Source organism: Choloepus didactylus, chromosome X (genome assembly GCF_015220235.1).
Source record: "Choloepus didactylus isolate mChoDid1 chromosome X, mChoDid1.pri, whole genome shotgun sequence".
In the NCBI taxonomy this organism is placed as follows: domain Eukaryota; kingdom Metazoa; phylum Chordata; class Mammalia; order Pilosa; family Megalonychidae; genus Choloepus; species Choloepus didactylus.
In genome coordinates, this window is record NC_051334.1 from 129825912 (window position 1) to 129970090 (window position 144179).

A 144179-nucleotide genomic window follows, 5' to 3' on the forward strand; every position below is an offset into this window, starting at 1 on the left:
TCTGATTTAGCAGGTTAACTTTTTTGTTAACACAGGTGTTTAAAGATTGTGGGGAATGAATTGTGGAGAATTTTTTCCATTACTCTTACCAGTTTTTGTGGGAAGGGATTGGTAAGTACAATAAGTTTTTGAAAAGACAATGAATGATGACTCTTTAGAAGCTAATTTAAAATTTGTGCTTTATCTTTGAACAAGTTGTGCCCAATGTTATCACTGGAAAAAAAAGAGGTGTTTGTTGATGTAGGTTTTTGATGAATGGTTGTTTTGATTGTCATTTGAATTCTTCTTGCTAATTTCACAGGAATGATGATTGACTTCTGTATCTTAAGCACCGTGTTTAAAATATGATGATGTCCTTCTGCTTTTTGCTGTGTAATATACCCCACGTGTTGGTTTTTGTTTTAAGTTTCTGTGCTTCTCTGTTTCTAGCATTTACTTTTGCCAGTTAAAATAATATCACCAAAATAAAATGCATACAGCTTTGGAAAAAAACACAGAAACCATAAGCAAAATAGGAATGTTCCTTAGAACATTCTTTGGAGCCAGCGTGAATACCTCTCCTGGTTGTCATGCTCTGAGAGTGGAGAAGACACGTAGGAATGGCTGCTGGGTTGAAAAAGAGTGTCCTGTGGTATCGGCCCTGGTTCCAGCCCTGAAGAGACAGCACGGGTTCCCACTCCAAGGATGGCTCCGGAATGCTTGGCCACCTTCGTTCTGGCTTGGGGTGCAGTCTCAGACCAGCCCTCCCCTCCACACCTGCCTGCTGGGAGCTGGTGCCGGCCCCCCTCGCTGACCTAGGGGCATCAGATCTGGGCTTGACCTGGAGGGTGGTCGCTCATGCAGCATGACCTGAGCCCAGGGCATTGGATTCGCCATGGCTGTGGGGTTTCCTGGTAAGGGAAGAGGCATCTTGTTCAGAGGAGATGCAGAAACAGTTTCCTTGCTCTCAGCGCCACCCTATCAGAGTCAACAATGTGAAAAAATCCCTCTAGTTATCCTATAGGAGGAAACATGCTGCATAACGAAAAAGTTTCTTAAACTGAGCCCCACAACTCTGAGTGTCTTGCAGGGAGCCGCTGGCTGGGATGCAGACACCTGTCTCCCTCAGGCCCGGGTGGCACTGGGCTCCCCTTGGCCAGTGGCTGGGAGCCTGGGAGTGGCTGGCGAGTGCAGCGGGAGCTCAGGGAGCTGGTGGGTGCACACGGCCACGGTCAGCACCCTCAGGCTGCCCTCTGCCTCCCGAGTTTCCCTGGCAGCCCTGAGCAATGACACTGTCCATCAAGCAGTTGCCCCAGGCAGCCACAGGGCCAAGGGTCTGTCCGGGCAGGAGCGGGAGGCCGGGACTTTGTGGTGTCAGGAAAACAAGGAGGAACGTTACCAGTGGCAGCAGTGAGTGGAGGCCTCCTGAATTGTGGTGAGCAGTGATGGTCGTCATTACCTGTGCTGAGAGGGATTTTACAACAAGGTGACAGCTCAGAAAAATGTTCTCCTTCAGCAGAGAGTTCTAAGAAGTTTTCCTTCATACACATATATCTTGTGTTCAGCTTTACCACATTTCATCCAAAAAGACCATGCAGCTTTAACATGAATGTTACATTTTATTTTCAAGGAATTATGATTTATGTCCCCTTTGTAAATGAAAGATAATATTGTAAATCTTTTTATTAAATGATGTAAAGATGTATATCTGTATTTTTGGATCATGTTATAGATTATGGATATATTGTTTAATAAAGTATTTTTTGGAACAAGAAAAAGTAATGGGGGGATAGAGGGGTATAGGAAAAGGATATGTGCATGCTATTGAAGTTAAGTTTGTATCAAACCAAATATGATCATTATATATTTACTGTGCCAGTTTGAATGTATTATGTCCCCCAAATGCCATTATCTTTGATGTAATCTTGTATGGGCAGACGTTATCAGGGTTGATCAGATTGTAATTCTTTGAGTGCTTCTATGGAATGCGCCCCACCCAGCTGTGGGTGATGACTCTGATTGGATAATTTCCATGGAGGTGTTGCTCCACCCATCCAGGGTGGGTTTAAGTTGATCAGTGGAGCCATATAAATGAGCTGACATAACAGAAGGAACTCAGTGCAGCTGTGAGTGATGTTTTGAAGAGGAGCAAGCTTGCTAGAGAGGAACATCCTGGGAGAAAGCCATTTTGAAACCAGAACTTCGGAGCAGACGCCAGACATGTGCCTTCCCAGCTAACAGAGGTTTTCCGGATGCCATTGGCCATCCTCCAGTGAAGGTACCCGATTACTGATGTGTTACCTTGGGCACTTTATGGCCTTAAGACTGTAACTGTGTAGCCAAATAAACCCCCTTTTTATAAAAGCCAATCCATCTCTGGTGTTTTGCATTCTGCAGCATTAGCAAACTAGAACATTTAGGATGTAAAATTTTAAACCCATGGCAACCACAAAGAAAACAGATGAAAAATATATCCAGATAGAAGTGAGAAGGCACTCCATACGTTACAACACAAAAATTCAAATGAATATAAAATGAGGCATTAATGGAAATGAGGGACAAAAAGGGCCAAATAGCAAAATGGCGGAATGACATCTCATTTTATCGGTAATGACTTTAAATGTATATGCATTAAGCACTCTAGTCAAAAGGCAGAGATTGGCAGAATGGATAAAACAGCATGAACCAGCTATATGCTGTGTGAAAGACTTTCCTTAAACTCAAAGATACAAGTAGATTGAGGGTTAAAGGATGGAAAAAATACACCATGCAAGTAGTAACCAAAAGAGAGCTATGGTGGCTATACTAATATTGGGTAAAACAGACTTTAAGTCAAAAACAGTTATGAGAGACAAAGTTGGTCATTATATACTGATAAAGGGGACAATGCAACAGGAAGATGTAACAATTACAAATATATATGTGCCTAACAGCAGAGCCCCAAAATATATGAAGCAAATGCTGACAGATTTGAAGGCAGAAATGGACTGTTCTACAGTGATAATAAGACACTTTAATACACCACTCTCAATAATGGGTAGAACATCTAGTCAGATCAATAAGGAAGTACAGGACTTGAATGATACTCTAAACCAGCTAACCTAAAAGACATATATAGACAACTTCATGCAACAAAAGCAGAATACATTCTCCAGGAAAGACCATATTTTGGGTCACAACACATCTCAACACATAAAAAAAATTGAAATCACACAATGCGTAATCTCTGACCACAATGGAATGAAGCTACAAATCAATAATAAAGAGAGAAATGGAAAATTAAAAAATATGTGGAAATTAAACATCAGATGTGAAATTAGGAAATATCTTGAGGTGAATGAAAATGAGAACACAACATACCAAAACTTATGGGATGCAGTGAACTCAGTGCTGAGAGGGAATTTATAGCTCTAAATGTTTACATTAAAAAAAGAAGGAAGACTTCAAAAAGGAGACCTAACCTAAAAAATGGAAAAACTAGGAAAAGAAGAGAAAACCAAACCCCAAATGAGCTGAAGGAAGGAAATAAAGATTAGAGCAGAGGTAAATTAAACTGAAAATAAAGAAAAATAATAGAATAAAAAACTAAAAATTTTGTTCTTTGAAGATCAAAAATAAGAAACCTTTAGCTAGAATGACAAAGAAAAAAAGAGAGGATACAAAAAACTAAAATCAGAAATGAAAAGGGTGACATTACTGCAGGGCCTGCTGAAATAGGACTGTAAGAGGATAGTATGAACAACTGTACACTAATAAGATAACCTAGGTGAAATGGACAATTCTTAGGAATGCACAAACTACCTATATTGACTCAACAAGACACAGAAGATCTCAACAAACAAATTACTAGTAAAGAGATTGAATCAGTAATCAAAAACTTTACAACAAAGAAAAGTCCAGGTCCAGATGGCTTCACAGTTGTGTTCTACCAAACATTCCAAAAAATCTTAATTCCAAATCTACTCAAACTCTTCCAAAACATTGAAGAGGAGGGAACACTTCCTAATTCATTCTAGGAGACCAAGATCTCCCTCATACCAAAACCAGATAAAGATACCACAAGAAATGAAAACTACAGACCAATACCTCTAATGAATATAGATGCAAAAATCCTCCAGAAAATACTAGCAAACTGAATTCAACAGCATGTTTAAAGAATTATACACCATTATCAAGTGGGATTTATCCCTGCTATGCTAGGTGGATTCAACATAAGAAAATCAATGAATGTAATACACCACATTAACAGAATGAAGGGAAAAAGCACAAACGATCTTCTCAATTGATGCAGAACAGGCATTTGACAAAATACAGCATGGTTTCTTGATAAAAACACTAGGAAAAGAAGGAAACTTCTTCAACATGAAAAAGGACATATATGAAAAGCCCATGGCTAACATCCTACTTAATGGTGACAGGCTGAAAGCTTTCCCTCTAAGATCAGGAATAAGACAAGGTTATCCACTATCACCAATGTTATTCGACATTATACTGGAATTTCTTGCCAGAGCAATTTGGAAAGAAAAAGAAATAAAAGGCTTTCAAGTTGGAAAAGAAGTACAACTTTTCCTATTTGCAGATGATATGATCCTATATACAGAAAATCCCCCCCCCCCAAAAAAAACACAACAAAACTCCTAGAGCTAATAATGAATTCAATAAAGTGGCAGGGTATGAGAGCAACACCGAAAATCAGTAGTGTTTTTGTACACAAGCAATGAACAATCAGAAGAAGAAATCAAGAAAAGAATTCCATTCACAATAGCAATTAATGTATCATATATCTAGGAATAGATCTATATAGGGATGTAAAGGCCTTGTACACAGAAAACTGTAAAACATTACTCAAAGGAAACCTCAATAATGGAAGAATATTCCATGTTCATGGATTGGAAGACTAAGTATCTTTAAATGTCAATCCTACCCAAAGCAGTTTATAGATTCCATGCAATCCTAATAAAAATTCCAATACACTTTTTTGAAGAAATGGAAAAGATACTCATCCAATTTATACGGAAGGGTAAGGGGCCCCAAATAGTTAAAGTCATCTTGAAAAAGAAGAATGAAGATGGAGGGCTGACACTTCCCAATCTTAAAACTTATTACAAAGCCACAGTAATCAAAACAAAATGGTACTGGCACAAGGATAGACATGGAGACCAATGGAATTAAATTGAGAGCTCAGAAATCAATCCTCATATTTATGGCCATCTGATTTTTGACAAAGTGTCAAAAACCACTCAATTGGGAAAGAATAGTCTCTTCAAAAGGAGGACCCTTACTTCACACCATATACAAAAATCAACTCAATATGGATCAAGGACCTAAATATAAGAGGTAGAACTATCAAACTCCTAGAAGAAAACATAGGGGGAAGCATCTTTAGGACCTTGTGTTTGGCAATTGTTTCTTAGACTTTACACTCAAAACACAAGCAACACTGCCTCAAACTTCTTTTCCAACTACCGTTATTTACCAGCTAAGAATTGTGCATCTGTACTTAAGGTAATACAGCAAGAACATGGACCCAGGCAGTCAGATTCCAGTGCTGGTCCACTTAATTCCACTTCACTAACTGACGTTTTCCATCATCATCCCTTTTCAAGATATACAAAGTCAGGGAGATGATATCAATAGGAGTCAGTCTTCTATGGAGCTGAGGACAGCCTAAAGTCATAGGCCCTGGAGTTTTAGTGAGCTCACATATGGGAAACTTAATATGGCAACTGTGCTGACCTTAATATTCTTGATGATGCTCAATGAGTTGTTATTTTTTTAAGTAACACCTTTATAAAAATGTAATCCGCATACCATGAAATTCACCCTTTTAAAGTTTACAATTCAGTGGTTTTAGTATATTCACAGAGTTGTGCAGTGATTCTCCAGAAGCTCTGTTTGAGAAATTAATACCACTGTATTTGTGACAGTAGTCAGACTTTAATTGCCTACTATTTGGCCATCTCCACTCCCAAAAGTCAAACCATGAATGCTCCTCCAGCTTCCTCCAGGGTTGGTCTTTGTGTAAGTCATTCAAATGAGCTTTTAGGGTGGCTTCTTGGAATATGAGCATTTCTTCATTTTTCTTTTGTCAGCTATTAATTAGCCCTGCCCAGACCTCCTGCAAAACTACAACTGTAAGGTACATGGGAAAGGGTCCACCCCTCCCTGCTGGCATAAAAGTAACTCTGCCACCAAACTTCCAAAGTGATTGAACTTCCTGTTTTAATCATTTTTTTCTGTTTAAAACAATAGTTCTTAATCTGGAGCCACAACTCTCTGGGGAGCTAGGGAGTTATTGTAGGGGACCTGCAAATCTCCCTGGGCACAGGGCATTGCCTTTATTTTGAATAAATATGTCTTGCACATATATTTACTATTATTTCTCAAATGTACATGGGTGCTAATGAGACTAATAAAGCACAAAACCTTCTAAGCATGTGGCTGAATTCCTAGAAACTTTTTTCATTTACTTAAATCAGAATCTATTAGAAGTACAACTACTATCATGTGATAATCAGAGAAAGTTTTGATTGAGAAAAGAAGTCATGCATGGTCAAAAAGTTTAGGAACCACTGAGCTAAATAAAGACCCTTCTTCATAGGATACAAATGTTTCACTGGGTAGGGCATCAACTCATTAACAGCCATTAACACATTAGTCTGAATTAATTAGATTGCTTCAGGGTACACCATTGGACAATTCTATTCTAAAAGCAGAGTGGGATCAGAAATGGCCCCAAGCAGGTCTAGATACTGACTAGAGAGGTCAGCCCTTGGGGAGCCATATGTGCTTGGGGAAATTGATTCTTTTTGTATTTATGGCAGTAGTCAAACTTCAATAAATGGATTATTGTTTGACTGATACCAACCAAAGAGCCAAATCCTGAATGCTCCCCAGCTTCTGCCAGTGCTGGAAGAAAATCAAGGGGAAACAAGATGGCACTATGCACCAGGGGTGGGGACTAAATGGTAGAAGGGGGCCGCAAAACATGTGGACAAGAATAACTTTGCCTAATTCTTAGTTTGTGGGGGGGTAAGGAGAGAGTAATGTCTACCCCAAAACTTTGGCAGACTGGAGTCTTGAGAAGCCTACTTTATAGACTTCCTCTCCTTTAGAGGTTCTTGCTTCCATTTGTCCTTTCCCAGAACTTCCTTCATTTATACTTGTTTGAAAACCTTCCCCATCCTATCCAACCCAGAGTTCCACTTTCTGTCCAAAGCCATTCAATCAGCTCGAATTGTCTATGTTTTCCTGGAGGGGTTCCTTCTCCAAAGTTGCCAGAATGTCTCAATATTCTTGGAGCTTGTCTTCAGTTTCCAAAACTTCAGGGCGTCCCAGAGGCCACAGCTCTGACTTCAAATGCACACTGACCTTTTCCTTTCAACCAAACACCCTCCTCCTTTCCCATTCCAATGCTTCAGAGCCTCCTCATGCCTGTTGTCTTGCTCCAGGCATCCCCCTGCTTGTGGCTTGGGGTTAATATTTGTCCTTTCCAATTCCATCCATGTGATTATGTCTTTGTCTCAGATCCAGGAGAGTAATAATCTCAGACTGGGTCTGCACTAACCAAAGCAAAGGAGACATTTGAGGAAACAATCGACCAATCCCCGCAGAAGGGTTTTGGTTGCCTGGCAATCAGCTGATTGCCTTAATTCTGCTCTCTGTCTGACATAAGCTCAGGGCAGTAAAGTGGCTACTTTCCCCATCACTAAAAGGCACTAACAAGTGAACAATGAGAAGAAGCCATTTCCCATGAGGTGCTCCAGAAAAGTGATTTTCTTAGCATTTCAGAGGAAAGGTTCCTGTTAACTGAGCTGAAAACTTAGTGTTTGGCTTTCTCCAACCTTGTCTGACTGCCACCTAGTGGCATACATGAAGGTGGGGGGTGGTGGAGTGGTCCACCAAGGTGCAGTCAGTAAGTGGGTGCATTATCTGCAGAGAATTAAAAAAAAATACTAAAATCAACTAAAAGTCAGTCAGACATTTATTATCACCATGCACCGGTGATTCTAAACATTGTCAGTGATAAAATTCTCCTCACCTGGGTACAACACTGCACCCACCCAGCACCTACATGGCTCCTTCAGCTCTTCTGGAGAGCCATACTTAAACTTGACTTTTTTAGATAATGCCTCAGATTTATATCCCTACCTCTACCAAAATGTCCCTGTCCTGTGTTCTGTCCCCCTCAGGCTCTGCTCTCTATTTTTCATGATGGAATTTCTTTACAGGCTAGTGACTTACAGTGGGCCCCCAGCTCCCCTTACCAGGGGCATGTACATTGTACCAGGGGTCAAGTGAAGAGTCAGTTTTTAGTCCAATGGACTTTCAAACTCTTTTAAATCAGTAAGAACCTGTTTTCAAACAACTCCTAACTTTTCTTCAAGTCCCACCTTCAATGTCATTTCCTCCAGGACCAGGACAAGTTCCCCTGATCTATGCTCTTACAGCACCTTGCATTTGCCCTTTCATACCACCCATCACACTTGTAATTACTTGTTCACTGTCTGTATTCCCGTGTAAGTTCCGTGAGGGCAGATGGCATGTATATCATGTTCATCGTTGGAACCTCAGAGCCAAGCACAGTGCTTGGTCCACTGTGGGTGTTGCATAAATAGCTGAAGAATGGAAGTATTTCTGTTATTACAGTCTAAAAGTAAATGAATGCTGTAAATAACCATATCACATACCACACTATGGGTTTTTACTGAAATTATGGTCAATGACAACCCCTCATGTCATTTTTCAGAAAAACTAAAAGTGGTTAGCTAGGTTTCCCTGCCTTATTGTGATTACATTTGTGTGTGTGTGTGTGTGTGTGCATGTGTGATTATATTTTAAAACTACATGCAGCAGCCACAACCTCCATTTTCTAGTGAGTTTATTCCCTTTTTGGCTATACCAGGTTAGGACTTCCTACAAAGTCATGCTCAAGTTCCACTTTCTGCCTGAAACTAACCCAAGCTTAGACTGCTTTCCTTTTCCCCTGAATACTAGAGTTCAAGAACAAAGAGTTCATCTAATTTTTTTTAAAAAAGGGCATTCACTGTGTACTTGTTCTGTGCTAATCACTATAATAAGCACTTTACGTTATCTTATTTAAGCCTCACAACAACTCAAGAGGTAGGGATTAGTCTTATTCCCATTTTACAGATAAGGAAATGGAGATGTAGGAAACAGGGAGAGAGGGAAACAAATATGAGTTGTTTGCATGCCTTAGCTTCTTCTCCCAGTTTCCTGAATGGAGTGGGCTCCTTGGTTGGCTTGGTGCTAAACTTCTTACTTTATGTTATCATGAATTTTGGGCATTCCTTGAACAGAGGTGAACACTTTGATTGCACTACTGAAAATGGTTAAAACCCTTCTTCAGTATTTCCTATTTCCTTGATTACCTCTGGAAGGAGACCTCTCCCTTCATTGATACATTCATAAGTTTAAGAATTCCTTTCTGAGTGTTCCCTACTAGGGTTAGCAGAGGGCCACACCAAGGTGAGTGTCAATGGATAATGCACAGACAGCTCTCAGCAACACACATAGACAGACAACCCCTCCTTCCTCTCTAGGGCCTCTGTTGCCATGGAAGCTACTACTTCACACAATAAACAAAATCTAAACCTGGGCATTTTAGAGAATTAGCAGGTTCAGATATGAAAGAAGGAGAAAGCCGGAAAGGGAGGAATAACAACACCATTTACATGAGGTGGAAGTGGGGAGAGCAGATACTTAGGCAGGGATGATAGGTATGGCCTATTTACCTAGTGCCACCTACTTCCCCCATCTCCCAAAATCTCAACCCTAGCCCCTTCCCACATAAGAAGCATTCTCCTACTGCCTCCACTGCCAGAAGGTTTTCACTCACTTCCTCCCTCTGGCTATAATTTTATAACTGGGGAATTCATTTTGAGGGTAATTAAGGGTAATGAAGTATTTAAAAGTGAAAAAGTTTCTGAGGGTTAAGGAACTATCATTCACTTCGCTAAACTTGCTTTCTTCCTAAGACCCAGACAGCTGCCCTGAAGAGATTCAGGTTTTGATTGTTGAATAAGGTGGCTAATGGTACAGACTGAGGTTCTCTGTGGAGCAACGCAAGCTTGTCTGGGGCTATAGCTGGATCCATAGGATGGAGTGACAGCACTGGTGACTCGGAGGAGTCCGTGATGAAAGGCAGAGAGGAGGCTGTCAAGTATAAACTTTGTCTTCTTTGAGATTTTTGCCTAGAGCCTGCTTCCACCCCCCTCCCACTTGTCCACCTAGGAAAGTGAAAGGAAACTCCCTGATTGCTCCACTCTCCTCACCATCTGCTGCTGCCTCCAGAACCGAGCTTAAACAGGTACTAATTAGTACTATATATACTTTGGCCACATTCAGGGTTCAAGAGGCTTGTGTGGGCCTGGCCTGGGAATCTGAGCATCAAATAGAATGTTGTTTCTATAAGAAAATGCATGCTGAAATTGTAAAATTTTCCCAACATTTTATTCCTAGATTGGGAGCTGCGTATACTTGGAAACAACTCAGAACTCCTCTTCTTTACATTAACTTGAAGCCAGGCCTTGGATTTCTTGTATGGTCCATTTTGTGAAGCCTCCATATACACCATAATGGAGCCTAATTATTCTCTCTCTCTCTCTCTCTTTCTCTGTCTCACACACACACATTTGAATAGATATAGATGAATATAAGTATTAAAATAGGTATTATATATATTCTAAGTATTACATTATATTATAGATAGTATAATATAGTTATATATGTAGATATATTAAAGTCTTTTACAAATGAGTATTGCTATGAAGCCTGTGCCATAAATGCAGGGGCATCTTGCTTTAAGTACTAAAAAAAAATAAATTCTATGTATAAATCCAATAATTATCAGTTATTATAAAAGATGTCTTATGGCAAGTTCCTTTGCAAAGCAAACAAGCCCTTTTCTTTATACTTGTAAACACAGACTTGATCAGTTTTTCTCAGAGTGAGCTGCAGAGAAAATGTCCTGAAGGTCTGCCTAGCCCCTGGACATATAAGTATTCCCTGATCTGCTTTCTTTCCCAACTGGAGAAAGAATCTTGTTAGAGTGACTATCCGTTTGGTGAATATTTATTGAATGTCTGGTAGTACTGGGCACTGGGTCCCTGCACTCTCACCTCCCTCCCAAGTCTAGTCAGGGAGAACCTTGCTGAGAAAATATTTCACATTTTCACATATAATGATATGTAAATGGTGAATGCCCTCAATGTTCTCATCTCTAAAATAGAGTCAATAATGGTACCTACTGCATAAGGCTGTGGTGAGTATTAAATAAGAAAACATATGCATGTAAATTGATTCTACAGTGGCTGTCACAGGGTAGGTGCTCAGTACTTGTTAACTTTGGTTATTATTTCCTGGGAGCATGGACAAGGGGACAATTAAGTGTGCCTGAAGGAAGTGGACAAGCTCTCACAGATGAACACAGTGAATTTTAAAAGACAAATAGGTGTTTATTAAGCAGAGACATGAGGGAATGAATGTTCCAGGCAAAGAGAACTGTGTACAAAAGCACGAAAGTACTAAAAACATGACACATTCCAGGAACTTTGACTTGCTTCCTGTGGTTGGAGAACACAGTACATAGAGGAACAAAGGTGTAAATATTTATGAACTGTGTGAAAGAGTTTCTCTGCTGTGGCTGGAGCTCTGCGTTCAAGGAGCCATATTTCCCACTTGGAGGTTTCAGCTGTTCCTGGGCATGTTAGGCAGAGTAGTGGGGTGGGCCCTTTGAAGTTAACTTGCATGAGGTTTTTGCTGGGGAATGAATGGAAGTAGTACATGTGCACCAAAAGGCATAGGGATTGGGATGGCTGTCACATGCCTGTCTTGGAGGCTTGTACTCAGCACAGCCACTGTATACTGACTACTGAGCCTAACAAAAAGGGGTGAAAGTGGAACCTGAAGGAGTTGTTTCCATGAAAATCTCTATGAGCCCCTGAGGCACAAAAAGATCCTGCCTTAGTGCATATAAAATACACACTTAAGAACCATTTGTTAACTGGTCTAATGTAAGATGACAAAATGTAACCTCACAGGTGGGGAGGGAAGAGGTCATTGACTACATCTGTGTACAGGGCACAGTGCCACTGGGGAACACAGGACTCCAGAGCACCACCACCATGGTGGCACCTCTAGGCCAGCAGAAGGTGCACCCAACAACATTATCACAGCTGGCAGTGGTGGTGACTGTCAGGAGATGCATGGTGATGGAGGCCATGGATGGGCATCTTTTACAGCACTGCCTATGCAAGAGAGTCAATGTAAGAAAGGAATAAAATGGTGGCTAACACATGGTAGCAGGCAAGATTTGTTTGTGAGCCCATACAAGTCCATCTTTAGGGCTTCCTAGAAATCAGTGGTGGTGGAACCTATAGTGGGAAAAAGACTCTGTAAGAGGAGATGAGAGCAAAAGCCAATACACAGAGGCTACATTTAGGAGGCCAAATTGATAGCATTTTGTGAAATTTGGATGTGGTGATAATGGAAAGGGAAGAGTGCAAGATGAAGGCAAGGTTTCTGGTTTTGAGTTATTTGGGGTTCCTCCAATGGGGGATGGAGTCATAACAGTATTTATAGCCCACCATTCCAGAGGAGAGTATGCTGGGTGTAAAGAGGCACCAAACTAACAGAATCAAGGGGAAATAGGTGCAACTTAAGGGGTTGGCAAGCAAAGGCTTAGATTCTGTCCAGGTGATGGGTTAAAATTGTCGTGAGTTTTTCAGGGTGCAGCACAGGAGGACTTCTCAAACTCCTTACACAACAGGTTAACCCTCCTTTCCCCATTGTCTTCTGTCTTTTCCTCTTTATAAGATCCCTCCCTTCATTATTCAAACATGGCCAAGTATCTCTATTATTTAAAACAAAAACTGTACTTTGATCTCATATCCTTCTCCTGCTACTTCCTTTACATTATCTCTCCACTTTCTATAGTTTAACTTCTTGAAAGAGTTGTTGTTCTGGTTTTCTAATGCTGCCAGGATGCAAAACACCAGAAATGGATTGGCTTTTACAAAAAGGGGTTTATTTGGTTACACAGTTACAGTCTTAAGGCCATAAAGTGCCCAAGGTAATGCATTAAAAATTGGGTACCTTCACTGGAAGATGGCCAATGGTGTCTGGAAAACCTCTGTTAGCTGGGAAGGCACATGGCTGGCATCTGCTCCAAGTTCTGGTTTCAAAATGGCTTTCTCCAAGGATGTTCCTCTCTAGGCTGCAGCTCCTCTTCAAAATGTCACTCTCAATTACTCTTGGAGCGTTTGTCCTCTCTTAGCTTCTCTGGAGCAAAAGTCTGCTTTCATCGGCCATCTTCAAACTGTCTCTCATCTGCAGCTCCTCTCTCAGCCCCTGTGCATTCTTCAAAGTGTCCTTTTTGGCTGTAGCAAGCTTGCTCCTTCTGTCTGAGCTTATAAAGTGCTCCAGTAAACTAATCAAGGCTGATGCTGAGTGGGTGGGGCTACACCTCCACAGAAATTATCCAATGAAAGATCTAGCCCACAGTTGAGTGATCACATCTCCATGGAAACATCCAATCAAAAGTCTCCAACCCAATCAACACCAATACATTTCCTGCCCTCACAAGACTGTATCAAAGATAATTGCATTTTGGGGGACATAATACATCCAAACCAGCACAGTTGTCATTAGCTGCTGTTTCCAATTCCACATCTCCACTCACTTCTTACAATCTTCTCTAATCTGGCTTCTGCTCCTATCACTCCACCAAAAACTATCTTGCTAAGATCACCAATAACTTCTGTGTTGCTAAAATCAATGCATACTTTTCTGTCTCTATATTATTTAACATCTCAAATGTACCCAACATATTTGACTACTTTCTTTCTAGAAGCACTCTTAAATCTTGGTTTCTGTGATAGCATAAATTTAGGGATTTTAGTTTGGATCAACATTTGTAACAAAACTCTTACCCTGCTCCCTATACAGATTTGTCAGTGAGAAGCAGACCAAAATTGAGTTGGCTTTTAGATTCAAGTCAATGGCCTCTGTCCCCAGTCTTATAAAGGTCTTGGCCTATATGGAAGCCAGAAACCCCAATTTCAATGCCACTTCATCCTTGACCATCCATGGTCATAAATGAATGCTTACCATGCATCAGACATTATTCTAATCACTTTACATGCATTGACCAATGTAAACCTCACAGCAAGATGGCAAGTGAAGGGGGCTAGGTTAGTATTATCCCCATTTTAGAGCTGGGGAGACTGACAAATAGAGCTGGTAAGTGCAGAGCTGGGATTAAAAACCCTGGTAGCTTGACTACAAATTTCACACTCTTAACCACTATGCTATAGTGTGAGAAGGATGTTAAGCTAAGCGTGAAACTGCCAGGGCCACCCATCACCTGTCACCCAGTCCAAGAATAGTATTGAACAGATGGCCAAACACACAACATTACTGCAGATAATTTTTCAAAATTAATTTTAAGTTTATTAATTTAAAAATCCACAAAATACAGTGACTATATAAATAAGTACCATATTTAAGGTACATGTCCTGTGAGGAGAGTGAAAGGGTAATACCTGTTATGTTACTCTTACTTGCTTACATGAGTTAACTATAAAATGGCTATAACTGCTAAATGGTGTTTATGGTCTTTGCTGTTCCAAGTGTTTATGATACAAATAAATACACAAAGAAGAATCACACCCATTCTTCTCAATGATAGGCAGCTTAGCCTCTTTTACCTATGTCGTATTCCCTACACAACACCAAACACTGTAGGGTTTCTACCCTTAACATAGCTCCCCACCTACTGCTCCAGACAGCACTTTGCAAAGGTATGTTGCAGCACCTGGAGGCAGGAGTCTATCTAGGGAAGCTCTCTGGGGGTTCCCTTAAGCTTGAGCTTTCAGAGAACACCTGGGTGGGAAGGCTTTGGGTTGAATCATCAAGAAGGGAAATCACCGCTTTGCTTCAGGATCCCGTTACTAGTCTCCACACCATGGAAACACTGACACCTCTGGGTGGGGAGGCAGCAGCTGCTTAACATTCCCCTCACCCCACACTGACTCCCCCCACTCCCGCCACACACATGCATAAAATAATACTCTGTTGCCTTTCAGCCAAGGATAGTCTACCTCCTTATCCCAAGTAGAATGTATTTGATGGGCTGGTGAGAGTTTTGTCCCTTGAAGTCCTTGCCACAGAGCCCGTGCATTTCTTGATGAGAACAGACTCCTCTATGCCAAGTTGCCATAAAGATGGAACCTTTCTCATCTTTCCCTATTGAGGTCAAATATTCTAAGAAAAAGGAAGTTCCTGACAATAGGAAAGTTCAGAATACAGATCTTTATCAGAATTTCCAGCTCCCCAAACGAGCAACTCTAACTGAAGATCCAACAAGGAAGCTAATGAGGATTGAGCCACTTTGCAAAGTGAAAATTAACTCCTTACTTGTAGAAGAAGGAAAACCTGCTCTTTTAAGGAGCTTCTAGAATTTAATAATTTAACCTAAATTTTATGCCTAGAGAACTACGATCTCAACAAAATTAGAGAGTATTGAGCTATTAATTGGTGAGTGTATTGACGTGGAAAAAGTGTTGGCCTTGTTGATCTCTATTGACTCCTTTATTTAACAATTATTTAGCCTTATATTGATTCGTTTTTTTTTTTTTTTTTTAATTTCATCCAAATCTATCTCCTTTATGGAGGCCCTATAGGTTCATGGAGAAAAGAGAAGTGGTATCATTTGGGCACAATTATTTATCACTTTTTACCATATTATCACAGTTGGTGACTTTAACAACCATACCAAAGACTCAAGGGCAGAGCCTTCTGCTGACCCTTCCTTATTTATTGTCTCGGGCACCAACAACCTGTAAGATACTTGGGAACCAGACAAGCGAAAGAAGGGTAAGTCTAGGCTGACTTTACTTCAGAATAAATGCTATAGTTTAATGTGTGTGTGTGTGTGTATGGTGGGGGGAGTTAATTTTTTTTAAATGCAAGGCATTCTAAAATTCAAAGAGTATAATTTCATATAAGGAATTGCTCTGTACTTCAGAGCTTCTACTAAGCATTCCTTTCTCTTTCCTTCATTTGAATAACTTTCTAGATTGAAACCTTGGGTTTTGTTTGCTCTTTAACCTGTAAAGAAGTGTTATTTTACAAGAAATTAGAGCGGTGTTGTGGTGTTTTATCCCTCTTCCTCCCACAAATAATTCAAGACTCTTCTAGCCTCTTTGGAAGGAGATGTTTAAAGGCTGACACACCACTCCACATAAAGGAGCAAGTTATGCTGTGCAAGGCATGAATAATTGACTGTGTTTGAGTTTGGGGTTTTAGCGCACTGTTGACTTAAGCAGAATAAGCTTGCAGTCCAGCTGCAGCTTGAGTTTTCTTGCTTTACCCTCTCCAATGCTGTCTGTCTCACCTAACAGTGGCCCTTTTCAGACCTATCCGGGTACAAAACCTTAACCAAATCTTCAAGCTCTGTTCTGCACACACGACTTGAACACATTTGGCTGATCTGAGCTTCTCCTTCGGTGAATATCTTCCACTGGCCTAAAAAGCAAACACAAAGTGTCCAGGAAAGCATAAAAAAAGAGCAGAGCAAATTATGAGTAGAACCCATATATCCCATTCTTACCTACTCACTCATGAACCTACCAGGGAACACAAATGTCAGATGCTTTCAGCAAAATAACCACCCTCCCCTTCCCAAAATAAAAACTTTTCTGGGGCAGATGTGGAAAACAGACCATGGAGTTTCATTTCCACACATAGGATTTGTAAGAATCCCAAGAATAATATCTAACTGCCTCCTTGAGAGTAAGATCTAAGTATTATTCTTGGAATTTTTACAGCATATTTAGCATTTGCAGAATGCTCCACTATCAGTTTGTTAGCATTTTGGGCAGCTCACTTGGCATTAGATTGAACAAAACACGTTGGAAAACAGTACCTGGTGCATTAGTGGGGCTCTGCTAACTTTTAAGGGCCTTAAATATTGGTTTGGGTTACTTGATTATTTACTGCTCTTTTCTCTACTCCTGCCACCGTTTGTCAAAAACTGCTCACTTCTGCTTCCTTCTATACCCAAAGCTGCCCTTACACACTCTTTAGCACCCTTAAATTCCTTCCCATGGCTCCTTAACTTGTTCCATCCTCTAACTCCCTGTGTTATCCCTTTCCATGCTGGGTAAACTTGGCTGCATCCCTTCCATTCCCTGTTGTTTCTCTTTGTGTCCCTTTTCACTTCCCTATTTTCCCCTCTTCCTCCATGGAACTATCCATACTTCCAATGTTTCCTTACCAACTTCTCTATTTCCCCCTCTTTGTCATGCTAATGTAGGAAACAGTTTTAAGTGCATTCTCTGTTCTGGACACTGGAAACTCCTCTGTGTCTCTTGATCATCCCTTTTCTAACTTTCCTAGTCTTCAAGGGTGCAAGATCTGCCTTCTGTTTCTATCATCTTACTCTGTCAAATAACCTTCATAACAAACTTCCCATCCTGGGTACCTTCTTCAGTCTTTATTGCTGTGCTCATGATGCTGCAATCTGGAGAACTCCTAATCCAAGGTAAGCAAACTCCTTTTAATCCAGAACTTATTTGGAATCCCTTTTCTTTCCCTAGCCATATGGACCTCATTTCTCTGCTCCTTTCTCTCTTGAATTCTTCACTTTTCCCCATTCCCTCTGACTCAGTGGAACAGGCGAAGGGAAAAGGAGAGAATGGCTGGGCAAAATGAACCAGCTTTTACCAAAGACCTCCTATGTGACAGGCTCTGATAGGCAAATGGAATGGAGCTTGTGCTTCTTTGCCTCAGGTGACCCTGTAGGACCATCTTATTACCCACTGCCTTCAGTTGCACACAGTTTGTTGTGCACACTATTTCCTTCCATTATCCACTCCAAATCCTGACTGCTATGGGCATGGAATATGTCTAAATCATCTTTTCAGTATCCTAGTGCCTAGCAGAGTGCCTTGCTCACATGTGAATTAAAAAGAGCTTCTTTGAAATTAGTTGGTAATTTCAAAAGTGACATCATTGATCCTGCAATCCTAGACTGCCTCATTTATTCCTTACTCACATGTAAGGATTCCCAACTCCTCCATTTGAATTTTCATCCAGTCCAGTTTATTTTCTATCAGTCTCCTGCAGAAGACAAGTAACTGACCCAGTCACCCCTATTTCCAGCTGCCTCCTTGATAACTCTGTTCAAATGATCCTTAAGCATCTTATTCTAAACATGTTCTAGGTGAACTCAAACTCATTGGTTCATCAATACCTGTGTATCCCACAGAGTTTCCTGTTGGTGAATGGTATTACTAGTCACCCAGTTTATAAAACTGTCAATATTGAAGTCATTGCAAACTTATTTCTCTCTTTGATACCTAATCTTGCTGATTTAACCTCAGAGATGTCTCTCACAGTGACCTCTCCTCCCCTGTCTCACTGACTTAATATAGTGCAAGAGCTTCCTGATTTAGAATGTCACCAGCTCTCTCACTGACAGTCCAATTTTCATCCACACAGCAGAACTACCTCTTCCTAAGAAAACAAATCTGCATGCATTGTGTTTACTTGCTTATAAACCTTCACTGGGGTACTCTGGTCAAGAGATCAAGTTCAACTTCTTAGCATGGCATCTTGAACCCTTCATAATCTGGCAGCATTAAGGTAGGTGTCTTTAATAAATATATCTGGCAGCCAAGAGACATCTTTCCAAAGCATCATTTTGATATCACTATGCTGTTTTTAAGTTTGCAGCAACTACCAATGCTACTTGCCTTATATCTGAACTTCTCACTAGGTTCTTCCAGGCCCTCTGACTACTCCCTAATTCCAACTCTTCTTGTCTTTCAGAGCCCTTTGTGGACTTTGCAATTGTTCCTCACCCCTACTCACTCATCCACACCTACAATTCTTGTTTGCGCCTGTCTGAGTCTTCTGCACTCTCTCCCTGGACTGATTTCCTGACCTGTTGCCCAGTCACATCCTTCTCTTTCAAAACACACTAAAACCTCACCTCCTCCCTGAAGCCTTCCCCGACTAAGCCCACCTGGCTCTCACTCATTGTTCTTTGTAGATTCCCCTGAGCACTTAGGTATTTAACTCCTCAGAACTATACTAATTCATACTTAAGGCATTTTCATGTTCCGTCTCGCCCATTAGAATTCCCTGAGGATAGAGATTTTGTGTCTTTTGTTCCTTTAGAAGTAATACCCCCCTCAATGCCTAGTGGCATCTAGTCCCTAAGCTCCATCTAGTGTATAAAGTGGGAGAGCTGCAAGTATGCGTGAGTGTCTGAATGCTTTTAAAGAAATATGACCACGCATGTGCAGTTCCAAGAGTCAAACAGAGCTTTGATAAAGCAAGGGAATTGATAGGCATTTGTTTTCTCTCTGTTTCTCATCTCCACCACCAGAGGACATATCCTTCCAGATGTGAAATATCCCCAAATATACCAGACCTGGGTCTTGTGAGCTATCTCCACCCCTCTTGAGGCTCTTGGTTTAGCAGTTTCATTAAAGATACTTGTGAAACCTTGGCTTGAGGTAATTTATGTTCAGATTACACCTGGGTTTGTGTTCACCATGTCCAAGATTTTCAGTTCACATTCAGGCATCCCATTCACTGCTAAGTCACCAGAAGAGAGATAGAATATCCTCTGATGTTGGAATTGAGCACTATTAATGTTCATTGAGGTTCAAAGGGACTTTAACTGAAAACCGGATGCTTTTTTCCAGGGAGGAGTAAAAAAAGGGAGGTACCACTTACTCAGGGTTGTCCTGGTCACCAGCTTGAATTGATGGAGATCCTCAAACATCCTCTTGGAGATCTTCTCAATATGAAAGTGCTGGAGGATGCCTGGAGCCAAGTAAAAAGTGGGGCAGGTGGTCAGGTGCTCTCTATCTGGAACCACCAACCCCTTTTTCTGCTTGGGCTGAGCATATCATCTCATTACTGGGGCTTAGGAGCATTGAGCTGGGCTGTGTAATGTGCTTAACCAGGAACTTGGATGGCTCAAGGGTTATAATTGACTCCATTTGTTTCCTTGGCTCACTGGCTTCTCACTGGCTTTTCCAGGGGACAGAGCTAAGGGAGATAGTGCTGCTGAGCATGGGACTCCTTCCCAGGGAAAGCTACATGGAAGCAAGTATGGGTGCTGATTGCAGCTTCTGCAGCCAAAGGCAGTATTAGAAATTCTGCCTAAGCCCCAAGTCTTAGAAGACTATGTTCCTGCCAAACCACTGGCTGCCCTCCTGGCTAAGCAATGAATGCCAGCAGTAGGATTTAAGGCAGGTTGTTTGTGTAAATGGAGAAGCCACCCCTGTTCCTGAACTCACTAAAAAGCATAGTTTCCCTTGGGAAATAGTCACAGGTCCTTTAGCCTTCTTTATAAAAAAAGGGGGAGAGTTAAAGTGGCTTCTGAAGTCTCGACTTTGCCTGAGTAGCATTTATCAGAGTAACAGGTAAACAAGAGAAAACTGCCTTGCATGTTACCAGCCCACTTAAATAATCCTCAAGAGATCTGTAGGCAGTAAAGTAAATGAAGCCTGGGTTTGTCTCTGCCCATCAAGCACAGACCTTGATTACCCCACACTGTGAATGAGAGGCTATTTAGATGCTGCATTAGCAAGTTGAAAAACTCCATAGACCTCTGTGGGGTGAGGTATGTGGAGAGATGAATAGTGAGCCCAACTTCCAGGAAGTCAACAGGCTAGTGCTTAGTCCTAGGTGGCCAGTTACAGATGAGCTAGGGCGTTAGAGATGGAAAATCAATATTGCTAGTTATAGAGCAAAAATAAGCATGTTTCAGAAATATATATGCATGTTCTAGCATATTTTAGGGGGTGGGGAGGAATGCATTCTTTAGAGAAAAAATAAGGTTGTTGTGAAAAGGGGGAGAACCCCCTTCCCCACAAACACTAGAACAGTGCTTCTCAAAGTAAGGTACAAGTACCACCTGTATTAGAATCATCTGACTATTTGTTAAAAATGCAAATACTCAGAACCTACCCAAAGCCTACTGAACCTGCATCTCTTGGATGGGCCCAGAAAGCTGCAATTTAAATCAGCTCCTTGAGTGATTCTGATGCACACTAAAGTTTGAACCCTCTAGAACTTTATGTAGGAGCCCATAGAAAAAGGATGTGTATTATTTCCCAATTGGAATCTCACCTCTACAGTTGGATTCCTAGAAAACTTGACCAGACTAATTAAGCACTAGTCTTATATCTATAGAATGGTTTGAATAGCTGTGGAATCACAGAGAACAGAATGTAGCGTGCTATGGTTTTCAATATGAGTGATCAAAAAATAAACTGGATGACATGACTGGGATTGTTTTCTCAGTGAGGCTAGAATTTTCAGGAGTCAAGGACAATGTTTTAAATTTGTTTTACCCTAGAGTAAATAACATGATTCTGGGGATTTAGCTTCATACTGCATGAATGGATTTTCATGTTTGCTGTGCTTAATATTGGAAAGAATGGTAGACTGTAGTATGGTAGTTCTCAGCCTTGGCTGCAGATTAGAATCACCTTTGGAGATTTAAGAAATAAAAAAACCACAACAGTGATGCCCAGGCTCCACCCCAAAACAATTAATCAGAATCTCTGGGTGGGGGTGGAGGGGAAGGCATTGGTATTTTTGTAAAAACCATCCCAGGTTATTCTAATATACAGCCAGGTTTGGGAACAGTTCCAGCCTTTGGTGGTGTGAGAAAGACAATAGATCACAAAGGTCAACACTTACTCTTTAGCACAGTCCATGGTTAACTTTAAAAGCCATTGCAACAACTGCGTTAGACATGTGTGATGTTCTAAGCAATTGGGAAGAGTTCTGACCCAAACAAAGGAACACACTGAAGGAAAATTAAGGTGAATACTCCCATCCTTACCTGTGCCATCCTTACAAAGACAAGAAATTAATGTTGTCTTGCTCACCCTTTCTAATGGTCCAAACGTGGACCTCTACCTGAGGTGGTTTCTCAGTCTCCAGTGCTATTTTTCTTGTGGTCTCCCCATCCTCCATGAGCACAGATTCATATACAGGCATTGTTTCTTCTCCACAAAAGTAGCCTTTGTTGTCTATGCTTTGGCCTGGAAGTTCTTCTGGAATGGAGAAGCAAATAGACATTTATCATAGTTTTCCAAAAAACAGAAGTGAGCTTATGCATTTATGTACCTCATTATTCATGGCACCCTACACTTATCAAAAGTGAATAATCAACAGGAACATTCTTGCAGAGATAGAAGTTGCACCCATATTTCATTGACTCAGCTTAGACTGCCCCTGTAACAGCCATAAAATCACAAGGGAGCACAAAATCTTTGATTCAAATCCATGTGATGACAAAAATCCATACTTCTGCAGAATATTGGCCCACAAACTAAACTGGATCCACCTACTACCGTCACTGAGAACTGGATCTTCATGAGGAGGAAGAATGTGGCCAGCTACAAATCTCTTAGGCATTTAAAGGAACATAGGCTTTTCCACAGGATCATGCTCTGTCCAGCCCAGTGTTGCCAACAGAGGCCCAGGAAATGGGATGACAGAGGGTCTTGGTTAACTTCCCTGACATTATTTAGGTATACTTGGAAATCATTTATGACACTCATTTATGTGCAAATACTTGCCCAGAGGATCTATCCAAATTGGCTTGACATTTCTGAATGCTCTTTGATTTGTTTGTAGAGGGAATGATAATACCAGATCAACACCAGTGCCAAAGTCAAGATGTCAGATTAGTCATATGTATGCTATGCCAAATGAATGGTTGGGAGACCAAAAAACAAAACAAAACAAAACAAAAAAAACCAAAAACTGGTCAAATCCCTCAACTGTGAATTACTTAATGTATAAATTAAATTGTTGGATTTCAGCTCCCAGGCATAAAGATGGCAGCTCCCTGATACTCCCCATACCCCTCTAGCCTCCTCTCTCCTCAGCCCTCTACCAGAATAGTTTCTCTTGGTTGATTATCAGTGGGTTACTTTCTTTGTTGGCCTCATAATCAGCACCCTCTTCAGCTGTATATTTAATGTGTTCACTCACATCAAGAACTACAAAGAAATTCCTTGGACACCCTGAAACTTTAAACGTGTCCAGCAGCCCTCTGTAAGAATACCTGAATTGTTGAGGATGAAAAGGTTCAATGTTGAGTTCTTTGGATTTGTGACTCTAATTAGGGAGACTCACTATTAACCAATCAGACACATTTGCACTAAAGGTTGTAATAGAATTGTTATTGCATGCCTCTTGTGGATCTGATAAACTTTCTCATCTACACCGCCATTTTGGCACTCTAAGGATAAAACCATAGTCTTCTCTGGATGATTCCAGGTCAAATTACTCAATTTGTGGATTATCCTAGAATCAAACTTCCTTTCTCCTTTTGTCCTTCTTCTTAGATATTTAATTACTAGTCTTCTTAGTGACATGTTAGGTAATTAAGGGACACATGCTAGCAATTTTCGACTGGGTGGGTGGAAGGTCACTGAGTGTACAAGAACATCTATGCATTCAATTATCACCTTTAGAATGAGAGCTGAATTCATTTATTAAATTTTGCTCATCAGCTTAATCCTGGCCACAGCTATAACCAGCATATTAAATCCATGATGACATTGGACGTACCTATAATATGCTATAAGTTCTCCCAGTGCCCTAAAGAGTTACTCTGCACTGCTACTTCCTCCCTATCCAAGAACTTAATTACCACCCTGAAGGGACCTACAAACAAAACCCTTTAGTGCCTCAACCATGGCTGGCACTTAACAATACTCAAAGTAAGCAAAGTGTGTCTTTAGAACCATCTATTCGGTCACATCCTCCTCATTCCACACTCTCCACCTGCAGTTACTTTCTGATTACTCCCTGTTCACCTACTTTTGTTTCCTTCTGGGGAAGCATGCCATTCGTGAAGTCATCCCTGGTCATTCCCACTTTCTGTGAGAATGCTTCTGTCCTGAGCCCTACTTGTTCTCTCTAGAACTAAGAAATTGAGAAACCATTCCTTAGGGAAGTGATGATGGCTGATGAAGGAGAGGTATTATGCCACCCCAAGAAACTTTTAAGTTCTAACAGGGGCTTTTTATGGCATAACCCAACAGGAGTGTGTAGGTATGGGAATTGTGAGAGGTGATTTGGAAACCTTCAGGAAGTGAAAGTCCTATTAACCCTGCAGGTGGCCACTGATATACAAGGCAAGGCCAGCCTCCACCAGAGCAAAGGGAAAAGAGACGTGAAGATCATATTCTTTATTTTGGCCCTAGTTTTCTAAAGAAGACTATAATCCTGTGTAACAAGGAAGCTTTTGGCTGGGGATCATCAGTGAATTTTATTTATCTCTTTTCCCTTATCAACATGAATAACTGAATTCACTGTTATTTCCTTTAATCTTCCCTCCTCACTCTCTTGTTCCTTTCCTTCTATCATGTGTTATTTTCTGAGAACCCAGTGATGTTACGATCTTTCAATTTTTCACCCTTTCACATCATTTAGGACACTATTCACATATTACTTCCTTAGAGAAGACTTCCTGACCACCATTTTGAAAGTGCCCCGACCCAATTCTCTATCTCTTGATTCTGCTTTTTTTCTAAACAGCACTCATCACACACTAACATCAAATGACAATTTGTGGTAATTATCATTATTCCACTAGAATGTAAGAACCATGATGGCGAGTAGCCTTTGTTTTGTTCATTTCTATCCTCATGCCTTAACAGTGTCTAGCACAGAGTAGCTACTTAGTACATAGTTCTAGAGTAAATGCATGAATGAGGGTGTGCCCTTTCATACTCTACAGTTGCTGAGTGCATGGAGCAGGTGCCCTGGGCTCTGTGGACAGAGACACTTGTTAGGTGACATGACAATCAAGAATGATGCAATATGCAGACACCCATGTCTGGCCCATTGAGAAGTACATAGAATGGGATAGAAACTCTCTCCCTCCACATTGCCCAGGGAATCCTCCATTTCCACACACCTGAACAGAGTAGGAAAGTAGGAAAAGGGGTTCTTACAGAGAAAAAGGTTTAGCCAATTAGACTCTTCGATTTATTGCCAATTGGGATTGTGAAGGGTGGTTTTAAAAATAATAACTTTTATTATTTTTTCTAATTACAAGAGTAAAACATGTTTGTTATTGAAAATTTAGAAAATACAGATAAACAAAAAGAAAATAAGCATTACCCACAATTCAGTCATCCACAGGTGGCCACTGTTAACATTCTTCCATGTACCCTTCTAGTCTTTTTTTTGTCTAAGCATATTTAAACACTCCTTTTTCAAAACAACAACAGCAAAAAAAAAAAGAACAAACAACAACAACAACAAAAAAAAACACAAGTGGGATCATAATATACATATTGTTTAAGGCTTGCTCTTTGTACTTAACAAATACATTGTGAACATCTTTCCATGCCATTAAATTTTGGTCTACAACAATTTTAATGGCTGCAGAATATTCTGTATTATGGAGATACCATAATTTTTTAACCACCCCCATATTGGTGGATTTTCAGATAATTTCCACTGTATTTGCTATTGGAAATAGCACTGCAGTAAACATCCTTATTTCAATATCTTTGTATATGTCTCTGATTACTTTCTCAAGATTCCTAGGAGTAGAATTGCTGAGCTAAAGAGTATGCACATTAAGGTTTTAAAAACTTACCCACCTGAGAGGGCAATTATTTAAAAGATACTGCCTGTTCTGTGTCCTGTTCTCATGCCTTTTTGAATCTTCTCTTATTTGAATCACCCACATCAATAAAATCTAAAGCACACAGTGAAATAGGATTTGGTCTGAAGGTCTGAGATTCAAACTGGACTATTTTACAGTGGTAGGGTTTATCTTAACTATTGTAGTTTTGGTAACTTAGATTTGTCTGAACTTATCTTGTATTATTTACATAACTAAAGGTATTAGACCCTTGATAAAAGAGAAAATTGTGTTGGTGGAACTACTGCCAAGGGACACTGAAAGGTTTGGGGATACAGTGAGATCACAGAATAAGAAATCATAAAAGGTCATTGTGGCTGAGTGGCCCCAATGTCCAGATCATCTTTAGAATTGGCTCATACCCTATCCCTAGGCATGCATATATCCTGTTCAATATCAATGCCTTAGTTCTGTACTCCCAACCAGATAGCCCCTACCCTTCCAAATTCTGCCCCCTATTTACTCTGGAAGGTGGGAATCATTATACTAAGGAAGATTTTGTTTGTGTCATACACCAGTGCTTCTCAAACTTTAGAGTATGAGATCTCAAATCACCATAGGATCTTGCTAAAATGTAGATTCTGATGCATTAGGTCTGGGGTGGGGGTTTGAGATTCTGCATTTCTAACCAACTCCCAAATGATATCCATGCTGTGCATCCATGGACCACACTTTGACCATAAACTGCCCTAGGCCCGCAGCAATGGTTCCCAAACTTGTTTGCACATTAATATTGCCTAGGGATGTTTTAAAAATTCCAAAACTTAGGCCACATCTCAAATTGATTAAATCCTAATCTCTAGAGATGGAACACAGGTATTTTTAGAAGCTCTCCAGGTGACTCAAATGTGCAGACAAGTTTGGGAACCACTGGCCTACATGAAGATGCCCATTAAGTATACATTAACTAAGTGCATGTTGGCCTGTTAGTCACTAGGAATTGCCAAAGTTAAAGGAGTGAATGATTTGGCTCTCTGCCTATGTGTGAAAATGTTTGGTTTATCATCTGTGTTTATAGAAATGCTTTGTAGGTAGGCATAAGAAATAATCAATTTATGTTTCTGGAAGTGACTGATTCATTTACTCCTAGAATGCTGGAGCTGAAAGGGCCCCAAGAAATCATCTACTCTGACCCCCTCCTTTTGAAAAGAAGGAAACTGAGGCTCAGAAAGGTGAAGTTATTTGTTCTAGGTCACATAGGAAACCAGTGGCGGAGCCAGGGCTAGAATGCTTGATTACCAATCACATACTGCATCAACCTCAATAATAGAGAATATTTTTATCTAGCTTATGTCTTAAAACCACTATTTTTAAAATTATTAATTCACCTTTTTTTATCAGTCAACATTTTCTACTGGGCTGGATAAGGCATCAGGCTAGAGGTGACTTGGATTCTAGGCTTTTACTGCTAATTAGCTCTATGACTCTGAACAAATCAACTTTATTTTCTACATCTAAGTAAAAGAGCAATAATAATAGAATTACAGAATTTTAGTGTTATGGGAACCCTACAGATTAATTGTTCCAAACTTCTCATTTGACAGATGAGGCTGGTGAGGCCCAGAGTGGGTATGGCACATTTCCAAGGGACACAGCAAGTTAGCAGATTAGAACCAGAACCTGATCTCCTTCTACTATATCTCACCTATTTCACATCTTGTCTCAAAAGAGTAATTGATATAATTGTACTTTGATGAGTTAAATTGTGATGCAAATGAAAGGCACTAACTGTTCTTCCTGATAATCATGATAACCCAATTTTTCTACTATTTAGAAAAGCAAGGGTAAGTTTGGCATTTGGGATTGTGTGGGTCAAAGGTGTGGTACTCACAAGCAAATCCCAATATATTTCTGAGTAGTAAATTGCTTCCAAGCAACCATCTTCTCAGTCCTTCACAACAGGAGAGAATTAAGTTCATTATTATAACCATTATCATTATCATTTTATGATAGGTTTCTGATGCTCAAAGAATGTTGAGAATGACTATGTGAGGGAGCTCAGTCAACCAAAGGCAGGGCCTCCAACCAACGCACCTTTTGCCTTTTTACCTGGACACACCTTGCAGCACTTTCCATCTATTTTTTGAGGATACTTGCAGGGGTATTGATTGGGGCAGTGGATTTTCTTACACTCCTGCTTGGTGATATTACAAGTGCACAGTACGCACTCCACAATGCCAAATGCCCGGAGGTTTGGGTGCCAGGACTCGCCATGAGAATAGGTCTTTCCATTGGAAACACACACTGGAAGAGAACACAGGAATGGAAATTAAAAGTCTAGGGAGTACCAACGAGCTCCTGTGTTCATAATCCAAGCTCTGAACTCCTTAAACATCAAGCATCCTTTGTCTTGTCATGGCCATGGAGACAGCTTTACAGTGCAGCCTCTATAACCAAGAAACAGCTTGGATCATGCTCTACTATCAGCAGCTATTCATGTTGTACAGCAGTGGCCTCCAAATACTCACAAGTGCCTGACACACAGTAGGCAGTCAATAAATGATTTTTTTCTTTTTTTGATGAAGGAATTAATGGATGTATGAAAGCAGATTTCTGTCTGTCCTGGGTATCTGATAAGGAACTTTTACAGAATGCAGTGTTAATACTTTCAGTTTCAGGAAGGATATTCTCAGAGAGATTTGCTGCTTAGGTTTGAACTCAGTGAGGATAGATAAAAAAACTATTGCTCTTCCAAAAGGACCAGTTTTTCCCCAGATTCTGAAGTCCATTCAGAATGTCAAATGTTGTGAGAGTCTGATATAAGAATATAGATGGGTATGGAGCTTAATGGTGCTGTCCCAGTCTCTGGTGTGGGAAGGAAGGTGCTAAGACAAGATTGAGAGGAACAGAATCCATAACTTTGTGGAAGGGTGACTATTATGCCTCAATTTTTCTGGCAATTTCTTCAGTCTACCACTTCATAGGTGGGAGATATTCAGCTACGGTGAATCACTGCCTGCCCCACCAATATCCTTTGGCAGTCTCACATTTGTTGAATTAGAAGTGAAGTCATTGGCTCCCTGTTTTCTGAGGAGCCACAAAGGACCAAGCATCTTGGCTGCAGGCCAAGGGGCCTATGAAGGAAAGGGGCCACAGGAACAGCCTTTGTGCAAATCAACAAAAGTGTATCTGACACCTACTGTAAAGCATAGAGCTAGGCTCTGGAATAAGAACTTCATGGGGCTGTGAATGGGAGGTCTGAGAATGAGTTCTCTTCCTTTTTGAAAGCACTGAGACATTCTGGAAATTTCAAACCATGACTGGGACTGGGTGTGTTTCTCATTATTCCCATCACCTCATCACACGCGGGGAGACCTGTCGGCATCCCAATCAACAACATCTCTAGGGTGGGTTGTATCACTTAAGGCGGGGCTAGGGTGGGAGAAATAGTCCCACTTGGGACGATTCTAGGAATTGACTGATTTGGCTGCAAGACAACTGCTTCAGAAGGATGAATCATCAGCCTATTTCTTTCTCATCAAGTCCACTGGGTCACATTATGAAATATGGATGATGTTGGCTGTCTTTTCCTGTCCTTTGCAAGAGCAGCTAGAGTACTGGGCATTCTAACAGGTCAAATCCAAGTAAAGATTTCCAAGAACCTACACTGGGGAGGCACCCAACCTAACAGGGAGACAGACCAGAGCCTTAATACCTAAACCACGAGGCTCAGAGATGTGAACAGAATAACACAATGGGACAGGCTAGATGTGTTTTCCCCTCTTCTGCTTTCACTTTGTCTCTCTCCTCCCCGGACAGTAACACTCCCTTCTAGAGAATGTGAACAAGTGGGTACGTAGTTTTCTTCAAGTAAATTTAGGCTGGGCTCAAGTTCAAAATGGCAGAGTCCTAGCACTCCTCTTTGACTCTAACAAGGAACCAAATAGATGTAACTTAAAGGATCACATCACTAGCAAGAGGGCTAAGAAGGGCATCTCAATGCCCTTCTGCTCAGGTTCCCTCTTCCCTAACATTTTGACTAAGGGAACAGTCCAGACAGAGTGAAAACCCACACTCTGAAGTGGAATAGGGTGAGGTCAGTTCCCTAGAGGGAAATGCAGCCGCCTTCTCCCCACCAAAATATTCTCAAGATGATTTTGAATCATCCAGCTGGGGAGTGGGGAGTTGGGAGTTGGGGTGGGGTCAAATGATTCTCCAGTGAACTGTAATAGAAAGGTCAGAAAAGAATTGCTGCATCCAAATCAGTGGGAGCAAATGAATAAATATAAACCAGCTGGGGCTTTTGTAGGACATGGAGGAAATCAAGGGATGAGACTCTGCCCTGAAAATGAAGAGCCCTTGTGGAAATTATGGGATTTAGGATTTTCAAAGTCCATTTCTCCACACTTTTTTTAATGCTTTGAAATACTTTCAGAGCAAATGGAATCTATTGGAGGCAATTTAGGATTGAAAAGCAAACTGCATCTTTACCTAACTCCTCCTCATTTCATAAATTCATGTCAGAATGCCTTGAAACTTAAATATAATAAATTTCAAATCAAACCCAGATCTATAGTAAATATTTCCAATTCTTCTAACATACCACCATTTTTATTAAGATTTTATTTTTTAATGTTATTCTTTTAAGCCTGTATGTTTCATAAGCAATTTAATTTTTTTATCTGTAATCTAACTAGTAACAGATGTGATCAACTAGCTTTGGCTTGACTAGCTTTGTTGAGATTTATAGTAGGAGTTCTTTGTAATGGATTGTTTTTCACCCATGTTATTCAATCATTTGGTTTAATAATTTATTACTTTTAACCCATTCAGAGAACTGCCTTTCATTTTGTTTTTCCTTTAAAGGAAACAAAACATGGTTGTGGTTTCATAAAAAGGAACCAGCTGAGCTCTTGCTCTGAAGAGCTGGTTGACATGATGCCTAAAAAAGTAAGACGCAGTCAATTGTTTGACCAAATTTCTCTTCTCCCCACCCCCGCTACTGGGGCAGGGGTGGAGGCCAGAGAATACTGTGCAGAACAAAATGGGGCCACGGATGCATGTAGGTGTGTGCGACAGTCAGTTGGTCACTGAGTGGGCTGCATGTCAGTATTAACCTGATCAATTCTCCTGGGGCTGAGCTAGAAGAATTCTGGATTTCTCACTGGATTACTCATTTCTAAGGACAGCCTTCTCATATGCTGCACTTTGTCAGGTATTGCTATGTTGTTTCCTAGGAGAAAGTTGGGTCGATATTGTTTGGGGGGAGGATGTCCTCATGTGTGCATTTAATCTATGGGCTTACTGTAGTTTGGAGGAGAAGGTTCTGCTCTCCAAGATGCTTTGTGTTCCCTAGGTCTCAGTGCAATGTTTTTCTGTGCCGATTCAGGTTGATAATAAAAATCGAATGGTCATAACTTTCCTTCTGTGAGTTAATGTCACCTCCAATTAAGTGGCCTAGATACAAAGGAGCTTCACCCTCTGGGGGCCAGGTCAGAGAGCCCCTTGGCCAGGGTGGTAGTACACAGCCAAGATCTCCAAGTAAGTTAGCTGTAAGAGGTACAGAGATAGCATTGCAAAATTGTCAGTTTGTACATAGGCCATGATCAGTACACATTAAGTTCTTCAGTTGGAGATGGGTAGGGCTGGATTTAGGTTCAAGGAAAATAATGAAATATGCCCGTGAGGACTTTAAAAGGCAGAACTCTCAACTGTCATTCTGAAACTTCAGTGGTGGTTCTTTCCCTGCCGAGGCCCAAGGCCTTTCTCAGGTAAGGGTCTATGCTTAGAAGCCCTGATTGGGGTCTCAAGTGACTTAGAAAATGTGCTATCCCATGAGTAACTAACAAGATTATGGTAGCTAAGTAGGTCTCTAATGCAAACTTTCTGGGTTCTGAATCCCAGTGCAGATGAAGAGGATATTTCTGAGCTGGATTCTGAGCCTAGTGGATAGGGGACCAGACAAGCAAATTCAGGTTACCCGTATATCTCTCAGTTTGGGTATTTCTGGACACAAGGCAAGATTTGCAGCACACAGCCATTAATATCCGAGAGAAAACTGTAACTGGGGTCTAAATTAAATCTAGTTACTAGCAGGGGCAGCAAAGATACCCTTATATCAAGGTATTTTGAAGGAAAAGAGGAGAAGAGCAAGAAGGACAAATGATGCTAAATGGTGGTAACTACTGTCTGGAGCCAGTGATGAAGCTGCTGGGATGGGAACAAAACTCTAAGCAGTTTCCCTATCAGAAAGATGGGGCTAGCCCTAGGTTTAGGCCATGCATTCAATGGTACTTCTTTTGAAATATGGGATCTACCAGGAGCCAAAGCCCCTACCCCAAGCCCAAGTTTGACAGAGAAACAGCGAAGGATACCAATTGTGATACAACTTTCAGAGACATTTATGACTGTAGTTCTTCTTCCTCCTAAGCCACTGTTTTTCAAAGTGTGTTCAAGAAATCAATTGCATTAGAATCATCTGGTGCTTGTTAAAATGCAGATTCGTGGGCTCTAATCCTACTCTAAGCTCTATGAGATTGGGACCAGAATGTATATCTTTTATAAGAGCCCCAGGAGAATCTGGGACACACATGGGGTGTGAGAACCCCTATTCCCAAGGTATGGATGAGATTCAGAAGTGTTTCACACTGTGTATCTTTGATAGTAGGGTGCCCTAAAACAAAATGAACAACCTCTCATTTTATTAAAGACTCAACAAACTTTCCCAAAGGACTTTCCAACACTCAGGGTTAATGGTGAAAATGCTGGAGGTTGCACAGAAGGGGTAGCCAATGTAATACTTTCTGTAGACTATAGGTTCACTTCTTTTTTGCCTTTTGTCCTAAGAGCCAGGTATAGCTGATGTATGAACTACACTTTTTTGGCTGCACTTGTGGAAGTTCTAAGAGTCCCCTCAAGTCACTTGCCAATACTCATTTTGTGGACTTGATTGTAAGTGATCAATGTACAAATATGTGATATGTGTGGAAGAAAAGGTGTATTCCCAGCTCCAGGTTTCCAATGATCAGGAGCTGAAACCCTGATGTGGATTCAGTACAAATGTAGGATGCCCCTTACCTTGTCCATGTTTGTGTTTGTTATTGATGACAATCTGCACAATGGTCCCTGAAGCTTGCTGGGAATCCATAAGAGCTCCCCGATGACTTCTGGTCCCAGGAAAGCGGGGCAGGCTGCCTGCCTGTCGATTTGGTGGAGGATCATAGTGAGAACGCTGGTAAGAGTGTCTCTGTAAAATGGCAAGGACATGTTAAGCCAAAAAAATCCACCAAATAAGAAGGCAGAGATGGAGTTACATAGCTACATAAATTTGAAGCCATTCAATGATTTTATTAATTTTTATGGATGAACTCTAATCTCAATGACATATCCACCAATACCGATAGAAATAGGAATGTAGTAAATGTAAAAGCAACACTGGCAACATGCGGAGACTTTTCTCTTTTGTTAACAGATTTGACTTGATTCACTGAGAAATGCCTGATGGGAAAAACAACCAAAAAGGCTAAAGTGTCATTCCTGCAACCAGCAACCTCATATTTGGGTCTAAGAGTTAGATAGTAGCCTGCAACACAAGGTAGAATATGACAGGGGCCACAGAAATAGTATAAAGTGCTGTGCAAATTAAAAGAAGAAAGAGAGCTTCTACTTGGGGAAGGTCTTGACCTGGGCCATGAAGCATGGGTAGACTTTTTACAGGCAGGGAAGTTATAGCAGAGAACACAGAGTCCATAAAAGGGAACAGTTTGAAGGATTAACATTCCAAAAGTGGGTTGGAGCCAGATCATGGAGAACTTTAAATGACAGGCTAAGAGATGAGGACTTTATTTGGTAGGCAATAGAGATGGGGGTATGGAATCCTTTGAGGGATTTTTTTTAAAACTAGGGAGACGATGTAATAAGAACTGTTTCAAAGTACTGAACCCCCTGAAAATGTATAGGGTGAATGGTACAGGAGGAAGGGACAGGAGTTAGGTATAATCTAGATAAGATGTACTGGAACTCTGAATGCAAGCAAGGGCATGATATCATACAGCAGAGATGCCCTAGATATTTTATAGATAGAAGAATTGACAGCACATCACAGTATTTGAATGCTGTTCAATTGTATCTCCCCACTCCCCCAAACAGTGTCTAGCTTATAGAAGGTGCTCACTGGGCACCTTCTATTCCTGGGCATCCCCACTGAATGACTGAATGAAAGCTGTGGTCCCTAACAAAAGCTTAGAGTTGTATAGTACAAATAATCCAATCATTGCTCTTTCAGCAATGATTTAGCACACACAATAAGCCCACTATTCTGCTACCCACTCCTCTCTCAGGAGCTGAGATTGGCTAGGGGCAGAGAAGGATAGAATGAGTAAACAATGGAACCTTAAGGCTTATTGCCAAATAACATTAGTTGAGTTTTTAGGGACAATTTTTAGGAGTGAAGGAGGGGGACCCATTAAAAAATCCTATCAAAGCAATTAAAAGGTAAGTTCTTTATATCTAGTGATAAAAATGGCAGGGAACCTTGGGAAGGTAGTTATGGGATCACCTCACCCAACCATTCCATAAAAAATTTATTAAAGCTATGTGCCATAGACACATGTGTTGCAAATTTGGCTTTGGGACTATTATTGCTCTCTTAGGGGTAGGGCATTGGTGGGAGAAGGGGAGAGACAACAGGAGATGGAGTAACAGGGTCTTTCAAAACAGAATATTATTCCCTTTATCTAAGAAGAGCCCATGCTGGTGCATCGTTAAGAAAATTCACATAAATAAGAATGTGCCATCAATTTCTTATCATGCACAGGGACAGGATTCTCAGTGCAAATATTTTTCATTCCCATAATGGTGCATATGTCATTTCCTGCCATAATCACTCACATTCCTCAAAGGCCATTACAGAGAGTTCTGTCCTTTCAGAAGTTTGGCAAAAGTTTTGCCAAAGGAACACGGGAACACAGAGAGGACAGTTTGGCTGATGGGTGTCCTACTAATGCTAAAAGGAAGGAGTTCTACAGGGGTAGAATTAGAGAGGGAAGGTCTCTGACTCAGGATAAGTACAAGAAGTTCTGATTCATGATGGTGAGCACAAAATGAAAAGCTGTTCTTTGGTACCAGGAACTCACTTCCTGGATATATGATAGGGACATAAAAGTGATTCAAGACAAATAAAACTCTAAACTCAGGGATTTTGATCAGAGACCTTACTGTAGAACAGTCAGCTCCCCAGAACCTCATCTTGTTTAAGTCTTTTATTTTACAGACAGAGAAATTGAGGCCAGGAAGGAGAAGGGATGCATCTGGGGTCACCATAAAGGCTGAGATTTTAGAGATGGCAGGAGACTGAGAGTGGGGTGAGAGGATATGAGGAGGAATAGGAGGAGGAGGAGGAGGAGAAGGAGGAGGAGGAGAAAGTGGGAAAGATAACGTCTGTCAAGCTCAGTGGTCCACAAACATTTGACCAAAAGCTGCTACAAAGAGAAGTTCTTTCAGGTATGAAAATCAGCTACATTATTCACAATCACATACACCACTGGTTCAACCTCAGCTGCACATTGGAATCACCTGGGGAGCTTTAAAAATACTAATACCTGGGTCCCCCCAGCCCCCCAGGGATTCTGATCTAATTGGTCTGGGGTAAGGCCTGGGCATTGGGATTTTTATATACTCCCCAGGAGATCCTAAAACGAAGCCAAAACGGAGAATCACTAACATAAAGAATCTTCTGTTGAAGAGGGGAAAGGGTGGTGGGGGTGTGATTTTGATTTAAGAGGAATGGCTCTTTCAGACTCATTCTCCTAAACAAAAGAGGCTGACTAGGGGCCTTTATTACCTCCTAACGTCTAGCAAAGGTGAAAAAGGCATTAACACCTTGAAACTGCAAGAGAAATTGGAACTTATCTTAAAAACCAGCTGTGAATAGGCTGCTTGAGAGCAAGTTAAAGCCAGTTAGTTAAAAACGACCATATTGTTATACTTTGTTTCTTTTTGTTCAGTGTTTTGGCATTATTTGACGTGCTTACTTGAAGGACTGAAAACTCTCTCAGGCTTTTGAAGTGGCTCTTAATTAGTTCTTTTCTGGTGTTGAAACTCCCCCCACTACCACCCTTTTAGAGACTCCCCAGAATTTTCTTCCTTTCTTGTTCTAAGGTCTAAAAATGTCAGGGTTTTATTGGTGGAGACAGGAGAACATCCAAGTCCAGAAAGGGCCTTCTAAGTGCTTTCATGTCAATATCCTTGTGATCTTGTATTACAGTTTTGCAAGATGTTACCATTGGAAGGAACTGGGTAAAGGGCACATGGGATCTCCCTGTATTATCTTTTACAACTGCATGTGAATCTATAATGATCACAAAATTAAAAGTTTAATTTCAAAAAGTACCTTCAGAACATGTCTTAATTAACATAGCCATGAAAACATTGTATCTAAATTGCTACTAACCTAGGATTATCCCTGTCTGGAAGACACTAGGCCAGTTTCCTTCCCAGACCATTGTTCTGACAATGTGAATGAGACATGGATTTTTATCTGTTTCATATTGTTTCTTTCACTTTACTAATGGTAAATCTTTGTATAATCTATGGGGGCCAAAATCAGAGTTTGGCTGTTGTCCAATACAAAATTATACTTGCTTTCTTGTTTTGGCTTTCTATGTGTGCCTACTTTTGCCTCTCTCCCTTTCCACATACAACACACACACACACACACACACACACTGTCCCATGATCTAGAACCAGATCATGTGAAATTACAGTCTGGAAATCAAACAAAAACTGTTTCAGGTTTTCACAAAGGAGTCATATTTGAACCAAAGTTTCCTCCTCCTATGCAGTTTGCAAAACTTGGTAAACTGAGGGTTTTCATCCAGCTTGATAAAATCAAACAATCAGCTGTGTTTCTGTTGAACTGAGGTTTTGATGGCTCAATGTAAATAGCAACAATGTTTAGGAAATGTGCTCTTAGGGCTGACTTTTGTAATCCCCTACAAGAAGTTGGGCCTGCAAAGGATATTCAGAAGGGATTCTCCTGTCTTTTCATTTCAGGCTGGTCAAGACAAACACCAAGTCTGAAGAATTTCTCTCTGATTTAGGACAAGTTCCCTATATATTAAAATTAGTTAAAAGCCCCATATACTCAACTTCCACACCCATTCATTCAACACATATTTATTGGGTGCCTACTATGTGCCAGGTACATACTTTTCCATTAATACAGATGTTATTTATTATTAAAATCATATCTCACTATATCTGCCCCTTTTAGAACAAAGAAAAATATTTATTTATATTAAAGTGGAACCATCTGGCCATTTTGGTCTACCAGGCCCAAATGTTTGTTTCTAAAGATATGTCTTAAACTCCTTTGAAAAATCAATAACTATTTCAAGACCCTGGATTCTGTACTTGACCTCTTTTGCTAAGGGAAGCACCAGATTAAGTCCAGCCCTATTACTAGCAGTTTAAGAAGAACAATGAGGTTGAGAGACAAGGGGTAGAGTTGGGGAAACTGGAAGACAAAGTCAAGAAGAAGAGCTAATTAATGGCATTAACAGCAAGACCATTCTTGCTGGGTGATCATTCTTGATTTTATACCACAATAAAAAAAAAATGGGGGCTAAGAAAAATAGGAAATTTACAATATAGTAAACTGAGACTGTCATTATCTCATGTCAAAATCGAGAAAGAATCTCAGTTACTATAAAGCAGACAGAATTGGGTGGAGAAAACTTTTCCTCAGGGCCTCTGTCAACCCCCAAACTGGGAAACCTACACTCTTTTGCAGGGGTGCTGATTTTTCTGATGACAGAGTACTTTTCTCCAATCCACCCATAATCTTTCCACATTCATGCAGAAAGAGCAATGTCCAGAAAGCAATACTATTAGAGAACAAAGCAAGCATAAAACCATTGCATCTCACTGTTTGAGGCTTTAGGTTGGGTGCTGGCAGGCTGGGGACATGCATGCCAGAAGTGGCACATGTGATGGCTGGGAAGCATAGCCTAAGCAAAACTGTGATGTTTGTATTGACCATTCTATCATGTCCCCTGTCAACACCTTCCTCACACCCTCACTATACTCAGACTAGCCCTCTAATCCCTAGACTCCTGCCTTATATCCAATGCTTGTTATCAACTAATCCCTAAGGTTTTAGAAAATCATTTATATCTTACTTATTACAAAACTCATGCTCATTGAAAAACAATAATAATGCAGAAGACATAAAGTAAAAAGTGAAAGTCTACCTTTCCCCATTGCAATTCTATCCTTCTGAGTTTTAACAATCTTAACATTTTGGTATATAGCCTTCCAGATCTTTTTTATATGCATTTATACACATGGATACACACAGTTTTCACATAAGGAAATTTTATCTGCACCTTGCTTTATTTTTAATACATCTTGGAGAGTTCTCCACTTTACTATATTCTTTTTAACAATTGCACCCTGTACCATAGATTGGGTTTATTTAGCCAAGTCCCTATTGATAAACTTTTAGGTTGTTTTCATTTGTTTTGCCCTTATGAACAAAGTTGCGATGTATACTCCTGCACACTTTTATATAAAAGAGAATGATGAACATCCTTTTGTGCACAATGATCACCCTTGTACACTCTGTACACTTTATGAGGCTTTTTATGTTATAGATTATTTGAACTGGAACATCCCTTTTTCAGATTTTAATATATATGTAGAAATGGGGCCTATTTTGTTAATTAATTCACAATACAAAGGAACAGGAGATGCTATACTATATATAGGGAAAGGCATACTGTAAGGATTATTCTGAGATTAGTGCCTAGAACAGAAATGAGAAAATATTACACAGTGAAATGAAGAGAATCAAGCCTGCTACCTTTCCTCTACTCCTACTGTATGACTTAGAGCCTAAGGCTTAGGGAAAGGTTTATGTGGACATAGCTAAAGAACCTCTGCCAAAAAGATGGCCAGGTCTACCTTACAAAACCACAGAGGGTCCTCACTGTTGAGCATAGGGGTAGTGACTCACCTTCCTTACAGAGGACATGAAGATTTGGCAAGTCATCTTGAAAGGGTACCAACTACCGATCTAGATTAAGGATTCCTAAGGGCTGGGGCTTTGCTTTTTTGTGTTCTATGTCCTGGTTACCAATTACAGAGTGCACTAAAATGGTTGCAGGTAGGTGATACTCCATTCAAATTGCTGATGAAGGGGAAGAAAAATGGTGTTAGAAATGGCCCTTTTTATGGCTGTGCTGGGATAGTAGCCATGGGGAAAGGAAAGTTTGGCTTGATGCTGTGGAGTGTTGACTTATTTGAGCTATTCACACTTACTGCTTCTCTGTTGGCAGGTTGCCGGAAGATATCACCATCCGAATGCTCCCAGGATAATTCTCCATCCCCTGTTTATTAAAAAGAAATAAAGAATATTACATACATAGGAAGGAAAATTATCACCCTTGTGGCCCAGGAACATTTTTGGATCTATGACCCTAAAGTTCTCAAGATTTTTTAGTAAGTAATTTAATAAACAGCACTAAACAATTTCTCTGTGCATGCCTCATTTTTCAAAACAACTCTGAAGGAAGTTGCCACTTTCTAAAATACATCATCTAGCAGCATTACCCCAAATTTGGAAAATAAAAGGGAAAATAATCATCTTCCACTTTTATACAGCCATCATTGTTACTTTTGCTTATTTTATTCCAGGGACTGTTATGAATTTTGTATTTAAACTACACTTTAAAAAGTTTTGAGGATTTAGTCAGTCATGATTTGTTAAATTCACCATTTCGTCTCTGAGAAGTTATGACCTGATCTGAAAGTTCAAGTACAACTTCCTATGGTTAGGATGTTTTCACAACAAATATCTAAGACAACTGTCCTCTTTTTTACCCAAGATACCTTTCCCTAGGTCTACAGGATCCACGATTTGAACAGAGAATCCCTGCCATTGCAGACTTCAAGGATAACTGCTTCTAAGAGAAAGATTCTACTCTCAGCCTGAGAGCAACAAACAACAATAGATGTGGGATAGTCATCAGCTTATTAAAGATCAAAAACAAGAGGATAATTTCCAAGAATATTGCCTTTTGTTACCTATGACTAAGCAAGCAGATGGGAAGAACTTGGTCTTAGAGATGTTTGCACCACTCTAAATGAGTACTATTTAAATGTTTTATGTATGTATGTGTGAGTACATGTATATGTGTGTGTATACATGCATACCAGCTTGTTGAAAATAAACCCAATATCAGTTTGAACAGATATTTCATGGGATAACAAGTATAGGAAAAAGTATATGCATTAAGAATGTTCTATTCTAATTGCTCTTTCCAGCTTTCAAAAACCTGAAGCTAAAATAGTAACATGTTACCACTTCAAGCATGTGGTAGATACTGTTAGGGACAATTATGAAATATTTTTGGCTTTTAGTGCTTGAAAGGGACCTCAAAATTAGTTTGATAGGAATGTTGTAATCAGACAGTGACTTATAACAAAGTATGGCTTTAACCCTTTATGATTCAAAGATAATAATGTGGAATAAAATTATGAATGTTGAAGATTTAACTCTGGTTGCTAGCTTAATTTCTTAAAACATCACTTTCATCATATAATTGTATCATTGCCTGATCAAAACCCTCAGTGGTTTCCCATCCAAGACTCTCTATAATCAGCCCCACCTCACCTTATTTGGGCACCTACCTCCTTCCCAACTACAACAACTACTCTACAACATGTACCCTTTGATCTCCTTGTTGTTCATTGAACATGTGGCTGCTATTCTTGCTTCCATGCTTTTGCTCATGTTCTTCTGAAATTACCTCCCCACCTCCCACACACCCCACAGCTCCCCATGTCTATGAAAATCCTATCCACATCTCATTTAAGTTTTCCTCCTCCACAAAGCCTTCCTGAAGCACTGTTACATGCTATGCACTGCCTGAAGGACTTAGCATCTCATAACCTTAGAGATGTATAGGACTTCAAGCACGAGTTTGTCCACTATTTAACAGATAAAGAAACCAAGGCTCAGAAAGGAGGAGTGGCCATCCACCATCACACAATGAGTTTGTGACAGCTAACAAAAACTCCAGGCTTCCTAGCTCCCAAATAACTATGTCCATTCCAGAAGGGTAGAGTTTTTAATTTGCGTTATTCATGGCTGTATCACCATCATCTACCACAGAGTCTGAAACATAGGAATCATTTAATAAATACTTGCCAAATGAAGGAATTGGGTGGCCTTCTCTGCACATCCTATCTAAAATTGCAATCCCCTCTCTTCTTTCTTGTCTCCCCTCTTTGTTTTTTCTCCTTAGCACTTATCATTATTTTAAATTTTACATATTTTATTTATCTTGTTTATTATCTGTCTTCTTCCACTAGAATTCCCTATGAGGGAAGGGACTTCTGTCTGCTCTGTTCACTGATGAAACCCCAGCACATACATAGTTAGCACTCTGTCAGTATTTGCTGAACAAATACTGAAACTTTATCTAATACTTTCTACTGTTAAATGTTTCCTGGGTCTGCCTTGTTCCCTGATGAGACGATAAATCCCTTAAAAACAAAGAGCATGTCTTAGACCCCCTTTAGATTCCCCTAGAGCAATGGTTCTCAAAGTGTGGTTTCTGACCAGAAGCAACAATATCACCTTGGATCCTGTTGTTGAAATGCAAATCTCGGGCTCACCCCATACCTACTGAATCAGAAACTCTGGAGTGGGGCCCAGGAATCTGAGTTTAACAAGCCCTCCAGGGGATTCTCATGCCCTGAGGAGTTTCAGAATCACTGGACTAGAGCACTTAGCATACTGCTGGGTACATATCAGATGCTTAATAAATATGCTCAATTGAACTGTAGTCAAGAATACAGTATAAAATGCTTGGTCAATAGTATACTTACCTCTGCCTGATTGTGTCATGTCTGAGAAAAGATGGTAGACAAAGACTGCCTGCAGACCTATGTGTAAACCCCAACTGACTCTGTAACAGTGAACATGATTACACTTTTGTTTATGACTAGAAAGCAATGTCCCAAAGTCAGTCAATACACATTGAACCCCTCTTGGGTTGAGAGCCTGATGCTAGGGCAGGAGAATGAGAGAAATCAGCTTGGATCTTGCCCTCCAACCTGGTTGGAAGTGACAGGGAATCAATACGGGAAGCAGCCTAAGAACACACACAGAGCAACAACTGGAAATGCAAATGGAATATACGTGCTTAGGTGATATTGAATAGGAGGAGTGGGCAGTCAGTTAAATAATGGAAAGCTTTCTGAAAGAATTAAGTCATATTTTTTAGAAGTAGCTGTCACAGGGCATAAACAGTGATATGGGCGGAGAGTATCTCTACTGAAGGGAATGACATTTGTAATGGAATAGAACTTTGGAATTAGCAAGTCACATAATGGAGACAGCAAGCACAGAATGGCTTGAGTAGAAACTTCCTATGTGGAAATAAGAGAGATGGGGATGGTAATTATATGTAGGGAGAGAGAGAAAGAGAGAAAGAGAAAGGAGAGGGAGAAAAAGAGAAAGGGGTGGAGGCAGATGGTTGAGGTAAATAGGGATGGTAAATAATTGCTGCATGGATTTTAAAAAGAGGGAGAAGAATTTCACGGTTGAAACTGACACCAATTTTTAAGTAGGAGAGTCACATGGTAAAAACAATATTTGTGGAAGCTTATGCTGGCAATGGCGTGTAGTGTAGTTGGAGAGCAATTGGGATCTGGGAGGTCAACCAGGAAACTGTTGCAATAATGTGATCAGAAATGTGCATCTACATAGGATGGAGAAGAGGGGTTGAATCAGATTACTGCAGATAAAAAGAAAATGATAAGACCCCAATGGAAGATTTGATAATCACAAAGCAAAGAGAAAACCATAAAAAATGACTCTTGGTTTGCAAATCTGGAGAGCTGGGGAATGGCATTGTCGTTGACAGTGATTGAGTGGGGGTGAACTTGGATTTACTCATTCTGTTTTTTTTTTTTAATCTTCATTTTATTGAGATATATTCACATACCACGCAGTCATACAAAACAAATCGTACTTTCGATTGTTTACACTACCATTACATAGTTGTACATTCATCACCTAAATCAATCCCTGACACCTTCATTAGCACACACACAAAAATAACAAGAATAATAATTAGAGTGAAAAAAAGCAATTGAAGTAAAAAAGAACACTGGGTACCTTTGTCTGTTTGTTTCCTTCCCCTATTTTTCTACTCATCCATCCATAAACTAGACAAAGTGGAGTGTGGTCCTTATGGCTTTCCCAATCCCATTGTCACCCCTCATAAGCTACATTTTTATACAACTGTCTTCGAAATTCATGGGTTCTGGGTTGTAGTTTGATAGTTTCAGGTATCCACCACCAGCTACCCCAATTCTTTAGAACCTAAAAAGGGTTGTCTAAAGTGTGCGTAAGAGTGCCCACCAGAGTGACCTCTCGGCTCCTTTTGGAATCTCTCTGCTACTGAAGCTTATTTCTGCCCATGGTGGTTCTAAGTGACGTTCTGAGCCAAATAAAAATACGGGACCAGAGAGAAAAGATTAAAAAACAGAAAAGATTTGCCAGAAAATATCAAAATAACAAGTAAAAGCTATAGGATGTGATTTTAAGCCTCTTCTAAGTAGCCAAAAGAGAGATTACAAATGACAAAAGAAAAATGACAGAATAATTCTCTCCATCACATGTCTTTTTTAAATGTGGATGTAATGCTCGGTATTGACATGAAATGTTTGCTCAGCATGGCTTTCTGAAAAATTCAATTCATTGCATTTAGACTCTGAAGTTTTACAAAGACTTTCAAAGAATGTCTTTAAATACGTATAGTTTTGTTAGAATCTCAAAGCATTATAGAAACATATAGTTCATGTTACAGATGAACAGAGATTTAAGATGATAAGGCAATGAGACAAGTCAGGAACAAGCATGGAATCAGAATATTAATACTCTGTAATACTCACAGGCAAGAATATGATCTCAAGTTTAGATGAATGTGTTAAAACAGGGATGTCTGTTTGCAATAGTTTAGGTTGCTATATCTAAGAGACAAATACATAAAGGAAAAAGTGGGCATCAACATTCTTTAAAAACCTGTTTTCCTTTTTTTCTGATTTGCTGGGCAAATTTTCTTGGGTGAGAAGGAGTCTCTTTTTCAAGCCAAAAATTTTTTTAAAAAAGGGATTCCAATGGAGACAGATGGATTCTAGTTAATTCTGAGAAGCAACAAGATGTAATTTTAACCAATTTTTTAACTAAAATGAAAAACAACTCTAGTGCACTATATGTCAAACAATATTCATTTAACCTTAAAAGCCACATGTGTTGTTTATTCAAACCTTAATTATACTCTGAGTGATACCCTATGGAGTTGGAATGACTTGGCTTTTCTGTAATGGGAGAAACAGAGAACAAGTATTTGAAAAATGGTTCAGAGCTAGGCTGAAATTCAGACTGTTTATAAGTCCCATTGCTTCCATTAATCTCCAGTTGGTGTGAGCAGGTCATACAAGTAAACTCTGTCTTCTCAAAGGACTAAGTGTACAATGAGATTATGAGATACCCATGAAGATAAACCTCAAGCAGCAAAACTATGCCACTTGTGAACCACACATGATATCATAAATATGGTGACCATAGGTCTCAACTTGCCTGGGACAATTCCAGTTTTATGCCTGTTTTTCTGGAAGACATAGTTATTAACGTCTCCCATCTCACTTTCAAAAGTGTCTTGGTTTGGTTGAAAAATTACATGGTCACTCAAACCATGAGGCAATTAGAAATGAAATGTATCACCAAGGCTGAGAGAAGTGATCTCCTGGACACAGGAAAGTGGTCTCTGTATTTTCTGAGGATCAGGCTGAAATCAGTGAAATTAAAGCAAATAATTATAGGACTTTTAAGGGAAAGTGGAAAAGGGCAGGGAGGAAGAAACCCATCATGAAATAACTACCTACTATTGCCTGTTTCTGTGGTGGGGCACTTTATAGTACTCTTGTACTCAGTACCCAAGCTGGAGATGAAGGGGCTGGGAGCAGATGACCTTTGGAGGTCTCTGCCAACCATCTAATTCTAATTCTGCTGGGATGGGGTAAGCATGCTGAAATTTGAAAGAAGCTTTAAAGAATACCAGTATAAAGATTATGCATTGACACATAGACATTTGTGCTTCCATTAAATGATATATATATAGTACTGCACAAAGTTGTCCAGTGTCTTGTAAAGTAGACAATCATTTTTTTAAGAAAGTACTTTATTGTCAGATAAAGCACATTATTGCTTGGGCTATCCATACAAACCCTTAGCATAAATATCTGCTTGAGGAACACTAACACACAGACAAGGGGAACTTCCTGCTAGCAGTAGTAAACCAAAATAATCATAAATATTATTTTTTAAAAGTGTACTGAGAAAGTACACGTGTATACAGGGGGCAGTCAAGAGAAAGGTAATAAAGAAACCATTAGATGGATGGTGCCCACAACCCACACTCTGTTCTTTCAATGGAGACCTGGCTAAATAGATCCCAGTTTATGGTTAGAAATGGGGTCATTGCTTCCCAGAGTAGTCCCAATGTATCTGCTTGAAGTGTTACCATGTCAGACCCTGGGAGCAGAGTTGTGATAAAGTCTGCTTCTTCCAGTAGTCACAGAATTAACGGAGTTTCCCAAGCTGAGAGGCAGTATAGTACAATGGCTAAGATAACAGACTGAAACAAGACTGCCTGGGTCAGTTGTAAGCTCTTTCTTCTTTCCATGGACACCACTTTGGCTTCTGGCCCTACCAAAAGAGGATTTCACTACTTGGTGGGAGTGTAGGGACATTGGTTTGGTTTTAACAGCCAAAGTCAAGTGGAAAATGGACATAGTCATGCCACCCTCTTTGCCTGAATCAACTGGATAATTGCATCAACTGACCACTTTGCTTGGGCTATGGAGACCTGGATTTTCTAAATTCTTACTCTTAGAGTCTGGGTAATATTCAATTATGATTTTCTGCTTGAAACTGCTCCTCTTTCTTATGTCTCTTTTTCCACTATTTATACTGTCAGTCAACTTATCAGATTGATTTCTGTACATGATGGAGTCTAAGTTCATTTAGACTATTCTAATGTGAGTAATGGACATATTCAGTGGAGTGTTTCCAGGCAGACACGGAATTCCTTGAAGTTTGGAGCTTTGAAGGACAGGGCTGAAGGAAAGGTGGCTTTAACCACCATGGTGGTTAGTCTGGACATTTTCTTAGTCTTCGGCTGCATTCTGGTGGGTGTGGACCCATTGTAAATATGTTTGCTTGAAGATGTTACTTCAGTTAAAGTGTGGCCCAACTGAATCAGGTTGGGCTTTAATCTAGATTACTGGAGTCCTTTATAAACAGAATGAAATTCAGATATAGAGAAAAAGAGCTTCAGAGAAAGAAGCTGGAAGTCATCAGAACCCGGAAAAGAGAAGATGCCACCATGTGCATTGCCACGTGCCTTGCCATGTGATGGAAAGGACAAGTACCCAAGTCTTGCCAGCAGGCAGCCCCAGAATGCCACAGTCTTTAGGGAGAAAGTATGGCCTTGTTGATGCCTCTATCTTAGACTTCTCCTAGCCCAAAATCATGAGCCACTAAATTCCTGTTGTTTAGGTCAACCTACTGCATGGTATTTGTTTTAGCAGATGAGAAACTAAGACAACCACCTATAAAGAAATAATTGCTCTGAAATGCTTCACTGTGAATTTCTTATTTTTATTGTAGAACCAGGCTCATTTATACAAAAAGACCTCAAACCCATAAATAGGATGTGGCATTATTGACTCTGACAGTACATCCCAGGTGGCCAATTATGAATTATCACTATTAATTTGTTAAGCTCAGAATAAAAGTCAAGGTAGCCCCAACCACTGTAGGAAGGACTCTCTGCTTAGGAAGAAACATTCTAGACATAAGAGACATGCCAAGAAGGAACAGGATGACTTCTGAGGGGTAGGCATCCTGGGGGACATGAAGCAAATATATGGAGATGAATTCTGAGCTCAGGGAATGGAGAGAGAATAAAGATAACTTGGAAAGTTTCCATGAAAGGAGAACGCTTCTCTTTGGGGTTTAGAAGAAGGAAAGAGGTAGGCAAGGGTGGAAAATATATAAGATGGCCCTATATTTATGAACATGAATGATTCACTTTTGAAAAAGGATTACTAATGGTAGTCAGACTATGCTGTAGCTAAGAAAAGATCAGAATGTTACAATACATTTTGAAGTTTAGTTGAGAATACCCTGACTAAAAAATTACTGGGTTAATTTTTAGTTTTTTAAATAATGCTTTTCATTGACAATGTTTCCTTCCTAGCATCATGACTGGGATATGGTGGTGTTTCTGTAGAAAATGTGGATCTATATTAGGGTTGCTATGATTTTCCCCAGTTTTCTTTGAGTTTGAAAACTTTGAAAAATTTGGTGGATTTCCATGATGATAAGTAAATGAAGTATATTACTTCTCCAGAGATCCCTGGATTCTAGGAAAGATGGCACCTCAGGTGCAATTTTGCTGCTTTTTTGGAAAGAGAAACCAACAGTCCTGGGTAAAATGGCAGTTATCTCAAATTTGCTTTTAAAAAGTTGCTTCCCAGTTCCAGTTACTTTGAAGGAATTAGAAGACATATCTCAATTTCATAAAAAAATGACTTCAATTTTCTCTTTGGGCTCTTTAAAATGTGCTGGATGGGTGATCTTGGATTGAACAAGTTGATCAAGTCATTTCTCCCACCTCCCTAGCAAGGTCTGTACATGAAGCATTCTCAAGAGACTTTTGTGACTGCGGTTCTCTTTGTTTTCAATAAATCCATCAAGAAAGGCACATGCTTAATACTCTGTTAGGGGAAAGAGAGGAAGAAAAAAAGAGGGCCCCTTCTTTATAGAGCTTCCCAGTTAAGAAGCCAAAACACACAGAACAATGAACAATAGAAGAAAATATTTTTAAATGCTGAACTCTATGAATGAGACAAAGTCCTGATGGTGGTAAAAGAAGAAAGAAATCATTGAAGACTAGAGTGATCAGGGAAGACTATTTAGAAGAGGTGGGACTTCAGTTGGGCTCCTTAAAGATGGATAGGACCCTAACAGGAAAGAAGGGAAGCTAATCCAAGCTTGTGATGAGGAAGGGTTAAAGAAAGCACATAACAGGAATGAAGGTGGAAAGGTTTATGACATATAATAGGATAAAGAGATCAGCCAGCCTGGAGGAGAAGGTGTGTGTGTTGGAATGAGAAATGAGGATGGATAGGTTAAGGAAGGAACAGATTGTTTTATAGAGGGCCTTTCAAAACAAGCTGAAGAATTGAGTTTGGATAATACGGTAAGAAATGTTAGGCAATGATCAACATGATAAAGAAGAAAAGCCTTGACTAGAATATTAGGCAGCATGTACGATGTAGGAGGAACAGTATAGCAATTCCTACAGCATGGGGGCCTGGTTTTGTGATGAGATCAGAAGTCAGGGATACTGGGATTGCTGCCAGCCATCTCCCTAACTTTTATGAGTCAATCTTCCTTCATCCTGCTGGAGTGCAGAGAGTGAGGAGGAATATAGTGTGAGTTGAGCTGAAGAGATAGTTGAGGAATCTTCCTTCAACTCCCTGACTAGGTTGACATTACCCCACCCTCCCACCCAAATTTTTGGCTCTTATAACAACAAATACCTTTCCTTTGTAGTATGTGGCACAGTTACAATGTTATATTTACTTGTATCATTATTTGATAAATGTCTGTCTTCCCCACTAAACTCCATGAGAGCAGGTTCCTTGTTTACTTTTGTTCACTATTGTATCTCTGGCACCAGCACAGTGGCAGGTACTAAGTGGTTGCTCAACAAATATTTGCTGTATGAAAGAATGTAGATATTTATGCTCAGGCCTCTTTAAGCCTAGAGAGACAGGGTGGGATGAAGGTGGTCCCTGTGATTGGGAGTGTGTAGATTGAGTCCTTGGTGAGGAAAGATGGGCGTTGTGGTTACTCTCTTAGGATTATCTGCTTATGCCAATGTGCCATGCATGTTTCTCTCCACCTCTACTGCTCTGCATTAATAGAGGCCCTTGCCACACTTCTATGAATGGATCCCAACAGGTAGTATAGTGGTGAAGAATTTGGACACTGAAGCCAGACTGCCTAGGTTCAAATTTTAGCTCTGCCACTTACTACCATGTATCCTTGGGCAAGTCACTTAATCTCTCTGTCTCAGTTTCCTTATCTGTAGAATAGGTATAATAACTGTTCCTACTATTGTTACAATGGTCAAATGAGTAATTACATGTGTTTTTCACATTGCCTGGCACATATTAAGTGCCACATATGTATACTATCTATCAAATGCAGACTTGGCTCTCTCTACAATCAATAGCCTAACCCAAATACTTCTCCCTTGTATAAAGCCCAAGTACATACCCTTCCCCTCAGATTTGGCAAGATAGGCAGGAGACAGGAAGCAGAAATGATAAACGGTGGAAGGAGGCTGGGTGTGGGTTTGGGTTTGAGGTCTGTCTGCCCATAATGTGGCAGTAGTACAATCTCTGAAGAGATGTTTTCTTCTGATAAAGTTTCCCTTAAGGTTCCAGTGGCTGTTTATGCTACACTTCCAGTCCAGATGAGGTTTGCTGAAGTGCCAGCAATGACACACATCCTGCCAACACTCTCTTGACTGTCCTAGTCTCAAAAAGACATGTCTAAACAGCTGAGGCTGGGGCTGAGATTCAATCCACATTTAAGATTGCTGTCTGACCCTGGCAGAAAGGCACAAATTAGTATTTGGTAACAGTGCAGAGAGGCTGTTTCAATAAGGCCCTTTATATTAAGGCTTGCAAATTCAGCACTCGAAAGGTCATTTCTTCTTCAGTATTTTGACTGCAATTAGGGTGGCTAGCATAAGGAAGGCATGTGTCTCGGTTCCCTGCCATGTGAGAAATATGCCTATACAAGATATACCTTTTGTAAAAACATTTCAACAGAAAAAAGTAACCAAGTGTTTAAAAAATCAGAACTTCAAAGGAGTTAGAGGTCACATTAAAAGAACTGAAAGATGTAAAGAAATTGAAGGCACTGGAAAAACAACAATTTTTATGAAAGTGTAAGATTTAGTCTTTATAAGAAAAGATGAAAATTGTTTATTTAGGATGGAGAAGAGATGGTAAATAAAGAAATTAATGAATTTTCAAGCATATGAGGGAACAATACATGATCAATAATAGCTAGCTTTTATCTGTTGCTTCTGAGGACATGAAACAAGAAAAGAAATTTAAATTGGGACAAGGGAACTGTAGAGAAGATAGTCCCAGGATCTGTTACTACAAGAAGAACTAGAAAGAAGGTTCTGTACATGGAGATCAAATAAATCAAAAGGCAAGACTATCTGAGATAGAGGAGAAGGTGCAATTCTACCCAAAAAAGGGTAACAAATATAGTAATATTATATAAAACATAACAATGGTCACTTATTAAGCAATGACTCTGTGTTAGGCCCTCTCCTAGCACTCTGTCATCTCAGTTAATCTTTACAACAACTCCATGGGGGGTAGACATTATAATTCCCATCTCCACAGCTATAATTCCCATCTCCACAGCTAAAATAATTGAGGCTCTGAGTGGCTAAATAACTTGCCCAATGTAACACAGCTAGTAAGGGGTAGCTCTGGAATGTCAGAGCCTATGTTCTTTGCACTATACCATATTATCTCTCAGATACAATGTGTCTTTTTGTGGTTTCCTTCTCTTTCTTTTATTAATTGTTCTTCAGTGTATGCTTTAAATATCCCTTTTGCTAAAGAAAATAGTCTCAGCCTAACAGCTATATTACAGTGACCAGCTAGATATATTAGCAACCATGTGTAAACCTCTGCTCACAAGTCACTCTCTTCCTTTTGGGGCAGACTCAAATTAATTTAAGACAAAGATGAGAAAGGAGATGAAGCTATAGAGATGTGAGGAACAAAATATCCATCTTTCCTGGCTGGAACTTAACAACTGTACTGTGGTATAGATATATACATACACAGTGCAAGAAGAAACAGGTATAGAAAGATCCAGGGCCTTATTGAAGCATAAATCAAATTAGGTTGTAACTAAGTCCACATCTACTTATGAGGGCTGGTACAAAGAACATATTAAAAGGGATGAGCATTTACTGGTAGTCTTAACAAGGTTAGTCCTTCCAAAAAGAAATGATAATTATAGTGCCCTAAAGTGGAATGAGGGAGAAAAAACAACATAGGAGTCAGGAATGACACTAGATACTTTCTTATTGACCAGGAGTCAATACATGGTCAGCACTATTTACCATGGTCAATCAGTAATTCAGGGGGGAAAACACCACAACAATAATACTCTATTTTAGTAGCATCTAAATCAAGCCATGACTTACTTTCTAGTAATATTTCCAACCTAGTGTGCATTCATTCAAGGAGCATGTGCTCTGTGCCTAATGCAGTGGGAGAAATAAAGATAAATCAGAAATATTTTCTGGCTTAAGGAGCTTATACATCAGTAGAGGTGATAAGACATGGACACATATAATAAAAGACAAAAGGTGATAAGGTAGTAACTGACACCGGAGAAGCACAGAGTAATGCTGAGTGGTCCCAGAGAGGAGGGAGGTTTACTCCTAGCTTTCAGGATTAAGCAATGCTTCAGGGAGGAGGTGGAATTTAGACTGGCCTTTGAAGGATAAGCAGGATTTCGGGGTGAAGAAATTAGGGATGAAGAGGGGAAAGCAGAGAAAAGAGATAGTCCTTCCCATTAGTATTTATCAAAATGTGACAGGAGGCTGCATTTGAGCTGGGTCTTGAAGGATTGGTGGGATTTCCACAGGCAGAGATGGAGGAAAAGGATTTTCCAGAAAGAGGCAACATGCCTTTCTTCCAACCTTTACTGTACACGTGCAGTTGTTAAGTAGGCAGCCATTTTGTTTCCTTTTCTTTCTCCTTCCTTAACATGAAATGGTTTCCACTCATTCACCCCAAATGTTGGTGCCGTATGGTTGGAATTAAATGCTCTGACCAATTAGGCACCAAAATTGGTTATTTTTCTCTTGGTTTTCCCAGATTTCAGACTTTTAGTAGGCTCAATTGAATTGCACAAAATTCAGATATAAACCATAGTTCCAGACTGCCCCGTTATCTACACAGTCTTGGGAATGGTTTCTCAAAGTGGTAGTTTATGGACCACTTGCATCAGAATGAACCTCAGAGAAGCTTACCCTGACCACTCAACCTAAATGCCTTTACCTCTTATCTTCTTGGTTCTTTTTCCTTCGTAGCACCTACATTGTTTATATTTAGATATTTGTTTAGTTATTTGTCTCTTTTGGTAGAATATTGAGTCCCATAAGAGCAAGGAACTTGTATTTATGGTCATCTATGCCACATAGGGTTATGTAGGTTGTGCCCTGTACAAGGGTGCCACACCTATGGGGTTGCCATTCATAATGATTTTCTGGCAGATAGCAGTAGAGTATCTTATACATGGGGGGATGGGGCTTTTTCTGATTCACATAAAGATGCCATATGGTCTAGCAGTGCTCTGTGTGTCTATTATATTTACCATTATATACCCCGTTACCACAGTGGTGAGAATATAGTAGATGATCAATAAATATCTAGAGTGAGTGGAAGGAAAGAAGGAAGAAAAAATTAAGATAGTGCCAGCAGGAAATAGAGGAAAGAGAGGGATATATTGCACTGCCAATAGATTTGGTAACTTGAGAAGAGGCAACAAAGGAAGAGTTAAAGGTGATTATGTTTGATCCCAGGAACTGAAAGGAGGAAAAAAAAGGATGCTATTATCAAAAAATGGAACCCAAGAAGAAAAAAATATTGATTGAGAAGATGGTGATTCCATTGTGGATATAGTTCGGGAATATGATGCCTTCCATTTTGCTTTTATTGAGTTTGTCTTCATTTTACTGTGGATTCTTAGAAAAAATCTAAATTTGCCCTGAAAAATCTTCAAAATGTTCACATCAATGTTTTACAAGGCCCATTCTTCCTTTAAAGGCTGTGCATGAAAATGGCATGTGGTTTACAATACAATAATTTAGGGGCCACGCTAGAAGGCATTAAGGAAGGAGAAATAAATATATTAACTTGCACATAGGATGAGTTCCACCCTACCTGCCCTGCTGCACTTCAGCCCAGTTTCTTTCAGGTCTGGCCCTTAAAATCAGGGCTTTTTAGTTTTTTCATTTTTTGTGTGTGAATGAAAATATCTCCTGAAATTAAGAAAATACCCCTTCCCTAGGACACTGGGAGGTATTTTCTTCTCTTTAAATTCCTGCTATTTGGGATGGTAGCACCCTAGGACTTGGGATGTGGTATACCTACCTCTGCACACCAGGCAGCAGGAATCTGGAACAGAGACTGGGAATGCACAGGTTAATTTGGGACAAGTCTTGAGACCACAATACACATTTCCCTCCTGCCAAGAAGAAACAGAATTAATTAATTTCCCACCTGCCAAAGAGAACCAGAAGGATTTGGGATAAGTGTTAAGTCTTTAACTCAGTACCTGGGATAGAGTAGGGGCTCAAAATATGGCACTTCCTTCCCCACTGCTATACCATAGTCAGTTCTAAGCTTCCTAATTTTACTATGCATTCATTTTTTTCTACTTAATATTTCTCCATTCCAGAGACTAAATCAGAGAAGAGTTGGCAATAATCCCATCCTATTTGAGCATACTGATCTAAGGTAGTACAAAATAGTCAGTGTAAGGGCTATCATGGGGCCTCCAAGCTACCAAATATATTCTTGCTTCTCCCTTCTTTGTTCACTGTATCTTGTGGTTCCCCATCATGACCCAACTGTATGTTAGGAATTTAAGGGAATGTTGATTTGTGTGATAACAACCATTTGTAACATTCATTAAAGTCTATCTTCCAAATCAAATAGACAAACTTTGGGGTAAAACAGCACTATATGAATTCCACAGCTCAGTCCAGCACAAGACAAGGGAGAGGATAAAATTTTCTTGCTGGTTACATCTGTCTTTGCATAATCTCTAGTCTCTAAAACTCTATGCTCGGAACATTGTTCCTTAAATCTTGTTCTTAGGTTTTAGAAGCATATCCTTTTGAGGCTAGACAGGTTCCTGAAAGGTCATTAGGAAGGCAAAGCCACAAACAAATTCTCCCAAACTACTGATATTCAATATTGTTACCAAAATCCCTAAGGGAAGAGATTCTATAACTTCCTATAGCAACCTAGTCTTTAATACCCTTAAAGGCAGAAGAGTTGTTTTCTATGTCTAACTTCATTCCTTTATGCTTTAATTAAACCAGCATCTTATCCTATTTTCTGGTTCTGTTACATTCTCTGAACTACACAATTAGATAAGGTTATAATTGGGATACTTTATTCTTGAAATGTATGCAGTTCTTTTGATAAGTAGTGTCACAGAAATCATCATGATCAATCATTTATCTAGAGTTTCCTCATTGCAGCACCCCATGAATGAAATGGTTTTTAGCAGAAAACTTCAAAGATGGGAACCAACAGATGCTCCCTTCTTGTGACTTGGATTGCATGTTCTTAGATGGTGATAGGATTCTCAAGACTTCATATAATTGGGTCTTTCAGAGGAAGGTTTGGTGGCATAACTATTGTGAAAAGGCTTGCAGATCAAGATCACCAGCTCGTCTTTTCCCATTCGTGCAGTCCTAAATCTCTGAGAATGGGATATGGTCTGACCTCTTCTCACAGAGCTGTTCAGGGTGGATGAAGATCAGGGAGTCTGGGTCAGCAGGGAGGCTTATGATTAGGTACAATTCAGCTTTCAGTCAAACATACTACAGCCTAGGTTCCAATTAAATTTCAAGGACAGTGGAAGCTGTCTTACTTGGGTAGGAGTTAGCAGGGGCATTAGGATGAATGGTCTTACCGAACAGCTGCACTGGGTACATTGATTGGGTTGCCGGTTCTGAAAAAGCCCTTCAGCCATGAACAGCTCTCCGTGTTGGTAAGTAGTCCCGTTGTATTCACATGACTTGCTGGTCATCTTATTGTTTGCTGGGGGTAAGGAGTCTTCTGGGACAGGGTGGAGAAAAATCACACCAAGTATTGACATCATTGCAAACTATTTCATAAATCACAGCAGCAGTTGGGGCTGTACTACACAGAGGGCATCAAAGACAGTCCTTTCTCCAGTAGCTTATGACTTTAGATAATATTAAAACAGCCAGACAAGAATAGTAGCTAATATCACCATTCATCCATTCTTTCATTTACTGAGCATTTATTGAATGCCTACTATGTGCCAGGCACTGTGCTAGGCACTAGAGAGACAACAGTGAATAAAGCCCCTGCCTTGATGGAGCTAACAGCCCGAGATGAATAAGATATTAATTTGGCTGAAAGGAGGGAGCACACCTTACCTCTATTTAACCTTTCACCTGTTCTTTCAGAAGAGGAACCATCTATCACAACTACACTAGGAACTTTATCCCATCCCATGTTTTGTACTACTTGGTATGTGCCTGTATGCTTGTTCCAGACTCTTGTAGTCTTGCTTGTTCCAGCCTTTTGTAGTCTTTGCTTATTTGTTCTTCCTCCACCAAGATTGCCCATCCACCCCTACTCTTTCCACTTAATGAAATCATTTCTGATTTTGAAGGCTCAGTTCAAGTCCCATTTCTTCCAAGAACCATTCTCTGATAGCTCCATCCTACAATCTGGACCTCTCAAGGCACTGATGTCTGCTTCTTGAAGACAGGGAAGCCATGTAATAAAAAAAATCAATATACTTGTCAAATTGATTCTAACTGAATGGTATCTAGAAGTCTTTTCACTGGGCTTCCTCAAAGAATATACTGTGTATGCACATAAGCCCACTCCCCCACAAGCACACACCAGACAATGAACAAGTCCTCAGATTAAATTAATTATTGATACATGAATTATTGAAAAAGATACAAGCAGAGCTTGGAAAAATGCCTGCTGTGGAATAGTGGAAGAACTGAAATCAGGGGAGCTGTGTGTTTCATTAGAGGGAAACTTGGGGAGTGTGATCATCCCTTTTTTCCCATCAGTCCAAACCAGAATGAAAACAAATAAGTTTTATCGTAGCTAAATTATACCTTAATAAAACTGTGTAAAGAAAAACAGAAAGAAATTATTTTCAGGTGGCAGGTGAACATGACAAAGTCTAAAATAATAATAATAATATATAATGGGTATTATTATAGCTAACATTTATTGAGCCCTTACTATATGCCAGGCACAATGGTAAGTACTTTTGCACATATTATTTCACTGGATCTTACTAATAATCTCCTGATGTAAACAACATGATTATGACTATTTCGCAGATGAGCAACTAAGGCTTAAGGAATTAAATGACTTGCCCAAAGTTACACACCTTGTAAGTGACAGTCTCAAGATCTGAACTGATGTCTGATTGATTCTAAAATCTTCCCCCGCAGCCACTATTATGGAGGGCACTAATCACTTCAAACTTGTAACAAGGAAGGGATCATGTAAATTACAACCAAAACCAATGGAACATGAAGGCTGTCTTGTCCCTCCACAAAGTTTTGGCCTAAAATATCCAGAAAACTGACATCAAATTTTAATTGGCTTCAATGAACTGAGTAACTAACTCAATTCTAAATTCAATATTACATAAGTTGATCTAGCCTCAATTTCTGAGTAACCCACTCCTTGGGAGATAACTACTTATTAATCACCTCTTAGAGGAAACAAAAGAAGTTCCTTATTCTTGTCCTTAAAAAGAAGTCTTAGTTCCTAGAAAGAGTTTAACTCAAACTAATTGACCCTCTGTCTGAGCTCTGAATCTCCACACCTGCCCATGAGTACACACAACCAGACAGTTGCAGATGGTAGACATGCATGAAACTCATCAGAGAAATGACAGGAATAGGGCCATTTGCCCCCTGGGCTCTAATTACATCAACTTTCAGCATTTTGTGGTGAAGGAAAACTAGGATGACCTACAAAATAATATTTGCCAGGACTCTTAATAGGAGCTTCCAGATCTTTGGAGTACAAAAAAAAAAAGTTTGGAATTATTTCATCACAAAGGAATGTGGGTTGATTTTTGAGCTGGGCCTTCATCAGGGGATCAACATCAAGGCAATTGCAAGTTGAGATTTTCCAGTGGAAGCATGACCTTTAGAGTCTCCCTTGACATAGTCTTCTGGGTAACCTGGCATTGCAGTCTATTAATCTACTCAACAGGAGATGGGGGAGAAAGCAAAAGAAAGAAAGAAAAATCAGAATCAAAGAAAATGAAACCAATTATGATCATGCTTACTAGTAATTTTGTGCAGTAAAATTATCATAATATTTTCTCACTTATTCTTTGAATATCCCTAATTATGAAAATTATGAATTATGAAAATGAGGCTACTGATACCACACAAGATGTGGCCTGTGTCACAGAGCTATTTAATAGTAGAGTCAACTCTGAACTACACTTCTCTTGCTTCTAAGTTTGTGCTCTTTTCCTAAAGTAGGTGTTAAAACTGAGGTGTAGGAACCATAATCCCATCTTGGGTTACTGACTCTCCATAATGTTGGACAGCCCACTTTACCTCTTTGGGCCTCAATTTTTCTAAGAATAGGATATGATATTCAAATCTCCCCTTGCATCTTTAGAGAGTCAACAAAGCATGCTTCCCAACCACAGAAGCAAGGAAAACCACCTCTTACTCTACCCTTCTCCCTTCCCAGATTTTCCAAGGTGGCTGGGCTTCTAACCAATTATCCTTGGAACACATTCAGTGTTCCTGCCTAAAAACTGGCAGAAAATCAGTCAGAAGCAAAGCTGGTTCCAGGGCCCCTCGGGGGACTGCCACAATGGAAATGACCAGGCTGCATAGCTTCTAGCTTCCCCCAACTCCACTGTTTCCAGTCAAGTTCTCAAACAGTGCTAGCAGGAGAAGTAGAAGGCTATCATGGGAGGGAAGCAGACAAACATTATGCCACACAATCAGACTACAGATGTGTTGGGAAAAGAAATTCTTCTCTCCAGGTGAGGAATGGTCTTATATGTAAGCAAAACTGTGATTTCTGGGGTGATCAAAAATAATCCCTTATCCAAAATACCTCTTCCCACCTTTTTTTCTCACTGATGCCTAAAATGCCACCATTAGAGGCCCATTCCTTTGGGTAAAAGGTTGCCTTCTTGCAATCAGATTTTACAATCCCATAACTTTTGCGAGAGGCTACATGTTGTCACTAACTGACATCTAAGTGGGAATAACTTTGCTACAGGTTTTGTTTTTTTTTGTCCCCCAGAGGTCTTGGCAAATTCTACCAGGAAATCTGTGGTCCTGCCCCACTTCCTTTGGTACATTTCTCTCCCCTCCTGGCACTAACCTTCTTCCCACCCTTTGGAACCCAATGTTCTGGTTGCTCTCTTTCTCACTCTGCCCACCCTCAGTCTCTATTTTCTTAGTGGGGCAATTCTTGGCTTGTCAGTCAGGCAGCTTGTATGTCAGGAAGCAAATCAGTTCCTAGTGTTTATGAGATAACTGAGAGCTTTTCCAGTGCTCCCAGGGATTGGTCGCTAATCTCCTTGGCTCTAAGCCCTCCCTTATTTCACCATTGCTACTGTTACTCTTGTTTCTACTTTACTTTTGCTGGCTGAGTCTGAAGCTCAGGTTTCTAATCTGGTTCTCTGCCATTCTACTGCTGTAGTCCCAGCACATCTGCAGGCCATTTTGGGGGCGACAATGGAAGGGGGGAATTGAGATAGAGGTAAAAGACTTGAAAGAAGAGGTTACATTCCCTTTAATTACCTGTGAGAGACACACACATGCATACACATGCACACATACACATACATATCTAAGAAAACAGAACTGTATAGTCCAAAGGATTCAATCCCAGGTCTCAGAAACACAAGGGAAGAAAGAACAGCAAAGGGGCTAGAAAAGGAATCCCTGGGATATGGTGCTGTTTGTACATAGTGTTTCTCAGCTCTATATCTCACAGCTAAGCGAGAGAAGAGAATTGAGCCTGGTCTCTGGGATCTGCAAACATTAGGTAAAAATCTCAGCTCTGGAATGTCTCAGCTGAGTGACCTTGAGAAAGCTACTTTATCTCTTCTTCTTCTGTTTCCTCATCTTCAAAATGAGTATGCTATCTACCTTAGATGGCTGTGACGTTTAGAGATCATTTATTTAAAAAAAAACCCAATGATATCTGGTACTTAATAAAGTTCACAATAAATAGCAGATGCTGTTAATCTAGAAAGACAAAGGCACAGAGAAGAAAATTACAAACTTGAAGAACATGAAGGGATTTTCCTTATTTCCATGGATGACAGGACAATTAATTAAAAGATGTGTGCTTGTATAAAAATGTAGCTTATGAGGGGTGACAGTGGGATTGGGAAAGCCATAAGGACCACACTCCCTTTTGTCTAGTTTATGGATGGATGAGTAGAAAAATGGGGGAAGGAAACAAACAAACAAACAGACAAAGGCACCCAGTGTTCTTTTTTACTTTAATTGCTCTTTTTCACTTTAATTATTATTCTTGTTATTTTTGTGTGTGTGGTAATGAAGGTGTCAGGGATTGATTTTGGTGATGAATGTACAACTATGTAATGGTACTGTGAACAATCGAATGTACGATTTGTTTTGTATGACTGTGTGGTATGTGAATATATCTCAATAAAATGAATATAAAAAAAGGTGTGTGCTTTGTAATTATGTGTATGGTAGGTATGGTGGGGATAAAGAGAGTTAAGACACAGTTTCCCTCTTGTTTCTCGCTTCATTCAGCAAGCATTTAAGGAGGCCCTCATCTATGTGCCTGACACTATGCTAGGTGAGCTACAAAAGATAAATAAGGTACATTCCTGACTTCAAGGGGGTTCGTGTACAAAAAAGGTGTTAAATGATTATGGATTTAAATAACACATAAAGGTTAATAACAGAAGCAAGGTCAGATTGGTACACATTGCCAAACTATGTCGAGAGAGAAGGTATATCTAGTATATCAATAAAGATTAAGGTTAGAACTTAAGAAGCATTCCTTACTGAAAGGGTTATTAGAAACTGAAATCACAGGCAAACCAGCAGTATAGGGCGGTCATTTTGAAACTGTGTTCTGTGCTGCTTTGGGATCCTTTATAAGTGTCTGAGCAGCATGAAGAATGAACACCCTACCTCCAATTCCACTACAACAGAACTGTTCCAATTGTGTTGGTTTATGTGTTTGGATATTTATGATTTCATTTGAAGAACAGGTTTTGCTGCTAAAAGGCACTGTAAAACAGCTGCATAGAACCTCTTTGGAAAATTTGCTATTTTTTGATTAAAATCCTATTTGTTCCTAATAAATAAAGAGCTCCTAGAAATCGACATGAAAAAGACATATAACCCACCAGCAAAAAAAATGGGCAAATAATATAAACAGTCAACAGAAATGGAACTACAAATGACTCTTAGACATAAAATATGCTTGACTTCATTCATAAGAGAAATGTAAATTAAAATGGCAGAGAGACCATGTTTTCTTAACAGATTTGTAAAAATCCAAATATTTGACATATATACTCTCTTGGCAAAGCTGTGGGGGAATTTGTACAAACACTATTGAGGGCAATTTAGCAATTGCTATCATTTAAATACATATATATTTTTACCCCGCCATCATACTTGTAAGAATTCATTCTACAGACACACTTGTATATATGAGAAACATACAAAAGTTACTTTACAGCATTGTTTGTAATGTCCATCAATAGAAATATGATTAAATATATGATGGCTCATGAATACAATGAAATATTATGCAGTTGTATGAAAGAATGAGTAGTATGTACTAATACAGAAGGATATTATTAAATGAATGTGCCAGTTTGAATGTATTGTGTCCCCCAAAATGCCATTATCTTTGGTGCAATCTTGTGTGGGCAGATGTATTAGTGTTGATTAGATTGTAATTCTTTGAGTGTTTCCATGGAGATGCGCCCCACCCAACTGTAGGTGATAACTCTAATTGGATGATTTCCATGGAGGTGTGGCCTTGCTCATTCAGCATGGGCCTTGATTAGTTTACTAGAGCATGATATAAGCGCAGACAGAAGAAGCGAGCTTGCTACAGCCAAGAGGGACACTTTGAAGAAAGCACAGGAGCTGAAAGAGGAGCTGCAGCTTACAGAGGCATTTTGGAGATGGCCTTTGAAAGCAGAATTTTGCTCCAGAGAAACTAAGAGAGGACAAACGCCCCAAAAGCAACTGAGAGTGACATTTTGGAGAGAAGCTGCAGCCTAGAGAGGAACATCCTGGGAGAAAGCCATTTTGAAACCAGAACTCCAGAGCAGATGCCAGTCACGTGCCTTCCCAGCTAACAGAGGTTTTCTGGACACCATTGGCCATCCTCCAGTGAAGGTACCCGATTGTTGATGTGTTACCTTGGACATGTTATGGCCTTAAGACTGTAACTGTGTAACCAAATAAACCCCCTTTTATAAAAACCAATCCATTTCTGGTGTTTTGCACCCCGGCAGCATTAGCAAACTGGAACAATGAATAAAGCAGTAAAGTGCAAGATAATGACTATAGTATACTATCTTTTGTGTAAAAGATAATATATTTTTAAATGAGTATATACTCCTAATTGCTTATATTTTCTTAAAAAAATATGGAAGGATACATAAGAAACTACTAAAAGTTATGGGAAGAAATTACATGTTGCAGAGGGAAGTGAAGAACTGAGTTGAATTGGGATGGGTGGATGTTTTACTGCATACTTTTGTATATTTACACACATATATGAACTCATGTATACACATACATACATGTATGTATTCATTCTCAAACTATACAAATGTATTTATTATTCAAAAATTAAATGTAAAGAGCTTAGATTTGAAAAAATTCTTCTTGAAGTCCAGGAGCTAGACTAGCTGACCATTATGGGTCACTTCCAACCATAGAAAATCTATCCTACAAAGCTGATTATCAGAAGCCCAGCTATATTTCAACTACTGGAACAGACCCTAACTAGGACTCTGTATTCCCGGTTTGATTACAATGATATGGTTCTCTGATACAGAAACTAATCAGCACCTCTGTCTGGGGAAAGCAGGGGCTATTACATTGCTTTCTTAAATGAATTGTTTTAAAGTAACTATAAATTTGGACTGTCTTTTAGGAATTGGACCAGATGGAAAGAAAGCAGACAAAGTGCTAGTGGGAAATCACCTGTGGCCCTCAGACAGCCCATGGCTATAGCAGAGGGAGGGGCAGCAGGGTGTTGCATCTTGGTCAGGCTAAGTTGAGTTGTGCATACAGCAAGGATGCAGCACACTTTGTAGAATGAATGCATCCCAAACAGTAGGTGTATTCAGCCACCTTCCAGAAAAGGTAACACTCTGAGGCCATGTGCATTCAGAAGTGTATTTCTTTGGGATTTGAAATCAGAGGAACTGCTTCAAATTGATCCATCCCTCAGCAGCCAAACCAGTGATGCTTGCCATTTGGATTTCTTTCTTTCAGGGTTCCAACCACCAAAACTTCTTTTTACCTTAGGTTTTTCAATGTGATGACTTAAGCAGGCCTGCTTTCCTTGGGCAGAGCCCTATGATTTCCAGATCGTCCCCAAACTCCCTCCTCTATAAAAACCCAACTCTTCTGTGGCTCATCATATTGAGGTCCTGCTAGTGGGCCTTAGTATTAACCCCATTAATCAATCCATACCAAGATGCTAATGGAAGACAATGTCCTTAAACAGGTTCCTCTTCTAGATAATTAAACTGTAACATGAGCTTTTGATACTTAATTCACAATGAGGTAGTAGAGCAGAGGTCAAGGAGTCTGAAACTTGCCAGAATTTAGGACTCATGTGAGGAATCTTATTGAAAATGCCTACTCCAAGATCTGTTCCAGAGGGAGGAAAGACCTTACTTCAAGGTGTCCCATTTGGGTTTAAATCTCAGCTCCACTACAAATTAGTTGATACTTATGAGTGGAGTGAATCACTTACATCTATGAGACTCAGTTCTCCCATCTATAAAATGGGGATGATAATAGTACCTATGTCATAAGGTATTTATGAAGATCAAACAGGATATGACATATAATGTGCTGAGCATAGTACTGGTGCATATTAATGCTAAATAAATGCTGATAGTGCTATATTACCATTAGCTGTAAATTCTGGAAGGCAGAAAATAGGCTGGTAAGAGAAGCAATATGGGACCACCTAATCCTTACACTGCCCATCCACTCACCACATTGACAGACCCTACCCTCCCTCTGTATAAGTCCTGCCCTGAATTCTAAGGCAGCAGCAATACTTGCTTTCAGTGTTACATACTCTAACTGCTGGAAACAATGAATGCCTGCAACAGAGTGATAAGCTTTGTTTTTGTTTTTTGTTTTTTCAGTGTCCCGTAGAACTTCAGAGTCACTCCTGAGCTGTCATATTCACTAAAAATCCTTTTACACCCCAGCTCTAAGCTATTAACATGTGTACCCCCACCCCCAGCCCCATTGCAGTGGGGAGGTGACCAGGTAGGATTTCTTCAGCCAAGCAGCTGAGTGTTCTGGCCTGAGTCATTTACCCATAGTCTCTGCTGTGGATTTCCTGAGGGCCCCAGGCAGGTGAATTTATGCATCTGAGGGGTCACGGGTGTATTTGTGATTGTAAGTGATCCTAAAGGGCAAAGGAGAGAAAAACCGAACTCCTCAGACAATTCCTGCAGTGTATTTTAGCCATTCTTTCCAGTGTCCTCTCCTATTATATGTTTGCCAGAGCTACTAAATGAAAGTAACTGTCAATTGGTTTGAATTTCGTCTTTGTTTGGGTCAGTATCTGGAGGTGCTCTACAAAAAATATTTAATATTTTTCAGTTTAGAATGCCTCTCCCCTTCCCCCCTTCACCTATCTTCCTTCTATCCACCCTTCTGGGCCCAACTCAATTCTCACCTTTTCAGGAAAGCCTTACTTGACTACTTCAGCACTTGATGATCTTCTGGGGGCAAGGGAAAAAGAGACTGGTAGAGTAGGCTGCTCCTGCTATGATAGAGCTTCTAAAGGTGGCAAGTTTGCCATGTTCCTAAGCTTTCTTCCTCTCTATTCTGCCAGAGTGCCTGACATGCCCACAGGTTCAAGCATTAGAGAAATGGTTCTGCCTTTCCCTAGAGGTTTAATAAATTCTAGGTAATTAGTATAGAAAACTAGAGTGGTCCAATAAAGAGAAAGGCCCTGGGGGAATAAAAAACTGGAAAGTCAAAACCATAAATAATAACTTCATACCTGCTAGGATGGCTACAATAAAAAATACAGATGACAAGTATTGGTGAGGATGTGGAGAAATTGGAACTCTAATTCATTGATGGTGAGAATGTAAAATGGCACTGCTACTTTAGAAAATTTTAAACATAGAGTTACTATTAGACCCAGAAATTCCACTCCTAGGTATATATATATCTAAGGGAAATGAATACAAATGTTCACCCAAAGACTTGTACATGAATGCTTACAGTAGCATTATTCATAACAGCCAAAAGATGGAAACAATCCAAATGCCCATCAACTGATTAATGGATAAACAAAATATGGTATCTACATACAATGGAATATTATTCAGCCATAACAAGGAATAAAGTACTAATTCATACTACAACATGGAAGAACTTCGAAAACATTATGCTAAGTGAAAGAAGCCAGTCACCAAAGGTCAAATATTGTAGGATTTCATTTATATTAAATGTCCAGAATAGATAAGTCCAAAGAGACAGAAAGTAGGATAGTGATTGCCAGGGTTGGGGGGAGTTGGGGTCAAGGAGTGATTGCTAATGGGTATCGCGTTTCTTTTTGGGGTGATGAAAATATTCTGGAAATAGATAGTGTGAATATACTAAAGACCACTGAACTATATACTTTAAAAGGGTGAATTTTATGGTATGTGAATGATATCTCCATAAAACTGTTAACAAAAAAAGTCAACCACCAAACATCCTATGATGTAGATGCAAAAGCTGAGTATCAGAGTGGAGGATGCCTGGACAAAGTAAGGGTGCTGTGTACCCTGGTGATAGAAAGTCTGGTTCAAAAGAAAGGGAGAACCACAGAAGGATAAGAGAGAGCTATCTCAAACCATAATTTTGCCTGGTGCCTCCTGGCCATGGGGTACTTGTCTTCGGATTTGGGGTAGGTCTGTCAGACAGCTGAGCTAAAAAGAGAGGGGCAACAGGGAAAACTTCTCTGCTTGGAATTTTCAAGGAGACTCTCTGTGGGCCCATACCTTCAGCAAGACAAGTGGCCTCCCTACTCCCACCCCCAGCCCAACCCCCAGTGGGTCCCAGGCCAGGAAATTCTTGCAGCAGATTCTGCAGATCACTCTACAGCTAAACAGTCAGACGTAACACTCTGTCCTGAACAAGAAGGTGCCGAGTGAGAGGAAACAGGCATCTGCTGGTCCAGCTGGAGAGAAGAGTGGAAGAGGGCGCTGAAAGCTCACACCCTGGTCTAATCCCAGTTCTTCCCCTCATCCAGAATCCATCTACATGCTGTTTTTCATCTCAGTTCCATTAACATTTCAGCTCCTGTCAGTCAGTAGCTGATCCTGCTTAGCATGCAGTCTTGTCAGGTGGATGGCTGGGAAGAATGGCTTGAGGAGAGGATTTATGCAACAGGAGACCATGTCTTTGTGAAGGAAGCAGTGCTTGCAGATTGGGCATTCGATTTTTTTTTTTTTTGAGGGGACACGTGTTATTGGCTGGGTTGTACTATTGATTTGTATAATGGGAATGCTGTCACTTAACATCTCTGGGCCTCAATTTCTAAAAAAAAACTTCCTGTATTTGTGTGTACATGTGTGTTTGTTGGGGGTAATCATTTCACTTATTTCTACTTCACAGGGACGTGGTAAGAACAATCAAGATTATGTTTTGAAAAGACTTGAGGAAGAAAGAAGCTATATGCAGCATGATCAGTTAATTGTGATTATGTCTCGCTTACTAAGTGCATTCCATCTAAAGGCAAAAAGATTTATAATTGCATCTGCTCTGACAGTCTGGTGTCCAATACTTGTTATATCCATAGAAGTTATGCCAACTCAGAAAAGCCCCCTCAGCTTGCGATTCCCTGCCTTTCAGGTAGCAACTATAGCTTTGCAGTACTAGTCACCCGCTGTGGGCAAGCACCCAAAGGCTAAAGCTCCATGTGTGGAGAAGTATCACAGCATGGCTCAGCCAGGGTAATGAAGCACATCCAAAAGATGCATCCCCTGAGGACATGTCACTTGGTTAAAGATTTCTCTCTTACAGACCAGCTGGTCTCTGCCCCCACTGTGCTCCTTGTCAACTTTGCCCTGACTCATGCTAGACCCAACCACCCTCACAGAAGGCCTTTTGCTTACTCATGTCCTACCCAGCTTCCGAAGTCTGTTAAGCACACTTTGATTTCTTACAGCAACCCTGGTGGTCTGTCTGTACCCTACAGTCTAACACTTGATAACAGAATGCCTTGTATTGCTTTCTAAGTGATCAGTAAGTACAAAGGAGGCAGGGCCTATATCTTCTACATTTCTATCTCCAGCTGGTTCTAACACTGAATGGAGCATGGTATGGAAGAACAAACATTCAAATAGTGATATATGCTTGGATTTTGAGAGTCTATTATTAATTCCTTCAACATACAAAGACGCATATCCAAGGGCAAGGTCGCTATTCATTTAAGGATCAGACAGCTGGAGAGAAATAAGTATTACTCTTGAAAGTGATTCTGAAGTGAGTTACAGAATTTTGTGTGTATGGGGGGTATGTGCACTCTTCTGGGAAGAGGGTCCATGGGTTCTATCAGATTCTCAAAGCATTCTATGACCCAAAAGAGGGGTCTTCACTACTTTAATACAAAGTGAGTGGCTTCTGGGTTTCACTTCAGCAACACTGGATCTCTGCAGGCAAGCTAGTCCAGTATCTAGGACTTTAGGTTTATACATACTCATTTTCAGCTCTCTTTGTGTTGAGAGCACTTACTGATGAAAGCTTCTCACAATCCAACCTTCAGAGGGAGCCTCTATATTCTTTCTTGTCATGTTTTCTTCTTCCACTTTATCAAACAGCTTTATCATCAACTCCGTTATTTAGCTCATAGATCATTCTAATCTCATAACGTAAAGTCTTCTAGGATTTCTCATGTATATATCCAAGAGGAAACTGGAAAGGAATTTAGCATTTTAAAGATGGAAATGAGGCCCAGAGATGCCAAGGGGACGTGGCTAAATAGTGCCAAAGTAAGGATTCAACTTGGGTCTCTTAATTTTACTTAGAGCCACAAAGCATGAGGGCTAGAGAAGCTCTCTAAAAGCCAGTCCAGTAAATAAGGAAGAAGATAAAACACTAATCCTTCTGTTTTCTGGGGCAATATCTGAATCTCAAGTCTTCATCTGGACTCCTTTGATTATACACACTAACAAAAAGAACCCCTTCTGCAGTGTATCTGATAGGTTTGTATTATTCCTCTGTTATTATACTATAGTTATTTTTATTCTAATTATCAAAGGTGTAATAAATGGACTTGTAGTTGAAATGGAAATGTTAACTTAACTATTAAACATGATGCCTAATTAGTGAAACTTGTTAGTGAGAGATTTTGTTGTAACATGTGTCACCCACTGCCTTCCTCTTCTCCCTAAATAAATTAAGAATGAGTTCTGCTGATACTTGGTTAGTTCTAATCCTTTGGGAACCAAGCCTTTTTTTTCAAGGTCAATGCCCCTCTGTAATAGACAAATTAGTCACTACCCTCAAGCAGCACTTACAGAAACAATGCAAAGCATCTGGATGAGACAGTGGGGAGTTCAGTCAAGCATTCCTTTGCATTGTCTACACCATCATTTCCCAAATCTGTTCCGCAGAGCACTACTAGTCTGCAAGATGCTCTGTACAAACAGAAGCCTGTGGTTCAAAAGGAGTTGGGAAATATGCATATTCTAAGCTCATGATGATGTCCCTTTAGCTTTTTAAAAGATATCAGAAGCCCCATAGTAAATAAACTTGTTTAACTACAACTCAGCATTTTCTTTGACTGAACTTACTGAACCCTGGACTCTTTTTTTCACCTATATAACAGCTATTAACATCACAGGAACACCCTCTGGAAGCACTGCTCTTTACCATATCTAATGCCTAGATATTTTGAGGATCTGGATATGTGCCATCTTTTAGACACTATAAACTACTGAATTCAGTACCCTGCTGCCACTCTCAGTCACTTAACCTTCAGCAATGACCTAACATGTTTCTCCTAGATGGCTTTACAACATCACTGTTATATTTTCTTATTTCTTGCTTTCAGTAACAAGCCCTGGGAATCAAGAGAAAATGCTCCCCCACACACACTGTGGAACACTCTATAGTACTAGTAACGTGAACCACACCATTCAGCACTTGCAACAACAGTCCAATGATATCCGGCACTGGGGATAGATACAAAGAAGTCAAGCCTAGAAGTTCGGATTTTTCCTATATATGATGAGAAGCCACTGAAGTGATTTAAGCAGTGAAGTTATTTGATGAGATTTACAGTTTTGAAAGGTTGTTCTAGAATGGTCAGAGGAGTGGATGATGAGGTCAGAGGCAGGACATCTTAGGAGATTATTGAAAGAGCCTACTGCTATCATATTACATACTAAAGGAAGAACAGAGGCATTCAGTACCTGAGATTAATTGAGAAAACTTATCCCCAAACACACACTTTGTTGTGTTTGGAAAACCATTAGCAGCAGGCTTCAGAAAGGGATTCCTAGAGGCCATTGGCAAAGGCTGCAGGGAAGGCAGTGGCAGGGGAAGGCCCCAGGCTACTGGAGTGGTTGGGATGCTATTAGAAAAATGCAGTACACCGCTTCCTAGAGACCAAAGAAGGCAGTTCATCTGCTCTGTCATGGAACAGCTAGAAGAAAAGAGGAAATATCATATTTCTCCTCCTAGGAAATCCCTTAGGAACCTAAGCCAACATCCCAGTTGGAAGGAGAGTAAATTAGGTAAAGTATACAATACAGAGAAAGGGAAGGGAATGTGTTAGGGACTTCAGATTCAAAAGAACTCCACCATTGATTTCTATTGGCTGATGACTATTCCTTAGGAAACAGGGGTGTGAAAATAAATAAATGCCAAAGATTAATGAAAAACTCCATTTTGAAACTGGGGTTCTTTCTTTTGTTATCCAGATGCTTATATAATGGTCCATCCCCTCATTGTAGAGTAAAGTTATTAGGGGGAAAGATGGCTATAGGAGTCAGAGATTAAGCAAGTAAAGGTTTGTTATGCTTTTGGATTTACCAAGGTTGGAAATGCAATATGAGGTTCAATCACTGCTTTAGACCTGTAATTCTCAAGGGGGAGCAGACATACAGCCTCTGGTGGGAGTGGTTGCAATCTACACACACATGTGGGAGTTGCAATTATTTTCTATTTATAATACAAGTCCTCTGAGGGCAGGACTAGTTTATTACTCTACCAAGGCCTACAATGCTCTGTGAGTGGCAAACACTTCAATATTGAGAAAACATTGAAGAAGATTTCAGTCTAAGACTCTGCCAGTTTGAACACTTCCCACAAAGAATCATCCTTTCTTAAGGCAGGAATACAGTAGTAAACACAATGCTGCATGCTTATCAAATCCATTTTCTTTTCTCCCCCATGCACGCAACTAGACCACATTTCACAGCTTAACCTACAGTTAGATGGGGCCATGTGAATGAGTTCTGGTCAATGGAATGTGGTCAGAAATGACATACACCACTTTGAAGCCTAACCTGCAAAACCTCCTGCACAACCCTCTTGTCTCTTTCTTTTCCTTAGACTAAGGGCCATATATAGAAGAACTGTGGAGAACCTGGAAGCCCTAGAGGATGGTGATAGGAAGCAACTTAATGAAATGGACTTGGGTCCCTAAATGACTGCAAGGAGCAAAGCCTGCCCTCAATACTGCCCCCCCACACACACACATTGGACACTGAAATTTGGGGATTGTTAGAGCAATCAGCTTATCACGACTAATTCATATGCTTTTAAAAAAATTATTCCTCCACAATCGTGTGCCATAAGTTTCACTTTAGTCCATATATTGCATTGATCTCTTCTACATTTTCTACCATTCACTTTCCACTTCCCTCTTCCATATTGACAACTTCTCTCCACAGCAATAGTGTCAAGAATTGCCTAGAGTCAATGTTATTAGAACTGCCCCTCTGATTCAAATTCCCATTAAAAATAAACCAAATTGAAATCAAAACCAGAGGCATGAGAAGTACAATTTTTCTCAGGCCTGCTGCCCAAAGGCAATCAATGCTTGGATACAGAGGTATGCAGGCTCTGGCTCAGGGGCCTGACTTATTTTCATGGCTGGTCTACACAGCACTTTAAGGAATAATTATTGTCACAATGACTTAGGTCCTAAGCTATTCCTACATGTGTTAATGCCAATGACTAGCAGGGCTGTGGAAAGCCAGGCAGGGTTGGGTATAAGAGACAGTTATTCCAGACAACCTAAGGGCTAGGCAAGGAGGGAGATGAAGAAACCTTGGAAAGGAGTTCTTGCAGTGTGTGGTAATTATTAGGGCTGTTCCTCAATATTCCACTTTTCTTCCTTCCAGGCACATGGTAGGTTTGCACTTCCCTGCCCCCTAGAAGACAAGGTATAGCCATGTAACTTGCTTTGTCACTTCTGGGCAGAAGTCTTTAAAAGCCAGGAGACAATTTCCTATGTTCCTTTCCCCCACCAATGGAACTGAATCCTAGATGGAGGAAATTCTATCACTCTGGGTCACTGGGTGAGAATGATGTGTGCCAATCTGAGATGAACACATAGTGTAAGAACTAAACCTTCATTGTTTTAAACCAATGAGATTTCGAGGTTATTTGTTATTGCATCATAATTTAGCCCATTCTGATTGTTCCAGAGTATCCAACATTTGGTGAATGTTGGGAAAGATGGGAAAGATGAAAAATATTCCCACAATTTCTATGGATCGTCCCAAAAAGAACTGAGGATAAGAGCGGTCCCATCCTCAAAGTGATACTCACGGGCACTAGCAGCTGAAACCAGTCTTTGCCTATTAATGTGACTTAGCCTGCTCTGCCTAGAATAGGGGTCATGGGCCAAATCTGGCCAGCTGCCTGCTTTTGTGAATAAAGTTTTATTGGAACACAGTAATGCCCATTCATTTACATATTGTCTATGGCTGATTTTGTGCTACGATGGCAGAATTGCTGAGACAGGGGCTGAATGACTGGCAAAGCCTAAAGTATTTACTAGCTGTCCCTTTATAGAAAAAAAAAATGCTGACCCCAGGTCTAGAAGAAACCAAATGAAAACAGATCCATGGAGTGTCTGGAAAAGAAATCCAACATACACTGCCACTCAAAGTAAAAAATGCATACTCTTGGTAGCTATATACCCCAAAGATCAAGGGTTGATATTGACAGGGTGTTTCTTTGTGCTTAAGGACTTTTTGGAGATGGGGAAGCAAAGGAACCCTAATACAAATGACTTCCAACAAGCACATCTTTAAAGTTCTGTTGTTTACCACCCTCTCTGCCCCAGTATCAAGCCGGGGACAGGATCTGAACAAAGGAGATAAACAATCTATGTCAGGATTACTGAACCTGACAGTCCTCAGGATGACTCAGTGGAAAGTTGTTTAAGTGCTTGCTCAAAATGATTCACTGCCTGGAGATGACATGGCAAGTCAGATTCTTGGGTTAAACTGGGCAGTACAGTTTGTCCAACCTCCCTGAACTCAGTGCAAAGCAAGCAGGCGGGCCCTAAGTGAGAAAACAGGCTCTTGGAGGGTTTGATGAGGGTCTTAGCCTGCTGGATGTGGCCTCTGCTGTGGCCACTGGCTGCCCTCTGGGGGTGGGGGAGCAAATGGCATGCCTGGAATGCTAGGAATCCTGGCCTGGCTTAGCAGGCACTCCAATTGGCTTGGTGTTCTACATGCTCCAAAGACTTTTTCCAGTGTCCTTGGCATCCAATGACTATACTTGGGCTTGTGAATTTTAGGGCTGGGTGGGTCCCTGAAAGCCCGTTATCTCAGTACCAGATCTGCTTCTTCATTAGGTGGGACCAGTAAATGAGCCAGCCATTCCACTGCAGATGGAATGCAAGCCGTTTGCTCCCTTGAGTTGGCCTGGCTCTTGGCAGGGCTGCCTGGAGGAGCCAATTGCTTGGCTGAAACTCAGGCTTGGGTGGCTATTAACAGGTTTTGCTTCATTTCAGTTATTTCTGAATTACTGTTGGTTGGCAATGAGTTGGAGGCAAAGGCCTGGGGTGGGAAATAGAAATGAAATGAAAGGATGCTTTACCTGGACCTATGAGTTGAAGTGTTTTCCCTTTTAGCAGTTGATCTCAGCTGAAGTTAGTATGGACTGGGTGTTTTCTCTCAATTTTAAGGTGACCAGTAAGATATGGCCCCCAAGTTGTACCTGTAGTCCTAGTTAATTGGGCTTTGCCAGAGGAGATACGGAGAAGGGAGGGAGTTATGCCTGCTGTCTCTGGTTATCACCAAGTCTACAGAATCCAGAATCGAGATGGTATCTGGAGTTCAAAATGCTATAGCACTTGCATCAGCCTTCAGGGCAGCTTCCCAAGTTCTCTATTCCATACCCTTTACCCAAACACCTGCACAGGTCATGGCCACATCTGCAGAGGCCTTGTCTCCCTGGGCTGAGACAGCATGAGCATAGGCTGACTCAAATCCACTCATAGTGAAACAGCAGCAGATATTCTTGAAAAAATGCAATATAAAAGATAATTTACAACTGGAAGATTTTAGAGAATTAATTCATTCCATAAACATTAGTCCAGAGTCTACATTGTGTCTTGGCACATGAAGACAGATTTGGGATCCAAATTGTTTCTAAATATCAGGGGATTAATTTCAGTTATGAGCAGTGAAGAGAGTGGAGAGGGAAAACTTTTCTACAAGGGAGGTGTGGTACAAGCACAGTCCAAGACGCTGGGAGACCTGGGTTCCAGGCTCAGCTAATGCTACCAATGAGCACTATGACGAGATAAATTTCAGAGCCTCTCTCTGTCTCCCTATTTGTCAAATGTGGGGGAAAGGGATGGACAAATGATTGCTTTAAGATTTACTTTTCTGTGGCTATAGAAGATATGATTACCACCCTCAAGAAGTTTATGAACTAGTTGCAATAGACAGATGGGAGGTACAAAATTAAATTCAATGCAGCACAAAAGTATCCACTAGTTGCACATAACTTTATGTTTAAAGTAAAATTATATTAATTAACATTAAATAAAATCTAAAATGCAGTTCCGCAGTCACACCAATCACATTTCAAGTGCCTAACAGCCACATGCGCTAATGGCTGTCATACTGGGCAGCGCAGATATAGAGCATTTCCATCATTGCAAGAAGTTGTATTAGACAGTGCTGGTATAGGCAACATGTACCAAAAATGTCCAGAGAGCATAAAATTTCTGCTCTATGCCTCCTAGGCTTGGGCTTGTTGTGGCCATTCAGCTGTGACCAATGCTGACCTTCCCAGACGGTGGGGCTCTGTGCCTGGCCACAATTATTGCCTTGCTCAGGGAGCTCAGCTGCTCTGGCTACTGACACTTCCCCTATTGTCCCTGTCCCTTTGATCTTTCCCCAGAGCCTATGGGAAAGCCACAGCCATCCAGTCATCTCATGAAAAATTCCCTTTTACACGGACCTACGAATAATCTAGATAATCCAGCAATTCATGCATCTTTTAGAGCTCTCTGGGTTATTTGCCCAAGAGGTAGGTATGGTATGAAAAGTCCAACAGAGACGTGTTTGATTGATCAATAAAAGCCAGCATTGTATTTATAAGTTTGGAGAAATAAACATGGCCACGACTGAGGAGAAAGAGCTTACATGCTCTCTCCACAGCACTACTAATAACGTGAAAAAATTTATTCAGTTTAATCCCAAGGACTGATTTCAAACCGAAACAAAGCAAATAATGGAAAGCAAAACAAAAGAACAGCAAGACAAGCACAGGAGCTCCCCAGGGTTCCTCTAACTTGTGGAATGGGTGTAAGTGTGTTGAGAGTGTATGTGAGAGTGCATGAGTGTTTGAGAGTGTACATGAGTCATGTGTAGATGGAGGATGAGGACGGGGCAGGGGTTCAGGCAGACTCCAAGGTTTTTAGGGTTAGGGCTCAGCAAGTGTGCTTCTAACTCAGAAGAGCAGTTTCAGTTTCTTTTGGTGGGAACAGGAGAATTTAGCTTTTGTCAAACAATCTCATGTCCAATTCCTCTAAAGGGGGGTGGGGGGGGATAGTGTCATAGCACAGATAGTGTTAATGATTGCTATTTTAACAATCTAAACCCACTGCTCCAGGGCGCCAGCAAAAACTAAACAGTTTTACTGCAAAGGGAACAATTTTTAAAAATCAAATAAATAGCTGAAGGCACACTCACATTGAACTTGTGCCCAATTCAGTGTCAATCAACAAGTTTCCATTGAATGCTAGACAAGCCAACCCCTCTTCCAAAGAGAACACATAAAACATTGTAAGTTCAGTTTGGGGGCAGCTGGATGATCTTATGTATCCTGTCCTTTCCAGTTTTTTCCCCTTTTGCTCCTTCCTTCTGAGGCTAAGATTTTGTTCCTTAATCCAGCCCCTCCCAAGATAATTTCTTTCTAATGCATCTCCCTGGCTCTTGCCCTAAGTGCCCTGGTTCTTCTATTTTGTGTTCCCACACATGAGGGCAGACCTGCTGGCCTGAGCTATAAGGCAGGTTTGCACCATTTGTAAAACAACAGTAAAGAAGGAGAAAGTAAACCCAAATGTAAACAAAATAATGCTAGGGCTCCACTTGAGAAAAATTTACATTTTGATAAGCCACAAGTTGAAAAAATTAGGTTGTCCCAGTGTGAGGAATGTGGTCTAGGCACACATTTGAAATTAGCCAGACACAGCCACCAAGTCTTAGCATAAAATCCTCTACCTCGTCTCCATCCTGGTCAGAATGTTCTCACTTCTCCAGACTAAACCCTGGCCATGCATTCTAAAATAATAACAATAGCTTGCATTTATCAAGGGTGTACTATAGACTTGCACTGTGCTAAGCACCTAACATATATTAATTCATTTAATCCTCACCAATCCTATGAGGTAAGAACTACTACTATCTCATCATAATACTCTCTCACACACTTACAAAAGCACACAATCTTACCCATTCAAGCACACACCCTCAAACATGTGTTCACATACACTCACATATTCACACTGAGTATTTGTAAAATGAACAAGACCCCTCAGTCCTGTCTCCTTACTGCTCAGTTCTTCAAGGTACCCACTCCAAAGTTTCCCACTGACATCTGGAACTCTATCCTTAGTGAATTCTTTTAGTTAAGCATTGATCATTCTGTTGTTAAAGAGCAGATCCCCTGGAAGGGGTAACCCAGCCTTATTCCATCAGGTGTTAGTGACTAAGAGCCCAGTGGTTGAGAAAAAGGTAAGGATGTGATGGATTGAAAGAGAGGGAAAGGGGTACAAAATGTTGTATGAGAACATTAAAAACAAACTTTACCTATTTCTCACTTTTCGGAAGGCTGGCTTTACAAAATAATGTCTAACTGTAGAACATACAAGGCTGTTTGTGACTGGGTCTCCATCAACCTGACTTTTCAAACCTCTTCCCGCCTACACAGACCATATTCACTGTAGTCACAGGGTCCTACACATACCTTTGCATGGGCTCTCTCCATCTCCCCCTTCTCCAACTGGAAAAGTCCCATTCATGTCAGAACCCAGCTCAAATGTTGACTCCTCTCTGGGGCTTTGCCTACATTGTGGTTCTGGTAGAGTGTATGTCTCCCTCTCCATCTCTGCCTGCACAACCCTTTGTCCACATCTCTCCCAGAGCACTCATAATATTATGTTTTACTGATGTCATTATTCCTGTCTCCCTCACTAGACTTTGGGCTCCTTGAAGTGGGGACTGTATTTTATTCATCTCTGAATCTTTAGCACCATACATGGGGCCTGGCCCTGAGCTTGTTATTCAGTAAACAGTTGTGAAATGAATGAATGAGTGAGCGAATGAATGAATGGACTCACAACATCACCTTCTGGTTAGGAGGAGACTCCCTTCCCTGGGTTTCTTTGGGTCAGGCTCTTGTCCAGTGTTTCTCAACAGGGACACCACTGGAATTTTGGGTAGGATGCTTCTTCACTACATTGTGCTCCTACGCATTGTGAAACATCCCTGGTTCCTGCCTACTAAATGCCAATGAAATCCTGCAATCACTGTGATGACCAAAACAGCTCCCTGACATTTCTAAAGCCCCAGAGGAAGGAGGGATCTGTTGGTCTCTGGTTGGGAAGCAGCATTACAGCAATGAATCTTTTCCCTGATCCCGGTGGTCTGAGAGGCCCCCTGCAGTAGGTTCATGCTGTGTTTCTGCACGAGGTGCTGGATGACAGGCTCCAGCCAGGACATGAATTAATAAGAAAGTAGGGGCTGAAACAGTCCTGGCTTGCCAGTGGGAATTATGGCAGTATAATCGGCTCATAACAGTGCAGAACAGAGAATCCTGCTCACTGTTTCTACAATTTTCTGGAGCAGCAGTGGGGGACAGACGTAGCCAAAAATAATCCCCTTCAAGCTTTCAAAGCAGCCCAGAGAGTTTTACCTTGTCTCTGAGTGCATTCTTAGCATTACCCCATGTTTCTGTTAAGGACTCACTCAGCTTTAAGAACATCAGCATTAATGTGCAGCTCACTTACTTGAGGGAACATCTGAAAATCTAATCAGAAGGGAATAGAAAGGAAAAACAGAGGTGATCCCATTTACTTTATGCCTTCTGCCTGATACTCATTAAACCTGTCACCTGCTTCCTTTTGACCCCCCACATCTTTTTCCCTAAGGCTGGAGACATATGGTCAGTGCCTGGTTACGGGGCTGCTGTCATTGTGATCTATAGGAACAAGTACAAAAATGCCAGTGTTTCAGTCTTTGCCCACATTCTCTCCTAATGTAATCTGGAACCCAGGAGTTAAATTCCTTCTTTCACCTGCTGAACACTGCTTTGCTTCTGCATATGCTGTATGCTTTCCAAAGCAAGTTCTCACATCAACTTTTTTTCTCTCTCTCAATGCAAAGCTGAGGAAAAGGTAGGAATTATCACTCTCATTTTACAAGTTGAGAAAATAGGCACAAAGAGACTCAACAACTCTGTCAAGGTCCCACTCTGAATTGAGGAGAGAGCAGGGCTAGACCCCATCAGTTTTCTGGACTGGTGCCTTCCTCTATTTCATGAAAGCACAATATCGTCTCACCTGGGAGGAAGGCTTACATAGCTCCATAGGACCCAAGCTCTCCCTCCTTCCCAAATGGGGTCATGATCAGTCTGACTTTCTGGAAGCCAAACGGGCCCTCTGGTCAGTGATATAAGCCTGGAGCCAGATGGTTTGATATAGATGCCAACATGTTTTATACCCTGCAGCCTTGGAAATCAAACCCCAAATGCTCCAAATGCTTTCTTACTACTTACAAGGGCCCACCTATGGGCCAGAGGACAAACTCAAAGAAAGGACCAAACCAAACCTATCCAAACAAAATACCAAGAAGACCCAAAGCAATGCAAACAAACAACTAAACAGAAATAACGGCCTCCCAAACAGCCATATACACATACAGAATCCTATGTTTGGACCTTACAAGGTCTTCTGGTAACCCTTTGCCTCCAATAATAATTTAAAACAAATGAAAATGTAACATTATTATAATACAGATTATACTAGGAAATACTAGTTACACACCAAAAACATAAATATTCTGTTGAATTGATGTTCATAAAGCAAACATCCCTGTAACAACCACAAGAAATAGAACATTGCCAGCCCTCCCAAAGGTCCCTTATATTTCCCCTCCCTCCCCACTGGACTATCCTGACTTTTGTGGTAATTATTTCCTTTCTTTTCCTTATGGATTTATCACATTTATGTATATCACTAAACAATATAGTTTAGTGGCACCTGTCTTGAACTTTGTATTAATCTAATCCTATTGTATGCATCTCTGTGTGTCTTGCTTTTTTTTACTCAGCATTACGCTTGATCTGTAATATAGTGACTTGAAATACTTCTGCTACTCTTATCCTTGCCTGAAGTACTTCCTTGTACCTAACATTTTTATGCCTAAAGCTTATCTCAGCCCCTCTCCACCGCCCCCCCATCCCTGTTGGAGATGGAAGGAAAAAGCTGATCAGGATCCTCTAGACTCATTTTTCTGAAGCTTATAGACTTCCCCCTCAGTCTTTCTTTCACCAGGCTCAGTGATTACAGTTTTCCTTCAACATTGCCTCATAGATTTTATACTCTAATCCTGTAATAATCTTTCTAATGAAACCACATTGAATGGCTCCATACATGATTTCCCTCAGAAACCTATCTCAGAGGAGGTCCTTTTGGAAATGTACTTCTCCAAATAAAGGGAAACAAGGATACAGTTCTACACCTATGGATTTCTCCAAACAAAGATGATAAAACCTGCTGGTAAACAATTCCTGATAGATGATGCTCTCTGAAGTTCCCTGGAAAACATTAACAAAGAATATGTCTGTCTTTCAAAACCCAGCATTTAACAGTCATTACTACTAGTTACCACCAGTCATGCCTGTCATTGTCAAAGACAGTTGTGGTCTCTGAAGTCTTCCTCACCCTATGAAAAATGTGCTTTGAAAACCAACTTTTGCTAAATTCCTCTAAGACCCCTTGGTTGTCTCCTGACTTCATTTCTTCATCTGTACCACCAGCCTCTTCAATTTTCTTCTCTCTCCTCCCTATTTGAAGAGGAAGGCAGGAAGGATAAAACGAAGGAGGGAAGGAAGTAAAGAAGGAAGGAAGGAAGGAAGGAAGGAAAGAAGAGAAGTCATGTTCTCCTGTTCCCTCCTTCTCAGCCCCCATTCTCCTCCCATTAAAATAATAAATGATTAAACCATATAAAGGTATGATGGTAAGTGTGGACTCTGATTTAGCCTTAGATCTCTAAGGGGCACAATCTTGTGGAAAGGAAGAAATCAAAGCTGAATGAATTTGTTAAAGAAAAGAAAAAAGAGTTTGCAGGGATAACTGCCTTATCTTCATGTTAAAAAATTACTTCTACTCCCAAGTTTAATGTCTTACTTTCCTCCCCAATTAAAAAGGATCCAGCCAACTCTCTTCTTCCCCCTTCTGTAGACAACTTTGATTTACCCCTTTCTTTAAAAATAAAGCACATATACTTTATAGCCTCTCTCCAGTTCATATAGTATATACCTAACAAAACTTAAGCATTGCTTAACCATTTTCCACCCTCTGAGACCTTAGCCTATATATGGTAAAGACAAGAGACAACACATCAAGACATTTACAAAATAGACTATTTTGATGGCCAAAAATGGAGTCCTGTGAGGAGGAGGATTTTGGAACAGATTTCAATAACTAACACCCTATGCCTGCCAGTTTCTAAAATCACTTTTAGGGAATAGCTGACAGTGCAAAAATCTAAATACAAAAATCAGACCAAAAATCATTCTAATAAAGAGTGTTATTTATCTTAGTGGCTGCAAATAATCTGGCAAACCTTTTGGGTTATAGTTATTTTGCATCCAAAACCCTGAAGTGAAACCCTTTGGCTCTAGGCAACAGATAGCAAGGATATTTGGTTATTTCTGGAACATATTGGTTTTAAATTAACAACCCCAAAGTGAAAAACTTGAGAGCTGGCAACTCATCTTAAAAACCACTGTGTCCTCTGCCACGAATAAAGAACTTATCCTTAATATTACAGAGAGAGACCTGGTACTTTAAAGGACTGTGGAGAAGATAAAGCCTGACTCCCTAACCTCCTAGTTTTACCACCAGCCCCCGACCCCTGCCGAGCTGGTTACTGCCTCTCTTCCCTTCCACTCCCACCCCTACCACTATTTCTACAACCAAAATATGCTTTCTACAGCTTGTGCTCAGATTAGGTTAAAATGATTACTAGGATTTAAGTTTTCACATTCAAAGATAGATGAATTTATCATGAATCAAAGCCTAAATTTAAAACATGAAGCTGTAAGAATGATAGAATTTCAAATATTGGGTGGCTTAGGGGGAAATGGGGGTGGGAGTAGAGAAGCCTGTCCTGGCTGGACTGGACTTAGAATTACAAGGCACAGGAATATCAAGGTAATAATCACCTATTTTGCTTACTCTGAAAGCAGACCTTTGTTTAAGGATCAGCCCTGCAACCTGGATGAAAGGCCACTAAAGGATATTTTACCAATCTGCTCCTTTAAATACCCTAGATGTGACTTTCATTTCAAGCTAAGTTGAAAACAGACTAAACTGAAAACACTGATTTTACTTCAAATTATTTTGATTGCTTTTCCCTTTGAGAGTTTCATTTGTTTATCAGCAGGAATTCCTGGGCTAATTCCGAGAAATGCCATTCATTTTTCGCCAACAAGTCATGGACAATGGGCCGGGTAGAGGAGAATGCTCTCCATGGAGCACCCTTCTTTATGGATGTGGCAAACGGGCTCTGAAGGTGGAAGATGGAAGAAGGGAAAGGCTTTGGGTGGGATCTCTCGGGAAAGCAGAGAAGGTAGGTCAGGGGAGCATTCTGCACATGTAACTGGAGGGTTGGTCCTGGGGAAGTGTCACATAGGCAAAGTGTGTATCGGGTGCCTATGCTCCTCATTCTCAGAGAAACAATGTTGTTAAGTTGTCCACAGCCCTCTGCAGATGCACAGGCCCCTCTACCCAAGATCTTACCCAGAACTGCTCTATGTTGAAAGTGCTCTTGACCCCCCTTTTTCAAAAACTCCCCTGGACCCGATTACTATTGTGTAGTCCCCAGTCCAACTGAATCATAATTAATTGGGATGCTAGTTAAAATGCCTAATTCCCATCGCAGCCCAGCTGAATCAAAAATTTTAGTGTAGGTCCCAGGAGTTGGCATTATATAAGAGTCCCCCAAGTGATCCTTAAGTACACTAAATTTTGAGAAACATTATTTTAGGGTCTTGTTATAAAATGGTGCTCTACCCTAATGAGCTTCTTCAAACTAAGATACTATATGTACCAGTAGTTTACTGCTTTAACAAAAATAACTTCTGGAAATTGAATGGCACAATCCAACAGTTTCTAAAGCATATACAAAAAAAAATGCTGTCCTGCAAAGTGCTGTATAAAAAATGGACCTTGTGGATAAATATGTTTGGAAAATACTGCATATCATAACCGTCTCTTGTAGATAAGTGATGTGTATTAATATTTTAAAGGCTTTGAAAAGTCCTGCATTAAAAGAAACCTGTTTAACTTTCTCTAATCCAGCATCTCTCAAATTTATTTGACCATACAAATATTTTCCTAGTAAATCTTAATATCATTCCATAAAATTATGTTCCTTGGCACAAACTCTGGGAAACACTGCCTTAACATAGAAGAGTGATTGTAATGGTGGAAGTTTCCTGAATACAGAAAGCAAATGGAAGCTTTATCTTGGATAGATGGGGCTTCTTAGTATACTTCAATGAAGTGCCACCATCTTCACCCCTGTGTAGGGCCAGCTCTGATTAATGTTCATTGGAAGAAATAGAAGTTAAGAGATCTGCTCTATGTTACTTACCACCAGCCAGTCTGACCCTAGTGTTTGCCTTTATCCTCAGGCTTTTGGACAGTTATGGACACAGCAACAATTTTTTTTAAAACCACACCAACCTTTTGTAAAGAAATGACACCTGACTGACCATCTTGCATACTATCTATTGTAGTCACCTTATTAAAGCAAAAAATCATGTTAATTGGCTGCTACTGTTTAAAGGGAATTGACGTTTTTCCAAAAACATCGAGGCAAGTGAAAAACAACAGAATTTAAAAAAGAACAAAAAAAAAGAGGAGAGAACAAAGGCAATCAGACAAGGCTCATAGCAACAGCGGCAATCAGAAGTAACCATGAGCATGGCAGGCAATAGATAATCAATGAAATGAATAGAAAGCAGATGGGGCAACTTTAAAATTTGGGGGGTGTTCCTTAATAAGTAAAACACAGAATTAACATATGACCCAGCAATTGCACAGCTAGATATATACTGAAAGGAACTGAAAACGAGGTGTCAAAACAAAAACTTGTAGACGAATGTTCATTGCAGTTCTATTTACAATAGTCAAAAAATGGAAATGCCCATCAACTGAAGAATGGATAAAGAATATGTGGGTCATGCATACAATGGAATATTATTCATCAGTAAAAACGAATGAAGTACTGATATATGCTACTACATAGATGAACCTTGAAAATATTATGCTAAGTGAAAGAAGTTAGACACAGGAGGCCACATATTGTAGGATTCCATTTATATGAAATATCCAGAATAGGAAGATCCATACAGACAGAAAGCAGGTTAGTGGTTGCTCAGGGCTGGCAGGAGGGAGGAATGGGGAGTAATAGTTTAATGGGTATGGGTTTTCCTTTTGGGGTGGTGAAAATTCTGGAATACATAGTGCTGATAGTTCAATGCTGTGAATGTACTTAATGTCCTTGAATTTTATGCTTTAATGTGGTAAATTTTATGTTGTATGTATTATATCACAATAAAAAAATCCCCCTTGTACTTTTGCCTTAAGAAATTAGGGGAGCAAACAAGTCCCTCCACTTGACTACTGTAACATTGGAAGCCACAGACATAGATACAGATGTAGTCAAAGACATAGATCCCCTTTTTATATAAATGTATGGGGTGGGTGGAAAATAAGACACAATGTGCAGATAGGTCAGTGATTATGGACCAAAGAACAAATTCAGAGTGTTGGGGGGGGATTTGCAACCCTCACTCTGAACTAAGTCCAAATGCCATATGCCTACCTCATCTTATACAGTCTGTTTATGCTACAATATGCATTTGTGTAATGCAAATTTGTTCATATTCAAGCAGTAAATGAGGGAATGATGTCCACAAAAATGAAAATCACATTGGTTCATACATGATTTTTCCCAGAAAACTAATATTTTCTACCACCAAGTAACAACAGCTAAATGCAAAGTATATTAACACAACTGAAATCAACAAGTCATGGAGGAATGCAGTTCTGTATACTATTCTCATTCACCCCACATTCTTCCTTTTGGCTTAGTTTGGCCACATGCTGTGTCTTATAAGTGCTTACTATATGATTCTCCCTGACCTTTATGCACTTTTCTCTTGTCTCTAATTCTTTAGCCTAAACCCTTCTTTATACCCCCTTCCTTCAAGATAACATCACCATCCTCAACAAAATACTTGCAAATCGAATCCAGCAGCAAATTAAAAGAATTGGATATCATCACTGAGTGGGTTTTATTTCAGGTGTGCAAGGGTGGATCAACATAAGAAAATTAATTAATGTAATACAACAGATCAATTAATTAAAGAGGAAAAACCACACAATTATTTGGATTGATGCAGAAAAGGAATCTGACAAAATTCAGCATCTTTCCTTGATGAAAACACTTCAAATGACAGGAATAAAAGGAAACTTCCTTAACATGATATGTCGGTTTGAATGTATTATGTCCCCCAAATGCCATTATCTTTGATGCAGTCTTGTGGGGCAGACATTTTAGTGCTGATTAGATTGGAATTCTTTGAGTGTTTCCATGGAATGTGCCCCACCCAACTGTAGGTGATAACTCTGATTAGATATTTCCATGGAGGCGTGGCTCCACCCATTCAGGGTGGGCTTTGATCAGTGGAGCTATATAAATGAGCTGACAGGCAGAGGGAACTCAGTGCAGCTGTGAGTGACATTTTGAAGAGGAGCTACAGCCAAGAGGGACACTATGAAGAAAGCACAGGAGCTGCAGATGAGAGACAGTTTGAACACGGCCATTGAAAGCAGACTCTTGCTCCAGAGAAGCTGAGAGAGGACAAATATCCCAAGTGCAACTAAGAGTGACATTTTTGAGGAACTGCAGCCTAGAGAGGAGCGTCCTGGGAGAAAGCCATTTTGAAACCAGAACTCTGGAGCAGACACCAGCCACGTGCCTTCCTAGCTAACAGAGGTTTTCCAGACACCATTGGCCATCCTCCAGTGAAGGTACCCAATTGCTGATGTGTTCACCTTGGACACTTTATGGCCTTAAGACTGTAACTGTGTAACCAAATAAACCCCCCTTTATAAAAGCCAATCGATCTCAGGTGTTTTGCATTCTGGCAGCATTAGCAAACTAGAACACATAACAAAGGGAATATATGAAAAACCCAGAGCTAATGTCATACTCAACAGGGAAAGACTGAAAGCATTCCCTGTAAGATCAAGTCAAAGATGCCCAATGTCACTACTGTTATTCAACATTGTGCTAAAGTTCTAACTAGAGCAATTAGGCAAGAAAAAGAAATGAAAGGAATCCAAATTGGAAAGGAAGAAGTAAAACTTCCACTATTTGCAGATGACATGATCCTATATGTAGAAAATCCTGAAAAAATCGACACTAAAGCTACTAGACCTAATAAATTAGTACAGCAAAGTGGTAGGATACAAGATCAACACACAAAAATCAGTAGTGTTTCTATACACCAGTAATGCACAATCCAAGGAGGAAATCAAGAAAAAAATTCCATTTATAATAGTAACCAAAAGAATCAAATATTTAGGAATAAACTTAACCAAGGATATAAAACCTATAAACAGAAAACTGCCAAATATTGCTAAAAGAAATCAAGAAAGACCTAAATAAATGGAAGGACGTACTGTGGTCATGGATTGGAAGACTAAATATAGTCAAGATGTCAATTTTACCCAAATTTAGCTATAGATTCAATTAAATACCAATTAAAATCCCAACAACTTACTTTAATGAAATAGAGAATCCTATATTCAAGTTTATTTGGAAGGGCAGAGTGCCCCAAACTGCTAAAATATCTTGAGAAAGAAAAATGAAGTTGATAGTCTAACACAATCAGACTTTAAAGCATACTACAAAGCTACAGTGGTCAAAACAGCATGGTACTGGCATAGAGATAGATATAATGACCAATGGAATCAAATTGAGTGTTCAGAAATAGACCCTCTCATCTATGGACAACTGATCTTTGATAAGGCCATCAAGTCAACTCAACTGGAAAAGAGCAGCTTCTTCAACAAATGGTGCTTGGAGAATGAAGCACCCTTATACAAATGTATCCCATACCTTATACAAAATTAACTCAAAATGGATCAGAGACCTAAACATTACAGCTAAGACCATAAAACTTTTGGAAGAAAACATAGGGATCTATCTTAAAGATCTGGTGATAGGAGGTGGTTTCAAGACCTTACACCCAAAGTGTGAGCAATGAAAGAAGAAATAGACAAATGGTATCTCTTCAAAATTGATTACTTTTGTGCATCAAAGGACTTTGTCAGGAAAGTAAAAAGGCAGCCTACACAATGGGAGGCAATATTTGGAAACCACATATCAGATAAGGGTTTAACATCCAAAATATATAAAGAGATCATACAACTCAACAGCAAAAAGACAGAAGACCCAATTAAAAAAATGGGCAAAAGACATGGACAGATACTTTTCCAAAGAAGAAATACAAATGGATCAAAAACATATGAAAAGATACTCAAGTTCACTAATGGTTAAGGAAATGCAAATCAAAACCATAATGAGATATCATCTCACGTATACTAGGATAGCCATTATAAAAAAACAAACAAACAGAAAACTACAAGTGCTGGAGAAGATGTGGAGAAAAGGGCACACTTATTTATTGTTGGTGGGAATGTAGAATGGTGCAATCACCCTGGAAGGCAATGTGGAGGTTCCTCAAGAAGCTAAGTATAGAAATGCCATATGATACAGCAATCCCATTACTAAGTATATACTCAGAGTAACTGAAGACAGGGACAACAATGGACATTTGTACACTGATGTTTATTGTGCCATTATTCATGATTGCCAAGATGTGGAAATAGCCCAAACATCCATCAACAGATGAGTGGATAAACAAACTGTGGTACATACATACAATGGAATACTACACAGCTGTAAGAAGGAATAAAGTTATGATGCACATAATAGCATGGATGAGCCATGAGGACATTATGTTGAGCGAAATTAGCCAGAAACAAAAAGACAAATACTGTATGGTCTCACTAACATGAATAAACTATAATGAGCAAACTCTGAGAGCTAAAGTTAAGAACACAGGTTAATAGGAAATAGAAAGAGGGTGGAGATTGGGCATTTGATGCCAAAGGAAGGAGTACAGAATACTCAACAGGATTGTTTGTAAAGATCCAGAAATGGATAGAACAATATTATCTGATGGTGGCACAATACTGTAAGTTTTGTGAGTGAATAATGCTGAGTGCGAGTATAGTTGAAAGAGGAAGGCTAGGGGCATACATGACACCAGAAGGATAGATAAAGGATAAAGGCTGGGACTATATAGTTTGGCGAAAACTAGAGTGGACAATGATGGTGATTAAATGTACAAATGTAAGAAAGCTTCTACGTGAGGGAGAACAAATAAATGTCACTATTGCAAGGTATTGAAAATGGGATGGTATATGGAAAAAATACAATCAATGCAAACCAAGATCTATAGCTAACAATAGCATTGTAATATGCTTCCATTAATTGTAACAAAGGCAATATACCAAAGCTAAATGCCAATAAGAGGGGGAGATAATGGAGGGGTATGGGGTTCTTGTTACTGATATGGTTGTCTCTCCTTTTTATTTTTTAGTATTCTTTATTTTTTCTTTTTTTCCTCTTTTCTTGTGGAAGAAATGGAAATGTTCTCATATAGATTGTGGTGAGGAGTGCATAACTATGTGATTATACCAGGAGCCACTGATGGTTCATCTGGGAAGGATTGTATGGACTGTGAATAAAACTGTTTAAAAAATAAACAGAAATATACAAGTGCTGGAGAAGATGTGGAGAGAGATCTATACCTAGTCACTGTTAATAGGAAAGTAGTATGATGCAGCTTCTCTGGCAGTATGGTGGTTCCACAGGAGGCTAAGTATAGAGTTTCCATATGATCCTGCAACCCCGTTATTTGGTATATACTTGGAAGAACTGAAAGCAGGGACATGATTAGGCATTTTCACACTGATATTTATGGCGGCACTGTTCAACATTTGCAATGGATGGAGGTGGCCTAAGGGAACACTGATGGATGAATGGAAGGGCAAACTGTGGTGCATACATGCAACAGAATGTTGAGCAGCTGCAAGAAGGACTGAAGTCATGAGGCATGCAACTAGGTGAAAGAATCTTGAGGACATTATGTCGAGTGAAATAAGCCAAAAACAATGGGACAAATATTGTAAGGCCTCATCAATATGCACTAACTATAATTAGCACACTCTGAGAATTGAATTCAAGAGCATAGGTTATCTGGGGATAGAATGGGGCAAAGATTGGTCAATCAATGATTAAGGAGCATAGAATGTTCAATAAGGCTTTTTGTAAAGCTTTCTAAATTGTAAGCTCTTACAGCAGTCACATCTATCCCTGAGTTATAACTGTTATTTTTAAATTCTGAGATGCTGTGCTCTTTGTGTACAACCTGGTAGTTCCCTGGAAATATGGGTATCTGTGTGCACCTGAGAATCAGAGTTAGAGTTCAGCAGCTCTGGAAGTCAGTATTACTCCTTACAGCAACTGTTAAAGAAGCTGAAAAGGAGATCAGACCACAATTAGAGATATGAATGAAATAGACTTGGTTAGGACTAAGGTAAATTAGAATACAGGGTAAAGGATGATTTTGACTGTATTTCAGAACTACAACTTCTGTGTGAGAAAAAATGAAGTGATGTTTATTTTGTCCAAAATTTAAATTTTCTGTATCACACTATTTAGCTTAACCTGTCTCGTCAGTTTATTTAAACAACGTAATTACATGGAGCCTAGAATAGGGAATGAGAGCTTGTTATTCTGTACAGGTTAATGTAATAATCTGATACATTCCAGAATATTCTGGGCAGAAAATTAAAAAGTATTTGCAAAGTCCCTTTGAAGGACTGGGGGAAAATGTGGAACTATTAAACTTCCCACTGGGGGAATTCCTATTCTCTTAAACAATAGGGGATCCCAATTTAATAAGCCAAGTCCTTGATCTAGTGGCTTGCCCTTATGAAGCTTATCTCTCCAATGGCGAAGCTAAGCCTACTTATAACTATGCCTAAGAGTCACCCCAGAAAGCCTCTTTTGTTGCTCAGATGTGGACAACTCTAAGCCAACTCTGCAAATTAATTCCCTATCCTCCCTCTACATGGGACATGACTCCCAGGGATGTAAGACTCCCTGGCAATGTGGGAGATCCCAGGGATGAGCCTGGACCTGGCATCATGGGATTGAGATTGCCTTCTTGACCAAAAGGGGGAAAATAAATAAAACAAAATAAAGTTTCAGTGGCAAAGATATTTCAAATAGAGTCAAGAGGTCATTGTGGAGGTTATTCTTATGCATTATATAGATATTCTTTTTTAATTTCTAGTGTATTAGAACAGCTAGAAGGAAATACCTGAATCTGTTGAATTGTAATGCAGTAGCCTTGATTCTTGATAACAATTGTATAGCTATATCTTTTACCATGTGACCATGTGAGTGTGAAAACTTTGTGACTGACACTCCCTTGATTTAGTGTATGGCCAGAGGAGCAATGAAATAAAGATAAAAAATTTACAAATAATAAGAGGGGTAAGAGTTATGTGATATTTTGGGTGTTCTTATTTTTATTTTTATTTTTATTTATTTATTTTGGGTGGAGTAATGAAAATGTTATAAAATTGATTGTGGTGATGAATATACAACTATATGATAACAGTGTGAGCCACTGATTGTTTGCTTTGGATGGATTATATGGTGTGTAGATATATCTCAACAAAATTGCATTAAGAAAAGATAACATCACTAGTTATAAGGCAAAGTCTATATTTACTGTAGTATTCTTTTATTTATTAGAAATTTACCATGTCTTTTTAAACTGTTATAATATTTTATTAGTAGAGTTGTTTTGTTAGTACTCTCATTATAAAGTTGCATAAATTTTGAGTGCTCTTCTCCAATCCTAGTTTTTCTTTAAGCACTGTTAATTTTCAGGGTACAATTTTGCAGAATGTGAGGATTTTCAGAAATGTATATTTTGCATTATAGCAGAAATCCTAGTATTCACTAGCTAGCTCACAACCATCCAGGCATGACAGAGCCCAGGATGAGACACGAATATTGACCTGGTTTAGAGGTGCATGAAACATAAGGCCTGAAACAACCATCCCACAAGGGCTCATTCAAGAGAAACTCCCCAATGGATGATGAGCTCTCAAACAAAAATTTCAGAAAGCTAAAGGAAATTCAGAACTAAGAAAAACTTTCGAGAAACCCAGCAAAAGTGAGAATTCACACCTGAAAAAGTAGAGATATTTGAACAATCTGGAAAGGACTCTAAATATTTAAATACTTTAAAGAAATAAAGAGGAATAAAAAAATAGTATCCCAATAAACAGTAACAGGGGTCTATGAAACTATAAAATATAGATATATAAAATTAGAAAAACATGGGGAAAATCTAGTCATTGAAATTAAAGCAGCAAAAAAATGAAACCCAACATATAACTGAAATAGTAGGCATGAAAAAGCTGGAGAAAAATTCATGACTTGGAGGGCAGAATTGATGCAATGTATCATTATGGAGACTATATCAAGATGGAAAAAATAAAGGAGGCTTTATGAAACATAGAGGATAAATTAAATGAGCTGAAACAACATATGCCAAGGCAACTTAGAGAATGAGAAAAAAGATAGAAGGGGAAGATATATTTTTCACAATAAAAATGGCTAGATAACTGAAGAGAGATTTGAGTCCTTAGTTTAAAAAGTCATGTGCTCAGCAGGCTAAATAAAAAATAAAACATGCGTCTATACACCTCATGTGAACCTAAAGTGCCCTATAAAAGAACTACAATCCAACAGCTGACTTCTTATCAGCGAACAATAGAAGTCAACACACCATGATGTAATATTTTCAAAGTGCTGAGGAAAAATAAACATACACCTAGAATTTTATACCCAACCAAATTATCCTTGAAGAATGAGGGTAAAATAAAGACATTTTTGCATTAGGAAACTTTGGAACTACTACCCATAGAAAGAACTGTTAAGGGTTAAAGTTAATACGAAGAAAAATGAACTCACAAAGAAGTGAGTTGCAAGAAAAAGAAGGAATAAGTGCTTGTTAGGCAGATGGAATAAGTGATATCAATATTCTACTCTATGCTCTTCCACCCTATGCTTTTTGCTGGGGTCATGCCTCAACCTCCTTCCCAGGGAAGAATAACCTCTACATAGTAGTTTTAAAAAGTTCCTATGACATTAGACCACTTTTAAGGACTTCTATGAAAGAAAGCTTTTATAAGCCTATTTGACAGGGTTGCCAGGAAAAGATTTTATCAGAAACTTTAATCCCATTTACCAGAGCCCCTTTCATACCACACCCTTGTAATCCACTTTAAATAGAAGAAGAAAATAAACACATACAAAAATAATAAGCCTCACTTAGCGATTTATTTCAAAAATAATTTTTAGGTTGACCACATGCTTAGCCAATCTCTTACATCTTTAAGCATTTATTATCATTACCAATACTCAGAATGGTAAACCTGTGATATGGCATGATATTTGTTCACCTGGGAAAGAGTCTCCTGTGTTCTAGAATTTATTTATTGATGCAGGAAAGTGTACTACACCATTTTATAATGGTGGTGACAAAAAGGGTTTGGAGGTTTCTTCTCCATTAAATAAAACGCCATCCCTGAAACATTTCAGTTAACTGACTTTTTACTGAACCTCATACCTAACCTCATTCCTACCATTTTTTCCCTGCCACTTTTGGTTTCTCTCTTCTAAGTCCTGAAGTTTCCTCATCACTTAAAAAACACTATCTATATCCTAGACTAGTGGTTTTTTACCTTTTGGCATTCATGTACACCAATTTAGGAATATCAATAGAGTCATGGATGCTCTCTATAGTAATCTGCATATATACATATTTACATCAAAAACTGCCATTTTAAAGGGTTCATTACCCTTTAAAACCTACTCATGGGTCCCAGGTCAAGAACTCCCATCAGAGGGAAACAGAATCAACCTACAGAACTAGAAGACTTTTATTTTCCAAATCCTACAACTGTTGCTTAGCTTTTCCTAGGATGCTGTCAGGCCCACAGACATTCCCTGAATCATTCTATGCTTATATGCCTTTGGTGTGTGAGCCAGGCCACAGTCAGACATGAACAAAGTGTCATTGAGGGAGCTCCTGCCTCAGACAAACATCCCAGCTGCAAACTTGAAAGTAGATGCCCTAACAGACTTGTGAAAATATCTCTGCCTTGCTTCCCCTTAGAGCTGCTCTTAACAATGTGTACATAATAACTGTACAGTCTGGAGGAGGTGACTATACAGCAGGCAGGCAGCTTTATACTGTCATAAACCTCACTGGTTCAGCTCCTTTGATTTATGAATGGCCCCTCATCATTTAGAAGCTATGCTTGGATGCAATTCCAGCACTAATTGGATAGGACACATGCCGTTATGCTACTTGCTTCCCTGGTGCCCACTGCCTATGGCAGGAAGAGGTGTTTATGGCAGAAAACCTCTGAGCCACAATTCCCTTCCCCCAATTGACAACCATCTTCAAATGATTAAAAGCTCAATGAAAATCTGTTACTGGATACCCAATAACTTATTAGAGCCTACAATGTGCCCCACTTGGGCTATAAACAGTATTTAGGGGCCTGTTTGGGCTGCCTAAAAGTGTCCTATCGTTATTTCTGTCTGGAAGTTTCCCTTCTGGGGAATTAGGGAGATGGGGAGGGGTGGGTGAAGAGGGAGGGAGGAGAAACACTGCTGGAAAAGAAAGAAGCAATTTGGTTTACCTGGGCACCGAGGGCAGCACAGATGAGGAATATGCACAGGAGAGAGGCAATGAAGGCTTGGACATCTGACTCGGCTGCAAAGCACATTCCCATTCTGAAAGAGAGAAGGCAACAAGAAAAAAATAAATATCTTTCAAAGGTCACTGGGATCATGCCAGTTTGGGAAACAGTCACGCAGGGACTCACCCAGGTAGTGAATAATGCATTACCAAGAAGCTGAATGAAATCAGCATTTTCTTTCCTTTTCTCATCACTAGCACCTCTTCTGGGTTGGTTGATAGTTTATTGGCATATTTTTCTAAAGCTGGGATCATTACTGCTTCAGTTTGCAAAGATCATACTGACTTGGCATTTCTATAATTTCTATAATTCCCCACCTCCAGCTGCAAATGTTTTCCAAGAGCCTAGTCTGATTTCATAATCATCTTTCCAATGCCATGGAGTGGGAAGAGATAATGAGTGTTGGGTCCCCTGAGTTACTACCCTGAGTTGCTACCCACCTCTGGGAAAGAAGGCATCCCTAACACATGGATCCAGGATTCCATATAACCCTGCCTTGATCCAGTAGGCTGAATGACTCTTCTCCTCTTTTCTCTTTTCGGTCAAAATTTTTCTGAGAACAAGCTAGAATTTGGGATTGGGCTTATAAGTTAGCCTGAATGGGGTGACTGGGTCTCTGCCTGATTTAAAATTACAAAATCCTTAGCTCTGACAGCTCTCAACCATTGCTAGAACAAAGGAAGACTTTGGAAATCAACTTTGCATTTGCATTTTCCATCCATAATTCATTTAAAGAAAGGGCTCCTTGCATTTGTCAGGCTGTTATGGGAGAACAGGGTGGTGAAGAAGATGGAGAAAAAGAAGCCTATGTTTGGCATTTGGATCATATTAATATTTCCACTGCCCTGCAGACATCAAAGTCTCAGCCCCAAAGGACTAGCTGTCCATCTCCAACATGTTGGGTCAAGAATCTGACACAGTCATGCCATACCGAGTAACTAGTCTCCAAATGCTCTATTTAATACATGCTCTGGTCATTTAAAGAGGCTGGCTTATTTTATTCAAATCTGAATCACCTTACTGCAACATTTGTACCTTCTAGAATATATTTTTGGAGTATTGAATATGGAAATAGCACAGAGTCTCTTTTCGTAATACAATCCTCAGAGTCAGGAGGTACCATCTTCAAGTGAGACAACAGAGGTACATCAGAAATCACATCTTCCTGATGAGGTCCAGACTGAACCCTCCTTAATGCTTTATAATGAATTCTCCTTTAGAGTTAATAGATTAATAAAAATAATGACAACTATAATGACAACTATGTAATAATAATAGCAATAGTTAATATTTCTCAAGTGTTTATAATGAGCCAAGCACTGCTTTAAGTGATTTAAATGGATTATGGATTTAATTATTAGCACAGCCCTAAGTAATAGATAATATTATTATCCCATTTTAAAGAAGAGGAAGCTGAAGGAAGCTCAAGGAGTTAGGTAAATTTATTCAACATAACATGTTTCATAGGTGGCAGAGCTGGGATTGGAAACTTGGTATGTCTTGACTCTAGAGCTCCACAGCCTTTTAACACCACCTTATGTTGATCTAAGGTTAGGATGACACCTGATCAAAATTTTGAAGGCCCAATTTTCTGTCCAATTGACATAAAGATCAGGCTTGCAAGTCACTGATCCTGCTCTACCTGGACACTAGGAAGGGGTTGCACTTCTTCCACGGGGTCTCAAGTGAGAGGCTGATCATAAAAATTCTCTCTCTGTGTTCAGAATTCTCAATTCTCAAGAGCTAGTACTGGGTCTCCCTTCCCAATTGCCCTAGTCCAGTGGTTCTCAACCAGGGGTGATTTTTTTTCCCAGTCAACTTTGGTCATGTCTGGAGACATTTTTGGTTGTCACAACTGAGAGGAGGGAAGGGAGCAGTGCTACTGGTATCTAGCAGGTAGAGGCCAAGGATGCTGCTAAACATCCTAAAATGCACAGGACAGCACCCCACAACAAAGAATTATCTGGCTCAAAATGTAAATAGTGCAGAGGTTGAGAAACCCTGGCCTGGTTCATAATGGCAGAGGCTTATTCAGAAAACTGGACCATCCTGGTCCTGGGTCAAGACCATGAAAGAATATGGAACTACTTGCTTTGCCTATTGCAAAAATGACATTTAAGCTGTCCAACAGCCTTTTTGAGTGATTTCACAGGAGCCAAGGCCAATCCAAGAGAACTCTAATTCCCACCAGGTACAGGTCAGGGTTTCACAACCTCAGTCCTGTTAACAGTTATTGGCTGAGACAACATAAAATACATTCACCCAGTGAACCAGTTTATATTCTGTCTCAATAACCACTCTAGAGGCCAGCCTTGAAGTTTTCAAAAACTATTTTGTCTTACAATTCAAGAATGATATTGAGCTTTTCCTCCACTTTACTATCAGGCTATTCTTCCCCCTCCTACCATGTTCTAAATCATTAGGCTAAAAGAGACCAAAAGTATCTGTCCATAGCAAACACTCAGCGATAACATGAAAATCAAGCCAAAAGGCAATAGAAGAAAAAGGCAGGAGATGTTTATTTTTCCTTGCAATTTGCTACTTAGTTTCTCTTGGGCTTCTATCACCTGCACTCCTTAGCTACCTGGGCACTGAAAGCAACTCTGTGTGCTGAAGAGCCAACTGGGAAATTACATGCCCTGAGGGATTGTACCTCTGAGCAGATGCAGTTCACACAGTAAACCAACCCATAAGGTTCCAGGTAAGGATGCCATCTCTCACCCACTCTGTACTTCTTATCTTGAAACATACAATATGTCTCTGAATCTGTGGAAAAGGATACAGAGAATATGCCTGTTAGAACACATGGACAAGGAAACAAAATTCAAAAGCAAACACAGGTTATATCTGTTTTAGTATATATTAAGGGAAGAGGCATAGCTAACATTTATAGGATCCCTACTATGGGCTCCATGTTTTACATGCTTTGCTCTATGGATCCTCACAATGATCTAGTAATGTAGGTACCATGATTATTCTCAGTTTATATTTGAGGAAAATCAAGGATCATAAAACCAATAAGAAGCTGAGGAGGAACTCAAACATAGGTTTGTCTGACAGTGAAGCCCAAAATCTTAATTAATCCTCTACTAGAATCATAAGACAAGGGGGCAAATAATGTGTCTTTTTGGAAAGCCTTGTGTTCCCTTTCTTTGGGAAATCCAAGCTAATGCCTGAAATACTGATAGAACTGTCTCATAGCTTTTAGATGATGGTATAGGGGAGATGGACTAAATATATGGTATTAGGTTCATATAAATGGCTTTGCCCACACTTGCTAACATCATTCCATCCTTAAACAGATATTTGATCACCTACTTTTTCTCAGGCACTAGAGTAAGTGTTAGGGATAAAATGGTGAGCAGTTCCTGCTCCCACTCAACTTACAGACCTCCTCTTGCATAAACAACTCCCAATTACCGCCAAAATTGTATTTCCTTCCCCTGTGCCAGAACAGAAATTTTGGTAGCCACAGCTTATCTTGTATCATAGCTATTTGAGTATATACCATGTTACTTGTCTTAATTTACATCTTATTTCTACATAATGTTACAAGGTCCTCAAAGTAGACAACATTTATTCTTTACTCTATCTGTCAAATGGCCTAACATACTATGGCCAATAAACATATGTAAAGAATTGATAAATGATTGGCAAATTGAATTTCCAAATCAAGTGGTTTGTTTTCAAATCCCATCTTCTTCTATCTTCTGCTTCCCATCATTCATTCAACATTGATAATGTATCAAAAACATTAATTTTCCTCACTCTCCAGTATAGATTTCCCTGAGGATCAAAATTGAAAGGATAAATTTTCAGACAAGCAAGAAACTAGAAGGAGATATTTCCAGCAAACAATAAAGTATTGCTATCAGGATTTTTTAATCATTCAAATCAAAAAGTAAGGGACCAACTAATCCAATAGAAAAATGACATAAGGACATGAAAATGCAATTCAGAGAAGAAGAAATGGGACAGGCAATAAACATATGAAAAGATGCTCAACCTCACTCATAATCAGATTCAAATTAAAACTACACTGAGATGAGTGCCTCATGTCACTTATTGGTTCAAAGACCATCTATGACACTTTCCCACTGCCCACAAGATAAATTCCTTTTCAAAATTTGTTTCCAATTTCTTCAGATCCATGAATTGGTAGATAGAAAACTTGGGTTTCAGTCCTAGCTAGCTCTAGCTGTGTAGCATTGAGCAAATCAGTTAACCTCTGTCAGCTTCAGTTTTCAACATCTGTGAAATAAGGATTATATGTTCTTCAAGCAAATGCTGGAGGCTTAAATGAAGCTCTTTGTAAATTAGAAAGTCCTGCAAACTGTAAACTGCTATTTTTATACTAATTGATTTTTATTAGAAAAGTAATGTATGTTCAATGTAGAAAACTGGAAAACATACAAACACATAACAAGAACAACAATAACAACATAAAAGTATATAGGGGAAAGAAACTTTACACATAATACAAGCACTAGAAGATAACCACTTTTAATATGCTGGAAACATATAAATAGCCCAGGGATTGAAGAAGAAATCAAAAAATAAATTAGGAAATATTTTGTACTAAATGAAAATGAAAACACAACATATCAAAATTAGTGGGGTTGAGCTAAAGCAGTACTTAGAGGAAAATTTATAGCACCAAATACCTATATTACAAAAGGAGAAAAGTCTCAAATCAATACCATAAGAAAAGAGAAAAAGTAGAACAAAATACAACAAAAATCAGCAGAAGGAGGGAAATAATAAAGAGCAGAAATCAATAAAATTGAAGACAGAATATCAGTAGAAAAAATCAATGAGACCAAAAGCAGGTTCCTTGAGATCAATAAAATTGATAACCTCTAGCAAGACTGATAAAGATAAAAAGAGAGAAGATTCAAATTACCCATAACAGAAAAAGGGGAAACTTCATTACAGATCCTACAGGCACTAAGAGGATAAAAAGGGAATGTTATAGCCAACATTATGCCAATAATTTCAACAACTTAGAAGAAATGGATAAATTCTTTGAAATTACCAAAATTCATGCAAGAAGAAATAGATAACCCAAATAGTCCTATACAGCTAGAGAAATTGAATTTGATGTTAAAAACTTTCTCACAAAAAAACTCTAGGCTCAGATGGCTTCACTGGCGAATTCTCCCAAGCATTCTACCAAACCCTTCAAGAAAACTGAAGAGGAGGAAATGCTTCCCAATGGAATCTATGAGGCAAGAATTATGCTGGTACCAAAACCAGACAAAGGCATTGCAAGCAAAGAAACTATACAGACCGATGCTATAATAAACAATTAGAAATGAAAATTTATATGTTATAATTTGCAATTGCTAAAAAAAATGAAAATATTTAGACATAAATCTAACAAAATATGTGCAATATTGGCACTACAAAAACTACAAAGCACTGATTAAAGAAATCAAAGAAGGCTAAAAGATATACCTTGTTTATAGATTAGAAGATGCGATACTGTTAAAATGTCAAAACAGAAATTGGAACCCATATACATTATTGGTGGGTTGTAAAATGGTGCAGCAACTGTGGAAAACAGTTTTGGGTTCCTCAGAAAGTTGAAAATAGAATTGCCATATGACTTGGCAATCTCACTTCTAGGTATATACCCCAAAGAACTGAAAGCAGGGACTTGAACAGATATTTGTACAACAATGTTCATAATGACATTATTCATAATAGTCAAAAGGAAAAAGCAACTGAAGCACTCACTAACAGATGAATGGATAAATAAAATGTGTTATAAACATACGATGGAATAGTATTCAGCCATAGGAAGGAATGAAGTTCTGTTACCTACTACAACCATGAATGAACCTTGAAGACATCAAGCTGAATAGAATAAGCCAGACAAAAATGGATAAATATTGTATGATTTCACTTATATGAAATACCTAGAATAAACAAATTCATAGATTCAGAAAGTAGATTATAGGTTACCAGGGGTGGGGGGAAGGGGGGAATGGGGAGTTATTGCTTAATAAGTGCAGAGTTTCTGTTTGGGGTGATCAAAAAATTTTGGTAATGGATGGTGATGGCGGTAGCACAACATTGTGAATGTAATTAACGCTACTGAACTGTACACTTGAAAGAGGTTAAAAAGGGAAAATTTGAGTTCTATATATGCTACCACAATAAAATGTGCATTTTTTTTAAAAGGAAGGGAGTCTTATAATTGCCTCAGCTGTTCCAGTTTGCTAATGCTGCCATTATGCAAAACACCAGAAATGGATTGGCTTTTATAAAGGGGGTTCATTTGGTTACAAATTTACAGTCTGAAGGCCATAAAAGTGTCCAGGCTAAGGCATCAACAATAGGGTACCTTCACAGAAGTATGGCCAATGGCATCTGGAACACCTCTGTTGTCTGAGAAGGCATGTGGCTGCTATCTGCTGATTCCAGGTTGTGTTTTAGCTCCTCTCTCAGCTCCTGTGCATTCTTCAAAATGTTGCTCTTGGGGCATTTTGTCCTCTCTTAGCTTCTCCAGAGCAAACTCTGAGCTAGCATCTCTGAAGCATTAGCAAAAGTCTGCTTTCAATGACCGTCTCCAAAACATCTCCCTAAGCTGTAGCTGCTCTGAGTCTTTCTGTTTGTGAGCTCTTTTATAGGACTCTGGTGATTAAATCAAGACCCACCCAGTATGGGCTGGGGCCATATCTCCATGGAAATAATTTACTCAAATATTTCACTGACAGCTGATTGAGTCACATCTCCACAGAAACACCCAATCAAAAGATTCCAACCTAATCAACACTAATACATCTGCCCCTATAGACTGCATTAAAATGTGACATTTTGGGGGACATAATACATCCAAACCAGCACACCAGCTTACTGCCTGGAGAGGGATTCCAAGCTGCAGCATGGGGAGGGGGAACCCAAAAACAGTCTGGTAGTCTCTCTGAGAAGAGAAAACGGAGTTGAGAATTCAGAGAGGCCAAGGTCACTAGAATTGGCAAGGCAGAGTACCAGAGAAGAGAGAGCTATACAGAGAGAGAGAGCTCTGGAGATTTGCAGAGAGGTTCCCTTAAGTGTTCATCTGAGTACTGGTCAAGTGCATGCATGTGAGGAAACTACCCAAGGCTAGGGAAAGAACCATTGGAATGGATCAGAAGGAAAAATTTCCAAGTTTACACAGGGCTGTGAATAGTTCATGTTCCCAACAGTCAGTGTGGAGAAACCTCGTAACACAAGGGGCATTGGGTTGAGTAGGGAAGGAAGGATTAAAAAGTGGTACAAGGAAACTTTGGTAGGTGATGGATGTGGTCATTATCTCAATTATGGTGATTATTTCACATGTGAATACATATGTCAAAGCTCATCAAACTGTATGCATTAAGTAGGTATAGTTTATGGTACTCTATTATATGTTAATAAAGCTGAAAGAAGTGCAGAACCTCTAGGAGAAAACATAGGAATATATCTTTGTGATATTAGATTAGGCAAAGAGTTCTTAGATATGACACTAAAAGTACAATCTGTAAAAAATAATGACAAATGGGACTTCATCAAAATTAATAACTTCTCCTCTTTGAAAGACAGTGTTAAGAGAATGGAAAGAAATCCACAGATTAGAGAAAATATTTGCAAATCACGAATTATCTGGACATTTAACTAGAATATACAAAGAAAGCTCAAAACTTAGAAAAATAAACAACTCAATTAAAAAATGGGTAAACAGTTTAAAAGACACTTCACCAAAGAAGATATATGGATGAAAAGCATATCATAAGTCATTAAGGAAATGCAAATTAAAACCATGATGAGATATCATTACTCACCTATTAGAATGGTTAATCTCAAAAAACCTGACAATATCAAGTGCTGATGAGATGTAGCACAATTGGAACTTTCATCTTTGCTGGTGGAAATGCAAAATAGTACAGCCACTTAAGAAAGCTCCTTAAGCAGTTACTTTTGAATTTAATCACGTGCTTACTATACGACCCAGTAAACCCATTCCTACTTATTTACCCTAGTGAAATAAAATGTATATTCACATAAAAACCTGTACATAAATGTTTACAGTGGCTTTATTCATAGTCAGTAAAAACTGGCAGCAACCCAAATGTCCTTCAACTGATGAACTTCTGAACATCCACATAACGGAATACTACCCAGCAATAAAAAGACTGATTCAACTACATGGGTAAATCTCAGAGGCATTATGCTAAATGAAACAATTTGACTTTCTCAAAAAGGCAAAGCCATAGGGACAGAAAACAGATCAGTAGCTGCCAAGAACTGGGGGTTGGAGAGAGATTTGACTACAATAGGCATGGTATAAGTTTTGTGGGCGAGGGGACTCTTCTATATCTTGAATTTGGTGGTGCTTACACGACTGAATGCATTTGTCAAACCTCACAAAACCATATTCTAAAATGGGTGAATTTTGCTGCATATAAATTATATCTTAATAAAAAGAAATATATAGAGAAAAGAAAAATCACACATAATCCTTCCACTAGAAGATAACCACTTTTAACATTCTGGTAATGTCCTTCCAGTCTTTTTTCTATGCATTGTGTATATAAAGGTTTTATTACAAAGTTAGCAGCATTTTATATATATATATAGTATCCTATTTTCTAAAATTAACATATCATGAACTTTTTTGTGCCATTAAATATTTGCCTCAAATCTGTTGACTAATGTCAAGATTTTTTTTACACCAAAAAAAAAAAAAATTGAATCGTAAGTTATTAACCAATCCCCTATTTTGGTCAAACTTCTTTCCAGAAAAGCTGTACTAATTTACATTTCTATTAGCACTGGGTAAAAAATGCTGAACACTGGATATTTTAATTGTTTAAAACTTTTGCCAGTCTGGTGAGGAAAAAATGAAAACAATATTTCTTTATCAGCAAGGGTGAACATATTTTCATTTCCAGTAACTATTTTTATTTCTCCTTTTAGGAGAAATCCTTTTAGGACATTCATGTTAGATATTATTATATTACTCTATGTTTCTGGGCTAAGAGTAGATGTTCAAAATATTTAATAATTGAAATAATTTAGAAAATCAAAATTAGTATTTTGGCAACTTCTTGGCAACAATACCATTTTCTAGGTAGAGACACTAATTAGACTTCTGCTACATAATGTTCAAGAATGGAGTAAGAAAAATTTTAAATATATTAACAATCCCAGCATCATCTTCAGATGAGACATCACGAATTTCCCAAGGCTAATATCTAAATGAGGCATGTTTCCCCACCTTCCACATGCTTGTGAGAAAAGAGTGACTATTTCTCTACACTAAATTTATAGCCTCTCTGACAAACACCTGAGTGATTTGCATTTCATATATACAATTTATCTGGACATTTCAGAAGAAATCTGCATATACACTTGGAAACAAATCCATGAAGATGGCTATTTTCATTGGCCTTAGCTCATTAGGCTAGCATAGTCATACTTGCATGGGTAGCAGGTCACTAATTCTTGAACGGGTGTAATCTTGAAGTTACTTTGTTGATCCAGGTCTGTATTACAAATAAGGTGGAGCCCTGTGTATTTTGCATTTGATTCTGCATAATTTTGCTTGCTTGGATTAGCTCAATCAGAGGTTAGCATCAGATCTAACTACTTAAAATGTGTAATGGGATGAGCTTTCACTATCAACTTTATGTGATCTGGGTGGTAGGGTGACTTACCCCTTTATTACTTGATGAAGAAGAAACGAGACAATAAAAGATAAAGACCTCTGAAAGACTAAGCACTAAAATAAGACAAGCTGTTAAAACATGGGTTTCAAATGTACTTACAGATTTACAAAAATATCATCCAAATTGTTAAAATTCTAATTTGCTTGAGAGTAACAGGAAAGTCTATTTCCAAAGGGACAATATATAAGATGCCACAAGGAAGGTATTCTTTATGTACTGCTTTTAACTTAGTTGCAATCTCTTCTCTGAAATATCTTTAAGTCAGGTTATTTCACTGACACTATTAAATATATCCTATCAATATATCCAAGCTTACCACTATTCATGAACACTACACATAATCCAAATATCTTGTTTCAGTCAAAAGATTCCATTTGCCCTCAAATTCAGCCACTAAGGAGTAAGTATTGTTAGACAAAGTATGAAAACTGAGTGATCTGAATTTTCATGCTCCAAATTTGGCCCAAAAGTTTAGGAGGTAGATGATGAGTGTAAAAAGCAGCTGGGGAACCAGGTCTCCAAAAACATGGAGATAGATGGGGATGGTGCTAGCAGTAGTAACAAAGGCAATTAACATTTGGTGAGTATTTTCTATCAGCCTGACACTGTTCTAAAGATTTTACTTATATGAATTCACTAAATCTTCACAACAACCCTACAAATTAGGTCACATTATATAGCTATTTTAAGATGAGAAAATGAAGGCACAGAGAGGTATGGTCACTTACCCAGGTTGCAGTATTATAAAACTGGGATTCAAACCTAAAAAGTCTGGCTGCAGAATCAAGGACTATAACCACTACAGAATTTGCCTCTGCTATTTAAAGTGCAGGTTACCCCCTTTTAGAATTTTGAAAATAAAGGGTTTCCACACATTCTTGCCTAACTTTTTCTCAAATTATCCTTCTACTCTAACTTTGAAACACATATTCAACCACTTTTTAAAGACATGAAATTAAGCCACACACAAGATAGACTGTATAAAATGGTAACACTGGCAAAGATGTTATTTTGCCTTTTTTTTTGGTATATATCTCGGTGACAAGGCATAAAGTATAAAATAGTGCCCATGCTCTCAAGGGCTTTGAAATCTATGTGGGAAGACAAGATTACCCTAGCTAAAAGTTCTTTTGCATTCTCTTTAAACCTAACAGTACTTTCCTCATAGTATTCACATGGTATTTATCCCATATTAAGGTAGGAGTATCAATCACCAACTTCTGATAGAAACCTGACCCTAAATGCAAACATAATGGTCTGTCATCAAGTACATTGGTCCTATTACCTAAGCAGTATGGGATTTGGGAATTAGGCCACAAACAGAAAACAACAACTCCTGGAAGGAGCAAATTCAGGAGCTGGAAGCAGACTAGGAACTGAACATTAACACCACTGGTGCTATTAAACAGTGCTTCTGCAGTTACTGACACTGATTTTTTCAAGCGTAAGGCAGAAGTAAATATAATCTTTAAGGCATGTTTTACCATGGTTGTCCAAGACTGAGTGGTCAGCAAAACTATAGCTGATTTCTCTATGAATACAATGGACTATTACCAATTTTCAGAAGCTATGATAAAGCCAATTGCAGAACATGTGTAGAAGTTTGAACTTTTAAAAAGTTTTTGGCACCACCTAGGAGAGAATTTATTGAGTTACACAATATAATCAACCACACCTAGTGTTCCAGAATATTCATCTTGGACAAGAAGCATAGTAAGCTGATTTTATTGACACAATGATGCCTCACCAACTTCTAAAAGATAAAGTTAGGAAAAGTAAGGTGATCCCTTGCCAATTACTGAGAGATATCAGTTGGACAATGAATGGCTGACCCTTAACTTATAGTATCTGAGACTAGAACTTAGTCCCAAAGGAATTCCAACTAACATTTGAGAGGGACATTCAACCTGCATTATCACAGCTATTTTTCAAATGGTTCATCTGGTCCTATTTAATGATGGCAATCCTGCTACTTTAGGGGCCCTGTCAATACGAACAGTGATGACAAAAAGTAAACAACAAATATGTGACACTATGCCACCATTGTTTTGCCCAATCACTACTGCTCAGCTCCCAGGACTAGGTCAAAAGGTCAATAACTTCATCACCAGTCCAAAAGCAAGAAAACCTTCCCACGAACTGTTTTTGATAAGAGCAAATACTTCAACCCATCATCTTGTAAGTATAACAATAATATTTATTCTATTATAACACATACAGGCAGTGGAATGGGAGAGATGAATCTTTGCTGTTGATTATATGAAAAGACAAAGTAAACAAATTCTTTTTTAATTATTTTTTAAAAGGCTACTAGAATAGTGAAGAAAAATAAAGGCATAAGTACTTCTCTTCTGTCATTTAGCAAACTTCAAGCAGAATGGAGAAAGGGAGAGATGTGGGGAAAGAGATATGGGGGTGGGTCTCCTATTTCTCTGGCAATTGGGCTTCTAGAGTTGAAGACTCTGTCAGATTTCCTCAGGGCTTTAAGACTTCATTTCCAGGTCATTGGAAGCTAGTGAAAAACAAAATCTAGAAAGAAGCCCAATTTTCTATATCATATATACAACTATTTCCCTTCATCTGGGAGTTATTTCATTCATACTTGCTGAATTATTTGCCCCAAATTAATTCAACTTAATAGGTATTGGCTTATGCACAGCATGGCTCTCCCTCTACCTGCATTGCTGTGGCTATTTCACTTATCTACTTGCAGGTAGGCAAACTCAAGGAGAATGAAAAGGTCCATATTTCAAAGAGGTTTGACAGTTGAGCAAGGTGACACCGTTGGTTAAGATGAGAACTGGACATTTCCCATGAAATTTCAATTCATTATGCTCTCTTTATCGTCTATTACCATGGATAACTGGATGTTTATGGTATTCTCATTGGTCTTTACTATGAGGCCATAGGGAGAGCCTTTTACAGAAAGGCTGTTTGGCTGGAGAAACCTGATCTGAATATTTTTCTAGCTAAAATCGTCTATCTCTTCCATGTCATATGGAGTGGGACTTTGAGAAAAAAATCAAAGCTCTTGTTTTAAAATAAAAATTGTTCTTCTTATCAGTGCCTCAGCTACACAAGTCTATGCTAATGGAAGCTTGTTTCTATTTAGTCAAATATACAAAGTTGGTCTCTTCAGCTTTTCACTACAGAATCAACTTTACATCCTCTGAAACAAGTATCTAAGCCATCCAGCTTCCACGTCAGACAGTATGGTATGTATCTCCACTACAGGTACATTTGAGAGAACCCAATTGTGAACTGACATAATAAAGCCCGATCCAAATTGGTTACAAGAGAGTGTGTCATTTTTGCAAAATAATAGTACATATAGTACATATAGTACATATAGTACATATAGACTAGTACATATATCATAACCACGGTTAATTGCCATGGTTATCCTTACATGTGATTACATGTGTAAGTCACCTGAGATTACAGGTTACTTTTGTTTACTTTCTACTTTCCTATATCTTCCAAATGTTTAAAAATGAGCACTATTTTAAAATCAAAGAAAAAAGACATGTCAACATAAACTTGTGTAAGACATCGGATATTTGACAATCCAATCTATAGGTGTTAAACAAATATTCATTTGTTTAACATTTCCATGTTCTATCCTCTGATTAACTTAGATCATCCAAAAGTAAAATACCCGTATCACATTACTTTTGCACTTATAGAAAGACCTTTACTGAGTTACAATTTAATTTGTCCTCTTCCTTTACAGAGAGTCAATAAAGAAACGCCAGACAATACTGTCTTTTATGAAATAAAAGCTACCTACAGATGTCTCCTTGTACCACCCCAAATGTGCTCTACCAAATACAGCATGATTAATATTGCTTAATTGGGTGGAGGTGGGAATAATCTCTGTAGATGAAACTGTAAATTTTCTCTTGCCAGAAAACCCAATGTTTCATTTTTTATCCTTCCAGGAAGCATAAGCCAAATTTAGAGTGCAAATGCTATAATCTACCAAGCCAGGTGTTAAAAAAAAAGACCTACTCCTTCTACTTTCTTTGGATGAACTCTATTTTGTTTCACCTTTAAAAACTTTATCTTGGACTATTTTTTCATCAATAACTTGTATCTAATCCTTTCAGAAGCAGGCAGGCTATAAATCTTGAATAAAATACTCTTTGCAATGACTTTGTGACATTAATAGAAGTCCAGGTGTACCTAAGTCTTGGTTTTCATTGTCCCACCTCTCCAGCCCCTATTCTGATGTTCTTTAGTTTTCTGTCCAGAAATCAAGAATTCTCAGTTTATTGGTATAGAATCTTCAGTTCAAAGAACATGCATGACTCAACCAATACTGTACACCAAGCTACTGAGAACCAACCAGAAACCCGGTCTCCTGACTTTTAGCACAGTCTTCTTTCCTTTAAACTATGAGGACATTCGAATCCTACTGTGAAGTCAGAGAAATCTAAGAACCATGGATATCAAGGCACACATTGGACATAAAGGCACATACATATTTTTAACCTTCCTCACAACTTTCCTTCAGCTTGTTTAGGTTCCTGAATAATTTCAGTCCTGGTCTGTCTTTCAACTCACGATTAGTATACTGCCTCTCCTAAGAATTCTGGTTACAAAGTTCTTCATACATTCACTTGGATCATCTCTTAATTAGCAAATATGAATTAAGTGGCTGCCAAGTGCAAAGGACTGGTCTTTTATTCAAGAGAATGGACTGGCTTTCTCAAAGAATTGCCCAGAAGCAAACTGAATTAGTGAACAGAACACTGAATGTGGAGAACTGGGTTTTAGTTCTTGCTCTGGTTTGGATGTGCTGTCTGTCTTTATACAAAAGCCCTTGACCTCATTATGTTTCAAATTTCTCGTTTAAAAATTAAGGGGATGATCTCACTCAGCATGTAACAAAAATTGCTCTAATAGCTACCACTTATTGAAGGCTAACTATGTGCCACACTGTGCAAAGTAATCGGTGTACACAATCTCATTTATTATTCAAATGATCATGTCAATGCTCATTATGTTATTATTTCCTTCACTGTACTCATAAAAAACTAAAGCTGGAGAGGTTAAGAAATACTCCTCAAGGTACATAAGTAATTGGTGAGACTGGGGTTTGAAACCAGGCTTACTCCTAACCCTCTACACAAAATCACACTGCCCTCCCCACCAACATAAAAAATAAAGAATGCATCTTGAAAATCAGCAAGTATCTAATTTTAGGGTATTCCTTCTTTCTTTCACTTCCACTTAAACTTCTAAGATGCAAATAAGTCTACTCTTTCCTTGCTTCTTTCTGCTGTCCATTAATCACCTCAAATCTCCAATGAGAATCTGGAGGAGGAAAATTCATGGCTTTTTGACTGGCTTTCACAATAGGTAGAGAGGGTCTGGGTGGGATCTCTCAGGTCACTCTTCGCCTGTCTCAAACTTTCTAAATAACTTCTTCCCTCCCTTCAATCTTTTGGTAGCTTGCCCTTTCTGAGAAGACCAAAGATCCACTTTCAGTCAAATATGAGTGCTGGACACTTTTCTCCTGGGGAGAAAAATTAGTGAAAATACAGTCCATTGGAAAATCCAGCTGATTCACCTTATAAGGTAGGAATGCACTCCATGAAATTCATGAACAATTTCTTTCCCCAGAAACTTTGCCAGACTTGGCACAGGCTGGTCCATTAGAAATACATAATTGAATAGTCCTAACAATTCTTCAACTTCACTTTGATCAATAGTTCATTACCTAAGATAGAGCTGCCAAAAAGGGCAAACTCCAGCCCATTTGTACCATGTTTGCATGAATATTATGCACTGAATGTTACGCTCCTTTGAACTTCAAAAGAGCTTCTTGGCCTCTTTGAGTACAACTTTAACAACAGAGCATAATGGAGTTACGGAAAGACTTTTCCCAGCTAAAGGCTTCAAACCTTGCTAAAGCTAGACAGTATCAAACTTTTATATAAGCAACAAATGGCTCATTCATCCATTACAGTGCACCTAAATTACCCCATCAATATTTTCTGGTTTCCTGAGCCTATCTTCCCTCTTGTGAGAGCAACTACAACTATGACTAATTAGTTATACCAGCCAGAGGCAGCACCCACCACCACCTTTCCTTGCAAAATGAGTTTTTTTTTTTTCAAATAAAGCATCTTTTCCAGACCTCTTAGATTTCTATACCGAGTGAGCATCTTTGATCATAACAGTGTCCCCCTTCATTCCATACTTATGTGCACAATAGGAGAACAAACAGGCTACAGAGCACCATTTCTGACCCAGAAACTTATATTCCAGTAAGACCCTGAAAGAACAACACCTTTGACTTCCTTGGGTAAAAATGGTATCAGTAGCAGGGAGAGACATCAGGGTTTATCACCCTCAACTTACATTATTCTTTAGGTTTTCCCAGGATTTTTTTAAATAAATAAAAATTATTGTCCCTTTGTCTATTCCCATACCTACACTTTTCTAGAACTGGACAGTAAAATAAGGGAATAAGGTGTCCTTTTATTTTAAAGGACTTTCCACTGGTTCTAAAAGTAATACTCACTAATTGTGGAAACTTTGGAATAGCTAGAAGCAGCACAAAGTTAAACAAAAATAACATTCATAATCTTACCACCAAGAGATTAAAAAAAATTTCCTACTGCACACCATACATGAATATAAACTTTAGATGGAATGGTGACCTGGAGATAAAACCCATGAAAGCAGTAGAAAAAATTATAAGGATATGGAGCAGGAAAGAGCTTCCCAGGAATAATAAGAAATGCAGAAGCCATAAAGAAAATGAATGACAGATCTGATTACATAAAAATTTAAAATTTCTGTATGGGAAAACAAAATTTAAACAAAGTTTAAAACAAATGGCAGATTCTTAAAATAATACTTGAAATTCAAAAGGTTAATAATCTTAACCATAGTAAGATTTACAAATCAGTAATACAAACAACCCAACTGAAAAAGGTTGAGTAACTGAAGAAGAAACACAATTGAACTAAAATTGAACTTAAAAAGTAGGTCCATTTCAGCTACAGGAAAATATCAATGAAAAACTGAAATACCGTTTTCTCAATTAAATTGGCCACAAAAATCCAAAGTTTAGCAATACTTTTGGTGAAGGAATTAGAAATGGACACTCATACACAGATGGTGAGGATATAAACTGACATCACTTTTTTGAAGGGCAATTCGGCAATACCTAACAAGATTAAAACTGATCATATATTTTGACCTAACAATTCTTCACAAATAATTGCATAAGTTCTTAAAGGTGTTCATTAATACATTACTTGTAAGAGCAAAAACTTGAGGCAACCTTAACATCTACCAGTGGGGACTGGTTAAATAAACCAGGGCACATTTATGCAATTGAAAATTATGTGGGAATTAGAAAAAACATGGCACTCTTAGCATTCTATGTTCTGACATGGAAGGATGTCCTAGACATATTGTTGATTAAAAACAAGTTACAGAAAAAAAAGTATATATAAAATATCACCCTATTTTTGTAAAAGAAAAAAACCCTATATTCATATATGTATGTTTTTATAACAGAGAAAAGAGTTTGGAAGAACACATGGCAACTATTAATAATGGCTACTCCTAGAGAGCAGGATGGGGAATGGAAGGGTACATATTCTCTATGAAGCTCAAATACTTTCATATCGTTTTGTAAAATGGGCATATACTAACTTTGTAATTTAATAATTTTAAAAATAAGTTGATATAAGCATTTTCAGGGTAACCAAAATTCCAATAAACAGCATTTTTAATGGTAGCACCATATTACATTACATGAATCATCTAAGTAACCACTCCCCTATAGACTGGCATTTCCACTGTTTCTAACTTCTCGCTGTTAAAGTTGCAATCTAAATCTCTGTGCATGCATTGTCTGTGTGTGTATGTATTAATTCGTGTGTGTCTATGCCTATGAATGTATATCAAGGCAAAATACATAGGGCTTGTGCTCTGAGGTTTCCCCTTTAACGGAGATGACTTTGCACACGGCTTGGGGACAGCTTGGATGTGGCCACACACACAAAATGAGGCTGGGTGGCTCATTCTGGGAATGACCACAACATTAGCCTCATCATTTGACTATAAGCCTGAAACACTAGACTAGAACTGGTACCCTGGGCCATCTGTTACATAAACACTGATGCCAATTGAATATAGAAAGTGCCTGGGACAATTTCATAGGCAGCATGGGACATTTGAAAGTGATCATTTTTGTTAGGTAAATATTTTTTTAAAGTTACATCTTTCTTTGGTTCATTAGTTAAACTCTAATGCATAGATGATGTGCCTCAATTCCTCATAAATATGGAAGGCTTCCCAGAAGAGGTGGTTTTCTAAGAGTTATAAGCTTCCCCGTGATGACGTCAGTAATAGGACATCAGGGAAGTTTCTTTCTAAGAAAGGAGGGATTTTAAAGCACAACTGATTGTTATCTGAGCTGAGAATGGGATGGGTAATGTTTACATCACATACACTTATATAAAGGAGTACTTCTAGAAAAGAAAGACTCTGAAATGAACTATATTCAAGTGGAAGGAGGAGGTAGTTTGAGGAATACTAGGGGAGAGGCCAATACAAACTTTCTCACTGAGATCTTGCCCTGCTATATTTCCTCTTGTGATACTAGATATCACCACGCGTCACTCATGCTTAAAAGCCTAATAAAAAGCACTATTTCTCTCAGGAAGACGACTGTTTACTATGCAAATGGAAGTGTACAGAAACACACGTAAAGACAGAATAGGCTTAGCACTGTTCTTCCTGTCAGCAAGCCTCATGCCTGCTATGTTTAATTTACCCTGATAAAGAAGGTAAATGTTTAATGATGGACTTCAGATGCTGCTTCAGCTCCTACCAAGTATATTTTCACAGTTCCTTCTCATGAATAAGTCCAGTGGAGCAGAGAATACCCCTTCTTGGACCAGTTCCACTTTGTGCTTCTTTTGATTCAGCCAAAAAAGTGAACTAGAGCTATGCCTTTCCTTCAAATTTAAAGCAGTGTCCACTTCAGTAGCAGATAGCCCAAGAAGGGGAGGCCCACAGTGTGCAAAGGTATAGCAGAAAGTTCCTAACAAGAGCAGAGATATCAATCATAACTCCAATCTTCCAAATGTGTGGCAAGTAGGGTTAATTATCCCCCTTCCTGCCACTCTCTGAGATGTGTTAGCCCATTGCAGGATTACTGAATTTCTAGAAATATTCCCTGCTTTGCAGGGATGTTCCTTTCAATAAATGGCATCCAGTTTGCTAAAAGTCCCTGGAATCTCAGTTTCCTCAAAGGATTTTTCATCTGAACCCAGTTCACGTGAAGGTTTTTTCCTTATTCATCTTTCGGCATAAGGGAATAGGGAAAGCCTGCTTTACTTTTTCTTTCTGTTTTTTTTTTCCGGGTTTTTTTTTAAAAACTGAAAACCTTTGCTGAAGAGTCTGAAATTTGGGAAAAAATCCAGCTCATCTGTCAGATATTTCTAGAGTTACGTAAAATGGAATGAGGTTTGTAAAGTTTAGAACAGGAAAGGGAAAATAGGCTAATGTGTCATGTGTTCTATGAAATGAAAACTATATGATAATCAGAAAAACAGCCCCAAATTTAGTTGGCCTGATTCGAAGCTTTCATTCTTTTATCAACTCATGCATAAACCAGTAACATTTACTTTCCTCTCTTAGAATAATGGCGTGGCCACATTTGGGCTAAATCACATGGGCTAAATCACAATCCCTACATCTTATAACCACCTTTCAAAGAAATTATAAGACAGAATCCTTTTTTTTAAAAAAAATCTCAAGACACTTACGTTTTACTTGCTCTGTTTTGCTTCCTTCTAGGAAAAGAAAGAACAGCAACAAGGAAAAGCTGTATTTCACGCCTCCCATCTTCCACTTTTTTCTCATTTTGGCCACTACAAAAGGCAACTCAGAACCTTCAGGGTCCAGTGTACTCAAGCTGCTGTGAAAAAAGCAGAAAAAAAGAGTTAAAACAGATCCTCTGGAACTGATGGATATTACTGATTCTTAAGCCTCTAACTTGCTAGAAAAAAACGCTGGAGAGTTTACATAAGTGCAAACATTGTTTTCCTGCATAAGAAAAAAATCTTGCCTCTCCTCTTGCAAAGATTATGGGAGAAAATTCAAGTGAATGAAAATATATGTATTCCTACCCAACTTTAAGGCTAAATCCTTATAGGCAAGTCATAGGAAAATAAAAATAAATGTTGAAACCCTCCTTCCTAAGGGAATTGAAGTTGATTTTTCAAGAGATTTTCTTTGGGAGAAAAGGGAAACTGGGGTTTGTAAAACTGCTACTTTGGCAAAAAAGGTAAAAGTAACAGGCATGAGACCCAAGCAATTTCTGAAATGAAAGTGGACTAATATTAACCTAAAGACTACCATTATTATTAATCCTTTAGGGATGAGGCACAAATTGATCAATGCTTCTCCTGTGTCTTCTATGAGATCTAATGTTGGAAAAGCATATGCAATTAACAAATGGATGCAACAAAACACCTGAGAACAATTTTATTGCTTAGAATGGTTCAGACATATTCCTGCCCCATGAAGCCCATTGTGAAATGGAAATTTTAAATGGGCCATTTTAAAGAAATTTAGGCAAATTTAAATAGGTAATTTGTTCATACTGCACACACACAAGAGATCACAGAGTAGGAATTATATTCTATCTTCAAACAACTACAGTTCTTAAAAATATGAAATATGAGACTTGTATTTCCAATCTAAGGGGTGGAAATCTTAACCTTGTGAGCCTCAGAACACAGAAAGTTTGCTATAGCCCATATCCTGTCACGAGTCATTTCCATTGACTATAGAGATTTTAAAACTCTACCAATGGGTATTTGAAATTATTTAATTATTCTAGAAACATCAGATTCAGTCTTAAGTTAACCCTGAACAGGAACTGAACTTATTGGTTTTTCAGATGGTCCAACTTATAATATTATAATATTGAGCATAAAAATTTCAAAGGAATGCATTCTGGAGAACATACATGTCTTTGGGCTCTGAAGTGGATGCCACAGCTCCTACTTTATACTGTGAAGTTATCCCAATAATTAAAAATCCATTGCTTCAAAATATGAATGTATAACTGAGGAGGAATGGATGATGGAGAGTAATTTGTGCCATTAGGCAGGATTTAGACCCGCCACCCCACCTTCTCTACATCCTCCCTACTTCTAAAACAAGGACTATATTCTCCTAGGGCACAGTCTAACCTTTCAGAGTCCTGGATTCTAACTTCTTAGTCCCCTTTGAGAGTTTGTGGTCCACTTTCACTCAGAAATCTGTCTCCTGATTGCTACCAGGTTCCCTTAAAGCAAATCATCTCCATTAACAGTTTTATCAGAGCTACCCACCCCAGTGCGGTTCTTCCTGAGCCTACTTTAATAAACTTATCCTTCAAGCCTTCAAATAAGAAAGATTTTTAACCACTGAAATCCAATTTATAATAATCATGTATGGATCCCAGAGGGGCATTTTTGAAACCACAGTTTTCAGGTCTCCCCATGCAAGAACCAACAGGGTTGTTTTTCTTCTGCAATGGTTGGGCGACTTGGTGAACAGTAGCATTGCTTCATAACTCAAGCTGGCCAGCAAATGGCTCTTAGAATTTTTTTTTTTTTTTTTTTTTTTTTTTGCTTTTCTTGGGCCCAAACTAATGTTATGAGCAAATAGAAAAGTTGGTGACTAGAGGGCAATTAATCTCTTTTGGCATTCCTGTCATCTGTGTGACCTCCCAGGCTGCAATGGAAAACATCAGAAAACGAATCACTATAAATATTCACTTTTGATTTACAAGATCCTGAAATCCTACCTTTGTATTCTGGGCAGACTATAAATGGAGAAGAGTTCCCTGCCCAAGTCTCCCCACCATTCAATTTTCTCTTTATCTCTTGAACTTTTTTCTTTGGGGGAGAGGGCATTCAAGATATTTGTTGGGAATGCAGTAGTAAACACAAGCAAGCATCACTCAGCAAACATGCCCACTCTTATTCTTACAAAGAGCCAAACTGTCCTTAATTTTTCAAATTATACTTTGACCCAGTTAACTGGAGCTATTTCTGTATTAACTCTCTGTCTGCTTCCCACAGGCTGTTGTGCCATTGAACTTGCACTGGCTTTTTTATAGGTTACTTAGAAAAGTAGCCATTGACAAGTTTTGGGGGGATCCAGGACCCAACAAGAAAGCAACAAAGAAAACAAAACCCTGCAACTAGCACTGGGGGGGCAAGAAGGTGAGTGGACTTTACAAGAAAGTAAGAAACATGACAGACACAAAAGGAAAGGTGTTCATTAGGGTGCCTTCATAACAAACATTCACACTGTTCATGTGTATCAAGCAAAGGGGCCAACTGTTCCTTGCCCATCTATAACTGCAATGCAATCTTGGCTATCAAGTGTCAGGAGTCCACTCTTAGAACATGTTTCCTGGATAAAAAGAACTAAACAGACACCCAAAAGGAAGGGGAAGGGATGAGTACATGTCAACCAGTTCTTCATGCCCCACAGTGTTCTTTTAATCCTCTGGAGAAGCTTGACTGATCTTGTAGTCTCATATTCATTATCATCTGTCAACCCCCAGGATAGCAATTCTCTTTGTGACAAACAATAAGAAGACACTGGAGTCTCAGGCCCTTGTCCATTGGCTGAAATCCTTTCCCCTCTTTACCCCTCAATAAGAAAAGCTCAGTTAACTGGTGGTGGGTACCACTGAAAAACGGTCTCTCCTGCAAGAGAGAACACCTTCATTGCTGCATATGATTGACAAACAATGCCTTACAAAACACCATCCTATCTATCACTGCATTTTATTCAACACAACAACTCCGTCTTCAATAAGGGCACCCTGGGGCCCAGAGAACTCAAGTGATTTACCCATTCTCACAAATAGTGGGAGCGCTGGGAGGGACTTTCCAGGCCCTATGCTTCAGCAATGGCACATTGTCTCAACCTCCAACTCCAGTGGTCTGGGTTGGAAAATGAGGCAGGTGTTCAGAGGTTAGAGAAGCCTCTGGCCCGTCCACCCTGTTTCATTAACTTTAGCACATATTAATCACCCACTGGTCCAGGGCACTTCAACAAGTGAGAAAACAGTCTCAGGACACAATTGTAACTGAGCTGACTGCTGAGCCCATCAGCTAGCTCAGCGGGGAGTACCCGAGTGAGTGGCTTCTTGAAGTGCTAGAGCATGGAGAAATGCAGGCCAAACGGGAGCGGCGAATGGTGAGTTCGAATCCAGAGGACCAACCTGCCTCGGTCGCGCGCCCTGGGTCCCACTTCTACCTCGGCCGCTGGCAACTGGACCCTATAGCGGGTTGGGGTGGCAGGTCGGGAGAGTTCAGGGCATTCTGGGGGTACCTCCAAGGAGTGGCTCTAGTCAACAGTGGACACCTCACCTGTGCAAAGGCTGGAAAGGCGGGTGGGGGAAGCGGGCGGAGGGCACTGCTCACTGACCTGGGCACTGGCCTCCTCCGTCTGCCACGCGTGCACGCGCTCCGAGCTCCCTGGGGTGCTCCTCCGAGGTCTAGGGCTCGCAGGTTGTGGAGACAGCTAGAGTGCGTACGAGGGGGGAGGGGGACTCACAAGTGGGTGGGAGGAAACAAATCACCGCCCTCACACCACGAGTGAGCAGTGGATCGCTGGGGGCAGAGCCAAGGCGCGGGCGTGGCGATCCGGGGCCACCTGCCCGCTCCCCACTTGGCCCTAAAGGTCGGTCTCTCGGCGCTGGCGGGAAGTTCCACAGTACGCAGCTGCAGCAATCCGGCACCCCCTCTCCGCTTCAGCCACAAGGGCTTTATTCCTCCTCCCGGTCCCAAAAGTTAAGAAATAGGGAGAAAGTGCGAGGCTTAGCCGGCAACTTTCCCATCACACAGCGCCCCCACTGGACCCCCCCCCCCCAACTCCTTTGGCTAGGCTAGCGTTGGGGTCTTAAAGGGACCGCACATCTCCTCTGGCCCCTCCTCCCTCTCTGCACTGGATGTACCTAGGAGCTCCCTACTACTAGCTCCCGCCCTAAAAACCTCGGCTACCCTCCCCCCCCCCACCCGCCCCCGACTTCTCTGCCTGGAAGCCTGCAACCTCTCTCCTCCCCGGGCACAATGGCCTTTCTGGGTGCACCTGAGCTGGTGCGCAGGACGCAGGATGAGCTGGTTACCCCCTCATCCTTAAAGGCGGGATGATGGTGTGTGTGTGTGTGTGTGTGTGTGTGCGCGCATATGTGTGTGTGGAGGGAAGTGTGGAATTTAGAAATCTACTTTCTCTCACAGAAAGGGCCTCTACTGTTGGTGCTTTGAAGAACACCATAGCCACTGTTCCAGCAGTCCCTGCGATTCTGAAGAGATGCCAAGAGCCCAACCTTGAAATCACAATAGCACTGCCCTTGCCTTGGTGAGCTTGAGACAGACTACTCCAAATGTGTGTTAATTCCAAGAGCAATAGTTTCAAAGAATTATCGAAATCCTCTAAGGCCCCAGAAAGTTCTGCCTTGACAGACACTACCCATTTTTATTTATATTTTAAACCCCTAAATTTGAAGGAAAGCTGCAAGACTTTTTTTTTTCTACATAGAACTGGATAATATTGATGTTCTTAACATCTGCATAGTACTTTATGGCTTACAGAGTACTTTCATATACATTATTATTACTTCCTATATCCTTACAGCAAACTAAAGTATCTCTCACCTGTTGTCAGAGTTGGTGGGGATCTTCTGGACCATTCTGTTCAACCTCTTCATTTCACAGATGAGGAAACTGAGGTGGGGGAAGGTGACATAACTCAGGTCACACAGCTAGGGAATGACAGATTTCCGATTCCAATTCAAATGCCCTAACTTTCAACCCACTACTCTCTGGTGTTATCTACAGTTTATAGATGAGAAAACTGATGCTCAGGGAAATTGTAGTTTGCCCAAAAAAATGACAGGTCAGAAACAGAACAAAGGAAAATTAAAACAAGAATGAGTGTCCCTTGAAGTTGCCTCCTTTTGCTTTCTTCAAAAGTGTTCATATCATCCACCTAGCCCCTACACTGCTGGAGATGTTTATTTCACTGCTAACAAAGGAAAGGGGGCCCTTTCTGCAATATTGCCTTCAGGGCCCAAAATGTCTAGCTCCATCCTGCTGCTTGGGTAGCCATACATTGCCACATGCATTCAATTTGTGCTGTAGTATATTAGTTTGAACTTGCTGATTTGTTGCCTTCTAACTATTCTCATGCCATTTAATGTGCTGATGTTTAGTCTCACTAGACTGTGAGTTCTTCAAGGACAAGAACCAATTGTTCAATTTCCTTTGTATCTGCATTCCTCCATCCCCCATAATCTCTCCCAAGATGCTTAGTGAATATTCAGGAAAATAAATTTCAGGGAACAGCCTGGGACAAGCATACTTCCTAGCATTTAAAATCAGTAGACTCACTGGGGACTTAAAAGCTACAGTCACTTGCTTTCTTTGTTTTGATGTAGTATTTCAGTTACTGCCTAATAAACCATGCCCAAATCTAGTGGATATAGTGGGTTGAACTGTAGTCCCCAAAAGATATGATCACCCAGAACCTCAAAATGTGACCTTATTTGGAATAAGGGTCTTTGCAGATGTAATTAATGTCAGGATCTGGAGATGAGACCATCTTAGATTAGGGTGGGTCCTAAATCTAATGATGAGTGTCCTTTTAAGAGACAGAAAAGACAGACACAGGAGAGAAGTCCATGTGAAGGCAGAGTCAGAGATTGGAGTTATGCTGCCACAATCCAAGGAATGCCGGAAACTCCCAGAAGTTGGGAAGAGGCAAGGAAGGATTCTCTTCTAGAGCCTTTGGAGGGAGTGTGGCCCTGCTGATGCCTTTCTTTGGGACTTCTGACCTCCCAAAGTGAGAGAGAATAAATTTCAGTTGTTTTAAGCCACCAAGTTTATGATAATTTGTTATGACAGCCGTAGGAAAGTAATACAGTGGCTTAAAAATGTATTATTATTATTAAATTGTTCTGTTGAACTGGGATATTCTTGCTCGGGATCTCTTATACTGTTGCAGGCAACAGTATAAGGGAGCACTGAAATTCCCCAAAAGGTTCTTCATTATTAGCTCCAGTCTTGATTTCTGAATTGGAAAGTACAAATTGAATGAGTCCTAACTTACACTTCCTACCAGGTCTTATACAAACTAAACTGATGATTATCTCCAAGCGTTATTTTCCCTATTATTAAATGGAAATGAGCACATAGATCATCTCATATTCATTTTTAAACTTTTATATTTTGAGATAATTTTAGATTCACATGCAGAAGAAATGATGCAGAGGGATCCCAAATACCCTTCAGCCAGTTTCCTCCAATAGTAACATCTTGCATAACTGTAGTATACTACCATAACCACAAAATTGACATTGATACAATCCATTCACCGTATTGCAATGTCATCAGTTTTACATTCCCTCATTTGTGTGTGTGTGTGTGTGTTTGTGCATGTAGTACTATGCAATTTTATCACAAGTGTAGGTTCATGTGAACACCACCACAGTCAAGATACAGAATGGTATAAATGCCACAAGTATCCCTGTCTGTTATCCTTTTATAGTCACACTCAACTTCCTCCCTCCAGCTCTCCCAAGTCCCTGGCAACCACTAATTTGTTCTCCAGCTCTATAATTTTGTTAGTTCAAGAATGTTACATGGAATAATACAGTATGTAGTCTTTTGAGATGGCATTTTCTCACTCAACATAATTATCTGGAGATGGATTTAAGTTGTTGCAGGCATCAATAGTTCTCAGTTTGTTTCACCGTTTGAACCAGTTTGTTTAATCATCCATTGAAGGACATATAGGTTGATTCCAGTTTTGGCTATTATGTGCAAAGCTTCTATGAACATTTTCTACGGGTTTTTGCATATCATTTCTCTGAAAAATATGCAGCAGTGCAATTGCTATGATATGTACATATTTAGTTTTGTAAGGAACTGCCACATTTTTTTCCAGAGTGTCTGCTCCATTTTACATTACCATCAACAATATATGAGAGATCCAGTTTCTCTGCATCCTCTGTAGCATATGGTGTTTTCACTACTTTTTATTTTATTCATTCTTGTAGGTTTTGTAGTGATAGCTTATTGTGGTTTTAATTTGCGTTTTCCTAATGCCTGATGATGTCGACAACATTTTCATGAGCTTATTTGCCATTTGTATATTCTCTTCAGTGAAATATTTCTTCATGTCTTTTGCCCATTTTCTAAGTGGATAGTTTGTTTTCTTACATTTCAGACTTGAGAGTTTTTTTATACATTCTAGATACTAGAACTTTATTAGATACATGATTTGCAAATATGTTTTCCCAATCTGTAGCTTGTTTTTTTATACTCTTCATGGAGTCTTTCATGAAACAAAAGTTTTTAATTTTGTTGAAGTCCAATTTATCTATTTTCCTTTTCTATAGATCAGGCTTTTGGTATCAAATCTAAGAACTCTGCCTAGCACTAGATCTTGCGCATTCTCTATGATTTTTTTCCTAAATATTTTATAGTTTTAAGTTTTATATTCAGACCGATGATCCATTTTGAGTTAATTTTTATATAACATGTGACCTTTAGTTTGAAGTTCACTGATTTGCTCATAGATGCCCAGTTGCTCCAGCACCATTTTTTGAAATGCTATCTTTCGTCCTATAATTGTGTTTGTACCTTTCCCAAAAATCAGTTGCACATATTTGTGTGTGTCTGTTTCTGGGTTGTTCTATTCTGTTCCGTTGATGATGTATCTATCTCACCATCAATATAGTGCTGTCTTGATTACTGTGGCCACATAGTAGTCCTCAATATTGGGTGGAGTGGTTTCTCCCAATTTATTCTTCTTTTTAAAGATTGTTTTCATTGGTCTAGGTCCTTTGCCTTTCTGCATAAATTTAAGAATAAGCTTGTCTGTGTCTTCAAAATGCCTTGCCAAGATTTGGATAGGAATTAGTTAAACTTATATATCAATTTGGAAAAACTTGACATCTTATTGTATTGCATCTTACAGTCCATGAATGTGGTATATACATTCATATAGGTCTTCTTTCATTTTCAGCATACAGACCCTGTACATGTTTTGTTAAATTTATAACTACATATTTCATTTTCTTTGGACCAATTGTAAATAGCATTATGTTTTTAATTTTGGTTTCCACCTGTTCATGTAATTGATTTTTGTGTGTTGATCTTGTATCCTGAACTATTACTGAACTCATATTTATTTTTAAAATAAATGTAAAAATGAAGATATTACAGAACAAGTAATACTGAACAATGTTCTATTGAAATAAATTTTATCCTTTTAAATCCTTCTTGTCCTATTCAAATCTGGGAAACTCAAGTTATTTGATTAGCTTCTCCAAAAATGGCAGGAAATATAAAGATTGCTAAGCAATATATTTCAGTATAGGTTTATCTTTTTACACAGAAAATTAGACAAATGTAAAATTTGTATTAATCAGATACTTGATTCAATATGTAGAAGTTGCTGAGTCACCTACAGACCTTTTTGGACATTAAGCTGCATTTTAATATGAACTCCTTTATTACTTGTATGTATTCTTGTTTGTGTGGTATTGAATTTTTTATCATCACTTTGCTATTGTGTCTTCCTGCTAGCCATTTATAAAAAGTGATAGAAAATAGAATTGGTTGTCATTAGTGTTGTTAGTGTGGTTCACTGGATATTTTTAGCTTTTCTCCTCATAGGATTTTACCTCTCTGCCCTCTTTCGGGTTGAGCACGACCATCTGGTTTGCTTTGGCCAATTAAATCTTAGCAGAGGTGATGGTCCACTTCTGGATGGAAACTTTTAGAACCAGTACATTAGTTTCCCTGTTCCCTTCCTACTACCACAGGAATCACAGGTGCACATGTTGAAATGAAGCTTGGGTTCCTTGGTGACTAATATGAGCAAAGCCCCCTGCAGACTCATTTTGGATTAGACAGTTAGTTATCAATGAATCTTTGTTGTATTAAGCTTCTAAAATTTTTGCTTATTTTTGAAGCATAACCTTAACCTATTCTGACTAATACAACCATTGAAAGCAATTGTGTTTTCTAGTACTTTATGAAAACCAGAGAATTAAACAGAGAGGGCCGCTTGTAGAATCTTAGAAACATAGTTAATGAAGGAGGGTACTTTTTGGTTCAACATATTGTTTAGTTAAACCGTCATTTTCTACTTATGCCTTTAAGTTATTGTGGTCAGCAAAAATGACCCAAGGCATTTTGAATTTGTGCTTTGTGCTATATCTGAATTGTATTTTTATGGAAATTATTTTCCTTTTCACAGATTTAAAGATATCTGTGATTGCATTTTAAGTGATTCTTTTTCCAGAGGAGTTCATCTCCAGATTTGTGATAAAGGCCATTGAAAAGGCAAGGTTTGGTGTACAAAAATTTCAGGAAGATATTTATTAAATCAAGCTAAACTCATAGTGTGCAGGGTTAAATATATAAAAGATGAAAGAGGATGTCAGTCTTGATCCAAGATTTTAGTGTGCCCCACAAATGCCATGATTGAGACATATGGGCAAAGCATAAAATAAACCACTTCTGTTTGAAGAATGCATAACTAACTGCATTTTTAAGCAGCCTTCCAAAACTGTGTAAAAGTTGTTAACAAGGGATGTCATTAAAAAGAACTGGAAGTATAATATGTGAAGGGTTGTATTATGCATAGAAAAAGATGCAATATGAACCAAGGATGGTGGAGTAGAAAGTGCCTCCCTTAAAGTGCTATTGCTATAAAATGTTTAATCACTTTGAATTAGAGGGATTTGCTTAGATAGCTTACTATAGGACCATAAGTCATCCACAGTTCCTTAGAACAATCATATAGCAGAATATCAATTATTCTTTTTCAGCAGAAAAAAAAAAGAAGTGACTGTCTCATTGTCTTACGCACATGTGATGGTTGGGTTCATGTGTCAACTTGGCTGGGTGGCCTAGCTGTCTGGTCAAGCGGGCACTGGCCTGACAATTGCTGTGAGGCTATTTGAGGCTGGTTAATAAACCAACGGGCTGGTTTGTCGGATCATCAGTCAACTGACTGCAGCTGACTGATGACTCATCAAGGGGCGTGCTTCCACAGTGAGAGAATGCAATTGGCTGGATTTGGTCCGGGTGATCAGTTGGAGGCTTATAAGCCGGACGGTTAGAGAACCTTCACTTCTTCTTCAGCTGCTCAGTGAAGCATTTCCTGGGGAGCTCGTCGAAGTTGCCAGTTCGTTTCCCGAGGAGTTCGTCAAAGTTGTCGGTTGGTTTCCTGAGGAGTTCGTCAAAGTTGTCGGTTCGTTTCCCGAGGAGTTCGTGGGACGTCTTCCTTGGAGTTGACAGCTTGTTGACGGCTCTGCAGAATTTGGACTCGTGCGCTCCCGCAGTTGCGTGAGTCACTTTTACAATTTGATAATCAGAGACATCTCTCATTGATTCTGTTTCCAAGGAGAACCCTAACTAATACAGCACAACATCCAGTTCCCTTCAGAGAGGAAGCATGATGCACTCAAAAGAATCAAGGCTTTGGAACCAAGCATACCTGAATTTGAATCACAATAAGTCGCATAACCTCTCTGAGCCAGTTTCCTTGTACATAGAAAGGTCATGATATTAATATTGCTGTGGAGATTTGATAGCCTAATATATGTGGAGTGCCTGACATTTAATAGGTTCTCAATAGTTGTTTGCATCCTCACTTTCCCCTCCCTGTTCCCATCCACTTAGTCCAAATGTGAGAGTTATAACACAGTCAGTAAATTTCTTTATTAGTTACCCAGGCTTCAGGTTACCTGTCTTTAGAAGCAAGTGAAGATAAACGCAATAAGAAAAAACCAATAATTAACCCAATTTCCCATCCTACTCTTCTAGGCTGGGTGTGAGTTAGAGAGTGCCAACATGGCTCCAAGTGGAAGAGTAAAGAAACTGATGCAAGATAGAAAGTACTCTCTCCTTACACACAGGTACACAAGCACCAGGTATTGTTCTAGTGCCTGTAGACTATCATACAGTGTTAGATGCAGATTTGGGGCTAGGATCCTATTCTCCATCTTCATGGGACATGGACTAGAAAGTGAGACCAAAGGCAGAGGAGAATCATAAGAAACCATTTGGATATTCTTGGATCAAAATGACCTGTTCTTTCAGTCCTCAAGAAGGGAAAACATGTTTCTGATTAGGAAGGATGCTGACAACTCAGCCTTGGAGCCATAACACAAGGAACTTGAGGAACCAGAAATCAAATATGACAACCTGTTGGCCCAAAGGCTAAGGAGGGCTCATCCACAGGTTTTAACAGGGATATTTTCAAAATTTGCATTAGTTCCAAATAACATTTAAATTTTTAAATTAGGAGATTTCACATAGAAACTTTAATTTTCAGTTCCTCTTGCAAAATTAGAATTTCTGGTGACACCAGGCCCACATCTCTGCACGGTGACATAGACTGGAGCAGAGCAGTGGCTACTGCTTTTAGATAGCATTTGTGCCCTCCAATTGCCACAGCCCCAACCACTCCCTATTGATTCCCTTTTGTTACCCTTAGGCCTATTTTGCTCATTCCTATTAACTTCTTAACCCATAAAGGCATTTGAGTTTGAACCAGTGGGATATTGTACTGATAACTGTTTAAAAACTGGCTCTCTAGGAAGAAAAATAGCCTTGATTTGTAGCAATTGCCTATTTCTGTGGAGTAAATATCTCCAACGTGGCCAATTCCAATCAAACAACATGTCATTTGATATGGAGCTGGTAAGAGACATGCACAATTGGTTCTCACAAGCAAGTATGAGCTGGTTTCAGAATATCACTGGTTTGAATCCACTTAGAAAAGATTCAGCAAGTAAATGAGATGGTCAGGGGCATGAGCCAGGAGATCTTATTGACATGCCAAGGGTCAGAAATCAATCAGAAAGAGTCAAATTCAACACTTCAGATGGAACCCATCATAAATTAGCACTACTTCCTTGTTCCATACTTCTTTTGAAAAATTCCACAGGCTAATTGTCCAGCCTTTGGGAATGGATAATTCAGGAAGGAAAGGTGGAAAGATGAACAGTTGGCACCAGCTTAATGAGGTCAGAAGACAAAATACAGAAGGATCCCTGACAGTATTACTGAGTTCTTCCCATCAATTGAATACTGGACTTTTTATCCTGACAAGAAGACTATGGGAGTGGACCAAGGGAGTGGAGCGAGCCACCTATGTGGAAGCCAAGTTTGGAGTGAAATAGAAATAGGCTGTGAATCCCATCAGCAGTCTTTTCTCACATTAGGACTTTGGGGCTGCTGGCCTCATATGCAGAGAGCAAAGGCCATAAGCAGTCATACCATCCTTTCCTACCCCATATGTGACAATGTCTGTGTGTGCATAGAATAGTACCTTAGAAGGTAAAAACTCTAAGGGACCATAGAGATAGGTTAGTCCAAATCTGATAACTTACAAGGGTGAAACTGAGGCCTATAGAAGGGGAGATAAGAGGCACAACCAGGTCTGGAAGCCAGATTTACTGACAGCCAGTCTGGGGCTTTTTCTTCTGCTCCACACTGCCTCTCAAGGAGTTAAAAAGAGAAAGACTCAGTCCACCAACTGGTTGTGTTGCCAAACCAACAGCATGAATGTATTTTTTTTTTACTGAATCAACTGTCTGTTTAGGCATCATGTAGACACAGTCAAACACTCATCTCCAGTTTTCTCTGTGTTTAGAAGACTTAAAACCCTAGCAGAGAATTTGCATGTCCAGGGAGCTTTGCCAAGAAAGTCTGAGAATATAAACAGCCAGTCTCACATGAGCCCTATAACCAAGTGTCCAAATCTTTTTTCCCCTTTTCATATTAGAGAAAATATAATGTTCTTGCCACAAGAGAAGCAGCATCAGAATCTGGAAGGATCCTTGAACTGAGGGTTAGGACTCTTGGCAATAGTCCTCTCTCTGCCTTGGATGGGTCATGTCCCAAGCCACTGCTCCCTGTGGGCCTCAATTTCCACATATGTAATATTCAAGAGTTGAACCCAGTGATCTCTCAGGTTCCTTCGAGCTATAACAAACTTCGATTGTAAAATAATATTCCAGGTGCCTATTCACTCAGTCTATTGCCTCTTGAAACCTGTATTTCTCCAGTCACAAGACACCCTGGAACCCAAGTGCCAGAAACATTGCTGTGCCCCTGAAAGCCTACAAGACCTGGTAGTTGGAGTTATGCTCCACAGCAGCTAATCCATATAGGCAGCCCAAATGTCTATTCTTATTGGGGATCCCTCCTCTTTCTGTTTTTGAATTTTCCTGTAACCTCTCAGTCCTAAAAGCCAGCTAAAATAGAAAAAAAATTCTCAAAGAATCATATCTTTAAAAATAAAAAGCCTAAACCCAAATGAACCTTTTACTAGATTATGGGCTCCAGTGCTTATTCCTCAAGAGATGCTTGTGAAATCAGAGACAAAAATTTGAGAACAGACAAAAAGAAATGTCAAACTCAAGTTTGGGTTTATTTTATTTTATTGTTTTCAAATCGCCCATCAGTTAGGAGGAGGTATAAATAACAGAGAAACCCATTCCCAGCTACAAAGCCCATGTGCTGAACCATGTTTTTCTGTCACCTAGAGTTCAGCTTCCCCCAATATTAATAGAACTTAAGCAAAACAAGTGTTTCTTTTATGCTTTCTCCCTCAGCTCCCTGCTTGCTAAGTCCTGTGCAAACTTGCAGCTGTTACCAAGCATATGGCTGTGAAATTATCAGGGCTGGATTAATGCCAGTACAAACCAATTTATTGGGTCCCTGAAATTAACTAAAACCTAGAAAGTTTGATTAATTGTGGCACAGCACAGCAAGGAGCATTCAGGGGAGAGGAAATCAGGCCTGAATTCACACCAGGACATTGTTCTGCAAGTCAGTTTACAGTACATGTAAAGAAGAGTTCCTTCTTTGGATAGAATTCTATTGCTCTTACTGCTTATCAATATATGACAAAAATGTAGCTTTTGAGTCCTGTAGAGAAAATGGTAGTTAGTGGGTCTTAGCTAACTATGTAATCAGCCAATCCCATAGTAGTAGTTCTTGGGATTAATTTAATTTAATTTAATTATCATCCTTATGCAGCCCATTTGACTGGCTATACTTTTTCAAAACAACATTGGCTAAATATGACTTTAAAGAGTTATTGTTAAGAATCCAGTACTTCTGTGGTTTCTTGGAATGCCTTACCACATAAGACAGGGAGAAGGAGAGTGATTATACAGCAAATTGTCATGGTTTAAAAAGATATTGGTGTCCTCCAACTCTACAGACCAGGCTTTTTCTTCAGTTCCTATTCAAAACAACAGCAGATTGATCAATTGCAAAAAAAAAGACATCTAAAAGTACTAAGTAAGAGTATCTAAACTCTCTGAGGTGTTTGCCAGTTGAAGGTCTTGAAGGCCTAGGCCATGGCAGAAAGAAGATTCTCAACCCTGGGAACATTAGGATGCTGTAAATTCCTCACTTGTCAGCAGATAGGGGATTCATGTTTCTGCTCAGGGGTCTTAAAACCCTGACATAGGTATCTCACATGTGAGTTTCTAGAGTTCAGGGCTCAGTTCTTGTTGGTCCCCTTTTTAAACACCATGTCTAAAGCCCTACCTGAGTACATCCAGGACTGACATTTAGCAGGGTGGTCTAGTAAAGTTGTACCCTTGACAAAGGACTGAAATACTTCCTTGTAACTGGATAAATTTCTGCTTCCCAAACTCAGAGTCAGAATCTAGAATATAGGTTACCAGGGGACAGGGTGGGGATGGAGAATGAGAAGTTAAGACTTAAAATGTACAGGGTTCCTATTTAGAATGATGGAAATGTTTAGGTAATGAATGGTGGTGATGGTAGCAAACATTGTGAATGCAATTAACAGCACTGAAATATATATCTGAGTATGATTAAAAGCAGAAATGTTAGATGGTATATATGGTAACAATAAATTTTTTAAAAAATCCATGGAGCTACACAAATAAGGAATCCTAAGTTAAACCATGGACTTTAATAGTACAATTATAAAAATGTGCTATCATCAATTGTAACAAATGTTACATACCAAAGCAAGGTGTTGGTGGTGGGTGGTATATGGGAATCCTGTACTTTATGCATGACTGTTCTGTAAACCCACAATTTTGCTAATAAAAATAAAATTTTAAGAAAATTGCTGCTGCCCCATCTCCTCAAGTGTTTCCTCTGCAGCCTCCACTGCTCCTTCCCCTCCCCTGGGTCCCATGGGTTTTCCCTACCATCAACAACTAAATGGTTATTGGCGGGCACAGCTGAAGACCTCTAGTACCCTATTTCAGTGGGCCTTCTGACCTCTTTTCTAGTTGGTCATTGACCATACTGGATCATTAGTTAACTACTTTGGATATCACCCTAAGTACATCCCAAAATTATAACTTCTAAGCTGGCAGCGATGATGAGAAACTTACTGAAAAAAGCGCTATGAGATCTTCAACAACTATGACAATCTTTTTCACTCCTAGAGGCAGCACCAAAGCCATGAGTACCATCACTTGCTGCAGGCTTCCTGGGTTGCATCTAGTTCAATACCTGGCACAAAATGGGTGTGCAGGAAGTGTGTACTAAAGAAGACAGCTCTGGCTGCTGAGGAAGTTGCTCTTGGTACTCTTTTCAGCCACAACCTTTCCTAAGGATAGGCTGGCTCCTAGTAGTGAAATCTACCCCAAGTACTAACCACCTGGGGCTTTGTCATATTTATCAGAAGTGAGAAAGAAGGGGTGGAAGGAACACAAAGGACCAGAGTGACTCTCATCACCATTCTGCCAAAACAGGGTGATGGTATATAAGTACATGACGTGGGGTGGAAAGATGTTAGGAAAAGTCTTCAGTACCCTAGATCCCAGTATTGATGCTTTACCTAGTAAGTTATGTGCCCCCAAATGCTTCTCGTTTCTTCTTTGGGTCTCAATTTTATCCATACAATTAAAGGACCAAGTTGGGTTTCTTCTAGCTTTGGGATTCTATGAAATTGTGATTATTATTAATAATCAGAGCACTAACTACTATTTATTAGGTACTTCGTGTCAGGCATTATGCTAAGTCCTTTTACATGCATCCTCTTATGTAGGCCTCACAACAACCTATGAAGTAGGCACTATTATTGTCATTCCACCTTTTACAAATAAGGAAGGTCACACAACCAGAAAAGGGAATATCCAGGGTTCAAAACCTTGTCCATCTGAATCTAAGACCTGTGCTCTTAGCCCCTATCTATCCCACCATTCTGTCCTCATGTGCTCAATACTGCAGGTCATAAGCCTACACATTTCCTAGTACATACCACTACCTCTATTTTCCTTGTCTCTACACTCTCCTAATAGAGAATTCCCCGGCTCCCCTATCCCCAGATTCCTAGTTTGCCAGATTTGTGCCCACAATGTTTCCTTCTATTCTCCCCATCTCCCCATATCCATAGTTTCCCAGGCAAATAAATAGAATAGGCAGGGAGTCAAAAATTATACAGACTCCTAAAAAAAATAGATTAGCTTTCTCTTTTTTGAGGTTAAATTAGAAGAGGGCTGTCTGATTATATTCATGACCTTAGAAACTGTTCTCAAGCAGAGACAGCCAAGCCAATAATATTTAGAAAAATAACAAAAATTGACTGTATTTAGCCCTGCTGAGGAGTTCACACTTAAATATTAACATTGCAGCTGTTTCTGACCATCTGAGTGACAAGATGTAGATTCAGTTAAATGACCCTCTACAAACCCAATTTGGAGGTAAACTTTTTAGAAGAAAATAAGACTTACCTTTATATAAATAGTTAGTGAAACCAGATGATATTAGCTGCAGCTAGTGCATATGAAGTTCTAAGAAGCCTATGTGAAAGTTAGTTATAGATTGTGTGAGCTAAAAGGAACATGTGGATTTAAGGTCACAAAGTGAGTTACTGGCAGGGTGAGGATGTGACCTGGAATCTAGCCATCACCCTTATTTTATATAAATTAGATTGAGGGCCACAGTTTTGCTAAAGAATACTGTGGTAGTTTGAAGTTGTATGTATCCCAGAAAAGATCATGTTCTTTAAATCCATTCCTATGGGGGTAGACCTGTTGTGGGTAAGAACTTTTGATTAGGTTATTTTGATTAGGTTATTTCAATTGAGATGCGACCAACTTCATCCAAGGTGGGTGTTCTAGTTTGCTAATGCTGCAGAATGCAAAACACCAGAGATGGATTGGCTTTTATAAAACGGGGGTTTATTTCGCTACACAGTTACAGTCTTAAGGCCACAAAGCGTCCAAGGTAACACCTCAGCAATCGGGTACCTTCACCAGAGGATGGCCAATGGCGTCCGGAAAACCTCTGCTAGCTAGGAAGGCAGCTGGCGTCTGCTCCAAAGCTCTGGCCTCAAAATGGCTTTCTCCCAGGACGTTCCTCTCTAGCAAGCTTGCTCCTCTTCAAAATATCACTCACAGCTGCACTCAGTTCCCTCTCTTTGAGTCAGCTCATTTATATAGCTCCACTGATCAAGGCCCACCCTGAATGGGCGGAGCCACGCCTCCATGGGAACATCTCATCAGAATCATTACCCACAGCTGGGTGGGGTACATTTCAAGCAAATCTAACCAGCACCAAAACGTCTGCCCCACAAGACTACAAAGACAATGGCATTTGGGGGACACAATACATTCAAACCGACACAGTGGGTCATAATCCTCTCAATTGAGTCCTTTATAAAAGATAAAACACATACCAGAATTAAAGGAAGCTCATGGAAAAAGCCCCAGAGAAGCTGAGAGACAAGAACACACCCAGAGAAGCTAAGAGAGACAGAAGCTAAAAGAAAGAGAAACAACAAATAAACAACAAAACCTGGGGGAGAAGAACCAGCAGATGTTGCCGTGTGCCTTGCTATCTGACAGAGGAGCCCAAGCTTGCTGGTAACCTGTCTTCAGAGAAAGTATCATCTTGTTGATGCCTTAATTTGGACATTTTCATGGCCTTAGAATTGGAAACTTCTAAGCTAATAAATCCCTATTTTTAAAAGCCAGTCCATTTCTCATATATTGCATTTCATCAGCTTTAGCAAACAAACAGTTACACAATCAGTTATGGGGCAGAGGCAAGCCTTGTCTGCATTCTTGGCCTCCATATCTCATATTCCCAGATAACCATAGGGCTTGACTAGCAGCTTATATATGCAGGGATTTCATATGTCAGGCTACAAGCTCAGTTGGGTGTAAGAAATATAATTTTCTTAAATCTTCAATAATTAAACCTAATATCTGCTAAAAGCCTCTATTCAGGCTGATAGAATCTCAGTCTTACTCACTTCTGGTCTTCTCAGTCATTTCAGGTCCCTCCCTACTCTTCGGAGTTGCATTCAAGTTCTGGGGAGCTTCCAAAGTTTTCCCAGAATGGGGTTGTGGTGTCTTGGTGGGAGGGTGCTGGCATCTGCTCAGATGTGCTGCATTGTCTCTGGTCCTTGGCTGTGGATTCAAGCAGATGGTTTTTGCACTGTTCTTCATTCTTCACCACAGGCCCTCTCCAGATCCAGGCTCCTCAGGCCCCTCCCTCTCTGGAGCCACAGAAAATTCAGTAGGACTGCCTCAGACCCACCTGTAGACATTTCTTCTGAGCCACATAATTCTGGGCTGTGGGTAACTATTCCTGTGCCCTTTCCAGGTCCTCAGTATCAGTCTCCTCTTTGGTTCCCTAAACTAGTTGGGAAGTCCATGGTTTCTCCTGTCCTCAGGACTCCTCTCAGGAGAGGCTCAGATACGAGACCCCTGCTCGTGGATCACAATACTGTCTTAGTACCAGCTTCCTCGCTGACTCTCCAACTCCCCCATTTGGAAGATCTTTATATTGTTAGATGGTTGGGAGAGACTCTTCTACCACATCCACTATTTATGCCCAGAGTCTTAGGCTAAGAGATAAGGAAATTCAAAACCTTTTCTCGCAAATGATTACCTCTGCTACTAGTTTATTTTTTGTTATTTAATATAAAATTGCTACTTAGGTGCACATAAGTGAATTAATCATATCTTTGTTTCAAGAGCCATCCTGATCATTTGTCCACACATGGTCCTCTGGTTTAATTAGTAATTTTTTTTATTTTTTTTTAAATTGAGATTGTTCAGATACCATACAACTATCCAGAGATCCAAAGTGTACAATCAGTTGCCCATGGTACCATCATACAGCTGTGCATCCATCAACACAATTGTTTTTTTTTTCAATTTTTAGAACATTTTCACTACTCCAGAAAAGAAACAAAGACAAAGAAAAGGAAACCCACATCTTCCCATACCCCTAACCATACCCCTCCCCCTCCATTATTGAGTCATAGTTTTGGTATAGTACATTTGTTACTGTTGATGAAAGAATGTTAAAGTACTACTAACTGTAGTATGTAGTTTGCAATAGGTATATATTTCTTCCCTATATGCCCCTCTATTATTAACTTCTAGTTGTATTGTCATACATTTGTTCTAGGTCATGAGAGAAATTTCTAATATTTGTACAGTTAATCACGGACATTGTCCACCACAAGATTCACTGTTTTATACATTTCCATCTTTTAACCTCCAACTTTCCTTCTGGTGACATGAGTGACTCTGAGCTTACCCTTTCCACCTCTTTCACACACCTTTTAGCACTGTTAGTTATTCTCATTACATGTTACCATCACCCCTGTCCATTTCCAAATATTTAAGTTCACCCTAGTTGAACATTCTGCTCATAATAAGCAACTGCTCCCCATTATTTAGCCTCATTCTATATCCTGGTAACTTATATTTCATGTCTATGAGTTTACATATCATAATTAGTTCATGTCAGTGAGACCCTGCAATATTTGCCTTTATGTGTCAGTCTTATTTCACTCAACATAGTGCCCTCAAGTTTTCTTCATTAACCCATATCTTTTAAGATGGTTTTGTTCAAACACTATACATTCCATCCTAAGTAAACAATCGCTGGTTCCCCATATAGTCACATATTTATGTATTGAGCACCATTGCCACTCTCTATATAAAGACATTTATTCTAAAAAGATGGAGAAAGAGTCAAAGAAGGCAGAGAGGCAAAAGAAAAAGGCAAGAGAAAGAGAGAAAAACAAACAAACAAACAAAAAACTTGATAACTAGAAGGTGACAAAAGGAAAGATAGCACTAACCTAAAGTAGAATAAAGAATCAGACAACATCACCAATGCCTGGAGTCCCATACCCTTCCCCTATTCCCCACCCCCCCCAAATGCATTTAGCTTTGGTATATTGCTTTTGTTACATTAAAGGAAGCATAATACAACGTTTCTGTTAATTCTAGCCTCTAGTTTGCATTGATTGTATTTTCCCCCCAATCCCATCCTATTTTTAACACCTTGCAATGTTGACATTCATTTGTTCTACCTCATGTAAAAACATATTTGTACCTTTTATTACAATCATTGAACATCCTAGGTTTCCCTGAGTTACACAGTCCCAGTCTTTATCGTTCATCTTTTGTTTTGGTGTCCCACATGATCCCAGCCTTCCTCTTTCAACCATATTCACAGTCATCTTTGTTCAGTGTACTTACATTGCTGTGCTACTATCTCCCAAAACTGTTTTCCAAACCTCTCACTCCTGTCTTTTCCTTTCTGTCTGCAGTGCTTCCTTTAGTGTTTCCTGTATAACAGGTTTCTTGTTCACAAACTCGGTCATTGTCTATTTGTCAGAGAATATTTTAAGCTTTCCCTCATATCTGAAGGATAGTTTTGCTGGATATAGGATTCTTGGTTGGTGTTTTTTCTCTTTCAGTATCTTAAATATATCACCCCACTTCCTTCTTGCCTCCATGGTTTCTATTGAGAAATCCACACATAGTCTTTTTTGTGTGTGTGGATTTTTTTTTTATTTTGAAATAAATTCAAAGTTATAGGAACAGTTGCAAAAACAATACTAACCCTACACACAGAATTCCATCATACCCTGACCCCCTTCCCCCGATAGCTCAATCCACCAACTTTAACATGCTGTCACGTAGCTATTTCTTTCCCTCCCTATCTATCATCCATCATCTATTGCTCTGTCTTCTGAACATATGAGAGCTAGCTGCACACATCCTTGAACATACACTATAATTCACTTATACACTTCCCATGAACAAGAACATTCTTTTGTGCAATCCCATTAAGCGCAGCTAAGAAGTACAAGAGATTCAACAATGATATGAAGCTTACATTCTATATTTCCTTTTCCTTATGTCTCAACTGTGTCCCTTTGAGCCACCTGTCCTCTATCCTCCAATCCCATCCAAGTTCATCCTTGGCATTCAATTGTCATCTATTTAGACTGTCTTTTTTTTTTTCAATTGTGGAAACATATATACAGCCTAAATCTTCCTATTCCACCCCTCCCTAGCCTTCCATTAGTGGGATTAATCATGTTTAGAATGTTGTAATGCTCTTTCCCACCATCCATTACTAGAAATTTCCCTTCACCTCAAACAGCAACCCTACACTCATTTCTTAACTCCCCATTGCCCCTTCCCCCATTTCTCTTAAGCCAAACTCTACTTTTCATCTCTATGGTTATATTCTCTGATAATTTCTTTGTGTTTACTGTGGGGCTTAAAATTAACCTCTTAAATCCATATCAATCTTGTTTTTCTTTGATACCACCTTCACTTCAATAGGACACATAAAGTATGTTCCTATACTCCTCCATTCCCCCACCTTTATATAGTTGTCTAAAATTACATATTTTACATTGAGTTCAAAACCACTGATTTGTCATTAGAGTTTGTGTATTTTATATCATGTAGGAAGTAAATAGTGGAGTTACAGTTCAAAAATTATTGACTTCTATTTGTATTCCATTGTGGTTGGAGAATGTGCTTTGAGTATATGCAATTTTTTTTTTTTAATTTCTTGAGGCTTGTTTTATGTCCCAGCTTATGGTCCCTTTTGGAGAAAGATCCATGATCACTGGAAAAAATGAGTGTCCTGGTGATTTGAGATGTAAGGTACTATATATGTCTGTTGAAATTCTCTATATCTCTTTCTCCTTTCTTTGTGTCTCTTTTGGTAGGGCTCCTTTTAGTATCTGAAGTAGGGCAGGTCTTTTATTGGCAAACTCTCTCAGCATTTGTTTGTCTGTGAAAAATTTAAGCTCTCCCTCAAATTTGAAGGAGAGCTTTGCTGGATAAAGTATTCTTGGTTGGAAATTTTTCTCTCTCAGAATTTTAAATATGTCATGCCACTGCCTTCTCGCCTCCATGGTGGCCACTGAGTAGCCACAACTTAGTCTTATGTTGTTTCCTTTGTATGTGGTGAATTGCTTTTCTCTTGCTGCTTTCAGAACTTGTTCCTTCTCTTCAGTATTTGAGAGTCTGATCAGAATATGTCTCGGAGTGGGTTTATTTGGATTTATTCTATTTGGAGTTCACTGGGCATTTATGCTTTGTGTATTTATATTGTGTAGAAGGTTGGGGAAGTTTTCCCCAACAATTTCTTTGAATACTCTTTCTAGACCTTTACCCTTCTCTTCCCCTTCTGGGACACCAATGAGTCTTAAGTTTGGACGTTTTATTTTATCTATCGTATCCCTGAGATCCATTTCAATTTTTTCAATTTTTTTCTCCATTCTTTCTTTTGTTCTTCCATTTTCTGTTCTGTGGACTTCTAGGGCACTGAGACATTGTTCAGCTTCCTCTAGTCTTGTATTGTGAATATCCAGAGTCTTTTTAATTTTACCAACAGTTTCTTTTACTTCCATAAGATCTTCTATTTTTTTTATTTACTCTTGCAATGTCTTCTTTATGCTCTTCTAGGGTCTTCTTTATGTCGCTTATATCCTGGGCCATGGTCTTCTTGATGTCCTTTAAATCCTTTGCCATGTTTTCATTCCTCGATTGTAGTTCTTTGATTAATTGTGCCAGGTACTGTGTCTCTTCAGATATCTTGATTTGTTTGTTTGGAGTTGGATTCTCCATATCATCTGGTTTTATCATATGCATTAAGATTTTCTGTTGTTTTTGGCCTCTTGGCATTTGCTTTGCTTGATAGGGTTCTTTCAAGTTGTAAAAAAATACCTATCTAATTTTTCAAAAACACAGTTTGGTGACGTACACTTTCTCTAACTAACCAGCAGATGGTATCTGTGAGTCACCTATACCCCTCAAGTCAGTTCTCCACCTTGTTGCTGCGGTGTGTGGGGAAATGATTCTTGTGGGGTTCAGTTGGAGAACTCAGTTTGGGTGTGTTGCTGGAGCCGTCCACCCTGAATGTGGGGCGTGTGTACGGGTGGCCAGGGAGGAAGAACAGCTTTCATATTCAAATCCCCCAGGTTCCTGGAGATTCAAGGCCACCACAAGAGTCTAAGCCTTCATTTCATCTCAGCCCCAGACCCTCTCTCTCACTGTCCCACAAACCACCGGACTTGGTGTAGTGTCCCTGGGTTCTCCGAGTGGGTCCCCCTGCCCAGCCGCGATCCTCCAGGACCTCTGCCAAGGGAATGCCATGCTACATCACCAGTGCGCACCGTCCCTCAAGGGGAGCCCCGGGCCGCCGGGCCGTGCCGGGGCGCTTTCAGCCTGATGCAAAGATGGCTGAATGGGGCGTCTCCACACCCCCCCTCCTCGCACAGTTCCTCCTTCCCAGCTCCAGGACAACTGGCAGGGCTCTGGGCTGTGGGCACGGCCCTGGGCAGGAGTTTATCCAGCCCTCCCGGGAGCCAGCTGCTAGCCACAGGGTTTCTTTCTGCTTCTGGCTCTCCCTTCCATTTCCCCAGCCCTGAGGGTATCTGCAGCAGGCTATCTTCCAGGCCAGACACTGAGAGGCCAGCCCAGCCCCCTCTTGCTGTGTTTTACTGCATGGTTCCCACTATAGCAGCTGCAGCCGCTCCTGGGTTTTTCCCTTTTTTTTTTTTTTTAAAGAGCCCGTCAGTCTCCAAACGCCAAACTCTGGCTTCCCCAGACCGCCGCGTGGCTGCAGGTCTTCCAGCCAGCTTACTCACTCATTTCAGAATGTAGACTCCCGGTTTCACCAAGTATATGACCCCTGTGGAACTAGGAGACCTCGTCCAGCTGGCGCATCACTGTAACCGGTATTCTGGGTCACTTTCTGGTTTTTATCTAGTGTTTTTCACGGAGGTGTTTTTTTGCCCTGTCTCACCTAGCTGCCATCTTAGTTTCTCCCCTGTGTGGATTCTTGAATGGCTCCCCACACATAGTCTTATCAAGCTTCCTTTGTATGTGATAGATCGTTTCTCTCTTGCTGCTTTCAGGATTCTCTCTTTATCTTTGATGTTTGATAATTTGATTATTATGTGTCTTGGCATAGGCCTATTCAGATCTATTCTGTTTGGGGTATGCTGAGCTTCTTGGATCCATAATTTTATGTCTTTCATAAGAGATGGGAAATTTTCATTGATTATTTCCTCTATTAGTGCTTCTGCCCCTTTTCCCTTCTCTTCTCCTTCTGGGACACCAATGATACATACATTCTTGTACTTTGTTTCATCCTTAAGTTCCCAGAGATGTTGCTCATATTTTTTCATTCTTTTCTCCATCTGCTCCTTTGCATGTAGGCTTTCAGGTGTTTTGTTCTGCAGTTCCTGAGTGTTTTCTTCTGCCTCTTGAGATCTGCTGTTGTATGTTTCCATTGTGTCTTTCTTCTCTTGTGTTGTTCCTTTCATTTCCTTAGATTATTCTAGTTGTTTTTTTGAACTTTTGATTTCTGCCTTATGTATGCCCAGTGTTTTCTTTACAGCCTCTATCTCTTTTGAGAAATCTTCTCTAAACTTTTTGAATTGATTTAGCATTAGTTCTTTAAATTCCTGTATCTCAGTTGAAGTGTGCTTTTGTTCCTTTGACTGGGCTGTAACTTCGTTTTTCTTAGTGTAGGTTGTAATTTTCTGTTGTCTAGGCATGGTTTCCTTGGTTACCCCAATCAGGCCTCCCCAGACCAGAATGGGCTAAGGTCCCAGAAGGAAGAAATATTCAGTATCTGGTTTCCCTGAGGGTGTGTCTTAGAAAATTAGCACACCTTCTGAAGCCACCAGTCACTTTGCTTTTCTGCCCAGCAGGTGGTGCCTGTTAGCCTATAATTCTTGACTGGTGTAAGTTCTGAATGAAAGGCAGGTAGTAGAGTTGGGCCCCACCCCTTTCCTCTTAGAGAAGATAGACGCCCTAGGGGGAGGTTATTAGCATTTCAATGGTCTCTCTCTGCCTGCGCTATATCCTTGTCTGGGTCACAGAACTGGGAACTGAAAATGGCTGAGGCTTTCTCCACTGAGTCGAAAAAGGAACAGAGCTAGTCCGAGGCGACCCTCCGGCTCTCCAAGGTTAGTCATCACCCAAAGCCTGTGTCTACTTGTTGGGGATTCATACCTCATAGTGAGCAGTTCACACTCACTAATTAAAACCCCAGTTGGAGCTCAGCTGAGCTATATTCGCTTGTTGGGAGAAAGCTTCTCTCTGGCACCACGAGGCTTTGTAGCTCAGGCAGTGGGGGAGGGCTCTCCCGATTTGGATCCACAGTTTTTACTTACAGATTTTATGCTGTGATCTTGGGCATTCCTCCCAATTCAGGTTAGTGTATAATGAGTGGACAGTCACGTTTGTCCCCCTGCAGTTATTCTGGATTATTTACTAGTTGTTTCTGTGTTTTTTTAGTTGTTCCAGGGGGACTACTTAGCTTCCATTCCTCTCTATGCCACCATCTTAGATCCTCCCTCTAGTAATTTATTTTTAATAAAGTAATAGACACCTAAAGCATCCCCAATCAAAACCAAAGCTAGGACCTTGAAATAACCTATATCTAATCACGTGTCCCACCCACATCTTACCCTGCCTCTCCCTACCACCCCCTACCTGATGTATCCTGAATCCCATGTTCATCATTCCCTTGTTTTCTATTTTTTTATTATTAGAGAAGTTGTGAGTTTACAGAACAATCAAGAATAAAATGCAGAATTCCCATATCCTATTCCACCACTACATTGCATTGGTGTGTAACATTTGTTACAATTGATGATAGCACACTTTTATAATTATACTATTAATTAAAATCTATGGTTTAACTTAAGGTTCTCTGTGTAGTATAGTTCCATGGATTTTTAAAAAATTATTCTGCTACCATATATACAGTCTAATATTTCCCCCTTTAATCATATTCAGATATATATTATGGTGCTGTTAATTGCATTCACGATGTTGTGCTACCATCCCCACCATCCATTACCAAAACATTTCCATCATTTGAAATAGAAACCCTATACATTTTAAGCCTCAACTTCCCATTTCCTATCCTCATCCTGTCCCCTGGTAATGTATATTCTAGATTCTGACTCTATGAGTCTGCCTATGCTAATTGTTTCAAAACAGTGAGATAATAGAATATTTGTCCTTTTGTGTCTGACTCATGTCACTCACTATAATGTCTTCAAGGCTCACCCATGTTCTTGCATGTATTGGGGCTTCATTCCTTTTTAGGGCTGAATAATGTTCCATTGTATGTTTACCCCACAGTTTGTTTACCCATTCATCGGTTGATGGACACTTCGGTTACTTCCATCTTTTGGCAGTTGTGAATAATCCCACCATGAGCATTGGTGTCAAAATATCTGTTCTATTCCCTGCTTTCAATTCTTTTGCGTATATACCTAGTTATCAGATTGCTGGGTTATATGGTAGTTGTATACTTAGTTTTCTGAGGAACCACCAAACTGTCTTCTACAGCAGCTGAACCATTTTACATTGCCACCAGCAATGAATGTGTTCCTATTTCTCCTCATCCTCTCAAACACTTATTTTACATTTTTTATAGCATCCATTCTAATGGATGTGAAATGCCATTTCATTGTGGTTCTGTTTGCATTTCCCTGATAATGATGTTGAGCATCTTTTCATGTACTTTCTGGCCATTTGTATTTCTTCTTTGGAGAGATGTCTATTTGAGTCTTTTGCCCATTTTTAAATTGGGTTGTTTGCCTTTTTGTTGTTAAGTTGAAGGATTTCTTTATATATTCTGGATATAAATCCTTTATTGGATATGTGGTCTACAAATATTTTCTCTCATTGTGTAGGTTGCTGTATTACTTTCATAATAAAGTTCTTTGAGGAACAAAAGTTTCTAATTTTGTGGAGGCCCCATTTATCTATTTTTAATTCTGCTGATTGAGCTTTGGATGTAAAGTCTAAGAAACCATTGCCTAACACAAGGTTCTGAAGATGTTTCCTTACATTTTCTTCTATGAATTTAATATTTCTAGTTCTTATATTAAGTCTTTGATCCATTTTGAGTTGATTTTTTTATATGATGGGAGGTAGGGATGCTCTTTCTTTTTTTCACAAATGGACATCCAGTTTTCCCAGCAATATTTATTGAAGAGACTATTCTTTCCAATTGACTGGTCTTTGTCTCCTTGTCAAAAATCAGTTGGTCATAAATGTGAGGGTTGATTTCTGAGCTCTCAATTCAATTCCATTGGTCTATGTCTGTCCTTCTGCCATTACCGTGTTGTTTTAATTACTGTGGTTTTGTAATAAGTTTTAAGATCAGGAAGTGTAAGTCCTCCAAATTCACTCTTCTTTTTCAAGATAGCTTTAGCTATTCAGGGCCCCTTACCCTTCCATATAAATTGGATGATAGGCTTTTCCATTTCTGCAGAGAAGTATGTTGGAATTTTGATTGGGATTGCATTGAATCTATACATTACTTTGAGTAGCACTGATATCTTAAAGATATTTAGTCTTCCAATCCACGAACATGAAATTCCTTCCATTCATTTAGATTTTCTTTACTTTCTTTTAGCAATGTTTTGTAGTTTTCTGTGTACATGTCCTTTACATCCTCATTTAGATTTATTCCTAGATATTTGATTCTTTTAGTTGCTATTGTGAATGGAATTTTTTTCTTTATTTCATCTTCAGATTTTTCTTTGCTTGTGTATAGAAACACTACTGATTTTGAGGTGTTGATCTTGTACCCTGCCACTTTGCTGAATTCATTTTAAGTTCTAGGAGCTTTGTTGTGTATTTTTCAGGGTTTTCTGTATATAGGATCATATCATCTGCAAATAAGGAAGGCTTCACTACTTCCTTTCCAATTTGGATGCCTTTTATTTCTTTTTCTTGCCTCATTGCACTGGCAAGAACTTCCTGTACAAAGTTGAATAACAGTGGTGACAATGGGCAGCCTTGTCTTGTTCCTGATCTCATAGGAAAAGCTCTCACTTTTTCACCATTAAGTAGGATGTTAGCTGTGGACTTTTTATACATGCCCTTAATCATGTTGAGGAAGTTTCCTTTTTTCCTAGTGATCTAAGGGTTTTTATCAATAAAGGGTTCTGTATTTTGTCAAATGCCTTTTCTGCATCAATTCAGATGATTGTGTGTTGTTTTTTTTTTTAAACCTTCATTCTGCTAATGTAGTGTATTACATTAATTGATTTTCTTATGTTGAACCAACCTTGCATAGCAGGCATAAATTCCACTTGATCATGTTGTATAATACTTTTAACATGCTTTTGGATTCAGTTTGTGTATCTGTATTCATAAGAGATAGTGGTCTCTAGTTTTCTTTTCTTGTGGTGTCTTTATCTGGCTTTGGTATGAGCATGATGATGGCCTCATAGAATGAGTTAGGGAGTGTTCATTCCTCTTCAGTTTTTTGGAAGAGTTTGATAGAAACCCCCTGTGATGCCATCTGGCCCTGAGCTTCTCTTTGTTGGGAGGTTTTTTTTTTTTTTTTTTTTTATTATTATTTTTTTTAATCTTCATTTTATTGAGATATATTCACATACCATGCAGTCATACAAAACAAATCGTACTTTCGATTGTTTACAGTACCATTACATAGTGGTACATTCATCACCCAAATCAATCCCTGACACCTTCATTAGCACACACACAGAAATAACAAGAATAATAATTAGAGTGAAAAAGAGCAATTGAAGTAAAAAAGAACACTGGGTACCTTTGTCTGTTTGTTTCCTTCCCCTATTTTTCTACTCATCCATCCATAAACTAGACAAAGTGGAGTGTGGTCCTTATGGCTTTCCCAATCCCATTGTCACCCCTCATAAGCTACATTTTTATACAACTGTCTTCGAGATTCATGGGTTCTGGGTTGTAGTTTGATAGTTTCAGGTATCCACCACCAGCTACCCCAATTCTTTAGAACCTAAAAAGGGTTGTCTAAAGTGTGCATAAGAGTGCCCACCAGAGTGACCTCTCGGCTCCTTTTGGAATCTCTCTGCCACTGAAGCTTATTTCATTTCCTTTCACATCCCCCTTTTGGTCAAGAAGATGTTCTCCGTCCCACGATGCCAGGTCTACATTCCTCCCCGGGAGTCATATTCCACGTTGCCAGGGAGATTCACTCCCCTGGGTGTCTGATCCCACGTAGAGGGGAGGGCAGTGATTTCACCTTTCAAGTTGGCTTAGCTAGAGAGAGAGGGCCACATCTGAGCAACAAAGAGGCATTCGGGAGGAGGCTCTTAGGCACAACCATGGGGAGGCCTAGCCTCTCCTTTGCAGCAACCGTCTTTGTTGGGAGGTTTTTGAATACTGATCCAATTTCTTTACCAGTAAGTTTTTTGTTGAGACTTTCTATTTCTTCTTGAGTCAATGTGGGTAGTTGGTGTATTTTTAGTAATTTTCCCATTTCATCTAGATTATCTAATTTATGGGTATACCATAGTTCATAGTATCCTCTTATAGTCCTTTTTATTTCAGTGAGGTCAGCATTAGTGTCCCCCTTGTCATTTCTGATTTTTGTTATTCATATGCTCCCTCTTTATTTGTCAGTCTAGCAAAAGGTTTGTTGATTTTACTGATCTTTTAAAAAAATCCAACTTTTGATTTTGTTGATTCTTTCTATTGTTTTTTGTTTTGTATTTCATTTATCTCTGCTCTATTCTTTGTTATTTCCTTGCTTCTGCTCACTTTGGGTTTAACTTGCTCTTGTTTTTCTAGTTCTTCCCATTTTGAGCTTAGGTCTCTGATTTGAAGTCTTTCTTCTCTTTTAATATAAGCATTAAGAGCTGTAAATTTCTCTCTCAACACTGCCTTTGTTGCATTCCATAAATTTAGGTATGTTGTATTTTCATGTTCAATTGCCTCAAAATATTTCCGAATTTTGCTTCTTATTTCCTCTTTAACCCATTGTTTAAGAGTATATTGTTTAATGTGATTGGGAAAGGCATATGGACCACACTCCTTTTTGTTCAGTGTATGGATGAATGAGTAGAAAAATGGGGGGGGGGGGAAGGCACCCAGTGTTCTTTTTTACTTTAATTGTTCTTTTTCACTTTGATTTTTATTCTTATTATTTTTGTGTGTGTGGTAATGAAAATGTTCAAAAATTAATTTTGGTGATGAATGCACAACTATATAATGGTACTGTGAACAATTGAATGTATGCCTTGTATGACTGCATGGTATGTGAATATAGCTCAATAAAAATGAATTTTAAAAAAAGAGTATGTTGTTTAATTCCTACATATTTGTGAATTTTGCATTCCTTCCTCTGTTATTGATTTCTAGCTTGATTCCACTGTGGTTGGAGAATATACAATGTATGATTTCAATATTTTTTAATTTATTGAGACTTGTTTTGTGCAACAACATATGGTCTATCCTGGAGAATGATCCCTGTGCACTCAAGAAGAATGTGTATTCTGTTTTCATTGGGTGCAATGTTCTATATATGTCCATTAGGTCTAGTTGCTTTAGTGTATCATTCGAGTCCTGTACTTCCTTATTGATCTCCTGACTAGATGTATTATCCATTATTGAGAGTGGTGTGTTAAAGTCTCCTAATATTAATGTAGAACTGTCAGTTTCTCCCTTCAAATCTGTCAGTATTTGCTTCTTATATTTTGGAGCTCTGCTGTTAGGTGCATATATATTTATAATTGTTACATCTTCCTTTTGAATTGCCATCTTTACCAGTGTATAATGACCATCTTTGTCCCTTGTAACTGTTTTTTAATTTAAGTTTATCTAATATTAGTAGATCCACTCAGCCCTCTTCTGGTTACTGCTTGCGTGATATATTTTTTCCATCCTTTAACCCTCAACATACTTGTATCTTTGAATTTAAGGTGAATCTCTTGCAGACAGCATATAGTTGGTTCATGCTTTTTTATCCCTTCTGCCAATCTCTGCCTTTTGACTGAAGAGTTTAATCCATTTATATTTAAAGTCACTACTGGTAACACAGGACTTTCTTCTGCCATTTTACTATTTAGCCTGTGTAAGACTTACACCTTTTTTGTCCTTCACTTCTGCTAAAGTCTAATTTATATTTATTTGCTTTCTTCTGTTGTACAATATTGAATGACTTCTCACTTCTATGTGGACATACTTTTCAACTATTTACCTTGTGGTTACCATGGGGTTAAAGTTTGACCTCCTAAATTTATGGCAATTATATTTAGTTTGATACTATCTTAACTTCAACAGTATGCACATATACTTTTCCTATACCCCTCTGCCTCCCATCATATTTTTGTACTTGTTACCACTTATATCTCTGTACATTGTATTCCAAAAACCTATATTTATCATTACCTTTTATGCATTTTCATTTTAGCACCTACAGAAAATAAGAAGTGGAGTAATATACCAAACAGTACAGTACAATAATACTGGCATTTAAAATTACCCAAATTTTACTGTGGGTCTTTATTTCTTTATTCTGCTTTGAACCACTGTCTAGTGTCCTATCCTTTCCATTTGAAGAACTCCCTTTAACATTGCTTGCAGGGCTGGTATATTGGTGATGAACTCCCTCAGGTTTTGTTTATCTGAGAATGTCTTAATCTCACCCTCATTTTTGAAAGAATCCAACTGGATATAAAACTCTTGGCTGGCAGTAGTTTTCCTTCAGCAATTCAAGTATTGCAACCCTCTGCTTTCCTGTTCTTCTGGTTTCTGATGAAAAATCAGCACTCAATCTAATTGGGACTGCCATGTACATAAAGTATTGCTTTTCTCTTGCAGCTTTCAGACCTCTGTCCTTGTCCTTTGCATTTCATAATGTAATCAATATATTATAGGGTGTAGCTTTCTTCACGTTTATCCTGTTTGGTGTTCTCTGAACTTCTTGGATGTGCATATTCACATCTTTTGCTAAGTTTGGTGAGTTCTCTGTCATTATTTCTTTGCCTATTCTTTTTTTTTTTTTTTTTTTTTTTTTTTTTTTTTTTTTTTTTTTAGAACTTTTCCAAAAAAGCTGAATATTTTATTATCACCCACCCCTTTCTCCTGTTGACAGGGAAGGAACTTTCTTGTAGACCCCAAAGAGACTTTTGGCATGGCCCGGTTCTGCTCCTCTAAGATGCACCAGGTTTGGGGTCTGGTGGAAGCCCCCTGTGTCATCTCCACCAGAAGTTTACAAACCAGGCTTCCCAGAGCAAAAGGTTCTGCAGAAGGAAACCAGAGCTGCCCCATGGCAAAGGGAAGGCAGTCCCACTATTATCTCTTTCAGATGCTGGGTTTTCCAGTAAGTTGTTTTTTTTTTTTTTTTTTTTTTTTAATCATCATTTTATTGAGATATATTCACATACCACGCAGTCATACAAAACAAATTGTACTTTCGATTGTTTACAGTACCATTGCATAGTTGTACATTCATCACCTAAATCAATCCCTGACACCTTCATTAGCACACACACAAAAATAACAAGAATAATAATTAGAGTGAAAAAGAGCAATTGAAGTAAAAAAGAACACTGGGTACCTTGTCTGTTTGTTTCCTTCCCCTACTTTTCTACACATCCATCCATAAACTGGACAAAGTGGTGTTTGGTCCTTATGGCTTTCCCAATCCCATTGTCACCCCTCATAAGCTACATTTTTATACAATTGTCTTCGA

At 39.4% G+C, this 144179-nt stretch overlaps 1 protein-coding gene across 7 annotated transcripts; it reads right to left on the minus strand.

Annotated features, from left to right (window-relative positions):
* Positions 1-15582: 15582 nt before the first annotated feature.
* On the minus strand, positions 15583-115163 carry CHRDL1 (chordin like 1). 7 transcript variants are annotated; one of them, XM_037822136.1, is made up of 12 exons: positions 114784-115161; positions 111111-111259; positions 94269-94381; positions 91556-91649; positions 54558-54703; positions 53003-53096; positions 38969-39036; positions 32726-32894; positions 27743-27952; positions 21921-22088; positions 19750-19839; positions 15583-16527 (listed from the first exon to the last, which is right to left on the minus strand). In XM_037822136.1, exons 2-12 carry the CDS (start codon positions 111205-111207, stop codon positions 16397-16399), a joined length of 1380 nt encoding a protein of 459 aa, XP_037678064.1. In that variant the 5' UTR covers positions 111208-111259; positions 114784-115161; the 3' UTR covers positions 15583-16396. The 7 variants fall into 7 exon arrangements, with proteins under 7 accessions (XP_037678064.1, XP_037678067.1, XP_037678063.1 ...); XM_037822139.1 differs by having other exon boundaries at positions 27758-27952; positions 111111-111262; positions 114784-115160; XM_037822135.1 differs by having other exon boundaries at positions 111111-111262; positions 114784-115160.
* Between the last annotated feature and the right edge of the window lie 29016 nt (positions 115164-144179).

What these genes read in the sequence shown, in the direction of transcription:
- CHRDL1 (XM_037822136.1), bottom strand. Translation starts at nt 111,207, where the DNA reads ATGAGAAAAAAGTGGAAGATGGGAGGCGTGAAATACAGCTTTTCCTTG. An exon ending in GTACCCAGTGCAGCTGTTCG is followed by an intron (nt 53,097 to 54,557) that starts GTAAGACCATTC and finishes TCTTCTTGGCAG; the next exon opens with GAGGGAAATGTGTATTGTGG. An exon ending in GGTGACCAGGACAACCCTGA is followed by an intron (nt 16,528 to 19,749) that starts GTAAGTGGTACC and finishes TTTGCTTTTTAG; the next exon opens with GCCAGTGGAAGATATTCACC.